At 44.3% G+C, this 144,179-nt stretch overlaps 1 protein-coding gene across 1 annotated transcript; it reads left to right on the top strand.

The window, feature by feature from the left end:
- The first annotated feature begins 40,849 nt into the window (after positions 1 to 40,849).
- PPP2R1B (protein phosphatase 2 scaffold subunit Abeta) lies at positions 40,850 to 90,043 on the top strand. Its single transcript, XM_068240936.1, has 15 exons — positions 40,850 to 41,021; positions 50,097 to 50,187; positions 50,664 to 50,764; positions 66,762 to 66,994; positions 67,086 to 67,233; positions 69,320 to 69,475; positions 69,565 to 69,679; positions 71,735 to 71,805; positions 78,867 to 79,001; positions 81,511 to 81,684; positions 82,545 to 82,605; positions 84,548 to 84,702; positions 85,976 to 86,118; positions 86,210 to 86,301; positions 87,373 to 90,043. Exons 1-15 carry the CDS (start codon positions 40,944 to 40,946, stop codon positions 87,387 to 87,389), a joined length of 1,770 nt encoding a protein of 589 aa, XP_068097037.1. The 5' UTR covers positions 40,850 to 40,943; the 3' UTR covers positions 87,390 to 90,043.
- Positions 90,044 to 144,179: the final 54,136 nt, after the last annotated feature.

Raw genomic sequence — 144,179 nt, 5'->3', positions numbered from 1 at the left:
TAATCACCTGCTCTTCAGGTGAAGCTCAGCTGCAGCACTGTCTGTAACACCTTCTCCTCAGGTGTCTGCTAGCTGCAGTATAGTCTTAATCACCTGCTCCTCAGGTGATCAGCCTTTGCAGCACTGTCTGTAACACCTGCTCCTCAGGTGTCCACTAGCTGCAGTATAGTCTTAATCGCCTGCTCCTCAGGTGATAATCCTTGCAGCACAGTCAGTGGTCCCTGCTCCTCAGGTGTCCACTGGCTGCAGTATAGTCTTAATCGCCTGCTCCTCAGGTGATCATCCTTGCAGCACAGTCAGTGGTCCCTGCTCCTCAGGTGTCCACTGGCTGCAGTGCAGTCTGAATCACCTGCTCCTCAGGTGATCATTGGCTGCAGTACTGTCTGAGTCACCCGCTCCTCGGGAGATCTCCTCTTACTCATTACTGTTGCACCAAACACTATCTCACATTGGTTGTCCTGTGTCTGGCTATACTAGCATTATTGGTGATTCTGCAGATCACCACATAATCAGGTATAGCATCTGTATTATTGGTGATACTGCAGATCACCAATAATCAGAAAATCTGTTTTGCTGGCACCAATCGTTACAGGCGTGTCTTAAAGTGTCCCTCTTTCTTATCTTAGAAAGTTGGGAGGTAGGTTATACTCACAGGCTCTGCTGAGCGTACACAGTTATGTGTGTTCTCAGTCATGGCTATAATGGAAACAAAGGCACAAATGGATCTATATGTATCTGCCCACAATCTGAACTTGTGTCCTAGAATGCACCACAATGATTTTAACTAAACTCCAATCCTAGAAAGATTGAATTAAACACCTTCTGCTAAACACACAATCCTGTGAGTCCAAAACAGCACCAGCCTGTATACCCTGTTTTGTCCACCTGACTACTTCTGATTCTCTCTCTTTATATTGACTTTGGCTTCTCCACAATTTTGTCAGAATACTGCCTGACCTGACTTCAAATGGTCCACTTCATTGCCTGGAGAATGACAGACCTACTCTTAGCTTGTCCACTATCACTCTTTTAGTACATAGAGATGCTGTAAGCAAGCAGGTTGTAGGGTCTATTCATTTATTGCTACAAAGCCTGTATATATTACTCAGCATTAAAGGACAATCAAATTGAGAGGAATATGGAGGCTGCCGTATTTATTTCTTTTCAAACAATACCAGATGCATAGCTCCCAACTGTCCCTCTTTTGGAGGGACAGTCCCTCTTTGGGAGCTTTGTCCCTCTGTCCCTCTTTCCTCCTCATTTGTCCCTCTTTCAGGACTTTGTCCCTCTTTCTATGTAAATATATATATTTCTCTACTAAAAAAATGTGTTTGACTCTAAACTGTATTCCCATTGCATCCTTTAAATTAATATGTATCTAATTTTAAAATGGTAATATGAAGGAAAATTAACCAGGATAGAAAAGACCAGTGTGGTTTGAATTATAAACCTTCGGATTTTTCTTATGAAATCTTTATGGTACGCGTGACTAGGGGTGTGATGGGGGCGTGATCAGGGGTGTGGAAGGGGCATGGCTTAAGTGTCCCTCTTTCTCATCTTAAAAAGTTGGGAGGTATGCCAGATGTCTGGCAGCCTTGGTGGTCTATTTGGCCAGAAACAAGTATGCAGCTAATCTTGTTAGATCTCAAAATGATCTAAAAATAATGGATCTACAGTGGGTTGCAAAAGTATTTGGCCCCCTTGAAGTTTTCCACATTTTGTCATATTACTGCCACAAACATGAATCAATTTTATTGGAATTCCACATGAAAGACCAACACAAAGTGGTGTACACATGAGAAGTGGAACGAAAATCATACATGATTCCAAACAATTTTTTACAAATAAATAACTGCAAAGTGTTGTGTGCATAATTATTCAGCCCCCTTTGATCTGAGTGCAGCCAGTTGCCTATAGACATTCCCTGATGAGTGCTAATGACTAAATAGAGTGCACCTGTGTGTAATCTAATGTCAGTACAAATACAGCTGCTCTGTGAGGGCCTCAGAGGTTGTCTAAGAGAATATTGGGAGCAACAACACCGTGAAGTCCAAAGAACACACAAGACAGGTCAGGGATCAAGTTATTGAGAAATTTAAAGCAGGCTTAGGCTACAAAAAGATTTCCAAAGCCTTGAACATCCCACGGAGCACTGTTCAAGCGATCATTCAGAAATGGAAGGAGTATGGCACAACTGTAAACCTACCAAGACAAGGCCATCCACCTAAACTCACAGGCCGAACAAGGAGAGCGCTGATCAGAAATGCAGTCAAGAGGCCCATGGTGACTCTGGACGAGCTGCAGAGATCTACAGCTCAGGTGGGAGACTCTGTCCATAGGACAACTATTAGTCATGCACTGTACAAAGTTCGCCTTTATGGAAGAGTGGCAAGAAGAAAGGCATTGTTAACAGAAAGCATAAGAAGTCCCCTTTTGCAGTTTGCCACCAGCCATGTGTGGGACACAGCAACCATGTGGAAGAAGGTACTCTGGTCAAATGAGACCAAAATGGAACTTTTTGGCCAAAATGCAAAACGCTATGTCTGGCAGAAAACTAACAATGCACATCACTCTGAACACACCATCCCCACTGTCAAATATGGTGGTGGCAGCATCATGCACCGGGGATGCATCTCTTCAGCAGGGACAGGGAAGCTCGTCAGAGGTGATGGAAAGATGGATGGAGCCAAATACAGGGAAAACTTGGAAGAAAACCTCTTGGAGACTGCAAAAGACTTGAGACTGGGGCGGAAGTTCACCTTCCAGCAGGACAATGACCCTAAACATAAAGCCAGGGAAACAATGGAATAGTTTAAAACAAAACATATCTATGTGTTAGAATGGCCCAGTCAAAGTCCAGATCTAAATCCAATCGAGAATCTGTGGCAAGATCTGAAAACTGCTGTTCACAAACGCTGTCCATCTAATCTGACTGAGATGGAGCTGTTTTGCAAAGAAGAATGAGCAAGGATTTCAGTCTCTAGATGTGCAAAGCTGGTAGAGACATACCCTAAAAGACTTGCAGCTGTAATTGCAGCAAAAGGTGGTTCCACAAAGTATTGACTCAGGGGGCCGAATAATTACGCACACCCCACTTTGCAGTTATTTATTTGTAAAAAATGTTTGGAATGATGTATGAGTTTCATTCCACTTCTCACGTGTACACCACTTTGTATTGGTCTTTCACGTGGAATTCCAATAAAATTTATGCATGTTTGTGGCAGTAATGTGACAAAATGTGGAAAACTTCAACTGGCCGAATACTTTTGCAACCCACTGTATATGTATCTGTCCACAATACTTTTATCCATAGACTCTGAACAAGCATGCAGCAGATCAGGTGTTTCTGACATTATTGTCAGATCTGACTAGATTAGCTGCATGCTTGTTTCTGGTGTTTGTCAGACACTACTGCAGCCAAATAGACCAGCAGGGCTGCCAGGCAACTGGTATTGTTTAAAAAGAAAAAAATATGGCAGCCACCATAGTCTTTTCACTACAGCTGTCCTTTAAGAAAGCAGGGAGTACAAGAGCCTTATGAACTCTTAAAGCGGAATATAACCCTGCATTTCAACTTTGCTCTAAAATATTATTTACAGCATATTATATGCAAAAAGCATTTTTTTTTACTAGACCAGCATTGGAAGGGTTAAACACAGAGGTTTAAAGTTCTGTGGAGAGATATGCAGAAGTTCAGATAGATACATTCTATTTAGTTGAATGTATCTATTGATAAATGTTACACACTCTTTGGCTGTCCTCCAACTCCTTCTCAGTGAGAGAGAGTGAGTCACATTCAACACTTAGATACATTTATGTAAACAAAATGTATCTATTTCAGCTTCGGATGCGTCTGCAGAAATCTCCAGGAACTTTAAAGCCCTGTGTAACCCTTCCAATGCTAGTTAATAGGTGCATTCTCTGAAAACACCCATCCATCATCAAGTAACTCCTTCAAGTCATTAGCTGACGCATATAATTTGCTATAACTGACACTCCAAAAGCTATGAGTTGAGTTCACCATTTTGGCACTTTCTTATACAAATCTATATTAACCTAACCATCAAATCAGGATGCGTTTAACCCTGGCAGCACAGACTAGCCAGCCTTTTTAATGAGAGCAATCTTGTCACAAGCATGTGCAATACGAGGAGTCGGAGGAATACAAACAATTTATACATCAGTGGTCAGAGGGGTGATCCATTCTGGGAGAAATGTAGTTGTACACTGGCCTATGTGGGCATCGATGCGTCTAATTGACACTAGATTACCTCGACCCCAGACCCCTTACCCCCCCCCCCCCCCCCCCATACCTTCCCTACTTTTCTTCTTTCCTCCCTTTTCCTTTATTCTTCCTTTCTTCTATTCTGTGTCTGCATGATATGATATACTGTGATGCCAATGGAGCTGGGACTATATGAAATAATATAGTCAGGTTTATACATAAGCTTTGAGAAATTGCTTAATGGTCAGTTGTTATGATGAGCTATCTGAAGAAGATTAGATGGCCATATATAAGCGAGTAAGCTATAAAATAAAGATTGCTGTGTTTATATCAATTCATATACACTGTACTGTCCCACTATGCTGAAAATCTGTGAGACATTATTGAAAAGATGTATCAGCTTTTGAATGATCCATACTGACTTTGGTTTGGTTATCTATGTACTGTATATCTGGAAATATGAGATAACGTTTTCTTTTATTGTGAAAGTACTCTTTTTGGCTGGAAAAGAAAAAACCTGAAAAATAAAGAATCTAAAAAAAACAAAAACAAGCATGTGGAATACAAAAATGATCTTAAAGAAACTCAGAGACAAAATAAGATAATATATTTATACATACCTGGGACTTCCTCCAGCCCCATCCGCAGGGATCGCTCCCCCGCCACCATGCTCAGCCCTCTTTGTCGCCGATACCGGGTCCCGTAACTTTGGCCAGTCAGGGCCAGTCGACCCAAGCACAGTGCGCTCACTCCATACTGCGCAGGCGCATGCGTAAGGCAGGCGCCAGAGAGACGGAGGCAGTCACTGCGCATGCGTAAAACTGGGCCTGACTGGCCGAAGTTATGAGACCCAGTACTGGTGACCGAGAAGGCTGAGGACAGTGGCGTGGGAGTGATCCCTGCGGATGGGGCTGGAGGAAACCCCAAGTCTATATAAATCTATTATCTTATTTCGTTTCTGAGTCTCTTTAAGTTGAATAAATGCATAGCCAAGGGTTATCTCCTGCCAATGCCATGTGGTAAACTGCCTCCACTCACACCTCATAGGAACATACTGTATATCAGTGCATGGCTGGATCAGGCGTTCCATAATTCAATTTTTAAAAGGAAATAGCACTCACACAAGTACAGGAGTTAAATAGAAAGTTGGATGGGTTAAATTACCCCTGCTTTTTAACCACTTCCCGACCGCCCACTACACAGGGGCGGCGGGGAAGTGGAGCCCTGCAGGACGGCCTCACCCACAGAGGCGGCGGTCCATTTAAGGGCATGGGCGGAGCGATCGCGTCATCCGTGACGCGATCCTCCGCCGGCGCCTGTCACCGCTCGCTCGCCGCAACATCCCGCCGGCTATACGGAAGCGCCGGCGGGATGTTAACCCCGCGATCGCCGCATACAAAGTGTATAATACACTTTGTAATGTTTACAAAGTGTATTATACAGGCTGCCTCCTGCCCTGGTGGTCCCAGTGTCCGAGGGACCACCAGGGCAGGCTGCAGCCACCCTAGTCTGCACCCAAGCACACTGATTTCTCCCTCCCCTGCCCCAGATCGCCCACAGCACCCATCAGACCCCCCCCTGCCCACCCCCCAGACCCCTGTTTGCACCCAATCACCCCCCTAATCACCCATCAATCACTCCCTGTCACTATCTGTCAACGCTATTTTTTTTTTATCCCCCCCCCCCTGCTCCCTGCCCCCTCCTGATCACCCCCCACCCCTCAGATTCTCCCCAGACCCCCCCCCCAGACCACCCCCCCCCCTGTTTACTGTATGCATCTATCCCCCTGATCACCTGTCAATCACCTGTCAATCACCTGTCAATCACCCGTCAATCACCCGTCAATCACCCGTCAATCACCCGTCAATCACCCGTCAATCACCCCCTGTCACTGCCACCCATCAATCAGCCCCTAACCTGCCCCTTGCGGGCAATCTGATCACCCCCCCACACCAATAGATCGCCCACAGATCCGACATCAGATCACCTCCCAAATCCATTGTTTACATCTATTCTCTCCTCTAAACACCCACTAATTACCCATCAATCACCCATCAATCACCCCCTATCACCACCTGTCACTGTTACCTATCAGATCAGACCCTAATCTGCCCCTTGCGGGCACCCAATCACCTGCCTACACGCTCAGATTGCCCTCAGACCCCCCCTTATCAATTCGCCAGTGCATTAATTACATCTGTTCTTCCCTGTAATAACCCACTGATCACCTGTCAATCACCTGCCAATCACCTATCACCCATCAATCACCCCCTGTCACTGCCACCCATCAATCAGCCCCTAACCTGCCCCTTGCGGGCAATCTGATCACCCACCCACACCATTAGATCGCCCGCAAACCCGCCGTCAGATTACCTCCCAAATGTATCGTTTACATCTGTTATCTTCTCTAAACACCCACTAATTACCCATCAATCACCCATCAATCACCCCCTATCACCACCTGTCACTTTTACCTATCAGATCAGACCCTAATCTGCCCCTTGCGGGCACCCAATCACCCGCCCACACGCTCAGATTGCCCTCTGACCCCCCCTCCTTATCAATTCGCCAGTGCATTAATTACATCTGTCCTTCCCTGTAATAACCCACTGATCACCTGTCAATCACCTGCCAATCACCTATCACCCATCAATCACCCCCTGTCACTGCCACTCAACAATCAGCCCCTAACCTGCCCCTTGCGGGCAAACTGATCACCCACCCACACCAATAGATCGCCCGCAGATCCGACATCAGATCACCACCCAAGCGCAGTGTTTCCATCTATTCTCTCCTCTAAACACCCACTAATTACCCATCAATCACCCATCAATCACCCCCTATCACCACCTGTCACTGTTACCCATCAGATCAGACCCTAATCTGCCCCTTGCGGGCACCCAATCGCCCGCCTACAATCTCAGATTGCCCTCAGACCCCCCCTTATCAATTCGCCAGTGCAATATTTACATCTGTTCTCCCCTGTAATAACCCACTGATTACCTGTCAATCACCTATCAATCACCAATCAATCACCCCCTGTCACTGACACCCATCAATCACCCGCTGTCACTGACACCCATCAATCAGCCCCTAACCTGCCCCTTGTGGGCAAACTGATCACCCACCCACACCAATAGATCGCCCGCAGATCCGACAACAGATCACCACCCAAGCGCAGTGTTTCCATCTATTCTCTACCCTAAACACCCACTAATTACCCATCAATCACCCCCTGTCACTGCTACCTATCAGATTAGACCCCTATCTGCCCCTAGGGCACTCAATCACCCGCCCACACCCTCAGAATGCCCTCAGACCCCAGCCCTGATCACCTCGCCAGTGCATTGCTTGCATCTATTCTCCCCTCTAATCACACCTTGAGACACCCATCAATCACCTCCTGTCACCCCCTAGCACACCTACCCATCAGATCAGGCCCCAATTTGCCCCGTGTGGGCTCCTGATCACTCGGCCAAACCCTCAGACCCCCTTCCGATCACCTCCCCAGTGCATTGATTGCATCTATTTTCCCCTCTAACCACCCCCTGAGACACCCATCAATCACCTCCTGTCACCCCCCTAGCACTCCTATCCATCAGATCAGGCCCAATACAACCTGTCATCTAAAAGGCCACCCTGCTTATGACCGGTTCCACAAAATTCACCCCCTCATAGACCACCTGTCATCAAAATTTGCAGATGCTTATACCCCTGAACAGTCATTTTGAGACATTTGGTTTCCAGACTACTCACGGTTTTGGGCCTGTAAAATGCCAGGGTGGTATAGGAACCCCACAAGTGACCCCATTTTAGAAAAAAAAGACACCCCAAGGTATTATGTTAGGTGTATGACGAGTTCATAGAAGATTTTATTTTTTGTCAAAAGTTAGCGGAAAATAATTTTTATTGGTTTTTTTTCACAAAGTGTCATTTTTCACTAACTTGTGACAAAAAATAAAATCTTCTATGAACTTGCCATACACCTAACGGAATACCTTGGGGTGTCTTCTTTCTAAAATGGGGTCACTTGTGGGGTTCCTATACTGCCCTGGCATTTTAGGGGCCCTAAACCGCGAGGAGTAGTCTAGAAAACAAATGCTTCAAAATGACCTGTGAATAGGACGTTGGGCCCCTTAGCGCACCTAGGCTGCAAAAAAGTGTCACACATGTGGTACCGCCGTACTCAGGAAAAGTAGTATAATGTGTTTTGGGGTGTATTTTTACACATACCCATGCTGGGTGGGAGAAATTTCTATGTAAATGGACAATTGTGTGTAAAAAAATCAAACAATTGTCATTTACAGAGATATTTCTCCCACTTAGCATGGGTATGTGTAAAAATACACCCCAAAACGCATTATACTACTTCTCCTGAGTACAGCGGTACCACATGTGTGGCACTTTTTTACACCCTAAGTACGCTAAGGGGCCCAAAGTCCAATGAGTACCTTTAGGATTTCACAGGTCATTTTGCGACATTTGGTTTCAAGACTACTCCTCACGGTTTAGGGCCCCTAAAATGCCAGGGCAGTATAGAAACCCCACAAATGACCCTATTCTAGAAAGAAGACACCCAAAGGTATTCCGTACGGAGTATGGTGAGTTCATAGAAGATTTTATTTTTTGTCACAAGTTAGCGGAAAATGACACTTTGTGAAAAAAAACTATTAAAATCAATTTCCGCTAACTTGTGACAAAAAAATAAAAACTTCTATGAACTCACCATACTCCTAACGGAATACCTTGGGGTGTCTTCTTTCTAAAATGGGGTCATTAGTGGGGTTCCTATACTGCCCTGGCATTTTAGGGGCCCTAAACCGTGAGGAGTAGTCTTGAAACAAAAATGACCTGTGAAATCCTAAAGGTACTCATTGGACTTTATGCCCCTTAGTGCAGTTAGGGTGCAAAAAAGTGCCACACATGTGGTATCGCCGTACTCGGGAGAAGTAGTACAATGTGTTTTGAGGTGTATTTTTACACATACCCATGCTGGGTGGGAGAAATACCTCTGTAAATGACAATCTTTTGATTTTTTTACACACAATTGTCCATTTACAGAGGTATTTCTCCCACCCAGCATGGGTATGTGTAAAAATACACCTCAAAACACATTGTACTGCTTCTCCCGAGTATGGCGATACCACATGTGTGGCACTTTTTTGCACCCTAACTGCGCTAAAGGGCCCAAAGTCCAATGAGTACCTTTAGGATTTCACAGGTCATTTTGAGAAATTTCGTTTCAAGACTACTCCTCACGGTTTAGGGCCCCTAAAATGCCAGGGCAGTATAGGAACCCCACAAATGACCCCATTTTAGAAAGAAGACACCCCAAGGTATTCCGTTAGGAGTATGGTGAGTTCATAGAAGTTTTTATTTTTTGTCAAAAGTTAGCGGAAATTGATTTTAATTGTGTTTTTTCACAAAGTGTCATTTTCCGCTAACTTGTGACAAAAAATAAAATCTTCTATGAACTCGCCATACTACTAACGGAATACCTTGGGGTGTCTTCTTTCTGAAATGGGGTCATTTGTGGGGTTCCTATACTGCCCTGGCATTTTAGGGGCCCTAAACCGTGAGGAGTAGTCTTGAAACGAAATTTCTCAAAATGACCTGTGAAATCTTAAAGGTACTCATTGGACTTTGGGCCCTTTAGCGCAGTTAGGGTGCAAAAAAGTGCCACACATGTGGTATCGCCGTACTCAGGAGAAGTAGTATAATGTGTTTTGTGGTGTATTTTTACACATACCCATGCTGAGTGGGAGAAATATCTCTGTAAATGGACAATTGTGTGTAAAAAAAATTAACAAATTGTCATTTACAGAGATATTTCTCCCACCCAGCATGGGTATGTGTAAAAATACACCCCAAAACACATTATACTACTTCTCCTGAGTATGGCAATACCACATGTGTGGCACTTTTTTGCAGCCTAACTGCGCTAAGGGGTCCAAAGTCCAATGAGCACCTTTAGGCTTTACAGGGGTGCTTACAATTTAGCACCCCCCAAAATGTCAGGACAGTAAACACACCCCACAAATGATCCCATTTTGGAAAGTAGACCCTTCAAGGTATTCAGAGAGGGGCATGGTGAGTCCGTGGCAGATTTCATTTTTTTTTTTGTCGCAAGTTAGAAGAAATGGAAACTTTTTTTTTTTTTTTTTTTTCTCACAAAGTGTCATTTTCCGCTTACTTGTGACAAAAAATAATATCTTCTATGAACTCACTATGCCTCTCAGTGAATACTTTGGGATGTCTTCTTTCCAAAATGGGGTCATTTGGGGGTATTTATACTATCCTGGAATTCTAGCCCCTCATGAAACATGACAGGGGGTCAGAAAAGTCAGAGATGCTTGAAAATGGGAAAATTCACTTTTTGCACCATAGTTTGTAAACGCTATAACTTTTACCCAAACCAATAAATATAGGCTGAATGGGTTTTTTTTTATCAAAAACATGTTTGTCCACATTTTTCGCGCTGCATGTATACAGAAATTTTACTTTATTTGAAAAATGTCAGCACAGAAAGTTAAAAAAATCATTTTTTTGCCAAAATTCATGTCTTTTTTGATGAATATAATAAAAAGTAAAAATCGCAGGAGCAATCAAATAGCACCAAAAGAAAGCTTTATTAGTGACAAGAAAAGGAGCCAAAATTCATTTAGGTGGTAGGTTGTATGAGCGAGCAATAAACCGTGAAAGCTGCAGTGGTCTGAATGGAAAAAAAGTGGCCGGTCCTTAAGGGGTAGAAAGCCCTAGGTCCTCAAGTGGTTAATGCTTTACCTTTGCAAGAACTTATTTTTTTCTAACATTATCTCCAGTGAAAAATGCATGTCCAAACACTGTTACAGAGTTAACACTGATGAAATCTGGTGGAAATGAAACTGAAAGTAAAATGAGTGAAGCTTCACGGTTTGAAAATGAAACCACCCATAAAACAAAAAAGTTTTAGGGTAAATCAGCATGATATCATTTATTGGCTAACTAAGAGGTAAATAAAAAGTACGCTTTCGTCTAATAATAAGCCTTCATCAGACTTAGAACAATCTACTGCTTCCATCAAACTAAAAACAGATAAGGAATCTTGGAGGATGGCTTGGTTGGGGTCAGGGCTATTGTTTACAAATAAACTCATCAGCATGTGTATTCCCTCAAAACTGGCCGAAGGCTATGATAAAGGCATTTATGAAAAAGGGGTGCAAAGAAATTTGGACCCTCAATTTCATCCAGTAGAATATCGAAAAAAAAATGCAGATGTTCTATGTTTTTAAAGTGTAAATTATCAGCAAATACTACTGATATTTTACTTCAACTTAACCTTACACTATTGTCATAGACCAGTGTTTCTCAACATTTTATTAGTATGTACCCCTTTTAAAACCCTTTATTCCCCAAGTACCTCCTAGCATATTGAACATTATCGCCAGTACCCCTTGACAAATATATATTTAATCGTAGTACATGATAATTGGTTCTAAACTATTTCCAAGCATTTACTTTTGCTTTGAATTAGCTAAAACACTAATTTGGTGTTGTTTAATTAAGATTTATCATTTTCTAATACTTAAATGTATCATTCTTGGTTAATTATATTAAGCCTGAGTACCCCCTGGAACCATAAGAAGTACCCCCTGGGGTACACGTACCACATGTTGAGAACCTAGGTCATAGACAACCCTCCCTTAACCTCTTGAGGACTGCAGGGCTAAGCCCCCCTAGTGACCAGGCCATTTTTAGTCAAATTGGCCACTGCAGCTTTAAGGCCAAGCTGCAGGGCCGCACAACATAGCACACCGCTACCGCAAACAATCCATAAAGATTGTGTACCGTACCATAGAGTCATGCGTCGCTCAGTACTGCACGCACCTCTCAGTAATGTGCTGCAGCTTCTGCGTCAGCCGAACCACCTTCATTGTATGGTGACACCACGGGTACTGCGGCCTGTCTCATAGATAGTAATGGCCACTGCGACGAGCTGTGGCAGGGGGGAGAAAGGAGATGTAACGCTAAAATGACCATTAAATATATATGCATCCTGTATCTCTGGAATTACTAATTGTTATGATATGCCATTTTCAATGAAGCTTTGTGTCTTATTTGTTTTTTCATCACAATATCAGTTTCTATTGCACAGATTTACCACAAGATTGTTTTAAGTCGCTGCATTAACTGCATTAACATATTAAACCTGCTACATGCTGCTGTCAGTCTCTCAGCTAGTGTGATTTGGCTGGCTTGATCTCTCATGCTCCCAAGTGTTCTTGAAATACACCTGGCATTGATTTAACAAGCGATAAACTACGTCAGTGGGTAATAGATTTGCACAGTTTTTAAAGGCGGGTGAGATAGGAAATCAGTTGTAATTATCCGCTGTTGGCGTCAGCAGAACTGAATGTGAGCAGAAGCACATTATCTTCAGTCCAATTTAACACTAAGCAATGGAAATACTGACTGAAATGGTACATTTCAACAGCGGCTAATTGTATAAAATGGCAAGGTATATACAAGAGCACCAGCCTTTAAATGCTGTTTCTCTTTTAAGCTCTAAGCACAGAAGAGTTCCTTTATGTGCTGGTGAGGGGGACAGTTAAATCACTTGACTCACAAGTGTGAAAGTACCATACTAGAAGATCACATTTTGCATAGTCTATACTTGCGGACTCACTAATAAGGATAACTAATTGATTCTATAGATATTCTTCTTCACGAGAAATCCGAGAGAAGCAGGCAATTTGATGAGGTGGTTGAGGATGCTTTTAGTGGTAAATGGGGATTAGCATACCCTCTTTCCCTGAAATTAAGACATCCCCTGAAAGTAAGCCCTAGCAGGAATTTTGAGCATGCTTGAAATATAAGCGCTACCTCGCAGTAAGGGGAAAAAGTAAGGCAACTTGTGTTTCTGCTGGAGCCGATGGTCTCGTGGGTGGGACCATGGTTCAGTCATTGGGACAATCACTGTACTCGCTGAGTAGCCCAATAATAGAGCCATGTTCCTGCCTTCGAGATCATTGGCACCAGTAGAAACACAAGTTGACGTACTTCTTCCCTATAGGCTGAAGATCGGGGACACAGAAGCATGGAGCTGGGGGGAAGAAGCAGGATATGGGGGACAGCAGGACATGGAGCTAGGGGTAAAAGGAGGATGCAGGGGACATTGGAGGACATAGGGTTACATGGGACACAGGAGTTTAGGGGATAGAGGAGGACACAGGTACAGAGGTGGACACAAGAGGTGGATCCAGCAGAGGAAGAGGCAGCACAGTGGGGAAGGCAGGAGGATACACAGCACAGGAACTTGTGTGTTCACAGAAATAGAAGACATCCACTGAAAATAAGCCCTAGCACAACATTTGGAGCAAAAATTAATATAAGACACTGTATTATTTTGAGGGAACCATGCGTAGGTACTCTTAACTGGTCAGCAGCCTATTGCATATGTTTAAAAGCTCCGCAAAGCCAATTTGGGCGCGGGTTTATCAGATAAAAAATTAGGTAAAAGTTTGCAGAAAATAGCCGGTAGTAGAATATCAGTATATTTACCGATATTCTACTACTTAATTCATATACTGAAATATCGGAAATATTTGCTGATATTTTACTATGACCTAACCACTCCCTACTCTCATACAGAACCCTCAATGGTACCTAACCTTAACCCTCCCCGCTGGTGGTGCTTAACCTATTTTGGTTCCTGGACGTAGTTTCTACGTCCAGGAACCATGCGCGCTTCCGCGCGCTCCCGCGGCCGATCGCGCGCGTGCACGCGCACTCCCGGACGCGGATTCGGTAGCCAGGGAATCAATGTATCGGGCTATGGTGCCCGATCATTGATTCCTCTCCCCCGCTGAAAAAGCGACAGCTTCTCTCAGAAGCTGCGCCTTTTCTGGCCGTTCCCTCTCCGATGAGTCACTCTAAGCGTGTGTTACGCTTAGAGTGACGTCATGTAAACAAACTCATGGCCGCCATCTTGTGGCCAAAAAGTAATACTACACCTGTAAGAAAAAAAAAATACAAATTAACACACATTTACATTATAAATCTATTGTTTACCTCCCACCCTCCCAAAACTACCCAAATAAAATATTTACTATAAAAAAAAAATTACAATTAAAAAACAAAAACAAAAACATGTAAATATTTACCTAAGGGTCTAAACTTTTTAAATATCAATTTAAAGATGAAATATTTCTATATTTTTTTTATTTTAAACTTGTAAATAGTGATAGATGCAAAATGGAAAAAATGCACCTTTATTTCCAAATAAAATATTGTCGCCATACATTGTGATAGGGACATAATTTTAACGGTGTAATAACTGGGACATATGGGCAAATACATTACGTGAGTTTTAATTATGGAGGCATGTATTATTTTAAAACTATAATGACTAAAAACTGAGAAATAATGAATTTTTCCATTTTTTTCTTATTCTTCCTGTTAAAATGCATTTACAGTAAAGGGGCTCTTAGCAAAATGTACCCCCCAAAGAAAGCCTAATTGGTGGCGGAAAAAACAAGATATAGATCAGTGCATTGTAATAAGTAGTGATAAAGTTATAGACTAATGAATGGGAGGTGAACATTTCTCACGTGAAAACGACGGAACCTGAATGGGTTAACTCCCCTCCCTTGTTGTGTACTGAGCTGCACAACCTAAAACACAGCTACCTATGCTGCCCTGCGTGTTTTTACACCAATCTCTCATTTTCAGCACTACGTTTACATGCATTTGAGCTAAATCTCCTGTACTGTGGTATTGGAACAGACAGGTTAGCCACCGTTCCTCGTGGGCACATGACTCTGTCATCAGTTCACTGTAGCCCTTCCTTGGATCTGTTTCAATACAATTTATTGAAAAAAATGTTAAGTTTAGATCAACAAAGCAAACATTATGCCATCATGCAAGACAATTTTCGGTACGTAACATCATGTACAGAATGAAACAGCAGTCAATAATGACAAGGCAATACACAACTCTTAAAGAGAATCCGTATTGTTAAAATCACAGAAAAGTAAACATACCAGTGTGTTAGGGGACATCTCCTATTACCTTCTGACACAATTTCGCCGCTCCCCGCCGCATTAAATGTAGTCAAAAACAGTTTTTAAAAGTTTGTTTGTAAACAAACAAAATGGCCACCAAAACAGGAAGTAGGTTGATGTACAGTAGGTCCACACATAGAAAATATATCCATACACAATCAGGCTGTATACAGCCTTCCTTTTGAATCTCAAGAGATCATTTGTGTGTTTCTTTCCCCCTGCAGCTCACTGAAGAGTTACAAGCTGATTGTTTGTTTCTTCTTGCAGACAGCTCTGCCCGGTTGTCTGTAATTCTGCAGTATGTGACTCATCAGTATGTGAACAGAGGATTTATCCAGCTTGTAAAAGATAAGAGAGCAGAGAAAAGCTGGCTAAGGGCTCTTTTCCACTATGAAATGCGATCGCAATCGCGTTTCAATTTCCACCATGTGATTGTGATTGCGATTGAGCTACTATACTCATTATAGTCCAGCTCAATCGCATACAAAACGCGGCAGGACAACGATTGCGATTTGACCAAAATCGCATCGCAATCGGATTGCACTAATGGAAATTGCTGCTGTAGTTTCCATTAGTTTAATGTACCTTGCGATTTGCGATCAGAAGCAAATCGCAAATCGCAGGCTAGTGGAAAAAGGCCCTTATGTAAATAACACACAGACACAGGGGAGTGTGCATAGAGGGGGCATGCATAGCAGATCACACTGAAGAGTTAGCAGCCTTCCAGACACAGGACGACAAGTCCGACAGGGGAAAGATAAGCTGATTTATTACAGAGATGGTTATAGTAGAAAGTGCTGCAGTAAGCCAGAGCACATTATAATAGGTTTAGGAACCTGTAGGATGGTAGAAAACACAATGACATTTTTGTTACAGAGTCCCTTTAATATTGCCAACAATAGCTGAGGAAAAAAGAAAGCATAAAGACAAGTATGACCCACCCAGCACAAGGCAAATTAAACCCCATCCATTGCCGCTTATAGTCATCCTTATCCTGAAAATTATACCACAATGCCCAAATCAAGGTAATCTTATCCACAGAGTCATTAGCAATCAAGATCAGTTCCTCAGCCTCCCTAAATTTCTCCATCTACGATCTTCTGAAATCACATTTTTAGAGTAGGGGCCGTAGTGGATTTCCACAATGCAGAGATAACTGCCCTAGCTGTATTGATCAAGTGGGGTAGCAGAGAATTTTTATAACTCTTATGCTGGGAATACACATTTTGTTTCTGGCGCTCGATTCTCCTCTAGATCGTTTTTGCCACTCGATTCTGCAGTCGATTCTCTTATCTTCTGCTCCTTTGTCTTATCTTTTTCCATCCACTCCTATCAGAAATCGAGCGGCAAAAGGATCGAAAGGGAGATCGGACATGTCAGAAATGATCTATCGAACCATCTAATCACCTCAAAAACGAACCGTGTATTCCCAGCATTAAGGGACATAGAAGTCCCATGGAGCAAGTAAGTTTCTGGGACAAATTGAAATTTGGTGCAAGTAATTTTCTAAATAAAACGATGGACTTGTGCCCAGTAGCAGTGCACTAGAGGGCAGCCCCACATGATATGAAACAAATAACCTGGAGATGACGAACATCGCCAGCAAGTATCTGAGATTGAGGAAAAAAACCTATGCTGAGCTGCAGCATAAAACACTTGCCATTGTTCCTCTGTAAACTGTTTGACCAGAGTTGCATGCCATTTCTGTTGAAAAGGTAGGAAGTGTGAGTCAGTAAAAGTGCAGAGGAGATTGTATAACCAAGAGACCACATGTCTATGCGGTCCTTCTGCCCTGCATTTCTGATCAAACCCCGAACAGGGTCGCCGTAAGCGTGGCAACGCCTCCTTAGAGTTTAGAAAGCGGACAATCTGGGAATACTGCCAAAGACTCAGGTGAGACGGAGAGGTGAGATGTTTGCATTCATCAAATTCAATATCTAACCAAAACTATCATGAATGATTTTGTGTACAGACGGGCCCCTACTTAGAAAACGGGTTCCAGGAGATTGTTTTGTAAGTTGAGTCCGGAGTTAATCATGGTGAAACGTGGATAAATTATTTACTTTCGGACAACTCTGGATTTGGAAATATAGTATTAACCAAATTTCTGTGTTGTTATCAATGTGCTTTTAGAGTGTTATAAACTACTTGCAAGTTTATACAATATTTTAACATGTAACAACAAAAATATGTAATAAAAAACAGTATTGTTATAAGGAACCTGACTGTCATTGAGAGTGTTTCCATCGAGACCCAGAGCTTGTTCCCCGCTGATGACGCTGCTGCTGGAACGCAGGCAACACATCCTGATAGGCGGAGGGTTCCCAGTACACCCTCCGCAGATGTAAACAATAGTCAGCTGACCATGGTCAGCTGACAGCACGGTGTCAGCTGACGTTACAGCTGACAGGTAGGTGTACCGCTGTGTGATTGGATGTGCGGATTGTGGCCGGCCACTGATTGGATGAAAGTTGTATGTAAGCCTGCAGAGTGCTCCCAGTCATCGCCCGTGATAAGCATAGCTGTGGCTAGTTGCTGGGTGCGCACTTACATTGTTGAATTACTGGATCTCGACCTTGGCTTGTATTTGACCATTCTTCTCTGCTGTTATTAACCCTTGATTTGATTCCTGGATACTCTTGCTTGCTGCCTGGATCGACCTCTGCTTGTTACTGGACACTCTAGTTATACCGAGACTAACCCTTGCTTGTTGCTTGAATAACCTTGCATGTGACCTCATCCTCCTGAATCAAGGTAATAGTCCTGTGTGTTACTTATGAACTATTGAACTGTGTTACTTGCCTCAGTGGGGTTCTGGTGAGTTATTGTCCTCTCTACCTCAGTCTGTATGCCTTGTACGTTAAGACCTGGGGGTAACCGTAGTCAGGAGACTAATAACGTGTCCTGTTCACGTGGGGGCTTGTCTATAGGTGAAGACTGTGGGCCGAGCACAGAGCCGTGGCAATAGATTGGGGCATAGAGACTGATTGGGGACATACCTTTAATTGTATATTTTGTACATGCAGACAACTTTGTTTGTACCTCTGAAACATTATAACTCAAGTGGTTTGTAAGTAGGGGGCTGTCTGTAGGTAGCTTTAGTTGTTACACGAGAATACACAGGAAAATTAAATACTGAAGGACAACTGAAGTGAGAGGGATATGGAGGCTGCCTCTAATACTTTTAGCCATAGACCCTGAACAAGCATGCAGCAGATCAGGTGTTTCTGGCATTATTGTCAGATTAGCTGCATGCTTGTTTCTGGTGTTATTCAGACACTACTGCAGCCAAATAGATCAGCAGGACTGCCAGGCAACTGGAATTGTTTAAAAGGAAATAAATATGGCAACCTCCATCTTCTTCTCCCTTTAGCTGTCCTTTAAGTCCTAACCAAATAAAAAGAAAGCTTTTAATATATCATTCCTGAATATTCCTCAGTCATCTTGCATCTGTAAACATGAACCTTTTTATATCAGATTGCTACTGGAAGACTGCTTTTTATGGCAAAAATATTTATAGTGAATGCACTTACTTTAATACTTCTATTAATATTAAATACTGAATAGTAAACTTAGTTCAGTCAGTAAGGTCAATATTTTCTTTCTGGAGTTAGTTGTTCCCATAGCAACCAGAACTTTCTACTGATGTGAATGGCAGTAGGCAATCCAACCTCCCAGGAAGGCAGACTTCTAAGAAATATGTTCATATTCTGTCATCCAAACCAAAAGCTCTCCTCAAATGTGGTACTAACGGTGTACCCCAGGGGGGAATTCTGCTGTGTTTGAGGGGCACCTCTGCTTGTCAAAGTCAATTTATCATCACAGATGTAGGTCTTAGAAAATAATAAAATCCTTTATAAACAAAACTGTGCAAGCTAATCAAATGAAGATGAGAATGTTACAAATATTTAACGAGATAAAGAGAGATATGGATGGGAGGGGGAGAGTTGTTTTCAACATTTTTAGAAGACTATACATGTTAAAATCTGCAAAACATTAAGTGAAAGTAGCTTTGCTCGCCCCACCCAGGCTGCAGAACTTTAAAAGGTACCAAGGTAAGAGACGTATTGAAGGCTGACATATTGATTTCCTTTTAAAGAGGATCTGTAAGAAAAATGACCCCCTCTGGGGGATACTTAGCTCGGGAGGGGGAAGCCCATGGATCCTAGTGAGGCTTTCCCCATCCTCCCCTGCCCCTCAGGTCCAGTGCTGGCTCCCCCGAAGCCACAGCCGACAGGCTTGTTGGCCGTGGCACAGGCACGCCTGCAATATTTACCTTCCCTGGCTCCAGCGAGGGGCAGTAGTGGCTTTCCGATTGGCCTAAGGAGGAAATCGTCGAGCCCAATCGGGTCCACTCTACTGCACAGGCTCAAGTCGCCTGTGCAATAGAACGGAGCTGATCAGCGCATACTGCCGGAAGTAACGGTAATATTGCTGTGCAAGGCAATATTACCGCACTTTTGCTCATCAGATAGATTGCCTGGCTTTCCTGCTGATCCTCTGCCTCTAATACTTTAGCTTAAGACCCTGAACAAGCATATGCAGATCAGGTGTTTCTGACAAAAATCTGACAAGATTAGCTGCATGCTTGTTTCAGGGGTGCGATTCATACTACTGACCAGAAAGATCAGCAGGACAGCCAGGGAACTGGTATTGTTTAAAAGGAAATAAATATGGCAGCTTGCATATCCCTCTTACCTCGAGTTCCTTTTAATGTCCCCAATTGCTGTCTTACCCCTCTTGCTTATGGGAGTGCTTGTCTTGCCTCCTTCTCCCTCCTGTATTGTGATTGTACACTTTCAATGATGTATTGTGTGCATCCCACTGCAGAACAGCTAGGCTGTTGTTCCTCTTTTGCCCGGACCTCTTCAGACATAAGACGATGCAGGAACATTTACACTGGGGGGAATTGGGGCAGGCCAGATGTCTTCAATGTGGACTGAACTACAGCCACGAATAGGCACTTCTGTGCAGAGCTGGATCTTCCACAAGGCAACTTAGGCAGGTGCCTAGGGCCTTGAGAAAGTCCAGGGGTCCATTTACGCTAGTCTGCAACTAATCTTACCAAAAAAGCCAGGTGGCCATCAAGGGTGGGCCCAAAGTTGTTGCTTCCCTAGGGCCCCATTTCACCTTAAACTGTCTCTGCTTATGTGGCAGCAGCAAGAAGACCATCAAGGACAGTGCCTAGAAACAGGGGTAGGGAACCTTGGCTCTCCAGCTGTTAAAGAGAACCCGAGGTGGGATTTAATTATGCTAGTGGGGCACAGAGGCTGGTTGTGCACACTAACACCAGCCTCTGTTGCCCCATGGGGTGCCCCCAGGACCCCCCTGCGCGCCGCTATACCCCCCGCAGTGCTGGCGACATGCAGTGTGTCGCCAGCACAATGTTTACCTCTGCGCTGTCTGTCAGCGCCGCTCCTCCGCCTCCTCCGTATCGGCGCTACCCACCCGTGTCCCTTCCCTCCCGCTGATTGGAGGGAAGTAACGCGGGCGGGTAGCGCCCATACGGAGGATGCGGGGGAGCAGCGCTGACAGACAGCGCAGAGGTAAACATTGTGCTGGTGACACGCTGCGTGTCGCCAGCACTGCGGGGGGTATAGCGGCGCGCAGGGGGGTCTTGGAGGCACACCATGGGGCAACAGAGGCTGGTGTTAGTGTGCACAACCAGCCTCTGTGCCCCACTAGCATAATTAAATCCCACCTCGGGTTCTCTTTAAGGAACTAAAAGTCCCACAATGCATTGCAGGAGTCTGACAGCCACAGTCATGATTAATAAAGGGAAATGCATTCTGGTATTTGTAGTTTTATCACAGCTGGAGAGCCAAGGTCCCCTTCCGCTGAAGAAAAAGTAACTTGGCCAGGTGAGTATGTGTTTATCAATATAAACATTGACACATTTATGAAGACTTATGGACAGTAAACTAACTTTTATTTTTAATCACCAGGAAATTCTGTAGAGAGAATGTCTTCAGAAGTGTATTTTAAGTAATTCTTGGAATGTGTTAAAATATTTTTGCTAACCCTAAACATGTCACCCCAAAGGCCTACAGTGTTTTTTGCCCCACAACAGCCACACTGCAAGTACGGGGGGAGGGGTGGTAATCTCAGTACTACTGTACTGTCTCAGTTACACACTGTGCCTTCTGGCACTTAGGTGGCAGTAATGAGTAGGAAGAAAACAGTACTTACCTTTATTTGTATACGTATTAGTATGCCACAGGTGAGCTGGGCGCAGGGTTAGCCAAATGACAGCTCACCCTGCTGCCGCTCAAATCCCCGGCACGTCAAATACTATTAGCACTCTGAGTCGTATCCTGCACAGTATAACATTACTGCTATGGTGGCACCTGCTTTGCTTTATTTTGGTGAAAAGACTCTCTTCTTTCCACACAACAGAGGATGTTGCCACGTGGAAGAAACAAGTAAAAACACAAAGTACTGACAACTGTTATCATTACAAGTAAGTGTAATAGAGTCAGGTGGTGGTGGGCTGAACAAAAACAATCTATAAAGGATATTTGGCAGGGGCAAACCCAGAATTTTCAAGGGGGGATTCCTGAAAAGTCTCCCTCAGCCACGCACAATACATTATAATAATGTGGTTTGACATCATGCTGGCTACACATAATGCAATTTCCCAGCTGACTGACAAGATCTGATGATTATTTCCGACATGTCCGATCTGCCCCCGACCAACAATGGGATGGATCAGGAGCAGTTTGGATACAGATAATCATGAGGACAGCCGACATTGGTAATGAAGGGAAAAGTGAAGCATTCACACAGCAGGGCACAGGGCTGTGCTCATACCTGACTCTATGCTCTGTTAAGTTCCCCAGAGTTGCTCCATGCTCTGCACACACACTGCTGCTCCATGCTCTGCACACACACACTGCTGCTCCATGCCCTGTACACACGCTGCTGCTCCATCGAAAGTCAACTGTAGCAGGGAAATAAAGGCACAGTGCTGTGAGCTGCAGGATACCTGCAGATATTCTGGTCTCACAACTTGTGCTTGTCCCCAGACAATGCACTGGCCTTGGTCTGAGGGGGGATTCTGGGCAGCGGTAATCCCCCCTGCGTTTGCCTATGTTCGGGGGGATTAGACTTACTAACCTGGGGCTTCTTCCAGACCCTAGCAGTCTATCAGTGCTTCCCCTACCCTCCAGGGTGCCGCTGTACTCTATGAAAGATCCTGGACAACAAGGTTGTGGTCACAGGCTACTGCGCATGTGCTGATGCATACAAAACTCTCTCCATCACACTCCCAGAGCAAGCGCAGAAAGCTTCCAGCCACAGGGGCACGATCAAGAGAGGTTCTTTTGAATGGGAAAGCGGAGCCCTGGAGAGCAGCGGGGAACTGTAGTGAGAGACATGATACACTGCTAGGGGCTGTAAGAAGCTTCAGGTTAGTAAATGTAATCCCCCTTCCTGCTCAGATATCCTATAAAGCCAAAATATACACACAAATCCACCCAAAGGTGAATTTAGTGAATTTTAGTTTTAGACAGAGACGGAATTATTCACCACAACCTCTGGTATTTCTGTCTGGGTTTCAACTAATAGGAAATCGTTCAGTTCCTATTGGAAGGGGTACGGTCTCTCCACAGACAGGATACCTGTCCCTCACCTTCTGTCCTGGGAACAACCACACCTGGAATTCAGCATTAGAGAAATTCACTTCAACAGAGACACAGCAGTAACAGTATGATGGAATTTCTAACCCTTGCATATTTCTTTTTAACGTTTTTACCAGAATTTAGCTTTACTATAAGACAAAAATATTTAGTCTGCCATTTCTGTGTGGAGTGACAGACTTGGGTGTGCTGAGGCACTGTTTTGAAGACAATCCTGCTGCTACTGGCTAGTTAGGGCTTATACATATGTATGTATGTACTTCCATAGGCACATGTATAATGCAGGCCCAGCATATCTCATTCATTTGTATTGTTAGTTCCCATCTATACTCCTACACATTTCAACAGTTCGCCAAATAAAAGTGCATTATAAAGTGACATTATAAAGTGAACAATTATTGTACATATGTTTGTTGCAGTACATATGCATACACAAGATACTGTTATATGATTGGATGCTAAGCCAGCATGAACTGCAACTATACAAAATTATTATTATTGATGTACTATTTAGTGCCATCATCTTCCATAGCGCTGTACAGAGGAAGAAACAAACAGGCATAAATAATATACAGGCACACTTGATAATACAGACAAAATACTGCAGAATAAAACAATATGATAGTAAAAGTGACAAATGTGTAGTGATTAACAGAATACAGCATTTTACAAGACATAAAAGGGACTACCCTACCCTTGTTAGCTTACAGAGAAACCATGACCAAGAATTGAATTTCATCCCAATCAGTAGCTGATACCCCATTTTACATGAGAAATCTTTTCCTTTTCACAAACGGATCATCAGAGGGCGCTGTATGGCTGATATTGTGGTGAAACCCCTCCCACAGTGGGATGTCAGGACCATGGTCAAGACAGTTTCCTGTCTGTGAACTTCATTGCATTGTGGGAAATAACAGCTGTTTACAGCTGTGTCCAACTGCCAAAAAAGCAATAAATATAAAAAAAGTCCCATTTTCTGCACAGGAAGTATAGCGCACTCTTACATTATATCTCGCCACGAGCTGGCGAGTTCCCGTCCCTTCACCTCCAACCTTTGTTAGCTCGACACTCCGGGCCAATGGCGAACGCGGTGGGCGGGGCCAATGAGGATTTTCTCGGAAGCCCGATCGCGCCACCGTTACTCTGGACACGAGCACATGAGCAAGCGCCACACCGGCGCGAAACGGCTGTTGTGCCGTCCGATCATCCCCTGGTCACCTGACTCCCATCCACCCCACCACAACCTTCAGCTTTAGGTTTGATGTTAATGCATATGTTGAACATGTATTTGTTTGCAACATGAGCGTGGCTTAATAGAACAAAAAAGCAGTAAAAAAAAAAACTGTGCCTGGACTGTCTTTATGTACTAGGATCAATTTGTGTGTTTCCCTCAAATAACCAGATGCACGTCCCTCTGCTGATGTAATTTGCAGTGGTTTTGGTGGGGTGAAGTGTAAATACAGACTGTAATGCAGACAAAAGTCTTCGTCCCCGTTCAGCTGAGTGCCGAGTAAATATTGCTACATTGTACCTACAGACAAAATACTAAAGAATAAAACAGTATGATAGTAAAAGTGACAAATGTGTAGTGATTAACAGAATACAGCATTTTACAAGACACAAAAAAAAGAGAGCCCTACCCTTGTTAGCTTACAGAGAAACCGTGACCAAGATTTGAATTTCATCCCAATCAGTAGCTGATACCCCCTTTCCCATGAGAAATATTTTCCTTTTCACAAACGGATCATCAGGGGGCTCTGTATGGCTGATATTATCTTGAAACACCCCACAGTGGGATGTCAGGATCATGGTCAAGACAGTTTCCTGTCTGTGAACCTCATTGCATTGTGGGAAATAACAGCTGTTTACAGCTGAGTCCAACTGCCAAAAAAGCAAGCAGCATCTCCTTCCACTGACATCCCCTGCCAGCAGTAAAAGTGTCACCATGTGGTAAAAGTCAGAATGTAAATCAGGGAGAGGAAAGATTTTACAATGGGCAAACACTGACTAAATCATTTATACATAATTATTGTAAAAATGAAGCACTTTTTTATGACATTATTTCCACTGGAGTTCCTCTTTACAATCTAAAGGATTGGGGAAGAAATAAGAGTTTGGGAAATATTTAATGTGCAAGTATGAATTAAAAAAAAAAAGCAAATGCTAGATACTTACCTCAGTACAGTAGAAGGAAACTTCTGGAAAATCGAGAGGCTCCCCCCCCCCCCCCCCCATCCGACCCGTAAGGATTTGTTGACTATGTGTACGCAGCCGCGATCCTATCAGTGGGGGAGCGTGGCCACACTGCGCAGGTGCAATGATTTCCTGCGCCTGCACAGCAGGACCAAGCCACTTATGCACAGCTTTTTCCTCTGCACAGGAGCAGATGCATGCTGCTGTGCAGGCTGTCATTGCACCTGGCACTGCAGCTGCATTTGTACATGGACATGAGCAAAGCCATGAAGAAGAGAGTCCCAGCGAGCAACGGTGGGCTACAGGGGGTACAGAGAAGCCTCTGGATCATCGACATTCTTCCCTCTACTGAGGTAAGTATCTAACTTTTGATTTTTCCCCTCACGTTTACTTTAGGATTTACATCTAGGATGATTGTGTTTGTGGACTATATTCAGAAAGGAGGACAGCTTGTCCAGAGGCTGAAAGTGAAATGTCCTGTTAGATTATATGCTAATCTGAAAAGGAGTGTTTCACGTATGAAGGTTTGGAGAGAGACAGATGTGTTTTGGAAGGGAATTCAAGAGAACATACTAAGCTCTTCATCTGAATAATAAGTACACGAGGCATAAACAAACATATACAGGATCTTCTCAAAAAATTAGCATATTGTGATAAAGTTCATTATTTTCTGTAATGTACTGATAAACATTAAACTTTCATATATTTTAGATTCAAATACACACAACTGAAGTAGTTCAAGCCTTTTATTGTTTTAATATTGATGATTTTGGCATACAGCTCATGAAAACCCAAATTTCCTATCTCAAAAAATAAGCATATTTCATCAGACCAATAAAAGAAAAGTGTTTTTAAAACGAAAAAAAAGTCAACCTTCAAATAATTATGTTCAGTTATGCACTTAATACTTGGTCGGGAATCCTTTTGCAGAAATGGTTGCTTCAATGCGGCGTGGCATGGAGGCAATCAGCCTGTGGCACTGCTCAGGTGTTATGGAGGCCCAGGATGCTTCAATAGCAGCCTTAAGCTTAACCAGAGTGTTGGGTCTTGCGTCTCTCAACCTTCTATTCACAATATTTCTCAGATTCTCTATGGAATTCAGGTCAGAAGAGTTGGCAGGCCAATTGAGCACAGTAATACCATGGTCAGTAAACCATTTACCAGTGGTTTTGGCACTGTGAGCAGGTGCCAGGTCGTGCTGAAAAATAAAATATTCATCTCCATAAAGCTTTTTAGCAGATGGAAGCATGAACCCACTTATGAACCAGAAACAGCTGCAGAAGCGCCTGACCTGGGCTACAGAGAAGCAGCACTGGACTGTTGCTCAGTGGTCCAAAGTACTTTTTTCGGATGAAAGCAACTTTTACATGTCATTCGGAAATCAAGGTGCCAGAGTCTGAAGGAAGACTGGGGAGAGGGAAATGCCAAAATGCCTGAAGTCCAGTGTCAAGTACCCATAGTCAGTGATGGTCTGGGGTGCCATGTCAGCTGCTGGTGTTGGTCCACTGTGTTTTATCAAGGGCAGGGTCAATGAAGCTAGCTATCAGGAGATTTTGGAGCACTTCATGCTTCCATCTGCTGAAAAGCTTTATGGAGATGAAGATTTCATTTTTCAGCACGACCTGGCAGCTGCTCACAGTGCCAAAACCACTGGTAAATGGTTTACTGACCATGGTATTACTGTGCTCAATTGGCCTGCCAACTCTCCTGACCTGAACCCCATAGAGAATCTGTGGGATATTGTGAAGAGAAAGTTGAGAGACGCAAGACCCAAAACTCTGGATGAGCTTAAGGCCGCTATCGAAGCATCCTGGGCCTCCATAACACCTGAGCAGTGCCTCAGGCTGATTGCCTCCATGCCACGCCGCATTGAAGCAGTCATTTCTGCAAAAGGATTCCCAACCAAGTAGTGAGTGCATAACTGAACATCATTATTTGAAGGTTGACTTTTTTTTCGTTTTAAAAACACTTTTCTTTTATTGGTCAGATGAAATATGCTAATTTTTTGAGATAGGAAATTTGGGATTTCATGAACTGTATGCCAAAATCATCAATATTAAAACAATAGAAGGCTTGAACGACTTCAGTTGTGTGTAATTGAATCTAAAATATATGAAAGTCTAATGTTTATCAGTACATTACAGAAAATAATGAACTTTATCACAATATGCTAATTTTTTGAGAAGATCCTGAATTTCATCTGAAGAGAAATGCAACATAACAAGATTTCTTCTTAACATAAGGCCTTATTCAGTTCACTTTTCTCCCGAGTTTTCTCCTAGGTGATATTTTTACACCTTATCCAAAAAAATGTATTTGAAACCACCAGGAAGCAAGAAAATACTCAATCATTTTGGCAGTACTTTCAAGTACTCACTGGGCCCCATAGCAAAAAAAAAATGTCTCAGCCTCCAGTAGACAGAACACACATAGTACACACTCACTTACTCTCTCACACTCAGCCTCCAGCAGCATCAACAACACATTCACATACACTTACTCTCTGCACTACATTGCAGTGATACTTGTGTCCTGGTTAGTGGGCTGGATCAGATGTGGCTGCTGCTATATCCTCTGTGCACGAGGTCCACTAGGGAAAAAAGAGGCAGGGCCATCAGGTTCCTGCATGGCATTTTCTCATCAGTGCTATCTATTGTCCGCTGCAGTGCACAGAGAAGTTAATGACGGTCAGGGGTAAAAGGGGCGTGGGGGTGGGGTTAATAATACAATTCACAAATGTTTTAAAATCAATAAAGGCAAAATGTTTCCTGCACTCAGCCCCCCAGCCCCTCCCCCCCCCAAGCCCCTCCCCCCCCCCCCCCCCACACCCCACACACACACACACAGGCTCCATATTATCCATATTATTACTCCATCATTGAGTATTTTTCACCTACTTTTTGGTACTTTTAAAGTTGCAGAGTGCTGAAAAGCTGTTTTAAACAGAAGTTAAATAATTATTTCCTAGGAGAAAACTAAGGAGAAAATAAATATGTACACGTCATACTTACTTCCATGTAGCCTACTCATCAATCCCATTCTCCTCTCTGGCGTCCTGTTTGTCCACTGTGATCAACATAATTCTCTGTCCTCCATTTTGAAAACAGCCATTACTCCATAACAGCATCCTGGTCAGCACACTGCTACACTGTAATATCACCCAAATTAGCCATAAGCAGGGGCAAACCCAGGAATTTTAAAGGGGGGGGGGGGGATTCCTGAAAGGTCTCTCTCAGCCATGCACAATACAGTATAATAATATAGTAGGACATCATACTGGGTACACACAATACAATTTCCCGTCCGACTGACAGGATCTGACAATTATTTACTAAATGTCTGATCTGCTCCCGATCAACAACGGGTTAGACCAGGAGCAGTTTGGATACAGATAATGAGGACAGCCAACATTGGTAATGAAGGGGAAAGTGAAGCATTCACACAGCAGGACACAGGGCTGTACTCATACCTGACTCTTAAGTTCCCCAGAGCTGCTCCATGCTCTGTACACACGCTGCTGCTCCATGCTCTGTACACACACTGCTGCTCCATGCTCTGTACACACGCTGCTGCTCCATGCTCTGTACACACGCTGCTGCTCCATGCTCTGTACACACGCTGCTGCTCCATGCTCTGTACACACGCTGCTGCTCCATGCTGTGTACACACGCTGCTGCTCCATGCTGTGTACACACGCTGCTGCTCCATGCTGTGTACACACGCTGCTGCTCCATGCTGTGTACACACGCTGCTGCTCCATGCTGTGTACACACGCTGCTGCTCCATGCTGTGTACACACGCTGCTGCTCCATGCTCTGTACACACGCTGCTGCTCCATGCTCTGTACACACACTGCTGCTCCATGCTCTGTACACATGCTGCTGCTCCATGCTCTGTACACACGCTGCTGCTCCATGCTCTGTACACACACTGCTGCTCCATGCTCTGTACACATGCTGCTGCTCCATGCTCTGTACACACGCTGCTGCTCCATGCTCTGTACACACACTGCTGCTCCATGCTCTGTACACACACTGCTGCTCCATGCTCTGTACACACGCTGCTGCTCCATGCTGTGTACACACGCTGCTGCTCCATGCTCTGTACACACGCTGCTGCTCCATGCTCTGTACACACGCTGCTGCTCCATGCTCTGTACAACCGCTGCTGCTCCACCCAAATTCAACTGTAGCAGGTAAAGAAAGGGACAGTGCTTTGAGCTGCAGGATACCTGCAGATATTCTGGTGTCTCAACTTGTGCCTGTCCCCAGACACTGCACCAGCCATGGTCTGAGGGGGAATTCTGGGCAGCTGTAATCCCCCTTTGCGTTTGCCTATGATAGGGAACAATGGACATCACCTTGCACATCAGTTGTCCTTTCAGTTGACAACAATTGATATATTTCAGTACTGATAAAATCTTATCAGAAATGGAAGGAATCACTGTAAGGAGAAAACGGTGAGCTTCTGAGAGGAACTGATGGAGAGGTAAGTATGTAATATTCATTTGCAGGTACATCATGTTTTTATTTTAAATAATTTTACTCGGTTTAAATAATTTTACTTTAACATTATGACAAGAAGCAGGAGTTCTGACTAGTGTCTGATAGCCTTTAACCTGAATACTGTACATGGTTTTCCTACCTGAACTTACACTATGAAAAAAGAACATCAAAGTAAGGCTTTTCTTATAATGCATATGTATGCTTCTTTAATCTTCCTTCCTTTTCTATCAGGGCACTCTGGTTTCCTCCCACATCCCCAAAACATACAGATAAGTTAATTGGCTTCCCTCTAAATAGGCCCTAGACTACGCTACATACACTACACAATACAGTGCATACATAGACACAGGACCAGGGGCGTAGCAATAGGGGGTGTAGAGGTGGCAACCGCATCGGGGCCCTTGAGTAAGAGGGGCCCCGAAGGGCCCTCCCTCAACTACAGTATTAGCTCTCTATTGGTCCTGTGCTCATAATAATAACATCTATAGATACTTTAAATAGTAGTGATCATTAACAAGCTTTTGCCCATCTCCTTCTAGCACCTCTGACACTGTAGTTGTCATTGGCAGGTTTTGGTGCGCCGTATCAATTGATATATATAGAGTGCTTGGGGGGCCCCATGTAAAATTTGCATCAGGGCCCACAGCTCATTAGCTATGCCACTGCACAGGACTATGGTAGGGATTAGATTGTGAGCTCCTCTGAGGGACAGTTAGTGACAAGACTATATATACTCTGTACAGCGCTGTGGAAGATGTCAGCACTATATAAATACATAATAATAATAATCAGGTCCCCTTACTGAATGTAGTTGACCTGTTTCATGAACTATCGTGAAGTGAACCTGCATGATTTTCTGGAACACAAAGGGAGGCTTAAAGGACACCAGATGCGAAAATAAACTAATGAAATAAACAATTGTATTTATCCTCCTTCTCCTATGAATGGCTTTTTAAGATATTCCAGTTTAATTTTATATTTAAATCTACTTTTTAAGTTTTTACTGTTTTATTGCTTTTGCTCTATGACACATTCACTGAAGTATGCCAGAGCTAAAATCTTTGAACTATTGACCCTTTTCAAATCTCTTTCCTGCTCTCAGAAGCCATATATAATTGTAATACCTATCAGTGAGGGTCACACTGTAGTCTGAAACAGTCCTGACAGGAACTGCCACGTACATACCTGATGTTTAACTCTGAAGAAAAAAAGGAAGACAGCATAGTTATTTGTAAGCTAGGCACTGTATACATGTCTATCTCATCATGTCACATGTCACCTTGGGTATCATTTAATGCTATTGTGCAAGCATTGTTGAGTACTACTGCCTATAATACATTTTTGTTGTCAATAATTGTTATTGATTTTCAAATAAAGAGAACATGTTATACATGAAAGAACAAACATTAAATGAGTCCAAGTTATACTTTATGACAAAACAGGCAAAATACCAGGGATAGTCCCCAGCGGGACGCAAGAGAAAACGTATGTAAAAATTCCAATAAACATATAACATCAGCATGAAACCATACAAATAACGTTCCTACATAAAATGAAGGGGAAATAAAGCTCTCTTACACCAGTTGTAAAGTGTTCTCAGGTATATGTAGCCCAGATACGTTGAAACCCATTAGGGAAGGTAGTGTGACACATGGAGGGAAGAAACCAAGCAGAGACTGTCATTAGGCTTCATAAGTCTCTGTTCAAGAATCTAGTGCCTGCTATAATACATTTTTGAAATATTTATTTTTGCTGCACCCTTGAGGATAAGTTAGCAGTGTCAACAGACGTTAACTGACCATTAGGCGTTACTTGTTAGCTGCTGAGCTGACCCTGCTGTATTATGCTAGACACACACTATGAGATTTTCTCGCAGATTTACTGTCAGATCGATTATTTTCATCATATCCGATCTGATTTCTGATGTTTTTCTGAGCATTTTCTGATCGATTTCCGACAGTATTCCGTTCACTTCAATAGGAATTTGATCGTAAAATGCTCAAAAATAGAAATAGAAATCAGATCGGACATGTTGGAAATAATCGATCTGACAATAAATCTGCCAAAAAATCTCATAGTGTCTAACTAGCATTAACCCCCCTGGCGGTATGAAAAATTCCGCCAGGGGGCAGCGCAGCAGTTTTTTTTATTTTTTCTTATTTTTTTAAATCATGTAGCGAGCCCAGGGCTCGCTACATGATAGCCGCTGCTCAGCGGCATCCCCCCGCCCGCTTCGATCGCCTTCGGCGATCTCCGATCAGGAAATCCCGTTCCAAGAACGGGATTTCCTAGAGGGCTTCCCCCGTCGCCATGGCGACGGGGCGGGATGACGTCAGCGACGTCATTGGGAGTCCCGAACCACCCCTCGGCGCTGCCTGGCACTGATTGGCCAGGCAGCGCACGGGGTCTGGGGGGGAGGGGCTGCGCGCCGCATCAGATAGCGGCGATCGGGCGGGGGCCGGCGGCGATCAGAGTGCTGGCGCAGCTAGCAAAGTGCTAGCTGCGTCCAGCAAAAAAAAAATTATGAAAATCGGCCCAGCAGGGCCTGAGCGGCACCCTCCGGCGGCTTACCCCGTGTCCAGCACGGGGTTACCGCTAAGGAGGTTAAATTGCAATGTTACGAACAGCCACTTATTAGAGCTGTTTTCAGCAGACCAGCCAAGGCATTGATGAATAGTATTTAAACTCTAAAGAACTAAAACCTAAAATACATAAGCAGTTAATATTTCTGTTAGTAAAACAATCATACATGTGCTAGAGTTTGCAAAATATTAGTACACATGCTAAAGAGTTCTTGACCGAGTTGGGCGGTCTGGGGTCATCCTGGATGAGAATCTAGTGTGTGTACAGCTTGTGCGAAGCGTTGCAGAGAGATTCAGAGTGCTGGATTCCTCCCCATACCCTACCCGCCAGAAGCTGCTCCGTTGTACAACGCATCATGGTCCCCACTCCATAACAACAGACCGTGTCTACTTCACTCGCACCCAAATTCTCATCTGGGGGTTAAGTCCTGATACCTGTGGGTGACAAGCTTTGTACATACATGTGTATTTAAGTGACACTGAAGCGGAAAAAAACTTGTGATATAATTAATCATATGTTTAGTACGGATAATTAATAGAACATTCGTAGCAAAGAAAAGAGTCTCATATTTTTATTTTCAGTTATATTGCTTTTTTTATAACGTTGCATCATTCTATCATATTTGCAATTACAAACTACACTTTGTATTTTAAACGATAAAGCAGAGCAGAGCTAATGATCCTTTGAACTCCCTTGCAGTAAAAGCTTATCTGAAGCTTTGTCTTACTGTTTCTTTGATGTATAATTGCTTCAGAAAATAGGACTGTCTCGCACCTAACGCTGGAAATATACGGCAGGGGCGTACCTGGGTAATATAGAGCCCATGGCAAACACTGAAAATATGCCCCCATCAGAGCCCCCTTCACCTCTAAAAACAGCATCCTTTTTCACGTACATGTGTTATGATTGCCTGTGTTTTTTGGCTCGAGATATTGCTTAAGGTACTTTTCCGGAGTTACTTCTTATTCCCTCTCTGTCCTATTTTCTAACACTAAGCAAAGTGCATCCTACATATATAAATTAAGTAGCCATGTTCCCCAGATAACAATAATTAATCTGATTTGAGATATAAGTAATGTGGAGGCATGGGGGCGCAGCACAGGGGCAGGCATAGGACACAGCACAGGAGCAGCTTGGCGCCCATGGTGCTGTGGCGCCCATGGCATGCGCCATGCCTGTACCCCTCTAGATACGCCTCTGATATACGGTTCATTTTTGAGCCATTTAGCTGGCTCGATATATAATTTCCGACATGTCCGATCACCTGCTCGATCGTTTCGCCACTTGATTTGTGATAGCAGTGAATGGAAAAAGATAAGAAAAACGAGCGGAAGATAAGAGAATCAACTGCAGAATCAAGCGGCGAAACGACCGAACGGGAGAATCAAGCGGCAAAAACGTGCCGTGTATGCCCAGCATAAGTTGGGTCGGAGAGCTCAGAGAAGCTCTTTTGCACAGATAACAAATGAAGTTTCTTAACTCTTCCTGTACTGGAAACAATATCAGACTCTGTTCTTTGCTACAAATGTTCTATTTCTTTGTAGCTGTACTACACATACAGTTCATTATCTCATATGTTTTTTTATTTATTTTAGATTCCCTTTAACATTTACAAACAGATTTCCTGTATTTCCAGCCTCTCTTATTTGTAAATCTGACACAAGTGACTCATCTTGACAATTTATCCTCAAGGTAGCCATATATAGTACCTAGCGATTCTGATTCAATCGACAAAGTGATCGACTTTATTGGGGAATGGAAGTTGATCAACTAGTGACCCACACACTGCATGCGATATCCTATGCAATTCACCTTCACTAATCGATCTGACCGATGTTGTGTCTCCATGCTCTGAATGCAAGAATCGATTTGGAGTCGATTGAAAGATAAACAGTAGCCGATTCCTATGCAATCGACCGATATCTTGCATCCTGCTGGACTGAGTTGGTAGATTCAGCATGACATTAGCCACTTTTCATTGATTGGGCATACTGGAACACACACTATTCCCTCTCGGTTCTCTCTCGATTCGATAAAAGTATCAAATCGAATGGTCAATCGTACAGCAAAATCGCTAGATGTATGGGCACCTTTACATTCATTGAATGAACTATGAGGAAAGGAGATGTGAAAATGTAAATTAAGCAGGAGTTAAGCACCCCACCCTATAGGCTTAAATCAACTCCTAGTGTACAGCCCCTGTTGCCTCTGGAAAAAAGATGTCACCTACTTTTATACAGCAGGTAGATATTAATGGGGAAGGGTTAGTATAGGTTGGTGCAGTAGGTGGCTGCAGTTCTTGGTCCTGTTGTAGTCAGTGGAGGTTATAGTTAGGGTTGCTCGTCGGATTCCGCGGAATGGAGATTTCCACGATTCCGGTCGGAAATGAGCAATTCCGTTCCGGTGAGCCGGAACGGAACATCTATATCGGTAATCGGAAGTAGCGGAATTTCTATGCGGAATTCCGTTGGAATTTAATCAGAAGCATGTAAAAGCTGCATTTACTGTTAGGCAGAATTTTGAAGCCAATCAGAAGGATCGGAAGGTAGATAGACCCATCACAGAAGCTTAAAACATGCTGATTTCTGCATTAAAATTGGAACTTCTGCAACAATTAGTCTTAACAAAAAACAACCAATCCTACGTTAGCAACCAGCTCCTAGCTACTTATCATCAGCTATCCCACCCATTTTGTATATAAGAGAGGTGTGACAGTCACGAAGCTTGTGGATTTCAGTTAGTGATGGGAATTCCGGCTCTTCTCGGAGAATCGGCTCTTCTGAATCGGCTCCCATTAAGGAGCCGGCTCTTACGGCTCTGAATCGGCTCTTCATTAAATATCACTAGACACCACTCAGAATCGGACTAAAAGCCCCGCCCCATCTCCATGACAACTCCAGGCTGCTTCTCTGACTGGGGCAATCCCTCCTGCTACTGCTCTGCTCTGCCCCAGTGCGCCTCATACACACGGGGCAACTGTCGCCCAGACAAGCGCGTGCCACGTGTTTGTGGCGACAGTTGTGCCCCGTGTGTATGAGCCTTTAGAAAGAGCCAGCCAGGCCGCAGGCTTAGTGTTTGACAGAGTGAGAGAGTTAGGGGATTGATTAGTTGAGTGTAGTGCAAGTTTTAATTTTTTTTTTAAGTTCATTTTTTTTTTTGTTTTCTTTATTTTGTTTTTGATTTATTTTCTTTATTTCACCCCCTTATTTTCTTATCTGTTTTTTAGTTCAAGTTAGGTGGATTTATTTTACTTTGGTTCTGTCGTTCATACCCCTTACCCAATAAACTTTTTGGCCCCAAAACAATGGAGCTAGAGCAGCAGCAATTTCCTGCCACTCCTAAAAGAAAATGGAGTAATGGTGGTGTTGGTGGATCACGTCAAGTATGTGATCAGGTTGAGGGTGTCGGCAGCAGCAGGAAGCGTTCCCCCCTGATCAGAGATGTCTTCCCTGTGTTCGCACACAGGAACATTTTGACAGAGCAGCAGGCGAACAGAGTTGTTGATTATTTCGATCAGGAACCCTCTACCCAGTGTGAGGAACTTGAAGGTAGTTGCAGCAGCACCAGTAGTGGCTGGCCAGGTTCCTCATAACCAGAACCCGACCACAGCTGCTTCTCTTGACGAGGTTGCTTCATCCCAGTACTCTCCTCCAGAATTAAAGCACACCTATGTCAATGAGAGAGATGTGCAGAAGGATTGGGATGAGGCATTGGAGGAGACCATGGGACCAAGGTCCCAAGAAGTGGTGGGTTCTGTGGTGACAGAAATGGCCCGTGTTTTCTTCATCCAGTAATCCATCACAACTGGATACTTGTGTCACCACCAACTAACATCACCACCAGTCAACTACAGAGGTGTTTCGTGGCCAGGTGGAGGGTCCAGAAGAGTCACTTATGGGTTCCAGTGCTTTGGTTGAACTGGATGATGTTTTGGATGATGAGGCGGCTGATCCAACGTGGTCACTATCTGGTGGGTAAGGCACTAACAGGCATGAGCAGCATGGAGAAACAGAGCAGACGATTGGCCAGCAGCCTGCAAGTGCTTTCCCGTCTGTCAGTACTCACCAGTCCAATGCTGAGCATCAATGTGCTAGAACAGGTCGCACCACTGCTCCACATGCACGCACGTCCCTTGCATGGAATTATTTTACTGTTCTGGAAGAGGATGAATCCAGGGCAGTCTGTTCTGTGTGCCGTAAATCGGTGAGCAGAGGCAAATGGGGCAGCGGGCTCGGCGCTTATTTCTGATTGTCCGACGTGGTGGAACTCCACCCTCCACATGCTGGAGAGGTTGTGGGAGCAGTGAATGGCGGTCGGGCTATACCTGTCTCAGACATCTTTCTCCAGAACAGGGCCACTGGACTACATTACTGGGGACCAGTGGCAACTGATTGGACAGGTGTGTAAAGTCTTGGAGCCATTTGAGCAGGCAACAAAATTGGTCAGTGAGGAGCACTGCAGCATATCAGAAGTGCTCCCTATTGTCTTCATGCTGGACAAGGCTCTTGACAAAGTGCTCGGACAGGGGGAGGAAGCCCTACTGAACAGTGGTCAGTCAAGTGGGGGAGTGAGTGAGCAGGCTCAAGTCCTGGATGAGGAGGCAGAGCTTGTGGAAGCGGAGGAGCCATTGTCCGGGGGTGGGAAGAAGATTCTGATGTGGAGCTGGAGCATGACGACAGTTCTGACAGCCAGGAAGAGGTGATTAATGGCAGACATCTCTTCCCTATGGCTGCGCATATGCTCCAGTGCCTCCGTAAGGACCCCCGGATTATAACTTTAAAATCAAGGCTCAACATGTGTGTGGCCACCATCTTAGATCCCCGATGCAAGGGGAAAATGCGGCAGTTCATACCCCCTCCCAAGCAGATGCCAGGATGAGACACATCCGGGATGCCCTTCTTTGTTGGGTAGAAGATGTGTTTCCTGAACCTGTATCCCGGACCCAAGCTACCAAGCCTCATCATACTCAGCAAAGGTCTGGTGGTCCCACTCCCAGCAGCAGCACCAATAGCCAATCTGTGAACCTGCTGAGTATGTTGAAGGAATTTTATCAGCCAATGCCAGATACTCCTTGTAGCAGCAGCACCACCAGAGGGCAAACTAGTCACCGCCAGCAGCTGGCCCGTATGGTGAATGATTACTTGGGGTCGGCCAGTGCTCCAGATTATATGGAGAGTAATGATGACCCCATGGAGTATTGGACAAACCAACTGGATACCTGGCCTGAACTCGCTCAGTATGCACTGGAGGTTCTTGCATGCCCCACCGCCAGTGTTCTTTCTGAGCGAGTATTTAGTGCTGCAGGTGGGGTGGTCACCGACCAACGGCCCCGTCTGTCTACAGACAATGTGGACATACTAACGTTCATTAAAATGAATGAGTCATGGATCAATGATAATTACAAGGCCCCTCTCACTGATTCATGATGAAGATTAGACAGATTAAATAAAAATTTTGCTGTTTTTCAAGCCTCAAATGGTCTCCCTCTCAAACTCTGCTGCCTATCACTATCATCGCATATTTTTGCTTTTTAAGATCATAAAAATGCAGCTTTTGCAGCTGTCCGACTTTATATTCTATGGTAACCCTATGCTTTTGGCCTACAACTTCTCCTGCTGCTCCAAAAAAAATTATAATGACTGCTGTGAAACCACCTCTAGGTCCCATGGCCTACAACTTCTGCTTCGCCAAACAAAAATTGTAATGACTGCCATGCGCCATATCAATTGTTATGTATGAGTGCTTGGGGAGCCCCAATGCTAAACTTGCACTGGGGCCCACAGCTTCATAGCTACGCCACTGCCCCTGTGCTGGTCCTCAAAGATCCCCATCCGCAGCTCAGTTTCGCTTTCTTCAGTTGCCGTCCACTGCACAGTACTGACTGCGAGCGTCCTCGTTTGTGTCCTGCGCAGGCGCTGTAGAGATTTTCTCGTACTGCGCCTGCGCAGGACGCTTCCGGTGCCAGGGGCTCAAACGAGGATGCTCACAGCCAGGGCCGTGCAGGCGCAGTGGCTGTTGACTTGCAACTCAGTAGTACTGAAACTGCGCTGCAGCGGGGAACCAGAGGACTGGCGCCGGCACAGGGCGGCTGCAGGCGCTGGCAGAAGCCACAGGTAAGTGAATTTCTTTTTTTACTATCTCCAGGTTCCCTTTAAAAATTAAAAAATAATGTTTGACTTAAAATGGAACTCCTGCCCGCTGGATCTATTACCAACAGCAACATATGAGCACATTATTCCCCTTCCTACCCCATCTACAAAAACCTTCTACGTTGCGCACCCTGCTGTCATCCCTCCTTTCCTACCTTGAGCAAAAGTGCATGCTGCTCAGCTACAGCCAAGGGAATTTTGCTGTATGAGCTTGTGGCCTGAACTAAAGATCAAGTACCTATACTTACAGGCAACGACAGTTGTAGTGTGTGCACAAACTTCAGAAGAGGTGTTACAACACAACCACAGACATAAAAAAAGGTATGACTGATGTTCTATTGCTCACCATGCTATCCAGTACAACATTTTTAAGTTCTTACATATTAGGCCATTGACCAGCCCTGGCTTTATTTTTTCCCCGCAGTAACGTCAGGTAAGATAGCTACTGTCACAAAACAAACAGTTGATCTATTCCACATATGGCTGCCTTATGCTGGGCATAAATGGATCGTTTTTCCCTTATCAATCGAGCCGCTGATGGCTCGATTGATAATATCCGACAGGTCCGATGACCCGCCGGATAGATTCCCCGCTCGATCCCCGCAGGCGGACAATAGTAGGGAATCGAGCGGAAGATAAGGAAGCGCCCGCGGGGATGAGCGGGAATCGATCCAGACGGCGGCGGGGACGAGCGGGGACAGTCGATCCGGCGGCTAATCGAGCCGCCGGGTCGACCCATGTATGCCCAGCATAAGTGTGGCGATCCAGTGGGAAATACTATCCACACCACCAACTGAATATGTTTAGTAAAGTTGCAAGCGCAGTGTCGGTAGCCAAATCCACCCTGACCCCTCCGCAGCCGATACCCTCTTTATCTTCGCGGCCACACTCCCCTACGTGTACGAATGCAACCACACTGTGTGCTAGTGGCATCACACCTGCGTTGTTGCACGGAGCCATTTGTCAGGAAGAGAAAAGCCACGCACTAGCGGCTCTGCGCTACTGCGAAGGCACGGGCCATACTTCACCCCTGCGCTTGTACATGGGGGGCTATTAAAGATCCAAGATATAATCGTAATATCAAATGCAAACAAAATCGGAATTGTTTGGACCCACTAACGCAAGCTGTTATTCACTTCGTTCAGATTGAAAGAATCAATCCAAAATACAGATCGATTCCATTAACATACCTCCCAACTTTTTGAGATAAGAGGGACACATTAAGACAAACCCATGCCACACCTCTAATCACACCCCCACCACACCACTTGCAATGCATATCACAATGTATTCAGAACCAAAAGATGTTTTATCATTTAAACCACACGGGTCCTCTCTATCATCATTAGTTTTTCTTCATTTTAAGATTTGAAAATAAGAAAGAAATATATCAATTTAATTGATGGGAATAAATTTTAGACTCAAACACATTTGTCAGTAGAAAAATCCATATATCTACATAGATCTGTACATCAGTCCTGAAAGAGGGACACATGGGGAAGAGAGATAATTTGGTTCCCAATGAGGGACTGTCCTACCAACAGAGGGACAGTTTGGAGCTATGCATTAATCTGATCAAATTAGATAGCTGCTTTCTTTCCAATAATGGGCCTGAATAATCATTTCCAATTGATATTATGATCGAATTGTATTAATAGCCACCTTATAATGCTGCCCATACGTGGTACCATTTTTTTTCATCCAATCTTACCATTTCCATTTTTAGTATAAGGGTAAATTAAGTGAATATACAGGAAGGATAATTTAGGCAGTTTACATTACATGGAGATGGTAAGCTTGGATGAAAAACGTGTACCATGTATAAGCACCATAATGGTGGCAACCAATGATCCAATCTTTTTGTCCAATCTTATTTCTATGTAATATAAACGATTGCCTAAAGCAGCCTTTCTCAACCTTTCTACCCTGGAGGAACCCTGCAAATAACTTTGGGATATCAGGGAACCCCTGCAAACAATTTTTTGATCTCGAGGAACCCCTGCATTTATTTTGGAGGAGGCACGGTCTTTAAAAGTATGTGTGGCTGTTTATTTCACTACCCCTATTACACTACCACTCATTATACTGTCTCCTGGCCCCCCAATTTAGTGCTTTTTGTTGAAGTATCACCTACTATAATGTGCTCTATTATACTACCCCCACGATGGGGGAAAATGCCAAGGAACCCTTGCAGAGTAATCGAGGAACCCTGGGGTTCCAGGGAACCCTGATTGAGAAAGCCTGGCATAAAGTATCCATTCTGAGTGTATTCACTCAGTTTACCCCTTCTACTTCACAGATTCGGTAAGATAGAACAAAGGAGATGGGATTATTAGAAGCCACAATACTAGCGACTGCACACAGCGTCACTGTAGCAGCACGCAGCAGCTTGCAGGTTCTTTTGCACATGCGCAAGAGTGGAAGGGAAGATGGATCCCGACGCACCGCAGTACTACAGACAAGCCTGAGCAGTCTAGGGGTGGGCGTGTTCGAATGTGTGCATTCCTGACACGCCTGGTACGTCACTTCCCGTTCAGGCCTTCTCCTGTGTGTATGGGTGCGGGGCGGAAGTGGACACGGAGCCGATAGCAGCAGTAACCGGTGTAAAGATGGCTGGAGCCGATGGAGATGATTCCCTGTATCCTATCGCTGTGCTCATTGACGAGCTGAGGAACGAGGACGTGCAGGTGAGGCGGCTGCTCTATAGCCGTACGCTTCAGTGCTGAATGAACGGGTGGTGGACCGGTGAACGGAGGAGGTTGCTCGATCATTCCTGCAGTGTCATTCAGCTATGCTTATTATTATTATTATTATTATTATGTAGTCGCTGCCCGCTGGCACTGTGGTCTCCTTCATGGAACCATCCTTCTTCCTAGACCTAGGGAGAAATCCAAAAGGATAGGATAGGCCTTGATCAGTTACAATCACTGTGATTTTTATTTCTTAAAAAAAAAATCTGTTGTCCTTCAGAAGTTATCAGCAGTATAAATGCTTTGAAGTGTACTTGAATGGGAAAAAGTGCCCCTATGGGGTACTCATCTAGGGAGGGGGAAGCCTCTGGATCCTAAAGGGGCTTCCTCTGCCATCCTCCACAGGCCTGTTCCATTATTGGGACCGAAAAAGAGCTTGCCGACAGGTTGCAGGCGTTAGCCATTTGTCCACAAAAAAAAGCAACGGAGGACCAGAGGATGCCGTGGGAAACCTCATTAGGATCCAGAGGCTTCCCTCTCCCTAGGGAAGTATGTGGGCGCTAGTCTACGGGACCCAGCAGGAATCCTCATGGGGAACAGTCATTCAATCACAGTTCCCTCTTATACCTGATACACACGATGCAAATTACTGTCAGATTGACGGATCAATCGATTATTATCGACAGGTCCAATCTGATTTCAGATCGTTTTTCCATTCACTTCTATAGATCAGAAAAACTATTGGAAATCAGATTGGACCTGTTGGGAGATGATCGATTCCACCATCAGTCTGACAGGAAAATGCATACCAGTGTGGGTGTAGTTTACTACAACCTGTTGAAAACTTTGCAGTTTTAAAGGTGCCATCCACCCAATAATGTTAGCTGAATTTCCCTAAGAGGTTTCCTTCTGGGTCCCCTAAAGTAGACTACAGCCAGTATGTGTTTTTAAACTCGAGCTTGTGTCTTTAAAGAACAAGCGACACCCATGCTAACCTAGAAATAAAAAACACATATATAAGTAGATAAATACTACTTCTACTTACATAACAGATGTATTGTGCTATCCATGTAATGATTCCTGTGAATTTTACCAAGGAAAAGCAGAAAATCCTATTCTAGGCAGTGGCCATCTTGCCAAGCTAATGCTGATATCCTATCCTCCCTGACTCTTGTTTTCCCTCCTCCCTTCTCTTGCTCATTGTGTATTAATTTGCTGCCCTCCTCCCAGAGTCTTCAGACACTCCCACTGAGGTGTATACTAACAACTGCACTGTCTCTTTTTTTTATTTACACATCCAATCACTGAGTCACCTCAGCCTTGCTTGTAAACACAAGTGATCAGAGGGTGTTTCTGATAAGCAGCAAGACAGGGAAATAAATGGAAGAGGAGGAATATATTATAGATAAAAAATAAAACTCCCAGCATTCAACTGTTTGGCACTAGGGCCAGTGCTCCTAAAGTATGTGATAACTTCAAACCATAACAGCAGAAAAAGTTTAGCAAGTTTTGAATGCAGGATTAGCATCTTTATCACTTAAAGGAGTCATCAGGGAAAATGTAATAAGTGCTACTTACGGGGGCTTCCTCCAGCCCCAAGCTTCCAGCATGTCCCTCCCCGCAGCCGTTCGCCGCAGCTCGCTCCCGGGCCCTGAAGATACTGCTCCTGCGCAATCGGCGCTGTCAATCACCGCCACGTGGGCTGGAGAGGACTGCGCAGGCGCAGAACTACTCTGCGCAGTCCACTCCGGCCCACGTGACGGTGATTGACAGCGCCGCTCGCGCAGGCACAGTACAGGCCTGGAGGTCGCCCTGACGTCATCGCCGGGGACCGGGGCGGAGCTGCGGCGAACTGCTGCGGGGAGAGCTGCCGCGAGAGACATGCTAGGAGCTTGGGGCTGGAGCAAGCCCCCGGTAAGTAGCACTTATTTAATACATTTTCCCTGATGACTCCTTTAATACACTCAGACCAGTTACTGTTGAAATTTGATTTTTATGGTGACAATACCGCTTTAAAGGTACACTGAATAGACCTAAAAAAATACAATACTTAACTTACCTGGGCATTCTTCCAGCCCCCCACCTGTAGCCCGTGACCCCGTGAGGTTCCTCAGTGTCCTCTAAGTCCCCTCCGCTCTCCCACTGGCAGTTCCATTAGCTGCAGGGCCCGACCAGGAGTCCTGTGTATGTGCAGCTCGTCTTGATCATATTCCCATCGCCGTGAGTGTTCTGCACATGGGAGGTTCATTCTTTCAAGAACCATGCATGCACAGAACGCTGATGGGGACAGGCACGTGATCAAGGCGGGTGCATGGACAGGTTGGTTCAGTGGTTCGTGTAGCTAACGGAGCTGCCAACAGGAGAACAGAGGGAGCCCAGAGGAGGCTGAGGGACCTCGCGGTCTACGAGAGGCTGGAGGAAGCCCCAGGTAAGTTCAGTATTGTAGTTTTTTTTTCTTAGCTCTATTCAGTATCCCTTAAAGGGTACCTGTAGTCAACATAAAAAACAAAAAGTTACTTACTGCAGTAGGGGGAAGCCGCTGGGTAGTCCAGAGGCTTCCCCAATCTTCCTATGCACTTCCTGCGCTGCACTGGGACCCTCTTAAAAATCTTCTACATTAAAGTTGAAATTGACTACAAGTACCATTAGAGGACTCCCCAGCCCCCTCCCCCCTCGCCAAACTATAAATGGTTATACAGCAATCTGAGTAGTCATTCAGATTTCTTGGGTCCACAATCAACAACCTGTCACCATCATCAAGAAAGCACGACAGAGGATGTATTACCTAATGCTGGGCATACACGGGTCGATCCGGCGGCTCGATTAGCCGCCAGATCGACTCCCGCAGCAGTCCGGATCGATTCCCGCTCGTCCCCGCGGGCGCTCCTTGTCTTCCGCTCGATTCCCCGCTATTGTCCGCCCGCGGGGATCGTGCGGGGAATCTATCCGGCGGGTCATCGAACCTGTCGGAAATTATCAATCAAGCCATCAGCGGCTCGATTGATAAGGAATTACCGTGTATGCCCAGCATAAGGCAGCTGAAAAAGTCTGGCCTACCACAAAAACTAATGGATCAGTTCTACATTGCGATCATAAAAATCATCATGACATATATGACTCATGGTTCGGCTCCTGCTCAGTACTAGAAAAGGTGAGACTGCAGCACATCATCTGATCAGCAGAAAGAATAATTGGTTGTAGCTTTCCTTCCCTGTAGGATCTTTATGCTAGCCGGTGCAGAAAGAGAGTGACCAAGATTGCTCTTACCCCTCTCACCCTTCTCACTCCATCTTCCAACTTATGCCATCAGGTGTAAGATACCGGTTAGTCGCAACAAAAACTTTCAGACACAGGAACAGCTTCTTCCCTCAGGCAGTAGCCATGCTTAATGCAGAATCATGCTAGATCTACTAGGACTTGGAAGCATTACGGCATAAATTGAAAATGAACACTTCTCACCCTATTTACTGCTGCTATACCTTACGTACTGTCCTTGACCTAATATGTATACTGTCTGTATACAATTGCGGCCACGCTGCAAAGTAGGCCTGCACAGTAGCATGGAGCTGCTTGTACATTTGCTTTTTTTTTTTGCCTCTGATGATTCCTTTGATGATTCTTGTAAGGGGCCAAGAATACCTAGTTGGGAGAGACCGGGAGCCCAATGGTGCAATATCGTTAGGTATAGGGAGGATAAACTCATATAAATATATACTCACAAAGGTGGGTTGCAGTTCCTGCAACCACCGTATAGGCATATAGGTATTAGAGGCGCCTACACTCTATCCCCTATGCTATCAAGGCATTTTGTATTGACCTGAGGAAGCGGACCATGACAGATGAAACACGTTGTCAGATTGCTTTTAGAATAAAAACTTTTTTCCAGTTGAACTGGTGTCTCTATCTTCTGGAGAGGTAAGCAATTGCCTCTCTTTTTTATTATATAATTTTTTATTTGTATTTAAAAATACTAAAACAGAATGAACATTGGGGGCCTCTGTCCTACCCACTACCTTGCACTAACATGTCCGATTGATGTTGGCCTCTCTGTTGGACATCAAAGAACAGTTGGACAGCAAAGAAAATTAATGTCAATTGGGAGCTGGGCAGGAGAGACTGATGGGCCATAGCGCTGCACTGCATTGAACATAGTCGATTTGCTTTGCATGGTAGGATTCAGTGCACTCTAATCAGAAAGTGATCAGTTTGCTACAGTTGGAAACATTTTCTGCCAGGAGATTACTTGGAAAAAATGATTTTGCATTACAGCTTCAAGACAATAGTGCTATTACAAAAGCCTATTGGTTAGGCTGCTTATTTCTTGATGTTGGCAGGAGTGGTAATAAATCATTCTGTTGGACTCTTAAGATACCCATACATCTAGTGACTTGGAGGCCGATCAACCATTTGATTCATCAAATTGGATAAAAATCTGTGCAGCCAAGTGCATGCCCGATCGACGATGCAACCAATTTTGGGCCGAACACGTTGATCGGACATGCTGCAAGATGTCGGGCAGTCATGGTCAGTCAGATGTGCGGCAGAAATTGCAAGTGATATAGGGACGAGCAACGAAACCCCTGACTCTGTTTCCCCCTAATGTTAAATGTCCACTGTCCACTGCAGGTTAGGGCTTAAAAGGTGTGTTATTAGTGCGTTAATACGTCTCCCATAAGAAAAATTACGTGGACTGGTGGGAGTGAGGAGAGGAACTGAGAACAAGAACATCTGTGCTTACCTTAGGTAGCTTTGCCTCAGGTCAGGTCTGCTTTACCCCTCTAGCAGCCAAATAAAGTAAAATGTTTATATTATTATATATCAGAATCAGAAACAGGTTTTATTCACCAAGCATGACTGGGTCGTGCCCGGAATTTGGGTTGGCACAGAAAACGGCTCGGATGGGAAGGCAATAATCTTTAAGACCATGGATGACAATGCAACCATAAACAACAAAAACAGAACAAAAAAGAAAAACCAAACAACCATAAATAAGTAGTGATTGTCAGTACAATAATAAAGCGCCTTTAACGGTGTGACACTGGAGACTGGAACACACTAAGCAGCAGCTGATGCAGTCCAAGTTCGATTAGAAGATTTTGCCCCGGCTACAGTCCTGGGGGAAAGCCACTGTATAGAGTTCAAGAGGTTGACAGCAGAGGGGAAGAAGGAGTTCTTATGCCTAGCTGTCCCCTGGTGGGGATGGCCCGAAGGCTCCTCCCAGATGGGAGTCGGTTAAAGTAGCGGTGGCCTGGATGTAGAGAAGGTCGAGCATCGGGAGGGGTTTCCCTTCTATTCTCTCTGCTGACCTGAAGACCCTCTATAGCTTGTATCTGTCTCTGTTCGAGGAGCCTCAAAGCAGCAAAGAGGTCGGCACCACTCCAAACGTGAAAAAAAGCTCTTTTATTGCATCACCATTGTGGCTTAAACAATGACAAACGTTGTTTCGGGCATAGCCCTTTTTCAAATTGCAGCAGCCATGTACAATCACACAAGTGCAGTGCCTTAAATACCCCACCTCCACTAAAATCACCAATCTGTGACCTACTGGGCGGGGACATGTGGTGGACCTGATGGGGCTAATATGTAAAACAGGATTAACCATTTACCTGCCAGCAGACACTCCACGGAGAGAAATTGTTTGCCTCTGATCGTCGCTATCAGAACCGTGACGTCGGCATCACTTCCTGGCCACTTCTGGCCAATCAGGGAGACCCACGTCATCGGACGGGACCATGCGGCATCAATGCATGGCAGTACGCATGGAACGCGCCCCAAACGCGGCATGCGCTCCAAAACGCGTACAGCCAAGCGTCAAAATCGCAAATGCGTCACAAAGTACGCATAATAGCATAGCAGTAGGCATATACTCCAGTAGTGCTAATAAGTTCATCGCGTCAAACCGTACGCGTATAGGACACAAAAATACGCCATGGCCTACCACATCCAGAGCAATGCTCATAAAAATTACAACTTTGTGCTCATGTTTTCCAAAATTGGCAAAATCCACTAATGTAGACAAGCCAACAATGGCATCATGACACCACAAACAATAACAGCAGGCAAATGGTTCAATACGTCACCCTCAGCAGATCCATCACAGTACAGCCCAGGGATATCTAAAACAAAACACAAAGCAATAAAGTTAAGAACATGTATAATCATAAGTTACATATCAATCAAAAAAAATTGATCACAGGCACGAAGAATGACCCCACCCATTCACAAGAAACAGACCATCAATGAATACGAAAACCCAAGTCGTATTCCCGATTGAGTCCACCTGGCTCCATTGTCCCCAACCGTCTTATCCAAAACGCCTCCCTCTTACGTAATGCAGTTTCCCTATCACTTCCTCTCCAATCTAGAGGTACAGAATCAATAATCTTAACCTTGAGTTGTGTAACATAATGTTTCATCTGTGCAAAATGTTCTGAAACCGACTAGCCCTGCGTCTTATGTCGTATCGCCGATTTGTGTGACGAGATACGATCTTTGAGGCGTTGTGTAGTCATGCCCACATGTGCAAGTCCACACAGGCACTTAAGCATATACACAACATAACTAGAGTCACACGTGTAAAAATCTCGCAAATGAAAAAGAGTACCCTGGGACGGGTGAGTGAAGGTATTACCCTTCAGCATCATACCACACATGTGGCACCCCATACACGGGTACATCCCCATTCGTTTATTAACCGATCGTCCTTTCCTCTTTGTGTTTAATTTGTCCCGTATGGTCGGAGCCCTTTTAAAAGACATCATTGGCGGGTAACGGAACTCAGGAACCCGTGGAAAACCGCCAGATAAAATTCGCCAGTGCCGACGTATGACCCGTGAAATCACATCACTATAAGCGCTAAAAGTCGACACAAAAGGAAGACGAGGGCCAGCCGGTTTATTCCTATGTCTAGTCCGTGGACTAAATGTCTCAGACGGGTAGCCTCTTTGACGAAACCTACCAATCATTTCATTTCTGTTCGAGGAGCCAGCATACCAGAATGGATAAGCAGATGACAGATTCTATGTTGGCAGTATGAAAAGTTTGACAGAAGCTCCTGGGACATCCCAAACTTCCTCAGTTGGCAAAGAAAAAAAAAAAGTTTTTGTTGGGCCTTCCTCCGTATGGGGGTTGTGTGAGCCTTCCAGATCAGGTCTCTTGAGATGCGAGTTCCTAGGAGGCGGACGCAGGCTACCCTTTTCAACCTCAGTGCCGTTGAAGAACCAGCCCTGCCCGAGCAAGCATATGCAGATTGGATCCGACAATAGCCTCAATTCACTAAGCTTATCCACTGTCTTTAATAACTTTTCTGAGCCGTTTCTAGAGTTTATCACCATGGTGATAAGGCATGTAGTATTTAGGAAACATTGTACCTCAGGCAAACCTAAAGTTAACGCTTCTGTCTTTAAGTTAAAGGGGAACTGCAGTGAGAAGAACATGGAGGCTGCCATATTTATTTCCTTTTAAACACCACCAATTGCCTGGCAGCCCTACTGATCTATTTGGCTGCAGTAGTGTCTGAATCACACCAGAAATAAGCATTCAGCTAATCTTGTCAGATCTGACAATGTCAGAAACACCTGATCTGCTGCATGCTTGTTCAGGGGCTATGGCTAAAAGTATTAGAGGCAGAGGATCAGCAGGACAGCCAGGCAACTGGTATTGCTTAAAGGAAATAAATATGGATGACAGCCGCCATATACCTCTCTCTTCAGGCGTCCTTTAAGGAGAGATCTCAAAGTTATCATTTCAAACCTTAAAATAACTACAGAATTCTAAAGTTAAAGACAGGCTGTTGATTAACAGCATGTGAAAATAACTACAGAGGAGGTAACTTAAAGAGAAACTCCGACCAAGAATTAAACTTTATCCCAATCAGTAGCTGATACCCCCTTTTACATGAGAAATCTATTCCTTTTCACAAACAGACCATCAGGGGGCGCTGTATGACTGATATTGTGGTGCAACCCCTCCCACAAAGAAATTCTGAGTACGTACTCTTGGCAGTTTCCTGTCTGTGAACCCTGTTGCATTGTGGGAAATAGCTGTTTACAGCTGTTTCCAACTGCCAAAACAGCAAGCAGCAGCTACATCACCTGCCAACAGTAAAAATATCACCATGTAATAAATGTCAGAATATAAATCAGGGATTTAAAATATTTTACAATGGGCAAACGCTGACTAAATCATTTATACATAATTATTGTAAAAATGAAGCACTTTTTTTATTACATTATTGGAGTTCTTTAAGGACTGAAGTGATAAGATAACTCTTCCACTGTGAAAACTTATCTCTACACCTTAATAAGGCAAGCTTCTTAATGCTGGAAATACACGATGAGATTTTTCTGTCTATTTACTGTCCAAGGTTGTTTTTGATCGATTTTTCGTATCAATTTCCATTCACTTACATAAGAAATCTATCAGAAAAACGGTCGGACATGTCAAAAATGATCTGTCGAACCATCTATCTGCTGAAAAACGTATGGCGTATTACCAGCATTGTGAATTAACACTGAACATACTGATCAATGTGTGGTAAGGTTTCTCTTGCCTTATCACCAGCATGATCTTAGTGAATTGAGGCCAATCTCAGCTGCATGACGGTTTCTGTTATTCATACACTTGTGCAGCCAAATAGATCAGCGCAGGGCTTCCAGGCAACTGATATTGTTTTTAAAAGGAAATAAGTATGGCAGCCTCCATATACTTTTCAGGGCTGTGGAGTCGGGACAAAAATCTTCTGACTCCGACTCCTCAGTTTATGAAACCACGACTCTGACTCCAGGTACCCAAAATGGCTCAGACTCTGACTCCTTGACTCAGACTCCTTAGTCTAATACTTAACAGGGCTGTGGCTTTTGTACAAAAATTATCCGACTCCTCAGTTTATGAAATCATCGACTCCGGCTGCCGAAAATTGCCCCGACTCCAACTCCGACTCCACAGCCCTGATACTTTTCACTTCAGTTGTCCTTTAACAATTGCACAGGAGACATTTATTTGCTTGATATTCTATTTGTGTGACTAGATTTACTGAACAGTTTTGTTAATTTTGATATGTTTCTCCCACAGCTACGACTCAACAGCATCAAAAAGTTGTCTACTATAGCACTGGCTCTAGGGGTGGAGAGAACCAGGACTGAACTACTGCCCTTCCTTACTGGTAGGTTTTTTTTCATGCACACCCACTAACTAGATAGTACAAATGATCACCCATTCTCACCAGCCAAGCTTGCAGTTCTGCTCCACCATCCTCCATGTGTGCCTTCCTGTACCCTCAACATCCCTGGATAATTCAATCACTTAGGATTAGCACAATTCCAAGTTGGATACAATTTGCATCATATTTGCACATTAGCCAATTGAATGACTATTAGTAGTCCTAGTTATGGGCTAATTATCTGGTGCGTTAAGGACATGCCAGAGCTACTGCAATTCCTGGAGAAGAAAATGTGCTGCCACTTTTGTTTTTCATGCCCACTAGTAGTTGCCAACTGCTGAGAAACGTTTACTTCAGTCATTTTTAAATAAGGAAATTAAAAACTAAGTTCGGTACAAATGATTGATTTGTTTATGAAAATTCCCATGCCTCTTGGTAAATGCAATGTTTACATTATGAATTTCTTCTCACGATCTTAGACACCATATATGATGAAGATGAAGTTCTCCTGGCCCTCGCTGAGCAGCTGGGAAGTTTCACTTCGCTGGTTGGTGGACCTGACTTTGTCCACTGTCTTCTTGTAAGTACACATTAGTCTTTTCCTCTCAAAGTTTAGTGGTGACATTTAGCTTACCCGACTTATACTGATATGCTGAAAGTAAACTTCTTGTAAGACTATCGTAACTGCGCATATATTGGAACAAGGCTTAATCTGTGATTTATTTGAAGTGTACCCGAAGCAAAATGAAATAAAAACTAGATACTTAGCTAAGAAGTGGAAATCATCTGGATCCTGCAGAGGCTTCCCATGTCCCACATCCTGGTATCCACTGTTGCCACAAGTGGCCTCTCGGACCATTTCCAACAAGAAATTGTCCGAAATGTGATAGTGACCACGCTCCTTCATGCACTAGCGCGGCTGTACTGTGCGAGTATGCGCATGCCTGTGCAGTAAGCTAGAGGTGACCACACGGAAATTGAACAAAAAAACTTACCTAGGTAGAAAAAAGCCTCTGGATCCTCCAGAGGCTTTTCATATCCTCCTCCACCCACCGCTTCCCGTGTCCTCGCCCCACCGCCGCTGCTGGGGACCCTCTGGACGTCAAAGGGTCTGACTTGGTCTACATAGGGTGGTGCTGTGCCGGACCAGATCTGGCAGCAGTGTCCCTACAACTGGATCTAATTAATATTGGTCAGTTTTTTTGATAAAAAGTGTGATCCGACCTGGTAATGTGTACTGATATTTAAATGAGACTTTTATGTAGATGTTAAAACCACAAAATGTAAACTGCCTTTAACCCTTTTCTATCTTGTTGATTGTCAGACACTGGCCTTTTTCCATGTAGGCCCAATGGTGGACATAGTCCGACATGGTAAAATGTGGCTGCTGTTGCTGATAAAATCCAGCACAGCACCATCTTCTTCTGGCCAACTCCCGCACATTACTCCTTTGTAGGGGAGCTGCTGCCAGATTCGAGCCGGCACAGCTTTCCTCTGTGGATCAAAGTGACGGGCAAAAAGTTCACCACTTTGATCCCCTTACAGGAGCAATAAGTGCCACAGTAACAATACTACGATGGTGCTTGTGCGAGCAGGGCTGTGGAGTCGGTACCAAAAAAAATCATCCGACTCCTCAGTTTATGATGGCTCCGACTTAGTGAATGGCGGTAGTTCCGCCTTGTGTGTGAGGGGGCGGAGCTACAACATACAAGCTGTCCCTGCAGCTGATGCTGGGGCCTGCCCCCTCACAGCCAGGTAAGTTGCACAGCCTTTGGAGCCCTGGTTCTGATCCTTTTTCAGGATAACCCATGTCCTCTCTGGCGCCCTGGAAAAAATAGCTGCTGGGGAGGATGTGGGTGATCCTGAAAAAAAGGATTGGAAAGGGTGAATTGTCTCGTTCATCAATTGAAGACCCTATTGTCATTGCAGGACTCCTTGTAATATGTGTGATAGAACACATGCAGTTGTGTTCAAAATTATTCAACCCCCACTGAAATTGAGTGTTTTGGCCAGTTTGACATTGATTTTGATCATTTCAGTCATCTTGTTTACAATTAAATCAGAGGCACTTGTAAGCCAGATAAATATAACATAACCTTTTATAAAGAAATAACCACAAATGTATTTTCTGTGCTCACATCATCCAGTTTTGTTCAACCCCCAAGTGACATTCATTCTTAGTACTTAGTACAACATCCTTTTCCAGTTATAACAGCTTTTAAACGTGAAGCATAGCTTGACACAAGTGTCTTGCAGCGATCTATAGGTATCTTAGCCCATTCTTCATGGGCAAAAGCCTCCAGTTCAGTCACATTCTTAGGCTTGCGCACTGCAACTGCTTTCTTTAAAGAGAATCTGTATTGTTAAAATCACACAAAAGTAAACATACAAGTGTGTTAGGGGACATCTCCTATTACCCTCTGTCACAATTTCGCCGCTCCCCGCCGCATTAAAAGTAGTCAAAAACAGTTTTAAAAAGTTTTTGTAAACAAACAAAATGGCCACCAAAACAGGAAGTAGGTTGATGTACAGTATGTCCACACATAAAAAATACATCCATACACAATCAGGCTGTATACAGCCTTCCTTTTGAATCTCAAGAGATCATTTGTGTGTTTCTTTCCCCCTGCAGCTCACTGAAGTTACAAGCTGATTGTTTGTTTACTCTTGCAGACAGCTCTGCCCCATTGTCTGTAATTTTGCAGTGTGTGACTCATCAGTATGTGAACAGCTTGTAAAAGATAAGAGAGCAGAGAAAAGCTGGCTAATGTAAATAACACACACACAGGGGAGTTTGCATAGAGGGGGCATGCATAGAAGATCACACTGAAGAGTTGGCAGCCTTTCAGACACTGGAGGACAAGTCTGACAAGTCCGACAGGGGAAAGATAAGCTGATTTATTACAGAGATGATGATAGTAGAAAGTGCTGCAGTAAGCCAGAGCACATTATAATAGGTTTAGGAACCTGTAGGATGGTAGAAAACACAATGATATTTTTGTTACAGAGTCACTTTAAGTCCCACCAGAGGTTCTCAATCGGATTTAAGTCTGAGTGCAATGGCCACTCCAAAATGTTCCAGCCTTTAATCTGCAACCATGCTATAGTAGACTTGGATGTATGCTTGGGATCATTGTCCTGTTGAAAGGTCCAACGTCTCCCAAGCCTCAGGTTTGTGACGGACTGCATCACACTTCCAATATCTCCTGGTACTGCAGAGAATTCATGGTACCTTGCACACGCTGAAGCTTCGCTGTACCTGCAGAAGCAAAACAGCCCCAAAGCATGATTGACCCCCCGCCATGCTTCACAGTAGGCAAGGTGTTCTTTTCTTTAAAGGCCGTGTTTTTCCTCCTCCAGACATAGCGTTGATCCATCGGCCCAAACAGTTCTAATTTTGTTTCATCAGTCCACAGAACACTGTCCCAAAACTTTTGTTCTACAGTAAATGCATTATTTGTACATTCCGTTGATTTACCTACCTGATGAATTTGCTAATTTGAGCACAGCATAAGTTTAGTGATGGCAAACCTGCAGGTTTACTTGCTTGCTTTTTTTTGCTAGAATTGGAGTCAATTCACAAAGAATCTCATAAATTACAAATTTTTCACTTAAAGGACCACTATTGCGAAAAATTGTAAAATGTAAGTTACATGTAAAGCTATACAAATAAGAAGTATGTTTCTTCCAGAGTAAAATGAGCCATAAATTACTTTTCTCCTATGTTGCTGTCACTTCTAGTAGGTAGTAGAAATCGGACAGAACCGACAGGCTTTGGACTAGTGCTTCTCTTCATGGGGGATTCTCAGCATGGCTTTTATTCTTTATAAAGACATTTCTTAAAGGATTTATACGATGATGATAGCCAGCCTCCCTGCACACTTTTTTTGACAGTTGGACGGAACTACCGCCATTCACTAAGTGCTCTTGAAAGTAAACAAAACCCTGAGAATCCCCCATGAAGAGATGGACTAGTCCAAAACCTGTCGGGTAGTACAGTGGCCTGCATGAAGTCTGAGGGGAAGGTGCCTGTGGATAGGGAGAGGTTAAACAGGGTAGTGAGGACTGGCGCCAATTCCGGGAAGTGAGGCTGGAGTAAATCGGAAGGGATGGGGTCAAGGGGGGGGGGGGGGAAGTAGTGGTATGGGAAGTCTGCAGTAGGTGGTGGACTTCCTGGGTGGTAGTAGGAGTGAAGGAGGTGAGTGGAGGATAGGGTAATGGAGGAGCTGGTTGGGAAGGGGTGGGAGGTGAAGATTGGATATTTCCTGACCAACAATTCTTTGTTGGTGAAGTGGGTGGCTAAATCTGTGGCAGATGGGGAGGAAACGGAGGGTGGGGGGTGGGTTTAAGCAGGGAGTTGAAAGTGGCAAAAAGACGCAAGGGGGGGGGGTGAGCTTGTGCTCCGATGAGCTTGATAAAGTATTCCTGCTTCGCATGAGCAAGGGCAGTGTGGAACTGCAGCAGGTTAGTCTTGTACTGTAGGAAATCCTGGTTAAGTTGAGTTTTCCTTTCAGGGGCGTTTCCCTCTGGAGGTTGCGAGTATGGGTAGTGCGCCAGGGCTGGGGGTTAGGGGGGCGGTTGTGGCGGAATATTGGTGGAGCATCTTTCTAGGGCTGATGAGTTTGGCGATACTGAGCTGCAGCAAGATTAGGACAGGTTAGGGTGGGGAGAGTGGAGGAGAGGGCATGGAGGGAGTCAGCAAGGACGCTAGGGTTGAGCTTGCGTAGGTCTCGCTGCCATGGACCAGGTGAGTGGGCGAGTAATTTGGAGGTGCCTTCCATGAGGTGGTTGAACATGATGGACCGAGGGGTGGAAAGGGTGCGATGTCAAGGTCTGCGATGGTGGTGGATTTAGTAAGTGACAGCCACATAGGAGAAAAGTAATTTATGGCACATTTTACTCTGGAAGAAACATACTTCTTATTTGTATGTCTACATGTATTTTAAATTTTACAATTTTTGCGACAGTGGGCATTTAATTAATAAAATTAACATTTCAGCACATTTACAAGCAAAATAATCACTCAAAGTAAGTTGTTCCTGATTAATTTCATATATTATATAAATTTTGTTGTGCTCTTTGGGAGCTTAAACGTATAACACAGATGAGGTGAAAAGCTTTGTAACTCGTCCCCATTGTATTTCTTTCAGGGTTGATGTGAAATTACTGCAATGAGGGTTTAGGTTACTTATTCAGTTTGTCTAGGCAAAGTTTCAATATCTTGCTCCAAAATACTAGCATATTTTGCTGAAATGGTGCAGGTGTTAAGGTGCCCATTAACTGTCCAGTTTTCTGTTCTGATCGGCCTTCTAATCTGATAATAGTGATTGGAAGGAAATGATTGTGAATCATGGATGGCCCTTATAAATGTGATTAAAGCTATAACCAATCCAATCATTTCAGATAGAATGGATCGGCAGAACAGATCGACTTTTATTGTCATTTAGAAACATCAACTATTTCAACCAATATTGCAATTGTTGGATTAGAAAGACAATCATATACTAAAATTGTACCAATAATGGCCACCTTTAGGCTTACCTATACGGTTGTTTTTGTTTTACTCTGTTTTCAGCACTTCATATGGGTATAGGGAATATGGCTTTGTGCTCTGTTTGCTCTTCTTATGAAGAGGAGAATAATGCCTGAAATGTTTGTCTTGCTTCCAGCTGTCAGCTTAACCCCATTCTGACTGCCTAACGCTGATAGGTGTTGGGAAGGTGGCAGCCCCAGGATCGCCTAACACTGATCGGTGTCAAGAGCGGGGGGCGGAGACTAGCGAAGATCCCCATTTGGGTGACGGAGCGGTCAACAATCTGGCAGCGGCGATCACCGCTAGCAGATTGAAAAAAAAACCCGGACGTTTATTTTCTTTGTACGGTGCTGCGATCTAATGCAGCGCTGTAATGGGGACAGCCCTATCACCCGGCTGTCCCCTGGAGGGGAAAGACAAAGGATTGCTCTCATAGGCTGATGCCTATATGCCATATGTACAGAACTTCATCTCTGCTCTAAAAGATATGCAACAGCATAATAAACTTAAAAGAAAAAAACATTTGTTACAGCTGATACAAATCCTAAAATAAATTTCCAATCTTTCTACTTCCTGCTTTCATGGGAACAGACATATTAACATCCTGTGCTTTCAAATGAACCGTGGCAGTTAGGTGACACGGGGAGAGATCAAATTACAACTTTACAATAACAAATTTGATCTGACAGGATGGAATATCTAGGTCGTTCTGCTGCTAGCAGCAGATCAATGGCCCATAGAGTTGCATTGAATCTAATGATGCAATAATGGTGCAATTTTCAAATTTGAAATCTATTGGAAATCTGTTCCTAGTGTGTGGCACACATCAGATAGATTCCTGTCAAATTCGACCTGACGGGCATCTTACAGAAATCTGTCTGATAGTCGAATCTGCTGCAAATCTACCAGTATGGCCACCTTTAGATCTGGACTGCTGGATGATGTTGTCTGGGCACATGCAGAGGCAATTGTTCAGCATGCTGCTCTGTTGTGTGCTGCGCCATCACCCCCTCTGCCTGCTGCTCTGTTGTGTGCTGCGCCATCACCCCCTCTGCCTCCTTCCATAGCAACAAAAACAAGTCTCTGATCTCTAGGGCCACTCCTGACTTGTTGCCCGAGGGATCAAGTCCAAATTTATGTGGGCAACAGTAAGTAGACACCTTAGAGCAAGGGTCCCCAAACGTTTTGGGTCGAGGGCCGGGTCAACATACTTCAGACAACTGGGGGGCCGGAGTATACATAAAATGATGTAGAAGACTTTGCAGGCCAGACAGTGAAGAATACCCAGGTGACAACCTGCATTCCAATTTAACAGCAGTGTCACCTGATGTGGAATTTGACGGAAACCAGCAAACTACTGCTTTCTGGCTTCCATGTGGATAGGTGGTGCCAGCACTGCTATTCTATATGCAGACCACCAATATTTAAAGAAGTAGCTGACCGCATCTATAAGTAATACATTTTGTGTGTGGGGGGCCGGTAAAAAATCCTCAGGGGGCCACATTCGGCCCGTGGGCCTTAGTTTGAGGACCACTGCCTTAGAGGTTTTTACTGTGCCCCTGATGCTGAATATCATTTTGCCTTTTTCAAAGTATTTGCAAATCTTCAGCTCCATGTGAGGAAGAGGAACTTCCAGGGTGCATCATTTCAGCACAGTAAGAGTATGCAAATCCTCCATGTGTGTCCCTGATCGTGATGGGCTCACGGGTAGAAAAGTATCCGAATCTGTGATTCTAATGAGGCTTAATTGCCTTAGGTGAGTGCATGGGGGATGGCGTTAATTACCCAGATGTCCGGGCGCTTCTATGCGTATCAAATGCTCGCACGTGTCCAATGGGATGTGTTCCACGACTTATGTGGAGCTGACTATATTTGCAAATACCTTCCATTTTCAGAAGGCTACATTTTATTTGGCCTGGGATTTTCCTTTTTTGGCCCCTGTAGGTGCACTGCAGAAGCTTAGAGGTTCTGCTTCCAAATAACAAGGATGTGCTTGATGGTTGAAGGCATAACCCTCCTCTTTTGTTTGGTTTCCTGTCAAGCTATTAAGCATTTCCCATAATGTTCTGAAATGCATCGCAATGCACAAACAAACAAGTAAAGATTTGGGCCCAGAACAGAATACAGCCGAGTCTTCCTCTCCTGCAGGATAAATATTTCTGAGCACAATGCCGCTCCATGCTTTCCTGATGTGTCTGCATAGAATGTTAATCAGTACAATGACTGTGCATATGAAATGTCTCTCTTCTGTAGGATTGTGGGAATACGCAGCATGCGAGGGTTTTGCGGATTTTTATATAAAGGAACTGAAATTCTGTTTACTGGTCTTTGATTTACACTTCAGTGATGTTTCCTGTGCCTACACTCAGCGAGATATTACAGATGCATACATTGTCTAGATTTCAGCATGGCAGTGCTAGAAGCATCGTTGCTGTGAATGTCATTTGTTTCTATTTATAGCTATATTTCCTTGCATAGCACATACTACGGCCGCGGAGTTCTGTCTTCCAGGATAACTGTTTACGTTTTTTGGTTGGAGTAGGGAAGGGATTAGGTTCAGGGCCGGATTACCGACCAGGCAACAAAAGCAGTCGCTTGGGGCCCCATTCAGAGTCAAAGGGGCCCCATTAGCACATAAACCAGCCCTTGCCATCCTGTCAGCGGTGGCTGGATGGTATAATGGTTAAAGAGACTCTGAGCAGTGCAGTAACTATGGAAAGATGCATATCATTTTAAAGCTCTCTTTCTCCTCTTTCCAATGATATCTAAACGGCTGCTCTATGCCTTTTAGTTTTCGATATTTTCGCGATTGAAATTGCGGCCACAGGACGACTTTTCTCCAAAGTCAGCGGTGGCTGGATGGTATAATGGTTAAAGGGACTCTGAGCAGTGCAGTAGCTATGGAAAGATGCATATCATTTTAAAGCTCCTTTTCTCCTCTTTCCAATGATATATAAACGGCTGCTCTATGCCTTTTAGTTTTTGATATTTTCACGATCGAAATCACGGCCACAGGACGACTTTTCTCCAAAGTTGGCAGCTCGATTCAGCACAATGCAATGAAATATAAGGAACCCAGGGGGATATAATTACAAACATCATGCTGGTAGGTGTGAGGATGTAATGAATTAGTTGTGGGTATGCTTAAAGGCATATCCACAGGCACTGCTTGGAGTCCCTTTAAGGGCTCTGCCGCTGAAACAGGAGACCAGGGTTCGAATCTCAGCTCTGCCTGTTCAGTAAGCCAGCACCTATTCAGTAGGAGACCGTAGGCAAGTCTCTCTAACACTGCTACTGCCTATAGGGCGCGTCCTAGTGGCTGCAGCTCTGGCGCTTTGAGTCCACCAGGAGAAAAGCGCGATATAAATGTTGTTTGTCTTGTCTTGTCTTGTCAAATGATGCCGTGCGCTGCTGATTGTCTTCAGAGCCAGGCTCTCCTCCTAGGTCCCCCTCCTGCTACTGTGCGCTCTGCCGCTGCCCACTCCACCCTCCCTTCCCACAGAGAACCACAGCTGCAGCAAGAATGATAGCAGCAGATGGCAAACGCTCACTCACCTATCCATGATCCAAGCAATAGAGATCCCGTCATCTGAAACCCATCTGTCTCTTCTACAGTGCAGCCGCTCGCTCTGAACTTCCTGATTCTCAGATCAGACATGAAGTAGGAAGTAGTAATAGTAGTAGTAACAGAGCGGCAGCACTCTAGAGGAGACAGATGGGCTCCGGATGACGGGACCTCTATTGCTTGGATCGCAATAGGTGAATGTGATTCATCTGGTGCTGTCATTCTCCCCCACTGCGGCTGCCTTCTCTGCTGGACTATCGTATTCACTGGGATGGAGGCTGCATGGTGGCTGTCTATTTTTGGAGGAAATTGGTTGTTTGTTGGTGGGAGTGGTTATGTAATTCTGTCTGGGGAACGGCTTCCGGTTTGGCGGTGTCCAGAGCTTTCTGCTATTGCCAGGCTGGAGATGCAGGGGGAAAGTGCTGCTGCTGTGATATCTGGCGCCCTCTTCACAGGGGTGCCCCAGCCCCTGAGTGCAAATGTCCCAGCCATTCATCTCTCACTCTGCATTTTGCCGCTGCTATTCCCTGCATTGTGCACCCACAGAGGAAAGCGTGCTGTTGCCCATAGCAACCAGTAGCTCGGCTGCCCGGTGTGTGCGACATATTGCTGTGCAGCTGCATCTTCTGATTCTATTACGACATGATGGGGGGGCCCAAATCAGTTACTTTGCTTAGGGCCCCATTTAGCCTTAATCCGGCTCTGATTAGGTTTTAAACCCTCTAAGGGTTAACCCTTCTAAGGTGTCCATACATTAGCATGTGGTCAGCAGGTTTGACCATCTCTGATGGAATCTGATCAGATACTGGCACACACCCACCTCCGTCTGCTGGGCCACCAGTTCTCCGCTATGTAATGTGCTCACGGGGCTGTGAAGAGTGTTGCAGCAGAGCTTACACTCACCTGTACAATGCCGTGGAGTCACTGGGTTTAGGTGCTCGGCGGGGATGGAGAGAAGACACAGGAGGTGTGCGGCGAGCTCCACTGCAACACTTTGCACTGAGTGTGTGTAGCTCCACTGCAACACTCTGCACACCATGTGTATGTGTGTATATATATATATGTATATGTATGTATATGTATGTACGTGTGTGTGTGTGTGTGTATATATGTATGTATGTGTGTGTGTGTGTGTGTGTGTGTGTAGCTTCACTGCAACACTCTGCACAGCGTGTGTGTGTGTGTGTGTGTGTGTGTGTGTGTGTGTGTGTGTGTGTGTGTGTGTGTTACAGATTTCACATGGGGGGGAGACCACCGGCTGATGGTTTGCTGGTTCTCTGGAAAAATAACTTGTGCACCCCAAAAACCCCTTTCGAATTAGATTTCCAGCCTGCCCAATCAATAGATTTTATTTTGGCTGGGAAGCGATCAAAATTACAAGCGAGTGGCCACATTATAACATTGATCCCTGCAAGATCGATGCCACAAATCAGGTAATGTATGGGCACCTTTAGGTTTAAAATCTTTTGTTCCCGTCGCAAAGAAAGTCATGAGTTTCCAGCAGATCTGACATCTATTTATCTCTTCCTGCCATCTTGCTGATAAGTACCGTAATCTTTGGATCAGTCAGTTTTGTTAATTCAAGATATGATAGAAGTTGGGGTACATTTTTGTCAATTGCACAGCTAGTCCATTAGCTAGTGGATAGTTTTGTTTGGCACACCACCATGACTTCTTAAGGTAAATCTATTTGAATTTTCATGAATAAAAGCTGAACAATTTTTACTACTACACATAATAAATTAAGAAATTAAATGTATTAATTTGACTTTCGGTGGTGCAATGCTGGTTTTTGTGGTGGGGAGGTTTAAGGGGGAGGGACATTTACACGCATATTAGCATGGTTTTCAGTAATTAGATGAGATTTTGTTTCCAGTATGAACAGAACAAAGGTGGATGTATATTTTCTGCACTACTCCTTTTATATAGCCATCCTGAGTGGTTAGTGTTTGCCTTTGTATATTTGGACATTCAGAGTAAAGGAGCTATAATCACTAGCAAGAAAAAGTATGTGAACCATTTGGAATTATATGGATTTCTGCACAAAAGACCTTGTAGTTTTTGAGAAAATCAATTTTAAATTTGTATTTATTTTTTAGGAAAAAAATACTCTTAACCAGTAAAATGCCATTTTGCTGCAGTACACTGAGGGGACACAGGTGGGGGCGGAAATAGGGTGTTACTGAAGGCACTATGGAACAGAGGAGCATGTAGGCGGTTCAGGGCATAAAGGTGGCACAGTATTTCAACTAATAGGCAGATTGCCGTGTCTAACCTACTGTCCCTATCTGGTTTCTTAACCGGGTATTACCTGTATAGAGAGGTGCTATAATACAATTACTATACACCTTTAATGCTGGTAATACACTGCTCGATTCTGAGCCATTTAGATGGTTCGATAGATAATTTCCAACACATCCGATCTCCCACCCGATCGTTTCTCCGCACGATTTCGGATTGAGGACAATGCAAAGAGATAAAAAAAACGAGTGGAAGATAAGGGAATCGAGCGGCAAAATTGAGCTGTGTATGCCCAGCATAACAAACATGAGCAATCATGTTCCAAGGCAGGTCAGTAATGGGGTTATTGGTTACTTGATCTTAATCCAAAGTGGGGGATTGATTATTCAAAAGTACATACTATACAAAGTATCTACGGAGATGGGATTAAATGATCTCAATCCATGACTGTGTAGATATATTCACCCTGGTTACCAAATGTTAGTAAAGACTTCCATGTTGTCACTTACCATACTGATATCATGGAATTGGTTGAGAGATTCTTTACTGTCTCAGTTGATAGATGGCTGTTTCCATTGTCTGGTGTGCATTTAACATGGCCTATGTGGTTAACACCTTACCACTTTACTTCTGTATTACTGTTATTTAATTGACTGCCAGAATGGTAATGCTGGAATCTCAGGATTGACCTTAGACAGAAGTAAATGAAATAAGGGAGCTGAAGGCTCCTTGACCATTTTGAGTAGGCCAGTTGGCAAGATGAATTGTAGATCCACAGTGAACATGTTTGCTATGGTATCCTGATCATGTTATTTGCCTCTAATGTGACACACCACCTCAAAAGAAGACTACTTGATGTTTATTGTATGTCACAGTTTGCATTACTTTCTGACCTTTTTAGTGGTTTTGTGGGCAGTTCTTATCTCTGTATCCTCAAGAAACTTGAAAGTTGTTAGTAGACCAATGCGTTGTCCCTTTTTGTCCTGTGTTGGCTTCAGCTACAAAGCTTACATCTGGCTCCCCACTTCCCTGCCAATCTACTTTGTGCGTCAGCAAGTAAAGCTGCCAAAGTCTTAGATCTCTTCTGAGCCTTTTCCGCCTTCTGAAACAAGCGGCTTGCAAGCGTTGCGAGAATTGAGATATTAGGTGCCATCTGGGGGGCCTTTCTCTCCTGGCTCCTGTCCCAAACTTGTGTTCAGTTTGGCAGCTCTAAAATATTTTTATCAACGTCACCAGCTCAGTTGAAGCTAATTTATGTAGGTTGGTAGCAGATGCTGCTTCAACAAAACAGGCAGCACCAGGTGGTCTTGTAAGTATACACATAATAAGCTTATGGTACATCAGGATTTATAGTAATCAGCGGCTGCTCAGACTTCGTGTACATTCTATGGAAATACTGAAAGTAAGGCCCATTACCCTACACACAGGGAAACTGCACCTAATTGGCTCTTACTGTGTGGCTTCCTCTATGGGCGCTTACTGCTCATGGCCTGTCTCTGGTTCAGATGATATTCAGCACCCTGACACCTGGCTAATAAGCAGTGATGCTTTGTAATCCTCTGCTTCAAATCAAAATGTAGCTTAGAAATTAAAAGTACGGTAGGTTCTCTAGGGGTGACTTGCCCAAGAAGTGCAATGAAGGGCAATGACCTGACGCTCTGTGTATTTCAAGTAACAAGTCAACTACAGGAAAACTTCTGTTCATGATTTTTACAGAGAATATGGCTGTTGTTCACAGCAGGTCTGCCTTAGTGAATCCTCTTTATTTGATTTCCTTGTGTGAGAACACAAATGTTTCTCATGGAATAAAGCTGAACATTAAAATTATACTCTGTGTGTCTTCTTCCTTTGATCAGGCTAAAAGCATTTGTGGTGATCACATGGAGAATATTGGTCAGCGTTACATCTGCTTATCTTCATAAATACTGCATGTTCTTTTGCTTATCCTGTGACTCGGTTGACATCAAGTGAATTTTACTTGATTTTGATGCTGTTAATTACTGCTTCAATGAGGAGAGGAGAAAAGCGCATCAGTACCACAGTGAATAGCAGGGCTGTGGAGCTGGTACAACAATAATCCAACTCAGACTCCTCAATTTATGAAACCTTCAATTCCAGGTACCCCAAAATGCTTCAACTCGAAAGCCCTTGCAGCGCTATGGAGTGGGTACAAAAAATCATCAGACTCCTTAGTTTCTGAAACCACTGACTCTGACTCCAGGTACCCAAACATTACTCAGACTCCACAGCTCTGGTGGATAGTGCTCTCAACTTGCAGTTGCAGGTTTAGATCTCAGCCAGGACAACAAATGAAGCTTATATTTACCACTACTAGAGCTGTGGAGTCGGTACAAAAATCATCCAACTCTGACTCCTCAGTTTATGAAACCACCAACTCCTCAACTCCACAGCCCTGACCACCACCACCCCATGTTTATGTGGGTTTCCTCAGGCACTCCGGTTTACTCCCACATTCCAAAAATACTCCTCAAGCTACAGTAGACACAATAGACTATGATTCTGGTAGGGATTAGATGGCATGCGTCTCTGAGGTGACATTACTTTGCTTTGGAAGATGTCAGCATTATGACAGTAATACGCTTCACTGCATAGGTTTTTCCCTGTTATCAAGAAAACTTGTGTTGGAGTAGGCAGAGCTGCAGAAGTTTGTCTCTTATTCTTGCCTCCCAGGGTTTCTATAAACAATTACTTGCGTGTTAAATCAAGCTGTTACCAACTCTGTATATGGTCACTGGTCATATTTCCCCTTTCCAGCTGGTACCAGTACATGTTTTTTGCAGTGTGTTGAACAGTACCAAACTAGGAGAACAGCAGTGTAATTTATTTCATAAGCTTTATGCAGAAACTGAATCATGTTTAGGTATAAAACATCAGTTCCTGCTTAATTGTTTAATTACTGTTGGTGCATTAAAACTACCTATTTTAAAGCAGGCCATTAACATCGACTTTTCCTGACACATCAGATCACTCTGTACAGCGTTACAAGCTGCATTTAACGTCATTTTTTTTAATCAACTTGCAATCAAAAATTTAAATTTTCAATCTGACAGAAAATTGTAGTTGGTTGGACACGGGAAGCGGCTGTAGATCAATGGCTCATAGCATCCTCTGTATTGAGCAGAATGCTGCAGTTCAGTACATTTTTTTTTTTTAATCTATTAAGCCTGCAGTGTGTGAGGGGATTTGATCCCTCTGGTCAGGTTCATATCAGAGAGGGATTGATCTGTTTGCCAGATTGGATGGCAATCTAATGCTGGGAATACACGGTTCCTTTCTGCCGCCAATAGATGGTTCGATAGATAAATTCTGACATGCCCGATCTCCCATTCGATCGTTTTGCCGCTCGACTACTGATAGCAGTGAATGGAAAAACGAGCGGGCGATAAGAGAATCGAGTGGCAAAATCGATCGAGTGCAGAATCGAGCGGCAGAAACGCATTGTGTATTCCCACCATAGTAGTTTATGGCCACCCCCGGTTCAGACGGACGTTTGAAGGCGTCGCGTTCGTTGGCGTCGCGGCGGCAATGCGTTCGGGCTCTCAGCAGCGTTCGCGTTGCGTTCGGATGCGGTCGCGTTTTTTCTTCCCCTGGGGGACATTACCCGTCGCGATTAACCGCTCCTGGAAGCTACATGTAGCTTCTAGCTTCCAGGGGCTCCTTGAATGCCAGGGAAAATCGGGACCCGAAAGCCGCGTTTGTGTAAACGCGCATGAAAGCTTGGTACAAACGCTCCCATTCACTTGAATGGGAGCGTTTAACGCCAAGCCCCGAACACTGGCAGTAAACGCTCCGCAAGCGTCTGTCTAAACCAGCCCTTATCTTTGAACATACGTGCTAATATTCCTAATGCAATTAAAGGATTCGATTGTCTGAAAATGAGAACAGTATATGAAGTATAGTGCAGACCTGAGGAGGAACAACTGATAACTGGTTCTTTTGTTTTCATTTTTGGTGTTCAGTCATGGTGGCAAATGGTAATGGTCAATTAAATAATTCTGCGTTCATACAGGGTTATGCTAACTCAGTATGCAGCTTGAAAATAGACCACTCAAATCCCGCTAAGATGGCATTCACCATTTTCAAGCTGCATAAATTTACATACAAAATTGACATAATCCTATATGAACTCTGTCATGTTATCGACCATCGCTAATGGTATTAATCAATCATTCAGGTGATATCAGGGCTGTGGAGTCGGTACAAAAATCATCCGACTCCTCACTTTATGAAACCACGACTTAGACTCCAGGTACCCAAAATGGCTGACTCCTTAGTCTAATACTTACCAACACTGTGGATTTTGTACAAAAATCTGACTCCGACTCCTCAGTTTATGAAACCACCAACTCCGACTCCAGGTACTCAAAATTACTCCGACTCAGACTCCACAGCGCTCGGTGTGATATACATGGGAATGGTAGAGCTAATCAAAAGTTCAGACAAAACAGCCTTTATATGTGTGTACTTAGATATATTCCTGGCTGAATAACTGCCAATCTGGTTATCAGTCAGATGGTCAATTGCCCATGTGATTTTTTTTTTATTTTTTTTTATGGGGTACTGGGAGCATCTGTATTGGGCTTTTGTGAACCCATCAGATGACTAGTAGTGAGATGTGCAGGAAGGGTGTAAAGGTGCCCATACACTCGTCAGATTGGCAGCAGATAGATAAGAAATGCATCTGATGATCTATCTGATGTGTTTTTAGAACATTTTTTTTTACCAGGATAGAATTCCAATAGAGTTCAGTTTGAAATCTATTGAAATTCGATCTGATGGCATTTTTTTGTCATCAGATTTCCATTAAGGCCAATGCAAAATGATAAGCAATCTCATCAGATCGACCTATATTTTCCACCCTGCCAGTTCGATGGAAATCCATCGAAATCGGCCATCGATCGGTCGATTGGCCAAGCGATTTGCAATTGATCGATTTGGATCGATCGGTCGGCCAGAAATTCGGCTGAGTGTATGGGCCCCTTAATAGGCATTAGGACTATTGATGGTTAGACTGGCCTTTGCAGGCCTAGTATAGATTGTATGAGCAGAGCAACCCTGATAATCAAGCTATTTTAGCTAGAATATTTTAAGATTACATGCAGTGATCATTAGTCACAATACTGTGTGTTGTCTGTTTTATAAGTAATCATTTGTTGAGCTGCTGTGGTTTATTACTGTGTTCTATTATCAGTAATGCATATATTTGTGTATAAACAGCCTCCCCTGGAAAGCTTGGCAACCGTTGAAGAGACAGTAGTGCGTGACAAGGCAGTGGAGTCCTTGAGGAAGATCTCGCATGAACATTCTCCAGTTGACCTTGAAGCTCATTTTGTGCCACTGGTGAAGCGTCTGGCCAGTGGAGACTGGTTCACATCACGTACATCAGCTTGTGGGCTCTTCAGTGTCTGCTACCCAAGAGTCTCTAGCACTGTCAAAGTGGAAATCAGGCAGTAAGTCCAGCTTGAATTCATTTCACTTTATGAATCCAGTGTTATCCACATGCCTGCAGCTGTGTCTGATTAATATACATTTCTCCCCCAGACACTTCCGTAACCTGTGCTCTGATGATACACCAATGGTGCGGCGTGCTGCAGCTTCAAAGCTTGGGGAATTTGCCAAAGTACTTGAACTGGAATATGTGAAGAATGATATCATTCCTCTTTTTACCAACCTGGCTTCAGATGAGCAGGTAAGGCACAGACCATGTGACATAGGTGATTTTGCACAGGTTGCTGCAGTATTCATGGTTTTTGTGTCGTCTTTCTTGATCCTAACTACCACGATTTAAAGTAAAAATGTGGTTACTTTTATTTTTAGGTTTTTAGAATATTGAAAGAAAGTCCTAAAAACATTCCCATGATAAAATACAATCAAAAGCATTTTAGGTTCAAAGATTATTTTGTTTTATAGAAACATATAAAATTGAACGTCAAAACAGCCAGTTTGTCCCCACACGGGGTTAAAGTGATCATATTCAAACATTGAAATAACATCATAAAAATATGGAAAGATTTGGGCCCTAGAGAGAGAAAATGTACACATTATCTGTATCTCAGAAGTTCTCAGAAGTAGGCAACATAGTACCAGTTTAAGTACAAAAAATACCCATCATACCTTAACTTACCTCTGCCACATATTATTATTGTGCTATATGTCAAAGAATAAAATATATTGGAGATCAAGATTGTCTCTGAGTCGCCCACGAGTCCCAAGTCTTGGTAAATTGAAGCATGTGGTCTTCAACTACTGCAATCATGCGCTCAAAAGTCACGATCCTATGAACTTTTGCTATTATATGTTCAGTCGACAGATGGGAGTTTTTCCAGCGAGATACCAGGTAAGATTTAGCTGAACAAGCAATATGCTGCACCATTCTGTGTGCTGATTGTTTCATTGTAGTATTGCCCAACAAAAGGACATCAGGAGTTTCAGGGAATGGAATTTGGAGGACTAAAGAGATCAAAGAGCAGATTTGAGTCCAAAAATTTGCGACCAAGGGACAATTCCACCACACATGGGAAATGGTGTATCTCGCTCCACATCCCCGGTAGCAGCTATAAGATGCTAATGTATATATTTTAGATAAGCAGACCGGGGAATCAAAATAATTTTTAAAGTAGATATCCAGCCTATAAACAAAATTTCAAGGCTCCTCCTGTAAGGGAAAGTTGTAATTTGCTGATATACAACTGCAATATGTCAGTTGTATATCAGCAGCTGTCAGTTACAACTGAATATGCAAAAAAATGTCCATGTTTCCCTATGGCTCAAGTGGGTGATATTACAGTTTAACCGTGTGCTGACCATGAAGCTGTTATGGGGTAATGGCCATTTTTAAAATGGAGGACGGAGACTTCCATTAATCACAGTGGACAAATGGGATGCAGGAGAGGAGAACGAGATTGAGGAGTAGACTATACAGGAGGTAAGTATGACCTGTGTATGGCTATTTTGACTTTTTATTTTCAGTTCAGGTTCTCATTAAGCCTTAGCTTGAAAATTAACTGCATTTACAGTGCCCTGGTCTGGCAGAGCAGCAGGCTATGGGGATACTGAAGAATGCATTAAATTTGGCAACAGACATTTAGCCAGTGATAAAGTTGTCACACTATGAAGCAATTAGATTCAGTGCGTTTCACAGCTCTCCCACTGCTGAGTTGAACACATTGCGAGAAAAAGGGAAAAAGTATCTGTCATATTTCCTATCCTGTGTGCTACTACAGGAGGAACAACAATACAAGGCTGTCAGAAATATTGTGAACTTGCATATTACAGCCAAATTAAATGCATTCTTTTTACCTACAGCCTCTTACTTGGACTATTGGCTCTGGGAAAGTTGTGCTAGTGTAGCTGCTGGTGAAAGCTGGCGTATCTTCATTCTTCGACAGTATGCCTAATTTATTAAAACCACTTCAAAATAAACTGGAGCAAAAATGAATCGGTTGCCCAAAACAACCATTTAGAATCCCTGTTTCATTCAAAAACTGAAATCTGATTGGTTGCTTTAATCAACTTCTACATTTTAGAATCTCATGATTTTTCTACCCCAATTTACTAACATTTTGACCAGGATCAATTAGGTATAGGATTTTAAACAGACAACCATCCATACTTCTGTCCTGTAACATTTTCTGTCCAAGCAGTTTGGGGCAGCTGTGAAGCTGCCAGTGGATTTGGCAATGTTTGGTTTGCCTGCAGATTGGCGCTCTTCTCTCTAGATGTTCCATATTTAAACTTAAATCTTGTCTTTCTTTTCAATATTGCTATCACTGCAGGACTCTGTGAGGCTTTTGGCTGTTGAAGCCTGTGTCAGCATTGCTCAACTTCTTCCTCAAGAAGATCTTGAAGCTTTAGTGATGCCTACTCTTCGACAAGCAACTGAAGATAAATCTTGGCGTGTCCGCTACATGGTGGCTGATAAATTTTCAGAGGTACTGAAGGGTTTCATTCAGAAATTTTATATAATGTCATGTTTGATCATGTGTTCTTAGTATATAATCTGCTTTACCCTCTGTTTCAGCTCCAAAAGGCTGTTGGTGCGGAGATCACGAAGAATGATCTCATTCCCGCATTTCAGAACCTCCTGAAAGATTGTGAGGCAGAAGTCCGGGCTGCAGGAGCACACAAAGTTAAAGGTAAACCATGAATTTGTAGGTCCTACTTTCAGGTGCAAATGAATGTAGGTTTAATGATCATATGTTGTATTTCAGTGTTTTCAAAACGTCCTTGGTACCACACTGATGGTACAAATTTTAGTCATATTGCACAGTACAAACCGTTCAGGTGGAAGTTTTCGAAATGAGTAAATTGTGGTCAGAGTTGGTGCCATAAATATTGATTGTCTGTCAGAAGTGACAGCAGAAGGTCCGCTCTCAAGATCTTTTGACTAAGGTTCAGCATAATCTTGAGTACTTCTGCAGACAGGTTGTAGTGGATGGAGCTTGAATCTAAAATCCAGAGACAAAAAGGCAATCTATTGGATTTATGCAATAGATGCAGTCTATTGAACTGGAAACTCCATACATGGGTTCCCTTCCACCTACACATTCTGCACCCAGCCCAGTGTAGGGAAGATATCTTGGGCACTGTGGAACGAGGACATTCTCCTGATTGACTTCTTGCTTTATGTAGATCGTGATGTGGACGAATATGCCTGCTAGATAAAAAATGTCCTTGAAGCAGTAAATGGAAGGAGGCATGGCAAGTTGAGGAGCACCGTGCTGTTCCACATGGGCATTGCTCCTGTTTCCATGACTGCTATAAATGATGCTGGCTTTGATTTGCTTAATCACTCCCCTCATTCTACTGTCCTGGACCAAATTAATTTCACCTATTCCCTATTGAAAGATAATTTTCAAGGATAAACATTTTGATGTAATGATGATGCCATGCTTGGTAGTTCAGGGATATTTAGAGAGACAAAACATGTTTTTTATTCTTTCAAATGCATTAGAGCCCATGTAACAAAGTATTGAAATATAATTTTCAGATTTAGTAAGTTGACATTAGGGAAGTATCTATTCAAAATAAGATCATGTGAAAAATAACAAGACAAAAACACAACTGTAGGCTTGATATGTGAATTTGATAGTAATGTAGCTTTTGTAGTAAACCATTTTGTTTATAAATAGGCTGAACTGAACCCATCATGATTTACCTTTTTTTAGTATGGGTAGGATGATGTTTGGTGGGTTAGTTTTGAGTGTTGTTTCTAGTGGCAGTCAATACCGTGAACCAGAGTACATTTAGATTTTCAGAACAAATGCAAATAGATTAACTGTGCAAATTCTCCAGCTTTTTTTTTTTTTTCCTTTTCATAACTTCCAATTTCAAACAAGGGATTGATTGCTTTCAGATCTCTCCGTATCTTCCTTCCTACACTTGGCCACTTTTTGGGTACAAAATAGCATTTCTTATAGCTGGAGTCATTGATTATCTAAATTTAGCACCTTCCTCCACAGCGTCCCCCCCCCCCCCCCAGGAATTTTTCCCAACCAGGTGGCATAAAAAAGCCAGGTGGTGCAGACGGGGGGAAAGCAGCGCCGGTGCAACTCTGCTTACAGCATAGCGAGCTGATGACAGCCGGGTGCTCACCAATATTAGCCAGATGAAGCATGCAGCTAAAAGAGACTGGGGAGAACACTGCTCCTTGTTCTTTCTATTCCTCCTTTTTGCTGGGTTGATCAGAACATGCTCTAGAGTGGTGATTTCTCTGCCATTTCATATACTGTTAAACATGAAGGCAACATTAAGTAAATTAACAGTAAGCAAAAATTGGTTTACTTCATGTGTAGATTGTATGACGAATATGCTAGTTAGTACTGAAGCTGAAAAAGAATTCCCTAAGGCCTCTTGCACACTACGTGATTCCGATTCTGATTGTACAAGACTCATGTGACACTTGTTTTGTATTTTTAATTTAAAGTATGTTGCAGTGATGCAGAATTATCACATAAGTATACATGTTGCAGTGTAAGGCTGAATGTCAGCAAAGTGAACAGGTTCTGAAATCATAGCGTTCTACTGTCCATGGCCTGTTCTTTGCCTGAATAAAAACTTTATTCAATTTGGCTGTTGCCAATTGAATACGAATGGCCGTCAAACAATTGTCTCTTGTGCACTTAGGAACACCTAAGAATCGTGTCCTAAAAACTGGATAGAACTTAAAATTCACCTTTTTTCTTTTTTAGAGTTTTGTGAGAACCTGCCCAGTGATGGTAGAGAGGAGATAATAATGAACAACATTTTACCCTATGTAAAGGTAATGTCACGGTTTAGTTTATATATTTTTTTTTATACATGTTTTACACTTTTTTTGGGCGAAAATGTATTTAACAGAACATTTAAGGATATCCGTAACAAAGCTGAAACCTAAAACTATTCAGTGACGAGTAATAAAATAATGTATTAAGTAGGGTTATGTTTATTTTAAATTAATCCCTGGTTTGCAAATGTCTTTTAAAGACACTAAGGTTTAGTTTTGACGTTTAAAGGCTTCTGGGACATACCAAATCAATAGGGAACATACATTTTTACTTACACAGCTTCATGCTGGTATTCTAGAATAACATTTCGTCATGCTTGGTTTAACCCTAGTCCGTGCTAGTGCCCTTGCTGCTAGAAATGTCAGTAATCCTGCTAAGGTAGCCGATTACAGGGAAAATCCTCAGACAGGACTCCTGTGACTTAGGCCAGCTCTTATAAAGCAAGTGGAGGACAGGATCACATCCACATATCACTACATGTCTGTCATGGCAACATGTCTCCGGCTGCATTAGCATAGTTCTATTCAGTGGCTGTCCACTGCTTGCCTGCATAGGAGGGTCATAAATCACCGGTTTCTCTTTTTTTCCCTCTGATCAGCTACCATAGCATGATTACTGAAATTTCTAACGGTGGGTGATCAAGCAATGGCACGGACGAGAGTTAAACCAAATGTAATGAATGTTATTCTAGGATAACGGCACACTGCAATATAAGTTGAAATGTATGTTCCTTATTAATTAAGTATGATCCAGGACTCCTGAACTGCCAATCTTAATATCATAATCATTAAAAGACATTTATCTGAAAAAAAGTGAGGGGAATTGAAGTAAGCATAGCACTTCAATACAATATTTCATTACTCGATGGTGTATAAAGTTAATTGTTCAGCTTTTTTCGTGACTGATGTCCTTAAAGGGAAGATCCACGGAGTTGTTTAAAAAAAATAAAAATACTGATCCACTTACCTGGGGCTTCCTCCAGCCCATGGCAGGCAGGACGTGCCCTCGGCGCCGCTCCGGAGGCTCCCGGTCTTCTCTGGTGGCTCACTCGACCTGGCCAGGCTCTTGTGCGCTCCAATGTGCGTCTCACGCGGTCAAGCTGACAGTCAGTAGGACGTCCGATGATGTCAGCGCGACCGCGTGAGACGCACGTTGGAGCGCACAAGAGCCCGACCTGGAAGCCGGCCTGGCCAGGTCGCGTGAGCCACCAGAGAAGACCAGGAGCCTCCGGAGCGGTGTCGAGGGCACGTCCTGCCTGCCACGGGCTGGAGGAAGCCCCAGGTAAGTGGATTAGTATTTTTATTTCTCTGTGAAAACTCCCGCTGTGCGCTATGCTCTGCACAGGCCTGCTGATGGCTACCACGAGTCATGCTCTGGGTCACAGCTCTTGGCTTGTTTTTTCCACCCCATACCTGACTTGTGATGACCGCCAAGGTGATTGAAGTTAAAACTGATGCCTAAAACTGTTACCTTAGTCTGCGCAGTGATTGGTTCATTTTTGTTTTTTAAGGGAAATTGCACATTTATTATAAAGTTGCCATTAGTATTAGTTCTGCCACAGTCTTTTTCAAATTTTATTAAAAAATACTTTTCAATCACAATAGAATTTAACTAGGCCATCCACTCGCGCACTGTTTGCTCAAGTGTCTCAGCTTCTTCAGAATAATAGTCTTTCTTGCATAAATTCAGGGAATTACCGGAGGCACCCTATCGGCACAGCGGTAGTGTTTCCTTACCTGCTGCTAGGAGGGTAATTGCAGTCTCTGCTCAGAGACCTAGCACACACAGAAATAATTAGGGCCTGGGCACACTGATGCATTACTGATTACAGCAACGCATGTATGTGTGCAATACACAAGGGCATCAGACAGTGCGTAGACAGCAGTGTCTGATGGGCACACTAATGTGCTGTGCAACCCTGCATTGTCACAATGCACTGCTGCATACATTTTAAGTGCAACACAGCCATCCCAAAAACTAGTAGAATGAGACTGCACTGCAACACAGGTGCTTTTGTTTTGTATAACACACAGCCGCTTGTGTCAGCAATGCAACACATCAGTGTGTGAAGGCCCTTAGCTTACATTTGTAAGCTTTGACACCGGTACAAGCCATTGTCTGTCAGAAAGACATTGGAGTGGCTGTTTTTATATACCCATAAAAAAATGTCGAGCTGGAATGTTGTATGCCAATAAGCTTTGAAGGCTATAGAACCAAACTGAAAGCATGGTGTTTTTCTCAAAACAAAAGTGGAATTTACTTTTTAACCACTTAAAGGGGAACTCCAGCCTAAACAAACATACTGTCATTAAGTTACATTAGTTAATTGAAATAGATAGGTAATCTCTTACCCACCCTGTTTTTAAAAGAACAGGCAAATGTTTGATTTCATTATGGCAGCCATCTTTTTAGTTGAAAGGAGGTGACAGGGAGCATGAGACACAGTTCCAACTGTCCTGTGTCCTGAGCACCTCTCCCAGTTACTAGGCAACGGGAATAACATAGGAAATCCCATCATGCTCTGCACAGCATCAGGGAAAAAAAGCCTGGGCTTTTTTTCTTTGATGGGTGGAGCTTAGTTAAAAATGCAGCTAAAAATGATGCTTTGGTAAGAAAAACAAAGTTCTGATGCTGTGAAACTGTTAAAGAAACACCAAGCCTTTTCAGTTCTGCTGAGTAGATTTTTAGTCCGGAGGTTCACTTTAAGGACTAAGGTCTTAAACCCCCCCCTAGTGACAAGGCTATTTTTGACAATTAAGGCCACTGCAGCTTTAAGGGCTCTCTGCAGTGCCGCACAACTCGGCACACAAGGGATTCCACCCCCTCCCTTTTCTGTTTACCAACAGAGCTCTCTGTTGATGGGCTATGATTGCCCCCAGGATGTTTAACATTTGTTTTGTAAATATTTCACCGTCTAACAGTCTCCTAGCGGTGAACGCCGCTGGGAGCCGAGATATATAGGCATCGGTGCGCGCGATCTCTTGCAAAACCTCGTCCCAGGACTTCATGCCAATTGGCGTGCAGCGGTCGGCAAGGGTTTAAAGAGAACCCGAGGTGGCTTTGTATAACGTTAGTGGGGCACAGAGGCTGGTTGGGCACACTAACACCAGCCTCTGTTGCCCCATGGTGTGTGTCAAAGACCCCCCTGCTCGCCGCTATCCTTCCCGCAGTGCTGGCGACACGCAGCGCGTCGCCAGCACAATGTTTACTCTAGCGCTGTCTGTCAGCGCCGCTCCCCCGCCTCCTCCGCATCGCCGCTACCCGCCCTCGTCCCTTCCCTCCAATCAGCGTGAGGGAAGGGACGAGGGCGGGTAGCGGCGATGCGGAGGAGGCGGCGGAGCGGCGCTGACAGACAGCGCTAGGGTAAACATTGTGCTGGCGACACGCTGCGTGTCGCCAGCATTGCGGGGGTATAGCGGCGAGCAGGGGGGTCTTTGACACACACCATGGGGCAACAGAGGCTGGTGTTAGTGTGCCCAACCAGCCTCTGTGCCCCACTAACGTTATACAAAGCCACCTCGGGTTCTCTTTAAATCATTGCTGGACAAATTGCAGGTGTACAGCTGCTTATAGTAACGTGTCTCTACAATTACAGCTCGTAGCTTACATTGGAGCTTATGGTCAATGGAGGTAGCATCTATAAATTTCAGATTTTGGACAGGTAGTTGTTGAATTTCATATGTATTTGTCGCCCTCTGGCTTAAACGCTACTCACTTAAATTGTAACCTGTCAGATCACTCAACGAAAGCTTGTCACACATGCTTAGTGCTGTGTATCCGCAGCAAACTCATCAAAAAGTGCATCCATGCAGATTGTTCAGTAATACTGTTTCTCCAACTCTGCTGCTGGCGTAGGCACAATTCTTTATTACAAGCTATCACAATTATGACTTCAAGGTCAGATTAATGGCACAACCTGTCAGTCAATGATTCCTACTGCAAGACAGACGAGACTGATCCTTAAATCATGCATTTAGCCTCGCATGATCTCCCTGACGGGCTACTGGATTCTACTGATTATCTAAGCTATGGTTCCATGGTTCTGTAAACATATAGCCACTCTCTCTAGTGATAAAGACCTCTAACCAGCTGGTCTTTGACAGCAGGTATTTTATGTTTATTACAAGACAGACAAAACAAATAACATTTATATTGAGCTTTTTCTCCTGGTGGGTTCAAAGTGCTTAATTTGCAGCCACTAGGTCATGCTCAGTAGGCAGTAGCGATGTTATGGAGTCTTGTCCAAGGTCTCCTTACTAAATAGATGCTGGCTTACTAAACAGGAAGAGCCGAGATTCAAACCCAGGTCTCCCGTATCAGAGGCAGAGCCTCAGAGAGGGAACCTGAGGTGAGAGTGATATGGAGGCTGCAATATATATTTCCCTGTAAACAATTTGCCTGGCAGTCATGTTGACCTTCTGACATATGTAGGGCCTGAGTCAAAACCCTGAACAAACCTATGGCTACCTGTGAGTGAGTACCTGATCTGCATATGCTTGTTCAGGGTCTATGGCTAAAAGTATTAGAGGATCAGGAGGCCTACCAAGCAACTGGTATTGTTTAAAAGGAAATAAATATGGTAGCCTCCACATCCCTCTCACCTCGGGTTCCCTTTAACCAGTACACTATCCAAAGGTACAAACATGGTTATAGGTTCCAAGTGTAATTCCCCAAAAAACCTGAGATATCTGTTGGTTAGTGTACTGGGTCATCTGGTCTTGGCAACAACTGTTGATAACTGACAGATCCACCCACAAGTTGTTTGATAATTGTAATCCAATAGGCCAGACTTGTCATGGAAACTGTGAACGGTTAGCACTTCCTGTGCCTAATTTACGTTGCGCTCAGATTTTTGAATGCTTGTTAGTGTAAGGGTCAATATTGAAAAAGAATGCGACATTCAACCTGATGTATGAAGTTTAGAGAGCAGTGAGGAGCCTGTGATATCCAGCAACGTCGGACTGGAGTTAATACAATTTTTTATTAGGTAGCAACATTTTGCAGCCTTTCCCTGAATCATATCAGATTGTAGAAAGGCGAGTGAAATGTAAATTTGTAGTCAGATATAGCTCTGACTTTCTGCAGTTATTCCAGTTTATATGTTACACTAATTTTCCACTGCAGGTGATGCTCATGGCTACATTTTCTTTAACCATTTAGCAATCCTCACTATGACCTGATATGACACAGATGACAGTTGCAATCAAAGGCAGACAATATTTACAAGAATGCTTTCCAGGGTTGCTTGTTCATACAGGCTGTCCACTTCTCGCTAACCTCTGAAAATCATGGCTATAGGGTCCAACATTACAGTAGAGGGGCAGCATTGCGAGGGGTAAGAAGCAGAGCTTGCTGACTGGCACATTTTCCTGATAAGTACAAGCCTCTAGCAGTGCACTGTGCTTTTCCCAGGGCAAATCGTATCATTGATTGCAAGTGATTGCAAGGTTGTTGTATCTGTTCAATAGTAGTATGGAGCTCAGTTTTTGTTGGGGGGGGGGGGGGGGGTTACTTTTTCATGTATGCTGAGGTGCATCAACACTAGAATTATTTGCATCTCACTTACCATCCCTACTTAAAAAAAAAAATCTCTAGTAACAGAGCACTTTTATTTTTTAAAATGCTTGTTCTGTAACCTCATTAATATTAATAAGCTCCATCCTTGAGGGGGTATGGCAGTTACAACTAACAGCATGAAACATTGTAATCCTAACAGCAGTTTGTCGAGACCATTTCTCCTCAACAACCGAATCTAGAAGAGGTCAGAATAACAGGAAACGGAAGGATTGCTTCACATAGAAAATATGTAATTAAGTATTAGCTAACTTGAGGGCTAGATAGTGTATCAAAAACAGTGTAAGTACTGTATAAGGACATACATTTCACCCACTAATTTTGATTTTATTTTTTTTTACTTTAGTTGGGCTTTAAGTTTTAGATATGTTAAATAGCAGTTGTTAAAGGAAAATTAATGTAAACCTATAACATAATTCATTGTGACCAAATGGAATGCTATGTGGCCTTTTTAAAGTGAATGGGAACCCATATTTAAATAAGTCAGATGCTCACCTAAGGAGAGGGAGGCTCGGGGTCCCATAGAGCATCCCCTCTCCTCTACCATATCGGTATTTTACTGTTTCGGTCAAATACCGCTGTTTCCTGGCTGAAATATCTATATCTATATATATATATCTATATCTATATATATATATATATACATCTATATATATATATCTATATATATATATATATATATATATCTATCTATCTATCTATCTATCTATCTATCTATCTATCTATATATATATATATATATATATATATATATATATATATATATATATATATATATATATATATATATATATATATATATATATATATATATATATTATTTATATCAGTCCAGGAGCGATTTGAGCCCACCAACAGAAATCTCTGTTGGTGGGCAGAAAGGGGGGGGGGGAGCAAATCACTCCTGTGCTAAGTTATTATGGCTAATCCTGCTGCTGCACAAGTCCCGGCTGTGTTAAATACTATTCCCCCTCCAGGCCACCATGGATGGTGGGGAATGAAATAATTCGACGTCCAGCAATTGTGTTTTAAAAGTAACTTCAGCCACTCCCTGTGCTCCCAAGTCTCCTGCGCTGGATTCACTTTGTTCGACCATGGAGGCTGCTATAGTTATTTCCGTTTCAGTTGCCTGGTGTCCTTCTGATATTTAATGCATCAGTAGTGTCTGAATCATACACCTGACACAAGCATGCTGCTGCTAATTCACTCAAACATCTGATCTGATGCTTATTCAGGGTCTATTTCTAAAAGTATTAGAGGCAGAGGATCAGGAGGACAGCCAGGCATTTTGCATTGTTTAAAAGGAACCTAATATGGCAGCCTTTATATCCCTCTTCCTTACAGGTGTCCTTCAATACTTGAGGTGGCCATATCCCTGACAACACACAGTGCATGCTGCTTGCCTTATTTGGATCTAATCAGTAACATAAAAAGTATGATTTGAATCCTTTTATAAATTTGATTTTCTGTGTTCTTTGTGTAGGAGCTGGTGTCTGATACAAACCAACACGTGAAATCTGCACTGGCCTCTGTAATCATGGGATTATCCACAATCCTAGGCAAAGAAAATACAATTGAGCATCTCCTACCGCTTTTCTTGGCTCAGTTGAAAGATGAGGTAACCTATAATTTATTCCTTTTGTCAAGTCCAAAGATTTACCTGTGCGTTTCAAATGTATTGTGTGCCAAGAGCGTTCAAGCCTCTTTTCAGAATGTGATGATTAGCTACCCATGACCTTGTTTGATCTCTAATACAGATGGAGTTTGTGTAGAGATTTATTTATATATATTTATACTTTATCTGCTCTTGTACCAGTTTAATGCCTAGTACACGGCATACAATTTTCTGTTATGCTGGGAATACACGGTTTGTACTGCTCGATTGAGCCATTAGATGGCTCAATTGATGATTTCCAACATGTCCGATCACCCGCCGGATCGATTCCGCGCTCGATACCGCTGGCGGGACAATGGAAAAGATAAGGAAAATGAGCAGAAGATAAGAGAATCACTGCGGGAACCGATCCGTCGGCATAATCGAGCGGTACCGTGTATTCCTGGCATTAGATTGTTATGTAAAGGTGGCCATACACTGGTCGATCTTCCTTCAGATCGACCAACAGATAGATCCCTCTCTGATCGAATCTGTATGGCTGCCTTTACTGCAAACAGATTGTGAATCTATTTCAGCATGAAATCGATTCACCATCTGTGGAGCTGCCACCGCCCCCCCTCCTCCCCCCATGCTTACATTACCTGATCCGGCTGGCGCGAGTCCCCCGGTCTCTGATGTCTTCTTCTCCGCGCTCGACTCCAGGGTTCCAGCTTCACTTCACTTTCTGTCCAGGGAAGTTTAAACAGTAGAGGGCGCTCTACTGTTTAAACTTCTTGTCGGGACAGGAAGAAGTGAAGCCTGCCGGAACCCAGCGGAGAAGGAGCAGCGGGGACGCGCGCCGGTGGAACCAGTAATGTATTGCCGCTAGCGTTGGTCGTCGGCATTCGAACGCCGCTATCGACGCACTCCCGAACTGGCGATCGAGCGAAATCTTCCGCACGGACGGAACGATCGATTTTGGACGGAAATCGATTGTTCAGTCAGCGTTTGCACAACGATTTAACAGCAGATTCGATCAGTGATCAAATCTGCTGTATATCGGCGGGAAAATCGTTTGGTGTATGGGCCCCTTAAACTGGCCATACACTAGGCCTATTCCCCGCCGATCGACAGCAGATTCGATCACTGGGATCAAATCTGCTGTCACATCGTTCACACTAAACGGTAAATTTCAATCTATTTTGTCCTGAAATAGATCGATCCCGCCGTGCAGAAAATTACCGTTGATCGCCCGCGGGTAGGGAGCGCGTCGCTAGCGGCGTTCGAGTGCCCGACGACCGACGCAATAGCGCGGCAATACATTACCTGCTCTGCCGGCACTACTCCCCAGGTCTCTGCTGTTTTCTCCGCTCTGGTCTCCGGCATGATTCACTTTTTCCTGCCCGGTAGGAAGTTTAAACAGTAGAGGGCGCTCTACTGTTTAAACTTCCTGCCGGCCAGGAAGAAGTGAAGCATGCCGGACCTGGAGACCAGACCAGAGCGGAGAAGAAGCTGCGGGGACGGAGAGGGACTCGGCACCGGCCGGAACAGTTAATGTATGTGCGGCGGGGGGGGAGGGGACCAGCAGCAGCAGCACCTCCACCACCACCACAGATTGTGAACGGTCTCAGGCTGAAATCGGTTCACAATCTGTTTGCAGTAAGGCAGCCATACGATCCCTCTCTGATAAGATTCTATCAGAGAGGGATCTATCTGTTGGCCGAATCTGATGGCAAATCGACCAGTGTATGGCTACCTTTAAGATTTTCTGTAATTAGATTATTTTCTGGTCATTATCTCTAGTGCATTGTCTTCTGATTATCTCCTGCTGAGTAGAACATTGCCGAATTGCTAGGCAGATGGATGGTTAGATAATTTCCAACATGTTGGAATCTATCGGGCAGGTAAATCTAACAGAAAATTGTATGGTGTGTACCTAGCATTAGTCCATGTCTAGAAACTGCAGGTGGAAACATATTTCCTCACTAGAAGCAGTATGCCTTTCAAACTCTGTTCTTATGTCCCTGCTGTACAATCTCCCTTATCAGATGGGAGAAGATGAAGTAAAACGCATGAAGAGTCCAGTGGCATAAGTATCCAGTCCTCAGTGTTCTGGCTAACAGCACTACAATTGCGCTCTGGGAAAAAATCGAAACATGCTAATGGAAAAAGTGCACCACAATTTACATGTAAATCACGGTACAGTAGTGATGGGCAAAGCGGCGGCGGTCTGCTTGTTCAAGCGGATCGCGGCTAGTGGAAAAGGGCCATTAAGCAGTCTATAAAAGGTTGAACCTCCCTGGTGGTATGATTATTTCCAGATTTAGGATCTAAAAGCGGTGTCATTTTTTTCACAAGATTTTAGACCCTAAATTCAGGAAAAACATACATACCTCAGAGAGATCTACAGCAGCCCCTGCATATAATTCACTCAGGCTCGGGATTACCGCTCTGAGTGGCAGATTTCCATCCAAAGCCTGACTCTGCATTACCGATGAGGAGGTTAATATTTTTCATTATGTTTACTTTTTAGTGCCCAGAAGTTCGGCTAAACATTATATCTAACCTGGACTGTGTGAATGAAGTGATTGGAATACGCCAGCTTTCTCAGTCGCTCTTACCAGCCATTGTCGAGCTTGCTGAAGATACCAAGTGGAGAGTCCGGCTGGCAATCATAGAGTACATGCCTCTGCTTGCTGGTCAGCTGGTAAGTACTAGTTAAAGTAGTAATAAGATTATTGTGCTAGGGTACTTCCTGTGTGCAGTAACAGCACGTTGTCATCCTTTGTGCCCAACGCTGCAGATACATGCTTATTTGTCCAGCACCTGTCATCCCAGGTATCATAGCATATAGTGGCTGGATAGTGTACTGGTGAAGGGCACCGCCTTTGACATAGGAGACCAGGGTTCAAATCCTGGCTAGGGTCAGTATCTATTCAGTAAGGAGTTCAAGGCAAGACTCCCTAACACTGCAGGGTGGCCTCTTGAGTGCGTCCCAGTGGCTTGAGCACTTTGAGTCCGACAGGAGAAAAGCGCTATACAAATGTTCAGATTATCGGATTATTATCCCTCCTTTTCCTCTCCATAGGACAGCAAATGCTTGCTTGGCTATAGCGGAGCAGCATCTGTATAGCACTCATCTCCAGAATTGTCGCCTTAATGATTGTCTGGTGACAAATTGAGCATGTTGCTCAAATCTGCTACTGTATGGGTCATCTTCTAACCCTTTGCATCCAGTCTATTTGTAGAGTAGTAGCTGTTGTAATTCTGAAGCTTCTTGACTTTGCTAACATCTCCCACAGACTGGCTGGAAGTGGTACATTTTACATCGTAAAAACCAGTAATTGGAGATGGTCAGTAAAATGCACATAATTCTCATTTGCCTACTGAATTTGTTTGGCCCCATTCCAAGCTGCCTTAAATGACCAACTTTACCTGAATTTGTTTTATTATTAATGAACATACTAAAAAAAACAAAAACACAATGTTAATGCAAATGTTTACATTTTAAATCCAACGTTTAGCGCATTGCTCTGTGTAACTTGGTCCCGCCTTCTGTTTCTACAGGGCGTTGAATTCTTCGATGAAAAGTTGAATTCTTTGTGTATGGCTTGGCTTGTTGACCATGGTAAGTGCTTCAGATGTGCCAAGATAACGTCTCTGTCTTACATCTTGTGGCTGGTTTAATCAGCCTCCAATTCTTTTATGATAATGAGTCTTAACGGGAACTACAGTTGACATCACTGTTAGACTGGATTTCACAAAAGCGCTTTGATTTTGGCAGTTTTTCTATCATAAGAGTGCATGGCAGCTCTAGAATTGCACACTCATTTAAATACTTGGAGTCTTCTATTTCCATCACAGCACAGCTCTGAACTGAATTCTTAAACCTTCTAAAGTCGAGGCTCATAATTGGTTACTTTAAACTGGTAAATGTTTTTAAATTTCTCCATGTAATGCTATCTTTTTTTTATGGACCTATTAAAGAAAAAAGCCATCTAAAGCGACTTAACTTATGGCATGTCTGACCTGCTGTGATAATTCATTTGACAGTGGTGCAGGTTGGTTTCGGTGCAAAGAACAGGGTACCTCAGGCTTCAGTTATATGACTAAGATTTTGTCAGTGGTTGTCCTTCCTCATTCGCCTTCACCACCACCCCTAACGTAAACAGTTTCCTGACTTCTACTCCTCCCTCCTTGTTAATCTCTTTCTGACACCTAACCCTCACCCTAACAATATTAAATAAATTCCGATACATGTGCCTTCCATTCACCCTAAAGCCGCATCTACACGCGTAGATGCGGCCGCGATGTTCCTTATCAATCGAGCCGATGATGCGGCTCGATTGATAAGATCCGACAGGACGGATCTCCTCACCGCCGATTCCCTGCTCGTTCCCCGTGAGGGGACAATGGCAGGGAATCGAGCGGAAGATAAGCGGGGACGAGCGGGAAATCGAATCCGGCGCATGCGCGGCGAGCGGGGACGCAGTGTGGCAACAGTGGGGTTGAGGAGAAGATTAAAAGACTTTTGACTATCCAGAGGGTTAAGCATCTAACTTTTTTTTTTTTTATAATAGGCAGCAATGCTGGAGGCTGCTTTTATTTGGTACCAATGGTCTCGCTCGTAGGACCACGGCTCTGTCTTTGGGGCCAATCACTGCACTCGCTCAGTAGCAGTGACCTATCAGGCGTCTAACAGGTCACTGCTACTGAATGAATGCAGTCATTTGCCCTAATAAACAGAGCCATGGTCCACAAGATCAGTGGCAACAATTACCAGCAGCCTTCAGCATTGCCGCTTATTCCATTGGACACACGACAGCCCTCTGCTCCTATCGGAACTGCATCCCGCTTCGCTCGCTGCCGTTATTGATACAAGTATTTCTGTCCTGTTCAGTAAGCCAGCACCTATTCAGTAGGAGTCCTTGGGCAAGACTTCCTAACACTGCTACTGTCTATATAGCGCGTCCTAGTGGCTGCAGTTCTGGTGCTTTGAGTCCGCCATGAGAAAAGCATGATGCAAAATGCAGTTGACAGAATAAATACTAAGACAAACCTATTCCCTTTGAGCTAACATTTTTGTGTATCTGTAAAAGGGAGTTTTCTGAATACATATTGGGCACTTTTGTCTGATTGCAGTTTTGTGGCAGTAATGTGCACCATTTTTCCTTTTGCTTTGTGCCAGGTTGTTTGTGAGCTGAGTTCCAAAGCAATAATGTCAACCATGGGCTAAATTGCCTGCAACAGTCGCACTGTGCTACAGAGTTATTACCTCGCTCTTTAAAACCAAGCATAACATTACTAAATTACTGTTAGTGTGTTATTTTACTAAACTTTGTGTTTTGCCTGATATTTCAATCGATGTGACTGTGCTCATTTAGTGTGAAAAGCATCTAGCCAATATAATGGTGCTTCTGTGGCATTGTACCTGAACAATCAGCACTATATGCTCAGATTGGTAAGCTTGTGCTATCTAGCTGCTGTATGGAATACTGTATGTATATTAAATAGTGCAGGCCTTTTACTTCAACAGAAAATTTAAAAATACTATTTTTTTTTCTCCCAAGTTTATGCCATCAGAGAGGCGGCAACCAACAACCTTATGAAGCTAGTGGAAAAATTTGGTGCGGAATGGGCGCAGGATACCATTGTGCCAAAGGTTCTTGCCATGGCAAATGACCCAAACTATCTTCATCGAATGACAACCCTCTTTTGTGTCAATGTGAGTATACAGAGCAGGTGTTAGGGAAGTTCCAGCGTGCTCAGAGGAAATGCAGTGGGAGGTTTTATGGTGCACAAAAGTGGTCCAATGGGAGGGCTCAGAGTTCACAACGTGGTAGAGATGGCAGAGTGGGAGGGTCCCTTGTACATATAGTAGTATTAATACACTGGGATTGCCAAGAAAAACTCGACAACTTTTACCCATGGAGGAACGAATATCATCTTTGTATCAAGTTGAGTTTCTGTGTATAGCTAGGTATGTGAAATAGTACAGTTTGGATTTCTGAAATTGTGTTTTTTTCAGAATGGTAATAGTGGAAATCAAGCAATATTTTCATCCATTGTGACCAGAAATTAAACCCTGGTCTAAAGAAGTGTCATATTTATGAAATAATTGGCACACCATCCCAAGCCAAGTTTTCGATCAGAATAACAGTGCATGTGACTTTCAGCAGCCTCTAATGGCTGGAGGGTGCAGCAAGAAGTCTTCTTAGCCCCAGTAGACCTCTAGACGCACCCTCCCGCCTTTAGAGGCTGCTGACAGGTCACACGCACTCTGTTAGTCTGATAGAAAAGTCTACTTCACACTTTCCCCTGGGCAGTCTCTAGAGACAGTAAGAGGGGTGGGCGATGTCGACATGAACGCCAGCAGCTGCAGGCTTCTCATTGGGGCATTACAGTAGTCATAAGTTTGCTACATTGCCAATAAAAACCTAAAATGTGATCAAATGTCTATAGAGAATGGTATCAGTACTGCGAGGGTCATGTTTTCTTGCTATCTGACACCCTGAATGACCCCCTGTTTTATTACTTCCATCTGTTCTGCCAGTGTTTTGAAGCCTGAGCCAAGGACAGATCCTAGATACTTTGAGACCTTCACTTTCCCTCATTTCTGTCTGCAGCGACTTATAGCTTTCACTGCAGCTCTTACATGTGCTTTTTATCACGGAATAATGTGAATGCGAATACAATGTCCTGGTGTGACCCTTTGTAGCTTTAGAATTTGTCATGCCTTTTGATGGAGAATATCATGTGGGGAACATCTGCCTGGTAGCCAGGGATAAATGCAAACAGCAATACAAAAGTATTCTTTTACCAGTATTTACAAAATGTTTATTATATGGCACTTTCAAGAAAACACAATTTAACTGGCATCCTACTGAGGTCAATGTATGTGTGTATGTTTTAATGTATCTGTGTTTCTTTGCTATCTTGCACTTAATAGTCTGTTGCTGAGAATGTCTGACCTATTAATTTATGATTACTGTGTCTAGGCGCTGTCTGAAGCTTGCGGCAAGGAGATCACCACCAAGCTGATGCTTCCTATTGTAATAAAAATGGCAGCTGACCAGGTGGCAAACGTTCGTTTTAATGTGGCTAAATCGCTGCAAAGGATTGGACCGGTCCTGGACAGCAAGTACGTATATACATTTGTCTCTGTTCTCTGAACCAGAGCCCAGTCTGCAGGGCCTATATGAAATATTGATGCTATGCTTTTTGCTTTCCAGCACCCTCCAATCAGATGTCAAGCCTGTATTGCAGAAGCTGGGCCAGGATGACGATATAGATGTGAAATATTTTGCACAAGAAGCAATGACTGGTAAGTGTGAAAATGTAAATTCTAGTTTCGCTGAGCGAAAAAAGAACAGAAATGCTATAGACCCAATACAAGTGTTTTATAAAACGTTACTTTCCTGCATATGTTCTTTACATAAACCATACTTACAGCAGACAATACACAGAATATTTACTGTATATTGCGCTTTTCTCCTGGTGTACTCAAAGCACCAGAGCTGCAGTCACTAGGGCACACTCTATAGGCAGTAGCAGTGTTGGGTAGTCTAGCCCAGGGACACCTTCACAGAATATGTGCAGGCTTACTAAACAGGAAGAGCCGAGATTATAACCCTACTATCCAGTCCAGGAGCTCAGTGGAATCGTGCGTTTGAGAGTCTGTCTGTTGTAGCCACACAAACGTCAGTCACTGATGCCATTGACTGCAGACAGCCTATACCCAGATACTACTGAAGTACACGAGGTTGCCATATATTCTATATGCAAAGCGCAAGATCTTAAACTGTACACTCCTTCCCCCTGGTCTTTTGCAATACACGTTTCATTTAAAGCTGCAGAGATTTTAATAAATTCCTCTAATTCTCTGTTCTCTGCACAGCAATATTACCACTAGTGTATCAGTCCCTATGTGTCTCTGGTCCATAAAGTGTTAAGAAATGGCAGAAAGGAAAAATGTGTACATTAACTTGCCCTATAGATCCCAGGTTTACAACATAAGGCACACTTGCGCCAAGGGGGACTTATGTTGTTCTCAGGGTTTATTTGAATTTGCCAATTTTTTATACCGGGTGTTGAGAATTAAAAACATTATAGATCATATTTTATTAAACCAGAATAGGTTTTTAGATAACTAAAATCATAAAGGAATGTCTGGAAAGTATTCATAATCCGTTATGAAGACTTTGTACCCAATGTAAATGTCTGTCAAGGGTTACATGTGATGCTGTTTCATAAAGAGATGTATTTAATAACTCATAAGAACTGCTTCTTTGGGAGAGCGAAGTGCGCAGCCATTGTTGTTGGGCTTTTGTGACTTGTTGGAAAGTTTTCTGTACATCTTACTGCAGATATTTCACATTGTGTTTCTCTCTTGTAGTTCTTGCCTTGGCATAAGAAGCTGCCAGTAAAGTGTCCCCATTCCTATTGTGTGTCAAGAGTGTAGGAGAATGAATTTGAAACTGCCGAACAACCTTTTCAAGACCTCAAGGAAATAAAATGGCAACTACTGTTGGAAGACCACATTCCCTGCACATGTGCCTCTTCTAAAATGAAAGACTTTTTTTTTTTTCTTTAACTACTCTATTTATAATATTTAGTCATATCTTTTCAGTTCTGTTAAGTCTTATTGGTGATTTATTGCATTAACAAGGTGTTCGTGATGGCAGTTGAAATGTTTTCAGTCCTTCTAGAGTAAACCAAGTTGAGTAGTTTTAGTGGCGAGGTGCATATTGATCTAGATTTCAGATTGTGTTGTCAGCAGTGGACATCTAAATCTGTGTTCTGGAAAATGATCTATATCTAACCATTGTGTACAAAATAACAGTGTGACAAATCCTCTAGCTGGCCTAGAATTTCTCGGTTGTTGTCTTGGAGATTTTTCAACCACTAACTGATTAAAGGTATTTTCCTGGCAGCTACACACAGCAAGAAAACTACAGACTTGGCTAAATGTTATGATTTCTTCTGTCTATCATATTGTTATGGGTATAAGCATTATGTGATTACTCATTCCACTGTCCAAGAATCCCCTGTTCCCATTCTCACATCCAGACATTAATGGGCTGCAGTGCTTTTACTTGCGCAGTAGCACTTTAAACTTTCACACATTTAATGACTAGTCAAATCCCCAGCTGTTTTTTTTTTTTTTTTTAGCTTAACCTCCCTAGCGGTATGCCAGAGCTACACTCAGGTTAGCCGCCGGGAGCTCAATGCAGAGTGTAGCGCACAGTGGGCGTTTTTACTCACCTCCTGGAGGGATCCAGACGTCAGTAGGCGTTCTCCTTCTTGTCCTCCGAGGCTCTGATTCACTCTGGTGAGATCGCCGTCATTGATCTCACAACAGTTACAGCGCCACCTGTAGGACCGAGGTAAAATTGCAGCACTGAAACCCAGGGAGGTGAGTGAGAGCAGGGGCTTCTGGTGGCATGATGATTTTCCTGATTTTTAGAGTCTGAAACGTGCTGAAAAGACCCTAAAATCCGGAAATAATCATACTGCCAGGGAGGTTGATGGAAAACTGAGCTAAATGGGAGAAAAAAAGCATTTATACTTACCTGTAGCTCCTTCACTGTCCTCCCGGGACACTCTGTTGTCCCGCAGTCCGCTCCAGTAAATTTGCTAGTTGCGCTGAACTGCGCATGGGTGGTCCTGGATATGCGCCTCCCCAGATTGCACTCCCGTGGCAGGGAGCATTCTGCGAAGTTAGTCTTTAAAAACCGCATGTGCAGAATGCTCCCAGTGATGGGAGTATGATCAAGGGGTGCACATGGCCAGGACTGCACATGTGTACTGGAGCATGACTGCAATTTACCAGAGCGAACTGAGATAATTGAGTGGTTTCAAAGGGCGAGAAGGGAGTCCATAGTCTACAGAGGGCTGGATGAAGTCCCAGGTAAGTATACATGCTTTTCTTGCTTTTATCTCCGATACAATTTTAAGTCTGAGATTTTTTGTTTTGAAAAGTGTGAGAATGGGTTATAATGTTGCGTTTGTCCTCCCTGGAGCAATTTAACCCCACTTCCTTTCTCCTGGGACCATCATGATGCTTTGTGGTTTTGATTAAAAACTTGGAAGTCCTGTAGGAGTACAGGTTCCCTACAGTCCTCTACAGGAATGAGGTTCAGGAATAAAAACTAGTACTAGAACAGAAATAAATACTAAAACATTCAAGTTTTTCTAGCATACTAATACTTCCATAAATATATTGTTCTCTATTAGGATGACATTGGCATAGTTCTGTTACTTTACATACTTCAGAGTAAAATAAAGGCCTGGAATAATTTTTTGCTGAAATCCATATAATCTAACATACTAACAAAGAAGATTTCTTTCCTTAATTAAAAGTGGTGTTTTACTTTTATAAGGAGGTAAGGTCAATTCAGAAGCGTCACTGGAGCAAATGATAGCCAGTGGCATTGACTGGTGCTGAAGTATATTAATACACAGGGAGCAACTGTTATCTTAGAAGAGGTGGTATTGCATTATATACTCCCACCCACCTGTAATTCTTTGTTTAAAAAAAAAAATCTAAAAAATATCTACCAAGGCCAGTCTCCATTTTTCATGATGGTTATTTAACTGACCTGTACACTGGAATGAATGTTCAGTACTTGAGCATGTCTGGTCACAGCAGTGTCCTGGCAGAAGAGGTGTGTATCTGGTCTGTTAGATTACTATCTCTGCTATGATGTAGGCTTGGGGTGGTGAGGCAGCAGGTGGTTTTGAATCTAGGAGAGCAAGCTTGTGGTTTTCTAGAGCTGTAGTGGCATGGAGTGTTAGTAGTACCTCTGTGATAGACTGCATGGCCATTCATAGTTTCTCAGCAGGTCTTCTCTGCACCTAATTGTCTGGTCACATGTTTGTTTTCCTCCATTGGCAAGGTCTGCACACAGGAATTATCACAGAAAACCCTTTTATTAAAGTACAGATAGAAACTGAACTCCTCTTGCTTTGGGACCCTTTTCTGTGCAACGGCTAAATGCTGGCTGTAGAAATTTTATTGTATTTGCTTGACAAAAAGGAAATAAAGGTCAGTCCTTTGATATGAACATTCTGCTACTGCAAAATGACTCATTTATTCTCCATATAAACTTATTATTACTGCATAAATGCCACATACAAGAGACTAAAGTCTGAGGGCCGGTTCACATACGGAGCGTGAATTGCGTTTATAATTTTGTGTCACGACTTGCGTTTTGATCTCCGTTCAACATCCCCCCCCCCTAACGGTGCTGCATGCATTGCGTATGTGATTTATGCAAATCACAAAAGCTGCAGTGAGAATGATCCCATAGGGATGCATTAGCAGCAGCGCTCAAGTGTGAACCAGCGTACGTACGAAAAGGGCGTCGGGAAAAAAGGGCGCGTGGTATAAACGATAAATGGAAATATCGTTTATAGAAATTATTGTGTAGAATTTCGTTTATAAATAGTGTTTTAAGAATTTATAAATCACTAAATAATGTGTATGAGATCGGCAATTCTTAAAACGTTAATCTTCCCTGTTTGTAAAGTGAAACTTATATTTTCGTTTATTAAAAACCCTCCCTGTACCTATCCCTAACCCCTAGACCCCCTGTTGGTGCCTAAACCTAAGACCCCCCTGTTGGTGCCTAAACCTAAGACCCCCCTGTTGGTGCCTAAACCTAAGACCCCCCTGTTGGTGCCTAAACCTAAGACCCCCCTGTTGGTGCCTAAACCTAAGACCCCCCTGTTGGTGCCTAAACCTAAGACCCCCCTGTTGGTGCCTAAACCTAAGACCCCCCCTGTTGGTGCCTAAACCTAAGACCCCCCCTGTTGGTGCCTAAACCTAAGACCCCCCCTGTTGGTGCCTAAACCTAAGACCCCCCTGTTGGTGCCTAAACCTAAGACCCCCCTGTTGGTGCCTAAACCTAAGACCCCCCTGTTGGTGCCTAAACCTAAGACCCCCCTGTTGGTGCCTAAACCTAAGACCCCCCAGTTGGTGCCTAAACCTAAGACCCCCCTGTTGGTGCCTAAACCTAAAACCCCCTATGGATAATAATGTTTTACAGTCATTAATAAATAAAAAATGTAAAGAAAAAAAATGTAAATTATTTTTTTGGGTGGATAATAATGTGTTAGAAATGTTTTAGAAATAGTGATTTATTATCTTCATAAACGTTATTCGTCACGGGCTCATTTTGTAAACTTAAATCATCACAAACATAGTTATAAATCCTTAAAAATCTCCGGGCGCCGTTATAAATCCTTAAAAATCTCCGGCGCCTTATTTTCCCCGTTCAGTGCCCATTAAACGATATTTATAATGGAAGTGAATGGGGCGCCCTTTTTGTCCACTTGTCTCATGCGCCCAAATCTACAAGTGTGAACCAGCCCTTACTGGGTAAAAAAAAATAATTATTTTGCAGGCAGTACTTCTTTATATAAGGTAAAGCATACAAGTGGTACAGCGTGGAATCCATCAACAGTCTATCTTTGAAATAACAAGAAGTTTGAATCATGATACAATTTATTAGGTAACTTAAAAAAATGAGTAGGCTTTCGGCTATTGTGCCTTCATCAGACTTGAATCCTGTATGCTGACAAGTTGCTAAAGCACACAGCTATATATGTTCAACATCAAACAGAGATGCATGGATTTTTTTGAGAAACATAAATACATGTAATTACAATGCCTTAATTGAAACAAGACATCCTGATAAGGTCTTGAAATAAGTGACTTGTGCTGCTGGCTCACATTTTTTTTGTCGCCAAAGGATTTGTGATGGAACTGTGAGGGGTGTTAAAAATCCATTTCAAAGCAGCTTTCATATGCATAAAATTGCCCCTTAAAGTAAATGGGAACCGCATTTAAAAAAATGAGACAGATACTTACCCAAGGAGAGGGAAGGCTCTGGGTCCTATAGAGCCTTGCAGCTCCTCTCCTGGTCCCGTCCTGGTGCTGGCTCGCCCGGTAGCAGTATTTGACTAAATTAGTCAAATACTGCTTTACCTGGCCGAAGGAGGCTTCAGAAGTCTTCAGGGAGCTCGAGTGCTCCTGAAGAAGAGTGGCCCTGTACTGCGCCTGCGCAAGCACGCTCTCTTGCACGCTCATGCCTGTGCAGTATGGAACTGCACGTCTTTGGGAGGACAAGGCTCCCGAAGACTTCCAAATACCCTTTTGGCGGGGGATTGAAACGGGGGAGCCAGCACAGGATAGAGGGCACCGAGAGAGGAGACTGAAGGCTCTATACAACCCAGAGCCTTCCCCCTCCTTAGGTAAGTATTTGCTTCATTTTTTTTAAAATGCAGTTCCCATTCACTTTAATTCACATCACCTCAGAATTAATGCAACTTGTTGACCATCTTTACTTCTTAATGATTATAGAGTTGTTTCCAGAATAAATTACTTCATGTACCAGTAACTTCACCCCAGTTTTTTGTGTGGTGGATGCCTAATAACCACTGAATTTTATGTTGTATTTGGATCTTCCATTGCAGAATTCATGGCAATAATTACCGTTCACTAAACGTATCTCCTGTTTTTTAATAAGAATTCGGAGTTTTTTCCTGTTATTACCTTGCCTAATCATTTAGTATTCACAAAGCAATTTACCTCGTGCAAGCCTTAACCTCCCTGGTGGTATGATTCATTTAGGACTTCAGGGTTGAAAAAAGGTACCCTTTTTTTTTTTTTTTATGAGCGTTTAGACCCTACAATAATAAAAAAAAATACCGCAGAGAGAGCTGTAGCAGACCTGCACATTACTTAGTTCTCCTGGATTCTGCACTGCAATTCTTCCTCCTGTCCTCTGCGTGGCGCTCTACCCCTATGGTGAGATCGCAGACTATAGTCGTGACAAATGGTGATCTCACCCGAGAGATTGAGAGCATCGGGTTCCTTTCCCACTAGGTGCTGTGCTGTCTGTTCGACAAGCAAGGTAACATGAAAGTTTATGGACTTTCATGTTACGGTTCACATTCATTAACCACTTGCCGACCTCGCACTCATAATGCGCGTTGGCAAAGTGGTAGCTGCAGGACCAGCGACGCACATCTGCGTCGCCGGCTGCAGGCTAATTAATCAGGAAACAGCCGCTCGCATGAGCGGCTGTTTCCTGTCATTTCACGGCGGGGGGCTCCGTGAATAGCCTGCGGGCTGCCGATTGCAGCTCGCAGGCTTAATGTAAACACAAGCGGAAATAATCAGCTTTGTTTACATTTTTGCAACGCTGCTACAGTAGCAGCGTTGTAGTAGATCAGCGATCCCCGGCCAATCAGCAGCCGGGGATCGCTGTCACATGACAGCGGGAGCCTGTTAGAGGCTGCACAGGACAGATCCGTTCCTGTGCAGCCTCCGATCTCTCGGGCAGGGAGGGAGGAGAGGGGGAATCTTGCGGTGGAGGGGGCTTTGAGGTGCCCGCCACCCACAGCATGCAGGAGCGATCAGACCCCCCCCCCCCCCCCCCCCCCAGCACATCACCCCTCTAGTGGGGAAAAAAGGGGGGCAATCTGGTCGCTTTGCCTGTCATTTGATCTGTGCTGGGGGCTGTAGAGCCCACCCAGCACAGATCTGAAAAAACAGCGCTGGTCCTTAAGGGGGGGGTAAAGGCTAGGTCCTCAAGTGGTTAAGTGATTCCAGAGCGTTGCACTGTAATGCCTCTGGGAGCATTTAATCACATGACACAATCTAATTTCTGTGTGGTTGATTAGAACTTGCGCTGCTGATAGGCATTGAAGCTCAACTTCCTGTCATGCCAGGCGTCGTAATGCGTGCATGGTTTATTTTATTTTGCAGAAAATCAAAAGTCAGTGGGAACTTGCGTGCGATGTGCAAATTTCTGCTGCAGAAAGTATGATTTTTCATGCATGTGAGAATGAAGAAATTAAAATTTTTAGAAGGGCAATTCTCCATTGACTTTTATTAGATGTGCGGTGAATACGTTTTTCACGTTCACAAACCACACACAAATTTTAGTAAGTGTGAGCTGAGCTGGGTAGATTCTCACTACTTGAGATACAGAAGAGAGTGTTGTCCTACTGGGCCCACCTACAGCGCAGCAGGCCCAACTCACCCCACTACAAGGCCATGCTGCACAATGAAGACCAAGAAAAGCCATGTCCACTGAAAGAAGTGGTCAACTCTCTGGTCCCTCCAAACTCAGATCCACAATTCCTATCAAGAGCTCAGATAAAGCACACCACAGCCAAGAGCAAAGAGGACTGTGTAGATAAATGGAGGAATGAAATAAAACAGCCACAAAAGCTAACCATATACCAGTCTCTACAGAGAGAATATAAAATGGCCCCATACCTGGTAAAGCTCCAAAACTCTCGAGAGGAAAATCCTGAGTGTCTACAGACTGAGTTCTCACAACCTCGAAATAGAGTCTGGGAGATACAAACGTACAAACCCAGGGAGGAGAGACTATGCAAACACTGTAAGCAGAAGACCCTCGCAGACAAAAATCACTTCCTGCTGCACTGCCCCAAATATAGTAGTGGCCCTCTTCCCTCTCTTATGTCTAATGCCTCCTCCCTGTGAATTCCCTCTCTCCCCTATACAATTCCTTTGTGCTTAGTGGCTCCCACCCTCTTCATACCGTTCCCTGGTGTCTAGTGGTTTACCCCTGCCTCCCCCATATGGTTTCCCTGGTGATTTAGGGCTTAAAGGTCAACTGTAGCCAGAGGTATCTGGAGGCTGCCATATTTATTTCCAGTTAAGCCATACCAGTTGCCTGGCTATACTGACAATCCTCTGCCTCTAACAATTTAAAGGGATACTTAAGTCAAATAAAAAAAAATAGTTTTACTCACCTGGGGCTTCCCTCAGCCCCCATGCAGCTGTCCGGTGCCCTCGCAGCATCGCTCCGATCCTCCTGTCCCCGCCGGCGGCTGCTTCCGATTTCGGCTACGGCCGCCGACAGGCTGGGAACGCGAGTGATTCTTCGCGTTCACAGCCACAATAGCACCCTCTATGCTGTTATTGCGGAAAGAAGGCCGCAATAACAGCATAGAGGGCGCTATTGTGGCTGGGAACGCGAAGAATCACTCGCGTTCCCAGCCTGTCGGATGTTGCCGAAACCGGAAGCAGCCGCCGGCGGGGACAGGACGATCGGAGCGATGCTGCGAGGGCACCGGACAGCTGCAGGGGGCTGAGGGAAGCCCCAGGTGAGTAAAACTATTTTTTTTTTATTTGACTTAAGTATCCAGCCATAGACCCTGAGCAAACATGCAGTTTCTGATATTATTGACTGATCTGACAAGTTTAGCTGCATGCTTGTTTCTGGTGTTATTCAGACACTTCCATTTTTCGGCATATAAGACACACTTTTTCCTCCCCCTAAAAATTGTGTCTTACATGCCAAATAGAGGGGGGCCCTGAATTATGAACACCAACTGCTTTGAATTGCCGACCCTTCGTGATGTCATGGACTCCCTGTATTGTTTTCAATTAACTTCAGCGCTGATCGGAATCTCGGATATCAAATCCACTATCAGACACCCTTTAAAGTGCCGGCTTACCAAGTTGAAGAAAGACCCAAATTATAAGGTCTAAAGATTTGTATTAATCATCCCACGATCAATGCTTCTTCACTGTCCACCAGAAGGATCCATCCCTCTTCATGCAACAAAATTTATCCTCAGCATGAAATCATAATCAAAAATAGATCTAAGTGTACTCCGTTTAAAAATGTCCACTTTTTATTACTTCTATAGATATACGTAAAATACTCACATCCGGGCCCTTGTAACAGGGACCCACGTAGTACAATGGCGCTTCAAATTATAAAGTGCCGTTCTTACATTCACCATTCGTAGGCCCGTGCCTATCCGTGCTGCTCATGGGTACATGGTAGATATATTCTGCCACTTTATTTACAACCATTCATGATCACAGTATCAAACATTAACAATACATAAAACAATAAAAGGATCTTTAAAAAAATAGATAAAATATATATAAAATATGACGTAAACTAAACAATAGCAACTATAAATCTCCTAGCCCGCCATCTAGTGGTCACTATCCTAATTACACCTCCTCTATAATCCCGCAAAACATCTAATCGAATCCCTTCCTCGCTTCTTTGACCTCGTTAACACTAATCTTATTCATCAGTTAAAAAACAATTGAGATTGAGTTCAATGTTCAAACCATTAGGTTCTATGCAATTTAATAAAAAAAAAATCCATTTAGTCTCAGCCTTAAATATATCCCTTACTCTATGGGACCCCCTCCAATCCCCCAAATTCCTTTCTATTCCACAGAATTTGAGGCCTGTCGGGTCTTGCTGATGATGAACCCTAAAGTGCTCAGAAACAGAGTGCTCTTTATATTATTGATATGCTCCCCCACTCTCTCTTAAAGGGTCTTCTTTGTTCTCCCCATATAGTATTTCCCAGGTTAACAAATACACTACATACTTCGTTTCACAGGAAATAAATTGTTTAATTTCATAATCACCCTCCCCAAACGTTTGTTGTACCCTGGGGGTGGATAAACAAGTCCTGTAAGGTAGACATTTCCTGTATTTGTAAAAACCTATTTCCCCAAAAGAACTAACCCCTTTATACTGGTGTGTATCTACAGCACTTGACGTTAGGATATCTTTTATACTAGAGGCCCTTCTATAAATGACCTCTGGATTCGCAGGCAAAAAGGAACATAAGACAGGATCTTCTTTAAGAAGTGACTAGTGTTTCGAAATAATCCTTTTGACCTTTTTATACTGCCTGCTATATCCTGTTATAAAGGGGCAAACCATCTTATTCTCTGTCCTCTCTTTAGCCATCAGGATTCTTTCTCTATCCATATATGCTACTTCATTCTGTACTTCTATCAACTTAGATGTATCATATCCTTTATCTTCAATTTTTTTCTTTAATATCTCACTTTCTATATGATAATCCACAATCTCCCCACAATTCCTTGGCCCTTTGGGATGGCCCGTAACCAATTGGGGTGATGGCAACTGCTGACCGGTGTAAAACTATTCCTAGGATGAGGAAGAATTGTGGGGAGATCGTGGATTATACTTAAACTTAATTATATATTAAACTTCTTGGCAGCTTATTGGAAATTTATTGACCCTTAGAGCTGATATGTTTATGTAGTTTGGTTGGACTCCCTGTATTGTGTCCGCCCCCCCCCCCCCCCCCCCATGGTTCTCTGCTCCCCCTGAATAAATGAAGCAGCAGCAGCACGGCTCACCTGCTCCCCTAATGCCCCCTAGAGACAGAAGGGGACACATGAGGTACAAGGAGGGCATGATAATTGGGGAGAACATCTACAAGATGCTCCTGGCCCATGGATGCACCAGATTTATTTTCCCTTGGTCTTTGCCCTCTAAACCTAGATGCATCTTATAGTCCGGAGCATCTTATATGCCTAAAAATACGGTAGTTTCCCTGGCGATCTTGAGTGGGCCAAACATGATGCAAAGTGTGGAAATCATTTGTGGGCCAGAGTTGGACATACAGTGGCTTACAAAAGTATTCGGCCCCCTTGAAATTTTCCACATTTTGTCTCATTACTGCCACAAACATGAATCAATTTTATTGGAATTCCACGTGAAAGACCAATACACGTGAGAAGTGGAACGAAAATCATACATGATTCCAAACATTTTTTACAAATCCCCTGAGTCAATACTTTGTAGAACCACCTTTTGCTGCAATTACAGCTGCCAGTCTTTTAGGGTATGTCTCTAACAGCTTTGCACATCTAGAGACTGAAAACCTTGCCCATTCTTCTTTGCAAAACCGCTCCAGCTCAGTCAGATTAGATGGACAGCGTTTGTGAACAGCAGTTTTCAGATCTTGCCACAGATTCTCGATTGGATTTAGATCTGGACTTTGACTGGGCCATTCTAACACATGGATATGTTTTGTTTTAAACCATTCCATTGTTGCCCTGGCTTTATGTTTAGGGTCGTTGTCCTGCTGGAAGGTGAACCTCCGCCCCAGTCTCAAGTCTTTTCCAGACTCCTGGTGTGTTCTTTGGACTTCATGGTGTTGTTGCTCCCAAGATTCTCTTAGACAACCTCTGAGGCCATCACAGAGCAGCTGTATTTGTACTGACATCAGATTACACACAGGTGCACTCTATTTAGTCATTAGCACTCATCGGGCAATGTCTATGGGCAACTGACTGCACTCAGACCAAAGGGGGCTGAATAATTACACACACCCCACTTTGCAGTTATTGATTTGTAAAAAATGTTTGGAATCCTGTATGATTTTCGTTCCACTTCTCACGTGTACACCACTTTGTGTTGGTCTTTCACGTGGAATTCCAATAAAATTGATTCATGTTTGTGGCAGTAATGTGACAAAATGTGGAAAACTTCAAGGGGGCCAAATACTTTTGCAAGCCACTGTATATGCTCCATAGCATTGCTGCATTCCACCCTGTCTCATCTGACCATCAATTCTGTCAAGTGAAGCAGATGTAAATTTAGAGACTTAAAAAAAATTGTGTATGTTAGACATTTTCTGCCACCATCCTAATCTTCAGAAAATGTAGAACTGTTTTCATGATGGTTGTCGTTTAAAGATCAGATATTAGGAACCAATCAAGCAGAAATTTCCCGTGGGCTTAAAAACCTTTATTCTGAATGTACCGCCGCTTATCCTCTCTGTACAGTACCATATGGGCGAGTGTAAATAATTAGGGATGTGTCTGTTCTTCTCTGCAGGGTCCTTCTTTGCCAATACATGTGTGCCTAGAACACATTGTACCGCATTGATCTGCTTTGTTCAGAATCTAGGTAGGCAGGACGGCTGGAGATTTAAATGCCAGCAGACAATAAAAGTCATGACGCATTATTTCATTCCTACAGTGCTTCCCCTCACTACCTGCTTACTGTATTATTTGTCTCTTGTTTCAGGTCGTGCTCCTTAGAGCCAGGGAACAATGTGCTCACTGTTCCGCTACAATGGTGCCATGGGTGAGGCAGCAAGTCCAGGAACAATATCACATTTACCTGGGATCTGTAGATCAGCACAATGACTGTACTGTCAAACTAAGTGTAAGGGGAAGAGAGGTCATCTTTATAAAGAGAAAATGTCGCCTATTTCAAGTCCCGTTAATTAGAGTAGCGTCAATCTTACCCTGCCGTTTGGTGAGGTGTTCATGGCAGCCAATTAAGTACATGCAGTAATCCTTTAAACTTTATGAAAAAGTATTAGATTTTGGTTTCTGTCGGCAATATCAAGTTCATCTCATAATACACATGGGGCATAATTCACTTAGTGCAGCATAACAAACATTTCCCAACATAATTCTGTCCTGGAGGGTCTAGCCCACACTTTACTTCCAAGACCCTGTGGGCCTGGATTCCAAAGAAAGGCCCACAAAATATGCCCATGACCAGGTTCAAGTCGTTTATTACCAAGCCATATTGTGGAGACGCTGCTAATTTAAATTACCAATATTTTAGCATGCACTACCTGGCACCTATTCTAACCTTAACACCCCCCATACAAGTGGACAAAACCCACGAGATCTGGTGCCCCATTCCTTACCTTACTGCAACTTCTCCAACCATCTATAGACCTACAGTGTGCAATTACTGCCACCACAAAAAGTGGCATTGTTCCCAGATGCAGCACCAGTCACTGGAATAGAACAATACATGGTTCTATGTAAGCATAAAACTGGTACTTTGCTTATATACTGCTAAAAGGAGTGGCACAATGATTGGAGCAATTTGAAGCATTACTAATAAGATACACTGACTGGACTCCTCGATGGACATGGAGTTGAAGAGAAGCCCTTAGGTAAACCTGCTGTCATGTTATCTTTTGCAGTGTATGTTCTACTTGGATACACGGGTTTAGAGTAGGAGCCATAAGTACAGTTTTCACCAGAAAATTTCAAATCATTTAAATCACATTGACAAAGACAAAAATGATGGGACACTTAATCTAATATCTTGTTGCACCCCTTATGATTGCAAATGAGACTTGTACACATCAGCAGTTAGTTTGGTCCAATGTTCTTGAACAAACTGCTCCAACTGTGTCATATTTCAATTGTGTCTTCTCCAGACACTACATGTTTACTTGTTTATAGAGATGTCCAGTAGGATTTAAGTAAGGGCTCATAAGATGACCACTTAAGTATAGTGTAGTATTTTGTTCTTAGCCATTCTTGGATACGTTTAGCTATGTATTTTTGGTTATTAGCCTGTTGGAGGAAGCATGAACTCTGACTGAGACAGAGCTTTCTCACATTAAGCAGTATTTTTGCTTCATAACATTTTGATAGTATCAATGTTTAATTGCTCCCTGCACAGACTCAAGACACCATATGCCAGATGCTGCAAATCCAACTCAAAACATAACTGAGCTGCCACCATGTCTCACAGTAGGCATGGTGTTAGTAATGTTCATTATTTTTTTCTGTGGATTTAATGATTAGAGATACTTAACTTCTGGTGAGAGTGGCCCAGTTTCCCTCTATTTCTTTCCACTTGCATTTCTTTCATTAGATGCTGCAGTAGTTATTCAACAACTGTTTGCATAAAAGCTCCATATTTTTAAATTAACATCTCAGACGAACACACCTCTAGCTAATATCATCTGATTGCGTTTACATTATTGTATTGTTTAACCACTTAAGCCCACAGGGTTGTTTATTTTTTGCATCTGAGCAACTTTCACCTCCCATTCATTTGCCAATAACTTTATCACTACTCATCACAACGAATTGATCTATATCTTGTTTTTCCGCCACTAATTAGGCTTTCTTTGGGTGATACATTTTGCTAAGAATTAATTTATTCTAAATCCATTTAAACAGGAATATTAAGAAAGAAATGGGAAAAAATCATTATTTCTCAGTTTTTGGCCATTATAGTTTGAAATGAATACATGCTATCATAATTAAAACCCATGTATTTTATTTGCCCATTTGTCCCGCTTATTACACCATTGAAATCATGTCCCAATTATCACAATGTATGGTGCTGTTATCACAATGTATGGTGCCGATATTTTATTTGGAAATAAAGGTGCATTTTTTAAATTTGCGTCCATCACTATTTACAAGCCCATAATTTAAAAAATTATATCAATATACTCCTTTGACATGCATATTTAAAAAGTTCAGACCCTTAGGTAACTATTTGTTTTTTTGTTTTAATTGTAATTTTTTTTATTAAAACATTTATTTGGGTAATTTTTGGTGTGGAAGGTAAACAGCTAATTTTAAATGTAAAAAAAGTATTTATTTAATAAAAAATGGATGTGGGTGTAGTTTTACTATTTGGCCACAAGATGGCCACAGTCAAAAAGTCCTGGAAGCGTATGATCACGCGTCCAGGAACATGAATGAAGATGGGAAACTTTTTTTAACTCAGAAAAATCGCAGCCTCTGATAAGAGGCTGTTGGTTTTTCTGCGGGGGGCTTCGATCAATGAATGGGAGCTATAATCCCATTCATTGATCGCTATGCTAACAGCCTGCGGCGGGAGTGCGCACAGCCTATCTGGACGAGAATGTTCGTCCAGATAGGCTTAAGTGGTTAAGGTGTTCATCAATGATACAAACTTACCACTTCTATGTAATATGAGGGAATACCTAATGTATTTGTTCTAAGTGCATTCAATTTACACCTGTACTACAGAGATTTGGTAAGATTGTAAAATTAAGATTGTATAATTAGTGGGCTCCCCAAAAAGGACAGAGTTTGAGGGGCTTTTACCTGTTGCTGACCTACCCAGGAAACCAAAAATAAGTGCATTAGCAGCACCTAGAAGTTCATACACATGCACAACTAACTCCACAACATGGCCAACAAACTGTTTACATGACTTGTATTTTCCGCGCACCAACCAACTAAATGATCAACTCATTTGCATACTGTGCATTCAAGTAGAACGATGGACTGCACGATGTGACCGCATTCAAAACAAGCGCATGTCGCTCAAACGACTTGTACACACGTGGCCAACTGCACAATATCAGCACAACAGTCGTATGAGTCCAACCAGATAGATCAGGCAAACCACCCATGGATCAGACAAACCACCCATGACCAGTTTCTCATCTAGTCGTTTGCCATGTGTACACAAGCCTGATTGTCGTCTAACAGACCACAATCTGACAACAATCAGGCATATTCGTTGGACGTGTGTATGAGCCTTGTACCACACATAGGTCAGTGGAAATCTCAAGGCCTGCATTGTCTCCCTGTCTTCTACTACAATGAGGACACTACACTAGCAGCACTGATTGTGGAAGACTGAGCACAGACAGAGAAAAAGGCATTTGGGGTATATTTGAGCATTATTATTTTTTTTCAGCTGTGTGCCAAGGCCCGGATTTCCCATAAGGCACTGCAGGCACATGCCTACAGGCGCCTGATGATGGAGATGCGGCTTACTCCTGTCCCCAAGCGCCTCCCTCCCTCTTTCCCTATGCAGAGTCCTGAGCAGAGCATAAATTATAGGTTATGCTGGCCACCTAATACTAATGGACACCTATGGCTACCTATGTCGTGCAGGGTAAGAGGTGACAGCTGGACTAGCCAGCACACTTGGGGTGCGGTTCATTGGGGAGTTTGTGGGTTCGAGGAGGGTGAAGTCTGGGATGTCAGAACATTTGTGCCTATAGGCTCTTGTGATGTAAATCCAGGCCTGGATGTGCGCTATTTATCTTGGGAGGGGTGTGTAGGCACAAACCATTTTACAAACTAATAATAGGAGACATACACACAAATTTGGAGAAGGATAACATACCACAAGTGCTATCAGTGATATACAAAGAATAGAAAAGTATCAAAAAATCTATAAAAGTATGAATTTTATTAGAGTTCCATCACAGAATAATATAAAAATTAGAAATAAAGATAAAAAAAGCTATGAGATGGCCATCTCCTCACATAGACCCCATACACACCTCTCACATACATCACTGGCCAGGTAATGATATGAGCTCGTTTGGATGTAAAAGCGTGGTTAAAGACTTGGTTGCTAAGGAAAGGACAGTCCAGCGCAAGACATTGCAGTGAAAAAAGCACTCCACAGTCCAAAGCAGAAACAAAAGCAAGCTAGCAAAGGTATGGTGGGCAGCAGAAAGCGTAGTTTCAGGACATGCATCACATTTGATCAATCATGATCCCCATATGGGTGTTGCCTGTATCTCACCCTCCTGTGTTCCGCATGTATCCGGAGGTGCAGATGTAGATCTGGCAAGGTGGTGAATCAGCTGGTTGTCACGCTGGTGTGCGTAGGGCTGGCAGTGTTGTGACTGATGGTGTCCACTGACGTGATGATAAGCCCAGAAAGTGCACAACCGCGTGCTAGATGCCCGTCCAGGTGTGTTGGATGCGCTTGGTGGCGCCCGCAAGTGCTGCGGAAAGTCCCCCAAATGGTAGCAAGCAAGCTGGGTGGATCAGGGGTCCATGGAGGGAGACGGCGTCTCATGCAGGCAGGCCCTTACATGTTTCGCCGTTCTCACGGCGTCATCAGAAGGCGTGCCTGTGTGTCAGCAGTGCGGAGATAAATCCGCCTTCAGAGCCAATGGGAGCTAGGCGGAAGTGCCCGTCCAGACCGGAAGTGACGCGTGCGGGTCAACGGAGCGAGCGGGTGGACAGCAAGCTCCTATCCTCGCGTCACGTGGGTCCATCCTGCTGCACCTCCAAGCTACAGTGGCTCTAACTGATAAATTAAGCATCACTCATCCCATTCACGCATTACATAGGTGAGCCAGCGGAACAATGTCTCACCTGCATACCCTAAGGACAATGTATATATCAACGAGACAATAATTTAGGCTGGATAAGGATGAGATAAGGGGACATCTGTAAATATAGCTCAAAGCGTCTAAATATAATTGAGACGCCAGCGAGCGGTGCACAGTAAGAACAAAGTCAAACTGCGCACCCAAAAAATAATACAGAAAAAAAGTCCCTACAGATTCAAAGACTGTGCCTAAGGGGGGGGGGAGGCGACCATAGGCTAACTAACCCACGGACAGCAGGGGGGGGGGGGGGAAGGGAAAGAGGATGGGAAGGGATAAGGAAGGGATGGAAAGGAAGGAAAGAGGGGGGAAAAAGAGGGGGGGGGGAGGGGGGAAAAGGGGGGGGAGGGGAAAGAGGGGGGGGAAGGGGGGGGAGGGGGAAAAAGGGGGGGGGAGGGGAGGGGAAAGGGAAGCAGGATATAAAATGAGGGTGATGGGACTGTCACCGTGCCCAGTATATCTTTAAAGGGGCAGGAATGAGGCATAATTAAAGGCCTCATTCAAACCAGGGGGTTGACACGCCTGTAGCTCAAAAATCCACCTTGTTTCTCTCTGGAGGAGAAGGCGATCGAAATTGCCTCCTCGTATGGTACCGTGGATTCTATCTAATCCTACAAAGCGTAATTTCCTACCCGTACATGTGAGACACTGCCTAACATGCCGGGCAATAGGGGTTAAGGATTCATCATTTCCGACATTTTGCATGTGTTCGGAAATGCGTCTCCATAGAGGTCTCTTGGTCTTCCCTATATAAAAAGAGCCGCATGGGCAGAGCAACAAGTAAACAACTAGCTCCGTTTGGCAATTAACGTAATGTTTTAGAGTATGAAGTTTGCCGTTGGGCAGGGTGACTGTCCTTCCCACCTTAATGAATTGGCAATACGAACAGCCCCCGCAGGTGTAAGATCCCAAAACAATGCAGTGGCGTCTGGGGTTGACCCCTCCGAAATGACTCTGCACTAGAGTATCTCGGAGGGATGTCGCCCTTTTAAATGTAACAATAGGGCGTTCGGGGAACACATGACCCACATGACCCACCACTGCCACCAGAGGTGCCATTCGTGCTACTGACGAGCTACTGTTTGTCCCCTACCTTATTGCCTGATGAAGCGGGCTGTGCCTGCGAAACGCGTTGCATCTTTTGGGGTACCAATAATAAATGTATTTGTTTAATTCAGACAGTATTTTGAGTCTGCTTTCCGGAGGTAAGTCCACCACTGCCTCCCAGCAAATTTAAAACATTTTACAAACTCTTCATACACTCTACATAACGATTTATTTGGTCCCTCTCATTTCCAGCATACTGAGTGCTCGCAGTAAATTTGTTCTGTGATTGTTATTGTGCTGTGATGCGCCGCTTTGGCCATTTCATGAGGGAAAATTACATTACAAGTTCTAAAGCGATATAGCTTTTCATTATTTCCTTTATGAAGCTTAAAGCCAGCAGCTCGGCCACTTTATTATTTTCCACAAATGTTACAAAAAAAAAATGTTTCTGACAAATAACTAAAATGCAGAGCATTATTATATTAATCATCCTGGCAAACAATCTCCTGCTGACTGGCTGATGTAATAGCCCAGCTGAATTAGGCACTTGCACCACAGCCGCTTCTGACTGCTGTAGTGCAGCCATTATGGGCTTTTGTTAGCGTGTGCTATGTCTTTCTGTTCTCACTACAGTGTTCCTGCAGTTCTCAGAGTAGTGCTTTCGCTTGTGGGTCATGCCAGGTAAACTTAACTAAACTGAAAAGTTTTTCTGTTCTGTTTCACGTCTGTATTCACAGTCAAATGTATTTTCTGAAGTCGGAGTACTGCAGTTCATTCAGAACTGTGGGCATTTAGTACTGCAGTGTATTTAGAACTCAGGGCCTATAGAAAGAATGATAGCATATATGTGACAGACCCTATCTTTAGGCCAGTTTCACACTGCTAATGACTGTGAGGAACGCACCCCTACGCTAAAAATCCGCAATGCGCGGTAATCCCCCTTCTGGCTGCAAGCCAAGCAGGGAGTGAGGCTCTCGAGCGCGCACTTCCTGTGGGCGAAATTCGAATTGCATGGAAATATATTGAAAAAAAATATTCTTCTGCGCTTACCGCAACGCGAACACCAAAAAACATAAAGAAGGCTACGTCTCCATAGATTTGCATGACGTCCAGTTAGCCGCATGTTGCTTTTGCGGTGAATCGGGCGGATCACGGCGTACAGTATGAAATGCACCATAGACTTTCATTGGCGCAGTGTTACCCTACGGCAAAACAGGATACCGCAACGTGCCAGTGTGAAAGGGGTCTCACTGCAGCATCCAAAACATGTTACCAGCTGAAGGAGGTGACACAATTATTTATATAGGCTACCCTCGCCCTGACCTCTACTATCAGACATTCAGCAGGTTTGATTTGCTGCCTGAGATTAGTGTTGGGCGAACAGTGTTCGCCACTGTTCGGGTTCTGCGGAACAGTTCGAGTTCGGCCGAACACCTGGTGGTGTTCGGCCAAACTGTTCGGGTTCGCCCGAACTGCTGAATGTCCGGCCGAACAGGGCCCCTGTTCGGCCGAACAGGGCCCTGTTCGGCCGAATACGGCCCCCCTATGGGGTCGCAGGCATAAGGGGGGAGCATGCCCCGATCGCGGGGGGGGGGGGGGGTCGGAAATTCCCCCCACCCCCTCCGCTAGCGCTCCCCCCTCTGCCCGCTTCCCCATACAAAAGTTTGACGAAAGTAAAATAGTACCGGTGGTGGTGGCTGGCTGCTGCAGTGGCTGGCTGGCACTATGAAGTGACTGAGGAGGAGGAGGAGGAGTACGACGCGTTGAGGGAGGCCGGGCAGCGGGCGGTTCAGCGGTAGTACCCTTGTGGTACTTCCGCCCTTTCTCTGACCTCACGTCCTCTGCGTGATGACGCATACGAGGGTACGTGTGACTCGTACCCTCGTATGCAGAGGACGTGAGGTCAGAGAAAGGGCGGAAGTACCACAAAGGTACTACCGCTGAACCGCCCGCTGCCCGGCCTCCCTCATCGCGTCCTCCTCCTCCTCCTCCTCCTCAGTCACTTCATAGTGCCAGCCAGCCACTGCAGCAGCCAGCCACCACCACCGGTACTATTTTACTTTCGTCAAACTTTTGTATGGGGAAGCGGGCAGAGGGGGGAGCGCTAGCGGAGGGGGTGGGGGTAATTTCCGACCCCCCCCCCCCCCGCGATCGGGGCATGCTCCCCCCTTATGCCTGCGACCCCATAGGGCCCCCAAAAGCGGGATGTTCGGGGAGTTCGGGGTTCGGCCCGAACATGCCGAACATCACGCCCATGTTCGGCGAACGTTCCCGAACATCCAGGTGTTCGCCCAACACTACCTGAGATCAGTGCTTCTCTGAATATTCAGGGTCAGTGGGTTCCTGACGTGCATCAATACCTGGCATAGCAGTGATAGTCTGCTAGTGGCATTCTGAATGTTAAAGGACCTCTATCGCAAAAAAATTGTAAAATATAGAATACGTACCTGTACATATAAAATGTACATTTCTCCCAGAGTAAAATGCAATATTAATTAATTTTCTCCCATGCTCATGTCACTTACAGAAGGTAGTAAAAAGCTGACAGATCTTTCAGAATTTGGACTGATCCATCTCCTCATGGGGGATTATCTTTACTTTTTACAAAAGCACTCCCTGGAAAGGATCTATACAAAGATGTCAGCCAGCTTCCCTGGCTCATTTGCACACTATTTTGGCAGTTGGAGAGAGCAGATGCAGTTCAGTCAGTGCTTTTGTAAATAAATAAATAACTGAGAATGCCCTATGAGGAGACTGGCGAGTCCAAAACTTGTCAGATTTTCAGTATCTATTATAAGTAGCAGGGACATAGGAAAAACATAATTTACAGTGTATTTTTTTTTCAGGGAGACATGTAATGTACATTTGTATGTATACATTTTGAAAATTAATTTTTTTTTACTATTCTTGTAAAGGACTTCCGAGGTGAAAATAAACCGATGAGAAAAACAATTGTACCTATCCTCAGTGTCCTAAAAATGACTTTTTTAGATATCCCACAGTTTTATTTTACAGGTAGTCCTCGGTTAACGAACGAGATAGGGACTGTCGGTTCGTTCTTAAAGCCAATGGGTACCGTTTAAAAAAAGAAAAAGTCAGATACTCACCTAAGGAGAGGGAAGGCTCGGGCCTAATGAGCCTTCCCTCTCCTCTCCCGGTGCCCTCGGTGCTGCGCTGGCTCCCCCGTTCGCGTCCGCCGCCGCAGGGACTTCGGAGGTCTTCGGGAGCACTCGGGCTTCCGAAGACGGGCCGCTCCATACTACGTACGCGCGAACGCGTCATAGAGGGCGCTCGCGCATGCGTAGTATGGAGCGGCCGCGTCATCGGGAGCCCGAGTGCTCCCGAAGGCTTCCGAAAGCTCCCTTCGGCATGCGGAAGTGGCAGTATTTGACCGAACTGGTCGAATACTGCCACGGGGGATCCTGCGCGGGACCGGGCACCGGGAGAGGAGAGGGAAGGCTCATTAGGACCGAGCCTTCCCTCTCCTTAGGTGAGTATCTGACTTTTTCTTTTTTTTAACGGTAAACATTCACTTTAACCTGAATCCGTCCTTATGTCGGGATGCTTTGCCAGCCACCTTTGCCCCCATTCTATAAGCAGAGTAGGCGAAGTGGAAGGCAGATAGGGGACATCTCGCCTGTTCCACGGTGGTGTAAGGTTCTCATGCGTCGCATAATGACGCATCAGGAGGCGCCGCCACTAGGGGGCTTTTCCTGATTGCGTCATTATGCGACGCATGTGATGCCGCCGGGGGGACAGTGAACGAAGAGAGAGGACGGGCCGCGCAGCTTCCGGGCAGCATGCTGGGACCTTACACCACCGTGGAACAGGTAAGATGTCCCCTATCTGCCTTGCGCCTACTCTGCTTTAAAAATAGCAACAGAAGAGGTAGTCCCCGGTTGCGTGACGTCATTGCGGCGGGTTGGCGGCCGTTCGTATCGACGGGTCGTTCGTAAGTCGGGCGTTCGTAAACCGGGGACTACCTGTATATTTCAATCTAGTTTTTACTGTTTCATTGTCTCAATGACACCTTCATGGAAGTATGCCAGAGCTCAAATCTATGAATTATTGACCATTTTTATCTCTTTCCTGCTCTCAGAAGCCATTTACTGACAGGAAAGTGTTTTATGGCTGTAATTTCTTATCATTGAGGGTTATGCTATCGTCTGACCCAGTCCGACCCGGTCACGTCCCGGGCAGAAACTGTCACTTGCATACCTGATGTTTAACTTTTTCAGGCAGAGAAAGAAAATAAAGAACACAGCCTAGTTATTTGTGTGCTGTACTTACACATGTCTATCTCAATATGTCACGTCACCTCGCTTGTCCTTTAAGGCAGTGTTCCCTAATCCTGTCCACAAGGCCCATTAACAGTGCATGTTTTGTATAAAACCACAGAGGTAGTTAATCAGCTCTGCTGAGACACTAATTATCTCACCTGTGCATGTTTGTGGTTTTCTGCAAAAACATGTACTGTTGGTGGGCCTTGAGGATAGGGTTGGGGAACTCTGATTTCACCACTTCCGGAATTTCGGCCTGATCTTTGCCTGATCTTCAGCCCGCGGGGGCTCTTCAGCCCGCAGCACAGATCAGATATCAGACAGGGCGATCAGACTTCCCCCCCCCTTTTTTCCCCACTAGGGGGATGTCCTGCTGGGGGGGGTCTGATCACCGCCGCGCTGCTGTGCCTAGCGGGGGGGGGGGGCTCCTCAAAGCCCCCCTCCGCAGCGCTATTCCTCCCTCTGCCTCCTTCCCTCCCTCCCCTCTTCACTATGGGCTGCGCAGGACGGAAATCCGTCCAGCGCCGCCTCAGATAGGCTTCAGCCTATCAGATGCTGGCCATCCCCGGCCAATCAGAGGCCGGGGATTGCCAATCTCCTCTACGGCAGCAGCGCCGTATGTATGTAGACAGCGGGGAAGATCTTCCCCGCGTGTTTACATTTACCCTGCGAGCCGCGATTGGAGGCTCGCAGGGTGTTCACGGAGACACCCTCCGTGAACTGACATGGAACGGCTTCCATGGAAACGCTTCAGGATTCAGGGGCGTACTTATGCGTACGCAGAATCCTGAAGTGGTTAAAGGAGTCATCAATCATATACTGTAGTGCTACCCCCATACGCCAGGGGCGTCGCTAGCCCTATTTTGGGGGGCACGTGCCCCCGATCTGTCCTGGGGTGCCCCGGATCTCTTCCCCAGGGGTGCACGGCACTGCCCGCTGTCCCCTCCTGGCCGCCGCTGCCCCCCCCCCGGCTGTCTCCGCTGCCCGAACGTCAGACCTCGATCAGCGGCGACCAGATGGAGCCGGCGCTAGGATCTAGCGTGCACCGCTGATATGCGGAAGTGACATCACTTCCGCATATTTAGCGTGGTGCGTCCGGCGCCCGCTCTATCTGGTCGGGTCGACCGCTGATCGAGGTCTGCTGGCTGCGAGGTGAGGGGGGGTCACGGTCACTAACTACCTGACGGGGGGCGCCTGTCACTATCTACCAGGGGTCCCTGTCACTCACTATCTACCGGGGGTCCCTGTCACTCACTATCTACCGGGGGTCCCTGTCACTCACTAACGGGGGTCCCTGTCACTCAGTATCTAAAAGGGGTCCCTGTCACTCACTATCTACCGGGGGTCCCTGTCACTCACTATCTAACGGGGTCCCTGTCACTCAGTATCTAAAGGGGGTCCCTGTCACTCACTATCTAACGGGGGTCCCTGTCACTCACTATCTACCGGGGGTCCCTGTCACTCACTATCTACCGGGGGTCCCTGTCACTCACTATCTAAAGGGGGTCCCTGTCACTCACTAACTACCGGGGGTCCCTGTCACTCACTATCTAAAGGGGGTCCCTGTCACTATCTAAAGGGGGTCCCTGTCACTCACTATCTAAAGGGGGTCCCTGTCACTCACTATCTAAAGGGGGTCCCTGTCACTATCTAAAGGGGGTCCCTGTCACTCACTATCTAAAGGGGGTCCCTGTCACTCACTATATAACGGGGGTCCCTGTCACTCACTATCTAAAGGGGGTCCCTGTCACTATCTAAAGGGGGTCCCTGTCACTCACTATCTACCGGGGGTCCCTGTCACTCACTATCTACCGGGGGTCCCTGTCACTCACTATCTCCCGGGGGTCCCTGTCACTCACTATCTAAAGGGGGTCCCTGTCACTATCTAAAGGGGGTCCCTGTCACTCACTATCTAAAGGGGGTCCCTGTCACTCACTATCTAAAGGGGGTCCCTGTCACTCACTATCTAAAGGGGTCCCTGTCACTATCTAAAGGGGTTCTCTGTCACTTACTATCTAAAGGGGGTCCCTGTCACTATCTAACGGGGGTCCCCGTCACTCACTATCTAAAGGGGGTCCCTGTCACTATCTAAAGGGGGTCCCTGTCATTCACTATCTAACTGGGGTCCCTGTCACTATCTAACGGGGGTCCCTGTCACTCACTATCTAAAGGGGGTCCCTGTAACTCACTAACTGGGGTCCCTGTCACTCACTATCTAACCTGGGGGTCCCTGTCACTCGCTATCTAACCTGGGGGTCCCTGTCACTCACTACCTAACCTGGGGGGCGCCTGTCACTCACTACCTAACCTGGGGGGCACCTGTCACTCACTAGCTAACCTAGGAGTCCCTGTCACTCACTACCTAACCTGGGGGGCTACCATATTAAGGGGGCATTCTGCCTATTTATGTGAAATGCTGTCTATTTATGTGCCTCATGACTGCCAAATTTGTCTTGTTGTGAGCCTTATGATTTGTTGGGGGCCTCAAGATTGCTGAATTTGTCTTGTTGGGGGCCTCATGATTTGTTGGAGGCCTCATGATTGCTGAATTTGTCTTGTTGGGGGCCTTGTGATTGCTGAATTTGTCTTGTTGGGGGCCTCACGATTGCCGAATTTGTCATGTTGGGGGCCTCACGATTGCTGAATTTGTCATGTTGGGGGCCTCACGATTGCTGAATTTGTCATGTTGGGGGCCTCACGATTGCTGAATTTGTCATGTTGGGGGCCTCACGATTGCTGAATTTGTCATGTCGGGGGCCTCACGATTGCTGAATTTGTCATGTCGGGGGCCTCACGATTGCTGAATTTGTCTTGTTGGGGGCCTCATGATTTGTTGGGGGCCTCATGATTGCTGAATTTGTCTTGTTGTGGGCCTCACGATTGCTGAATTTGTCATGTCGGGGGCCTCACGATTGCTGAATTTGTCATGTCGGGGCCTCACGATTGCTGAATTTGTCATGTCGGGGGCCTCACGATTGCTGAATTTGTCTTGTCGGGGGCCTCACGATTGCTGAATTTGTCTTGTTGGGGGCCTCATGATTGCTGAATTTGTCTTGTTGGGGGTCACATCATTGCTAACTGCGAGACTATGGGAAAAGCTGAATCCTTATCATATGAGACAACCTACTTTTTTAGCTTTTTAAAACGGAAAATAAAACTGGGAGGTTCTAAAAAAATTAAATACATTTTTCAGGAGTAGGATGGATGAAATTGTTTATCTTCACAGTTTATTTTCAACTTGGATTTTCCATAATGTTGATGTATGAGTTAAAACGTTTTTACAGTATTTAGTTTAAATTGCTGTTGCCACTTGCCACTTTGTGATAGATAAGTGACTTTTGGGTTGCAGTTTGGGCACTCGGCCTCCAAAAGGTTCGCCACCACTGTCCTAATCTAATGTCCCACCATTGCTAGGTTCATGTAAATTTGTCTCCACCCGTTACCACACCTACATTCTGGTCCATGGCCCACTCATTTTTCGGTGCGGCGCGATAAGCGCTCCGCACAACGTGATCCTCATATTTTTAGCATGCTAGCTGCAGTGTGCTGAATTCTGCTGCCTACAGTATGTACAGTAATACGCTGTTCTCTAGTGCCTGCACTGTGTGCTGATCTACCTCCAGTGTGTACAGTGTAAGGTGTTACTCTGTGCCTTTACTGATTGTAAACCAGCTGTATTGTATGCTGATCCCTGCTACTTTCAGTATGTACAGTATTAGCTGTAAAGCCTGGTACACACATACAATTTTGATTAGCCAATTTAAGCTCTGCTCATCAAATTCATTGTCTGTTGTCCCATTTACTGCATAGGGGTGGTAAAATTGGTCAGTGATTGACCAATCAAAATTGTATGTGCGTATACATCTTTGATCTATGCCTATACTGATTGTTAATTATCTAAATAAAGGACAGGGGGCTCCATCCAATATTTCGATGGGCAGGCCCGTTATCTGTAGCTTACACCGCTGCTAAGTTCATGTACCTTTGGCCCCACCCATGGCCACGCCCACTCACCTCATGGACACGACCATTTTTTGCCACGGCGCAAATACCTCCCCACCTAGTGCCCACAGGTGCCCCCGATCTCCAAGGACCCTAGAAACGCCCCTGACAGGCGCTATGTTCCTCGGTGCATCTTCACTCTACGCTGCTGGCTCCCGATCCCCGACGGTGCGCAGGACAACCTCCAGGTCGTCCTCTATTGCGCCTGCACGAGTGCCACTGTCGATCACCTTTATGTGGTCCAGGGTGTACTGTGCGCCACAGTAGTTCTGTGCCTGCACAGTACGCTCCAGACCACGTGGAGGTGATTGACAGCAGTGCTCGCGCAGGCGCAGTAGAGGATGCCTGGTAAGGCACTGTTGGGGCCAAGGAGCCAGCAGTGTAGAGCGGAGATGCAGCAAGGGACATAGCGGCTGCCAGGGGCTGGAGGAATCCCCGGGTAAGTAATACGGGGGAAGCACTATATGATTGATGACTCCTTTAAGGTGAGATCTAGTCCTAGTTATGTCAGTCCTCCAGAAATCCTCTTGCTATAGCCAGATAGTCAATTCAAGGGTCTTCTAAGCGAATGAAATGTTGTTGTTGTTTTTTTTTTGCAATTAGAGCCCTATGAGCATGGAACTGAGCTGTGCAGTTCTGCCTTAAAAGCAAACCTCTATCCAAATCCTGTGACTTAAAGGGAAGGTTCAGGGACGCTGTGAAAAAAACAAAAATCCAAATCCACTTACCTGGGGCTTCCTCCAGCCCGTGGCAGGCAGGAGGTGCCCTCGTCGCGGCTCCGCAGGCTCCCGGTCTGCCCTGGCCAGGCCGGCTGCCAGGTCGGGCTCTTCTGCGCTCCAATGTGCGGCTCACTGGTGCGCGGTTACATCATCGGACGTCCTCCGGGCTGTTCTGCGCAGGCTCAGTAGTTCTTTAACAGTTTCACAGCATCAGAACTTTGTTTCTCTTATACAAGCCTCATTTTTAGCTGCACAGAAGAAAACTGTCCGGGCTTTTTTCCCCTGATGCTGTGCAAAGCATGATGGGATTTCTGATTTTGTTGTTCTCGTTCTGCTGTTTTGGTGCAATTTTTTTTTTTTTTACATTTTGAACTTGACATTTGAAGCCTAGCGTGTGCAGCTGGGAGGGGTAATCAGGACACAGGATAGTTGGAACTGTGTCTCCTGCTCCTTGTCACTTCCTTTCAACCAAAAAGATGGCTGCCCCCATGACAAAGATAGCAGCCCCCATGAATCACAAACATTTGCTTGTTATTTTAAATCAGGGTGGGTAAAAGATTATATTACCTATCTATTCTAATTAACATAATTAATTTAACTTGATGACAGTATGTTTGTTTAGGCTGAAGTTCCCCTTTAAAGACAGAAGAGTTAACTTTAGGTTTGCCTGAGGTAAAATGTTTCCTGAATACTACATGCCTTATCACCATGGTAACAACTCTAGAAGAGTTATTAAAGACAGGAGATAAGCTTAGTGAATTGAGGCCATTGAGAGTTATCTTATCTCTTCATTCCTTATGTTACCTCCTCTGTAGTTAAGTTACCTCCTCCGTAGTTATTTTCACAAGCAGTTAATTAACAGCCTGCCTTTACCTTTAGAATTCTGGAGTTATTTTAACCACTTAAGGACCAGAGTCTTTTCGCCCCTTAAGGACCAGAGCCTTTTTCTCCATTCAGACCACTGCAGCTTTCACGGTTTATTGCTCGGTCATAAAACCTACTATCTAAATTAATTTTACCTCCTTTTCTTGTCACTAAAGCTGGCCATACACTGGCCCGATTTGCGCCCGTTTCGACAGCAGATTCGATCACTGGGATCGAATCTGCTGCCAATCGTTCACGCTACACGCCGAATTTCGATCCATTCCGTCCGATCCCGTCGATCGCGCCGTGCGGAAAATAACCGTCGATCACCCGTGGGTAAAGAGCGCATCGCTAGCGGCGTTTGAGTGCCCGACGACCGACGCAATAGAGCCGCATACATTACCTGCTCCGCCGGCGCGACTCCCGGGTCTCCGCTCTTCTCCGTATCGGCTCTGGTCTGGTCTCCGGCATGCTTCCCTTCTTCCTGTCCCGGCAGGAAGTTTAAACAGTAAAGGGCGCTCTACTGTTTAAACTTCCCCCAGACAGGAAGAAGGGAAGCATGCCGGAGAGCAGACCAGAGCGGAGACGGAGAAGAAGAGCGGTGACCGGGGGCAGTCGCACCAGCGGAGCAGGTAATGTATGCGGGCGGGGGGAGCGGCGGCAGCACCACCACAACAGATTGTGATCGGTTTCAGGCTGAAATCGGTTCACAATCTGTTTGCAGTAAAGGTAGCCATACGATCCCTCTCTGATCAGATTCGATCAGATAGGGATCTGTCTGTTGGTCGAATCTGATGGCAAATCGACCAGTGTATGGCTACCTTAATACAGCTTTCTTTTGGTGCTATTTGATTGCTGCTGCGAGTTTTAGTTTTTATTATATTCATCAAAAAAGACATGAATTTTGTCAAAAAAATGTTTTTTTTTACTTTCTGTGCTGATATTTTTCAAATAAAGTAAAATTTCTGTATACATTTTTGTCCAAATTTATTGTGCTACATGTCTTTGATAAAAAAAAAAAAAAAAAACATTCAGCGTATATTTATTGGTTTGGGTAAAAGTTATAGCGTTTACAAACTATGGTGCCAAAAGTGAATTTTCCCATTTTGAAGCATCTCTAACTTTTCTGAGCACCTGTCAGGTTTCATGAGGTGCTAAAATTCCAGGATAGTATAAATACCCCCCAAATGACCCCATTTTGGAAAGAAGACATCCCAAAGTATTCACTGAGAGGCATGGTGAGTTCATAGAAGATTTTATTTTTTGTCACAAGTTAGCGGAAAATTACACTTTGAGACAAAAAAGAAAAAAAAAAGTTTCCATTTCTGCTAACTTGTGACAAAAAAAAATGAAATCTGCCACGGACTCACCATGCCCCTCTCTGAATACCTTGAAGTGTCTACTTTCCAAAATGGGGTCATTTGTGGGGTGTTTTTACTGTCCTGGCATTTTGTTTTGGGGGGTGCTAAATTGTAAGCACCCCTGTAAAGCCTAAAGGTGTTCATTGGACTTTGGGCCCCTTAGCGCAGTTAGGCTGCAAAAAAGTGCCACACATGTGGTATTGCCGTACTCAGGAGAAGTAGTATAATGTGTTTTGGGGTGTATTTTTACACATACCCATACTGGGTGGGAGAAATATTTCTGTAAATGACAATGTTTTGATTTTTTTTACACACAATTGTCGATTTACAGAGAGATTTCTCCCACCCAGCATAGGTATGTGTAAAAATACACCCCAAAACACATTATACTACTTCTCCTGAGTACAGCGATACCACATGTGTGGCACTTTTTTGCACCCTAACTGCGCTAAGGGGCCCAAAGTCCAATGAGTACCTTTAGGATTTCACAGGTCATTTTGAGACATTTGGTTTCAAGACTACTCCTCATGGTTTAGGGCCCCTAAAATGCCAGGACAGTATAGGAACCCCACAAATGACCCCATCTTAGAAAGAAGACACCCCAAGGTATTCCGTTAGGAGTATGGTGAGTTAATAGAAGATTTTATTTTTTGTCACAAGTTAGCGGAAAATGACACTTTGTGAAAAAAAAACAATAAAAATCAATTTCTGCTAACTTGTGACAAAAAATAAAATCTTCTACGAACTCACCATACTCCTAACGGAATACCTTGGGGTGTCTTCTTTCTAAAATGGGGTCACTTGTGGGGTTCCTATACTGCCCTGGCATTTTAGGGGCCATAAACCGTGAGGAGTAGTCTTGAAACCAAATGTCTCAAAATGACCTGTGAAATCCTAAAGGTACTCATTGGACTTTGGGCCCCTTAGCGCAGTTAGGGTGCAAAAAGTGCCACACGTGTAGTACCGCCGTACTCAGGAGAAGTAGTATAATGTGTTTTGTGGTGTATTTTTACATATACCCAAGCTGGGTGGGAGAAATATCTCTGTAAATGACAATTTTTTGATTTTTTTTTTACACACAATTGTCCATTTACAGAGAGATTTCTCCCACCCAGCATGGGTATGTGTAAAAATACACCCCAAAACACATTATACTACTTCTCCTGAGTACAGCGATACCACATGTGTGACACTTTTTTGCAGCCTAGGTGCGCTAAGGGGCCCAACGTCCTATTCACAGGTCATTTTGAGGCATTTGGTTTCTAGACTACTCCTCACGGTTTAGGGCCCCTAAAATGCAAGGGCAGTATAGGAACCCCACAAGTGACCCCATTTTAGAAAGAAGATACCCCAAGGTATTCTGTTAGGAGTATGGTGAGTTCATAGAAGATTTTATTTTTTGTCACAAGTTAGTGGAAATTTGTGAAAAAAACAATAAAAATCAATTTCCGCTAACTTTTGACAAAAAATAAAATCTTCTATGAACTCGTCATACACCTAATGGAATACCTTGGGGTGTCTTTTTTCTAAAATGGGGTCACGTGTGGGGTTCCTATACTGCCCTGGCATTTTAGGGGCCCAAAACCGTGAGTAGTCTGGAAACCAAATGTCTCAAAATGACTGTTCAGGGGTATAAGCATCTGCAAATTTTGATGACAGGTGGTCTATGAGGGGGCGAATTTTGAGGAACCGGTCATAAGCAGGGTGGCCTCTTAGATGACAGGTTGTATTGGCACTGAAGTGCAGGAAGCGCAGGATGTTCTCAAATCGTGACCTGGACATGGCAGCAGAGAACATGGGCATGTGATTGATGGGTGTCTCAGGGGGTGATTAGAGGGGAAAATAGATGCAATCAATGCACTGGGGAGGTGATCGGAAGGGGGTCTGAGGGGGATCTGAGGGTTTGGCCGAGTGATCAGGAGCCCACACGGGGCAAATTAGGGCCTGATCTGATGGGTAGGTGTGCTAGGGGGTGACAGGAGGTGATTGATGGGTGTCTCAAGGTGTGATTAGAGGGGGGAATAGATGCAAGCAATGCACTGGCGAGGTGATCAGGGCTGGGGTCTGAGGGCATTCTGAGGGTGTGGGCGGGTGATTGGGTGCCCAAGGGGCAGATTAGGGTCTGATCTGATGGGTAGCAGTGACAGGTGGTGATTGATGCGTGATCAGTGGGTGGTTAGATGGCAGAACAGATGTAAACAATGCACTTTGGATGTGATCTGAGGGTGGGTCTGCGGGCGATCTGATGGTGTGGGTGGGTGATCTGATCAGATGCCCGTAAGAGGCAGGTTAGGGTCTGATCTGATGGGAGGCAGTGACAGGTGGTGACGGGGTGATTGACGGGTGATTGACAGGTGATTACAGGGGAGAATAGATGTATACAGTACACGGGGGAGGGGGGGGTAAGGCTTGGGATTTTACAGTGTGCAGTAATTTAAAAACGCTAGCAAATCGCTCTGTATAGCCATTCATGAGTGATTACGCCAGCGTTTATATACTTTACATAGCAGAAACGCCAACGATAACGCTTAAAATATGCTGCATGTCCTGCATTTGCGGTTTTGGTAATCGCAATCGCTCCAGTGGAATTTGGCCCATCCATTAACATTAGCCGAGCGTTTAGGGAAATCGCTAGAGTTTTGAATCGCTCCCTAAACGCTAAAAAAATAATCGCTCTAGTGGGTTCCAGCCCTGAGGCCTGAAACCCACTAGAAATCGCTGCTGTGCTTTAAAATTGCTGCAGCAATGTGTGCAGCGATTCAGTAAACTGTACAGTGCTTCTGATTAGCGATTCGTGTGTTTGGGTTTTTTTTTAAGCAAAACTTTATTATACTTACTAGTGGTCCGACTTTTGTCTGTAGCTCTGCCCCCTAAAGGAAGAGGTCATAGGTGCTTCGCTACACAACCGCTGGCAAATTGATACACTTTTAAAAAGCGCTCCTTAAAACGCTCATGAAATTGCTTACAAACTGCTCATACAAAACGCTAACGATTGCGATTAGCGATAGAGTTTTGTAGTGGGTTCCAGGCCTGATAGTGGTTTTGATACAGATTAGGCAGATCATGAGTTATCCACTGTTTGGTTTCCTAAAGTCATTTTCCAATTACAGATTTGTATGACTATAAAGCTGTTTAAAAAAAATAGTTATACTGCAAGCATATGTGCAATGCAATCAGACAAATAGAATACTAATGCCATCAGTGTACGTGGTAAGTGTGCAGTACAGACAAACACTTTTGGTATGAATTACTTGTTTATTTAATCACCAAAAAGAAGAAAAAAAATCAGTGACACAATATTAAAAAAAAATCATAATACCATCTCCACGGCAACAAAAGACGTCATACTTGTTATTGCAGGAAAGAGCATCTGTGAGGACACTGCATTTAGCAGAGAGAGGAAACTGACAGCCAAGGAAATATAAATACATTGATTTTTCTTTTTACAATGTGATGTGAGCTGGCAAATTCTGTAAACTCCTTATTTTACACAGTTCTCCCCACAGCAAGAACAACTCAGACAACCCTGTTCCTGGTCAGCCTGACACTGATCTTGAAAGAATTAGATTTGACCTTGTGATGATAATAGTCTGTCTGTGTCTTTATGTGCCTGTCTGCCTTGTCTATATATGTCTGTGTTATTGCTTGTGCATGTTCTCGCTATAAATTTATGTATGTTTTTTTTCTTATGCACATGCTTAGTGTTACTATAATAAGTTTGTATTTTCTTGCTTGTGCACATGCTCAGAGTGTTATTATAATTTGATGTGGTTGTTGCTTGTACAATATTCAGATAGTTACTAAAATTTGATGTGATTGTTGCTTGTGCACATGCTCAGAGTGTTACTGTATTGTGCTTGTTGCTTGTACATATAATCTGCTTGTTTACATGCTCACAATGTTACTACAATTTTATGTGTGTTATCTCTTGTGCACATTCGCAGAGTGTTTCTATAATTGTGCTTGTTGTTGCTTGTGCACAGGCTCAGAATGTTACTATAATTTGTTGTGGTTGTTGCTTAAGCACCTGTTCAGAGTGGTATTATAGTTTGATGTGGTTGTTGCTTATACATCAGTTCAGTGTTACTATACTTTTATTTGGTTGTTGCTTGTACACATGTTCAGAGTGTTAATATAATTTTATGCACCTTGTTGCTTATGCACATGCTCAGAATATGACTGTAATTTTAAGTGTGTTGTTGCTTATGCTCATGTTCAGAGGGTTACTATAATTTTATGCGCTTGTGCCTTGTTCATATGCTCAGTGTCATAATTGTATATGCTTGTTGCATGTGCATGTGCAGGATTAACCCATTATTGTTTAATTCTGCATGAATATTATTAATGGCTAGTGTAAGGCCTCTTTTCCACGGACTGTTGAACTATGTGCTCAGCAAGCAGTTGCCAGGCTGCAGTGAGCAGTTATTAGGCAGCAGTGAGCAGTTACCAAGCAGCAGCAAGTAGTTGTGAGAGTTTGAGAGGCATTTATTTATTTATTTATTATTTATTTATTTTATTTCACTGCCTATCAACAGTCCATGGAAAAGAGGCCTAACATTTTGAGCTGCCTGCTAGCTATCAAAATGGTTTGAGTTTTTGAAATAAAATCAGTGGTGACCCATATTAGTTGAGAGGTGACGGCCATTAGTCTAAAATTAGGTGGCCTGTCAACAGTGCATGGCTTGGGTATAAGTAACATGCTTGCATGTAAAAAAAAAATAAAACAATTGGGGGTGAAAAGTTATGTTACTTCTGTCTCTTGCAATTAGACTGTTGATGAAAATGTAATAATAAGACAGGCAGTAAGATGCTAATAATAATATTTTATGCAAATGTATTCAACTTGGAACAGGACCAATCAAAATGTTTGCATTGATGCAACTCCAAGCTGCAAAAATTTGAATACAATGATCATAAAACATGCATCAACTTAAATTATTAGGAGGGCTGGTTTATACTGAGGGCCATTGCCCTCAGTATAAACCATACTTGAAGGGAGGGGACCTAACACTAACTAAATCCTAACCTATGCATATGCATAGCCTGGGTGCGCCACCAAGTAAAATTGAAAGTTGCGCAAAAGGTGGATCAGCGCATCACCAGGCCGCCTCCGAATAGCCTTCAATCAGAGGTGCGCTGAGCCCCCTCAGAAACTGCAAACGCACCAAACAGAAGCTCTGCATATACACCAAAAGCAAGGCTGTTAAGTGGGAGCAGCTGACCAAAAATGAATTAAATTAGTAGTGTTAAGTACTCGTCCCTCCCACTGCGGAGAAGTCATCCTTGATGGGAGGGGATCTAACACTAACTAAATCCTAACCTATGCATATGCATAGCCTGGGTGCGCCGCCAAGTAAAATTGAAAGTCAAGGATGACTTCTCCACAGTGGAAGGGACGAGTACTTAACAAGTTGCATGCAAGCTGTTACAGGAAACCAACATCCTTCAGTGGTAGACAGGTCATGTGTATGCTAGGTGTGTATTTTATCCCACAAGTGGGGCTTGCACTCCCTTGCAGGTAGGCACTTATCTGTTTTTAACCACTTGCCGACCGCGCCGATGGCGGCTCGCAGGCTAAATGTAAACACAAGCGGAAATAATCCGCTTTGTTTACATTGTACGGCGCTGCTGCGCAGCAGCGCCGTAAGGCAGATCGGCGATCCCCGGCCAATCAGCGGCCGGGGATCGCCGCCATGTGACAGGGGACGTCCTGTCACTGGCTGCACAGGACGGATAGCGTCCTGTGCAGCCCGGAACACCAGGGGGGCCAGGTAGGAGAGGGAGGGGGGGGGGATTTCGCCGCAGAGGGGGGCTTTGAGGTGCCCCCCCCCCCCGCAACACCGGCAGGCAGGAGCGATCAGACCCCCCCAGCACATCATCCCCATAGTGGGGGAAAAAGGGGGGCGATCTGATCGCTCTAGATGCACCCTGATCTGTGCTGGGGGCTGCAGAGCCCACCCAGCACAGATCACAAATAACAGCGCTGGTCCTTAAGGGGGGGTAAAGGGTGGGTCCTCAAGTGGTTAAGTAGCGCTGTTAATTTCCTTGCCATGTACTAATTTAATTCATTTTTGGTCAGCTGCTCCCACTTAACAGCCTTGCTCAGCTAATGTTAATGGATGGGCAAATTCCACTGGAGCGATTGCGATTACCAAAATTGCAAACGCAGGACATGCAGCATTTTTTTGCGTTTAGCGTTAGCAGTTAGCGTTTATGCAATGTAAAGTATATAAACACTGGCGTAATCGCTCATCAAAACCTGCACAGAGCGATTTTGCTAGCGTTTTGAAGTTACTGCACACTGTGAATAAAAATAAAAAATTAATTGAAAGGACAAATTAGGGTACTTATCCGTTAGCCAGGCGCATCCGGCAGGTGGCGTTAATTACTATTCCCCCTCCAGGCGACATGGATAGTAGGGAAAGCTGTAACTCTGGTGGAGTTTTGTCGCCACCTGCCGGATGCGCCCGGCTAACGGATAAGTACCCAAATCAGAATTAAAAACGCGAATCACTACACAACTGCTGGCAAAAAGCTGACACTTTTTAAAATCGCTACCAAAATCGCTCATGAAATCGCTTACAAACCACTCATACAAAATGCTAGCGATTGCGATTAGCGATAGCGTTTTGTAGTGGGTTCCAGGCCTGACTGTGTAAACCATCTAAACTTTAGATAAGATATATAGACAAGTTACTTGTTATAGTTTTTCATCTCAAATCCGCTTTATAAAGGATCTGTGAAAAGAAAACAAATACTCTGGGGGGTTCTTACCTCGGGAGTGGAAAGCCTCTGGATCCTAATGAGGCTTTCCCGGTTCTCCTCTATCCCTCGATTCCAGCACTGGCAGCCCCTAAACACCGGAGAGGTAAATACTTACATACCGCGATGCAGCACAGGTGCAGCAGCAGCTTTCTGATGGGCTCAGGCAGAAAAAGCTGAGCCCGATTGGGTCTGTTCTACTGCTCAGGCACAGGCATCTCGCTGCTGCGCAGCAAAGCAGACCCGATCAGGATCAGGCTCGGCTATTACCACCTAAGCCTGATCGGAAAGCCGCTACTGCGCCTGCACTGGAGCCGGGGATTGCATGCGCTTCATCCTTATCGGCTGTGTTTTCGGGGGAGCTAGCATTGGACCTGAGGGGCAGAGGAGGACAGGGGAAGCCTCATTAGGATCCAGAGGCTTCCCACTCCTGAGGTAAGTATCCCCCAGGGTTTTTTTTTGTTTTTTTGTTACAGTTCTGTAACTGTAATGAGCGGAATATGAAGGCTGCCATATTTAATTACATTTAAACAATACCAGTTGCATGGCAGCCCTGCTGATCTATTTGGCTGAAGTAGTGTTTAAATAACACCTTAAACAAGATTGCAGATAATCTTGTCAGATCTGACAATAAAGACAGAGGATCAGCAGGATAGCCAGGCAACTGGTATTGCTTAACAGGAAATAAATATGGCAGCCTCCATAACTTCAGTTGCCCTAAAGGAACGTATAAAAAACAAACAATCCATTCAAAATAGCAGTCGCTAATTGTGATTGCGCTTTGTAGTAGTATAATATAATCTTAAACAAAAATAACATCATAAATAGAACAAATTAAATATTAAATAAAATGCTGTTTAGCGAAGTGTCCTTTAAATCTTTCCCAGAGCCAGTTACATAAAGGAAATCAGGCCAGACTCAGACATGGCATGGCACTGCTTTATTTTCAGTCACCTCAGAGGACTGCTTGCTAGCTCTGACCTAAAATATTGCACAGGCAGGATGAAAGGGAGATATGCTGCTGGTACTTCTGTAGGTGGCTGCTAAACAGGTGGCACTAATAAACACTTCCCAGTTCAGCCTTGCCATACCTGCCTAGCACTAATTGTGCCCTTTTTGCTGCCTGTCCGAATCTGCACATTAATCGAGCTACCTGCAGCATGACAGGTAATTAGCAGGTTGTCTTGCTCATGTGATTCGAGTTATTTGAAAGTGCAGGCAAGTAGAATAGAGTGGTGGAATTAGAGCGCTGAACGCCTATAATTATTACAGTGGATACACTTCCTAAGTACCAGCTTTCTGCTTTTTGAGAACATGTTTTCAAGGTCAAACTGTGCTCTTTCCTTCAGAACTAATCCAGGAAAGAAGGTATTCTTTTCTTATCTTACTAAAATGCTCTTGAAAGAATTGCAAAGATTATAGTGTAATGTTCAAGACAGGCTGGATGTAAACCAGAAAGGCAGTCATCTGCTTCACAGAAATGACATGTTTAAATCCACTTTTCAGAGGGGAAAAAAGGGATTCAACAAAGGACAGCAGGAAACAGATTCTCTGAGATGTGCTGAGAAAGGGTCAGAGTGTGGAATGGGAGATTGCCTGTCTGCAGGAAAATATTATAGAAATCAAAGCAGGAATAATATGTGACGCATTGGTCTCCATGGGCTTGATTCACCAAGCGGTGCAAAGTGTTTGCACGCTGGTGAAAAGGTCCTTATCACGCCTAAACTCACTTTAGGCATGATAAGAAGAAACTCGCGCGAAGTTACCGCGCGTACGCGCGTAAGTGTGCGCGCAGCACCCGACGTTTCGCGCGAAGCTCCCATTAAACCCTATGGGACTTTGCGCGCGCTCTCACGCGCGTACGCGCGGTAACTTCGCGCGAAGAGCAGGAAAAAGCGGTGATAACTCAGTGGTGAAAAGGTCATCACGCCTAAAGTCTTTTAGGCGTGATAACTGGGTTATCACCGCTTTGTGAATCAAGCCCCATGTGTCTATAAAGGATGCAAAAGCCCTATTAGATTCCATCCCCTGTGTGATCTATAATGCTTGTATTGGATGGGCTCTGCAAGCACAGCCACCCACACTCCAGCAATATCCACTCTGTTAGACCAGCTGCTACTGTGACATGATGTGGGCAATGAGGATTGGTGCTTAAACTGGATCCGAGCTAAACTTTTACTCATTGCATAATGTTGTTCCTTTCATGTAGTTTATAGGGCATGCCTCAAGCCAAATACTTTTTTTTGTTTTAATACTGTAATTCCCTAAAAACTAAACAAGCCTCACCCACAGCTTTTTAGAGTGCCTTCGCACTGTAGCAAGGGCTTATGGGAGCTCAGTCTGGGCAGGAGGAGGAGAAGTTTCTAGCCAGAGATTTAGGAGGCAGAGGGGAGGAGGGAGGAGGAGAGGGGAGTGAATTTGTCACATTACACACAAACAAGCTGATAGCATCTCCAGCCCTCAGCCTGTGACAAACAGAACATGGCTGCCCTCATTGTATCACAGGAATAAATAATCATAAAATATTGAAGCTGTTTACAGCTAAATTTGCTGTGTAACTCTAGATAAGATACATAGACAAGTTACTCGTTATTGTGAAGAAACGCGGAAAAGCTGCCACATGGACGCAAGATGAGGCGGCTGTTTCCGCGTCTGGCATAGAGGAACGCGGAGAAACCGCCACGTCTGACGTGGCAGTTTGTACGCATAGGCCTGCCTCGCTCAGTAAGGTGGGACGCGGAGGAAACGCCGCATGCTCGGACAGCGTGGCGGCGGATTCCGCATCCCATACGGCAACTACATTACAACACATGACTGGTGTGGCTGGGACTGATAGTCCACACTGGTTTAGGAGGACACGTGCGCGCGCAGAGAGGCAGGGCTTTTATGACAGTCAGAGGAAGGTCAGCTGACCAGGCCGGTCAGCTGACATTTGCAGCATCTTTCATTGGTCCAGCAATTAAGGGAGGTGCTGGAGAGCACTGAAGTATATATACTGGGTGCTGTGCATTTCTCTGGTGTCTGGCGTTGCGATCACTACGTGGTAGCACTCAGACCTTGTCTGTATCTGTGTACTAGCATAGTTTCCAAAGGTGTTGACGGCCAAGGATCTCACACCTTAGCGTTAGGAATTTCAACTGTATTATTTGTTATGACCTTCTGCTTGCCTGACCATTCCTTTGAACTCTGATTCTGTACCTTGCTACTTCTGATCTCCTGTTGCCAAACTCTGCTCGTTCCTGGACTCTGTATTTGCCTCCTGTTTCTGTACCTTGCTACTTCTGATACTCCGTTGCCAAACTCTGCCTGCCCATTGGATTCCGTATCTGTCTTCTGAATCTGTACCTCATCTGTCTGTGTGTTAACGACCTGGCTTGCCCGACCTCGAGAACTGGCCTTGCTGTTAGAGGCAGTTCCCAGACCTGTTAGTGATACCCTCTCTGGTGTCACTCACACTCTGTCCTTCCTACTCTCAGCCTAGCTCCTCCCTCGGGAGAGTCTAGGCCTACGGAAGGAACATTCCTCTGTGTGTACTCAAAGTATTTCTGTTGCATAACACTCACTCGTTACTCAGGTGTCCAGAGGTTAGAGTATATATCTGATTATCGGTGATACTGCAGATCATCTATAATCGGGTATATTCTGCATTCTCGGTGATACTGCAGTTCACCGGTAATCAGACCCTCTCTGTGTTACACCGATCGTTACAGTTATAGTTAGTTTTTCATCTCGGATCCGCTTTAAAGGACCACTACTGTGAAAAAGTGTAAATATTAAAATACATGTAAACACATAAAAATAAGTATTATTATTATTGATTTATATAGCGCCAGCATCTTCCGTGGCGGCGCACAATATCATACAGGGTATAACAATACAAAGTATACAATATAACATTTGATATACAAGAGGGTTAACAGCTAATGCAGTGAACAAATTAACTACATATTTTTACACAGGGGTGGTAGGTATATACACCCATTACACAGCATTGTGAGACAAAAGGGGAAGAGAGGCCAGGATGTTTGTTTCTCCCAGAGTAAAATGAGCTATAAATTACCTTTCTCCTATGTTGCTGTCACTTACAGTAGTTAGTGGAGATCTGACAGAACTAACAGGTTGCTGACAAGTCCATCTCTCCATGGGGATTCTTGGTATTTCATTTATTCTTTACAAAGGCACTCCCTGGAAAGGATCTATGCACACTCCCCCCACTACCACTACCTGTTTGCACACTATTCTGGCAGTTGGCTTGAGCAACCGCCATTCACTAAGTGCTTTTTAAAATAAAGAAAACCCTGAGAATCCACCATAAGGAGATGGGCTAGTCCAAAACCTATCAGTTTTGCCAGATTTATATTACCTACTGTAAGTGACAATAACATAGGAGAAAATAAATGTATGTACATTGTAATTGTATGTACATTGTACAATTCAAAATACAAGAAAACACTTAAATACAGTGGTGCTCATCCAATATTCGGGTATCCGAACTACCCAGATAATCCAAACTTTTTCCACTATCCGACCTTTGAATAGCAATTCGGATATTTTTTAAAGTCCAAATAGCACTATCCGACAAACTCGGATTTCCCATCTGAAATCCGAACGGATAGTTAGTTCAGATATCCGAGCAGAAGGCAAAATCACCTTCAATGGCAAAAATCCAAGAGAGAGAGAAGAGAGAGAGAGAGAGAGGGCCCATATGCAATTCACTTTTTCACCTGAGTTTTCTCCTAGGAGAAAATTTTTCATCTTTGATTTAAAATAACTTTTCAGCACTTTGCAATGGAAAAAAGTTTTAAAAATAGGTAAAAAGTACTATCAAAATTATTTTGAGTATTTTTTGCTTGCTGGTGGTTTAAAAGGCGTTTTATTGACAAGTTATAAAATATCACCAAGCAGAAAACTCAGGTGAAAAAGTGAATTGCATATGGCCCAGAGAGAGAGAGAGAGAGAGAGAGAAGAGGAAGAGAGAAGAGAGAAAAGAGAGAGAGAGAGAGAGAGAAGAGAGAGAAGAGGAAGAGAGAAGAGAGAAAAGATAGAGAGAGAGAGCTCCGACAGGGGTTTTTACCATTTGGAGAAACTTTGGGAAGCATTTTAAGCCATTTTCAGGTCACTTCCGGTTTTCTATCCGGATATCTGGATATCCGGATCAATTCGGATTTTGAAAAGAGGTATCCGAGCACCCCTGCTTAAACATAAAGTATATTTCTCCCAGAGTAAAATGACCTATAAATTACTTTTCTCCCTATGTTGCTGTCACTTACAGTAGGCAGTAGAATTCTGACAGACCTGACAGGTTTTGGATTAGTCCATCTCTTCATGGGGGATTCTCTTTATTTAATTTATCCTTTACAAAAGCACTCCATGGAAAGGATCTCTAGAAAGATGCAAGCCACCACCTACCTGCTTGCACACTATTCTGGCAGTTGGTATGAGCGACTGCTATTCAACTGAGTGCTTTTGAAAATAAAGAAAACCCTGAGAATCCCACATAAGGAGATGGGCTAGTCCTAAACCTGTCAGTTCAGTCAGATTTCTATTACCTACTCTAAGTGACAGCAACATAGGAGAAAAGTAATTTATTGCACCTTTTACTCTGGGAGAAATGTACTTTGTATTTTTATGAATTTAAAATTTACAATTTTTGGCGATATTGGTCCTTTAAATGGAACTTGAAGCGAGCAGTATATGGTGCCTGCCATATTTATTTCCTTGTATACATTTTCTTTATGATATCAAGTAATAATCACTGCAGCTGGAATGATTAACTCTATTGGCATAGAGCCCCTGTAAGGGCCTGTTCAGACTATGTGCGTTCCTAGCCGTTTTTCCAGAACGCGTACAGGCAGACTTTCCGCATAGAAACGGCTGCTAATGTTTTCTAATTGCCTCGTTCACATGTATGCGTATGAGACGCATACGTTTCTCATCCGCATTGCTGCATGCAGTTCTGTGCGTCACGCATAGAAACGGACGCAGTGAAAGTCTATGGACGCGTATCAAAAACGCGCACTATTGCGTTTTTAGCGTACGTTTCCCTCTGCGGTTTCCATAATTCTTTTTTTTTCCTGGGTCACGTGTGTGTGCAAAACGCAATAGAAAACGCATTTGAACGCAAGAAAAACGCATGCGTTTTTCAACTTGCGTTTCTTTGAATTTATACGCATTCTACAAACGCTGACAGTCTGAACAGGCCCTTAGTATGTAGCAGCCTTTTCGTCATCCGCGAGGAACAAAATAAAATCTTGAGAGGCTGGTATAATACTTCCTCTGTATAAATCACTTGTAGGGCCACATCTGGACTATGGTATATAGTCTGAGGCACAGTAAAAGCAGAATATTTACATTTTTGAACAGGTTAAAACAATTGCAATTGGACAACTAAATTAATCAAGTCCTTGAAAAGAGGAACTGTCGCGAAAATGTTAAAATTTAAAACGCAAATAAGAAGTACATTTCTCCCAGATTAAAATGAGCCATAAATTACTTTTGTCCTATGTTCCTGTCACTTACAGTAGGTAGTAGAAATCTGTCATTACCGACAGATTTTGGACTAGCCCATCTTCAGCTGATCAAACTGATCACAGGCTTTTCCATGAGTTCTCCTAAGCAATGGCATACCTACTGATAGCCAGTGAGAGTGCTTGACTGCGTACTGCTTCTCAGGCAAGGAGCATTACTGTGAGTTTCTCCAACAATGTTTGGTTGTTTCCTCAGCTTTTTGCTCCAGTTACAAAAGTGGCAGTGCTACACAATACCTTGTAATCTCTTGTTTTAGCAACACTATACCGCTAGACACTAGGATAAAACTACAGGTCGTTTTGAAACCTAGATACAGGGTGCGATCCTACACAATACTATACTCAGTGGCGGCGCTACACTGGGGCTTGCCCAGGCTTCAGCCCCAGCTGGCAACTTGCTAGCCCCTCTTAAAGCCCCCCCCCCCCCCCCCCCCCCGCTGGCCGTGGCCACCGCAAGTCTGTTAGCCAGCCGCGCTAATAAGGGATGCAGGAGCCTGCTTTATTCCTCCCTCCCTCCTCCCTTCCTCTGAATGCCCCCACCTGCTGTGAATGTCCCCCCCCCCTAGGGAGTGTGTGCGGACGGAGCAGAGCGGAGCGGTAGGTCCTCTTACAGCAATCCATGCTCACCGGCAACTAGTCTCCTGCTTCCTGTGGTGTCATGGTAAACAGGAAGCAAGAGACTAGTTGCCGGTGAGCATGGATTGCGGTAAGAGGACCTACCGCACCGCTCTGCTCCGCACACACTGCCTACGGGGGGGGGGGGGGGGGGGACATTCACAGCAGGTGGGGGCATTCATAGGGAGGGAGGGAGGAATAAAGCAGGCTCCCGAATCCCTTATTAGCGCGGCTGGCGCCTCGATCATTTTCTTCCTGTCTTCTCTCCCCAGGGCAATCTCCTCACACACAGGGGCACCTTCCTCCCCACCCACGGGCATTCTCCCCCCTCCACTGACGACCCCCCTACCCACTGGCACCCTCTTCCCCACCCACTGGCACCCTCCTCCTACCCACTGAGACTATCCTCCTACCCACTGGCACCTTTCTCCCCCACCCAGTGTCACCCTCCTTTCCACCCACAGGTACCCTCCTCCCCACCCACTGGCACCCTCCTTCTACCCACTGACACCCTCCTCCTACCCACTGGCACCCTCCTCCCCACCCAGTGGCACCCTCCTCCCCACCCACAGGTACCCTCCTCCCCACCCACTGGCACCCTCCTCCCCACCCACGGGCATTCTCCCCCCTCCACTGACGACCCCCCTACCCACTGGCACCCTCTTCCCCACCCACTGGCACCCTCCTCCTACCCACTGAGACTATCCTCCTACCCACTGGCACCTTTCTCCTCCACCTAGTGTCACCCTCCTTTCCACCCACAGGTACCCTCCTCCCCACCCACTGGCACCCTCCTTCTACCCACTGACACCCTCCTCCTACCCACTGGCACCCTCCTCCCCACCCAGTGGCACCCTCCTCCCCACCCACAGGTACCCTCCTCCCCACCCAGTGTACCCCCAGCCCACCACCACCAGCCAGGCCTGAGCTGACCTGGGGCCCCCAGCCCACCACCACCAGCCAGGCCTGAGCCCTTCCACCCAGCCCACCACCACCAGCCAGGCCTGAGCTGCCCTGGGGCCCCCAGCCCACCACCACTAGCCAGGCCTGAGCTTCCCTGGGACCCCAGCCCACCAGCCACGCAGGCATGAGGCCTCCAGCCCACCACCAGTCAGGCTTGAGGTGCCCTGGGGCCCCCAGCCCACCACCACCACCAGCCTGACTACATATACTGGGGACAGCTATACGCCTGGCTACATATACTGGGGACATCTATACACCTGGCTACCTATGCTGGGGACACTGTCTGTCTGTCATTATGTGCATTTACTGGTGAAAAGTTGTCCCTTATGTGCATTTACTGCGGAAACGCAGTCTGTCATTATGTGAATTAACTGGTGAAAAGCTGTCTCTTATGTGCATTTACTGGGGAAATGCTGTCTGTCATTATGTGCATTAACTGGTGAAAAGCTGTCCCTTATGTGCATTTACTGCGGAAACGCAGTCTGTCATTATGTGAATTAACTGGTGAAAAGCTGTCTCTTATGTGCATTTACTGGGGAAATGCTGTCTGTCATTATGTGCATGAACTGGTGAAAAGTTGTCCCTTATGTGCATTTACTGCGGAAACGCAGTCTGTCATTATGTGCATTAACTGGTGAAAAGCTGTCCCTTATGTGCATTTACTGCGGAAACGCAGTCCGTCATTATGTGAATTAACTGGTGAAAAGCTGTCTCTTATGTGCATTTAATGGGGAAACTGTCTGTCATTACATGCATTAACTGGTGAAAAGCAGGCTCTTATGTGCATTTAATGGGGAAACTGTCTGTCATTACATGCATTAACTGGTGAAAAGCAGGCTCTTATGTGCATTTAATGGGGAAACTGTCTGTCATTACATGCATTAACTGGTGAAAAGCAGGCTCTTATGTGCATTTAATGGGGAAACTGTCTGTCATTACGTGCATTAACTGGTGAAAAGCAGGCTCTTATTTGCATTTACTGCGGAAACGCAGTCTGTCATTACGTGCATTAACTGGTGAAAAGCTGTCCCTTTATGTGCATTTACTGCAGAAACGCAGTCTGTCATTATGTGCATTAACTGGTGAAAAGCTGTCTCTTATGTGCATTTAATGAGGAAACGCTGTCTGTCATTACGTGCATTAACTGCTGAAAAGCTGATTCTTATGTGCATTTACTGGTGAAAGGCTACCTGTCATTATGTGCGTTTACTTAATTTTTTTTTCATGTAACTACGTTAGCTGGTACAACTACATTACAGTTAGCCCCGCCCACATGACATCATGACCACGCCCAAATTTTAAATTCCCCCCCCAAGCCCAGGCTGCCAGCCCTCGTGCCCCCTTTGAGCCCCCCCAAAAATCTGAAGCTGGAGCCGCCACTGACTATACTCATTCATTGAGACAGACCCCATGCACATGAAATCCCTATATGAGAACCTAAAAATCTACATGAGATTTTTTAATATGTTAAACAATGTGGCTGCTTAGAGATATAAGAACGTGAACCAATGTACTTTGGAAATGCTGTGTGAATACATTGACTACCCCTTTCCCCCTGCTTCCCTTTATAGCGTTACATCCTTCTATTGTGTCTAAGGAGCTGAGAACTCAAGCCATTAACCTTGAGGTTTCAGCGTGCTCTGGAGCACTGCCCTGCTGGGATAAAAGCTCCACTCTGAATCTGTGCTGGCAGGCGATAATTCTAACCTGTGTTCTGATCAGCTGACATCTCACAACGCAAAAGCTCTATTACTTATGCTAACAGGGATTTTCACCACACCTCAGTTTTACCGCCTTCACAAGGGACTCTATCGTTTAAATCTAACTTGAACCAGTAAGTTATGTACTAGTTACCAAATCACCTTTTTCATTTAATTATACAAAAGAAATATGTTCTTTCGAAGCTTTAACTCTTCCAAATGTCTGTCTAGGAGAGGCGATCACATGAGGTGGTTCAGGAACAGGAAGCTGGGAGAGAGTATTGTGACATTTGCAGGCAGAACATATGTAAGAGACACTTCTTACTTGGGAGGAAAGCTATGGCAAGTTTGGACAAGAGATGTCACAGTTTGGAGATGTCACATTGGGGTTGATTCACAAAGGTTACTTATTTTTCACCTTAACCTCCTGGGCGTTACGGACGAGCTCAGCTCGTCCAATTACACCGCGCTGGATTGCTCAGGCCCTGGTGGGCCGATTTGCATAATTTTTTTTTTAATGCAGCTAGCATTACCCGATCCCCGCCGCTCACTGCCGATCCGCAGCGAAAGAGGGCCCCCCCGCAGACCCCTTGCACATCCTGGCCAATCACCGCCAGGCTGCGCTATGGGGTGGATCGGGACTCTCCCTGACGTCACGGCGTCGATGACGTCATTCAGTTCTTCGCCATGGCGACGGGGGAAGCCCTACAGGAAATCCCAGTCAGAACGGGATTTCTTGATGGGTTTGATCGCCGGCGGCGGCCGCCGGCGTTAGGACATAATAAAAAAAAATCTGGTGAAAAAAACCAACCGAGGCCGTGGGGATTTAAAATGCCAGGGAGGTTAACTGTAAGGAGTGCTAATGCAACAAATAAGGAGAAATAACTCATGAGATAAAAACATAAGAAGAGCTAAACCATGAGTTAAGTCAAATAAGGAGAGCTAAACCATGAGTTATGTCAAATATGAAGAGCTAAACCATGAGTTAAGTTAGATAAGGAGAGGTAAGTAATTTAATGAGTGTACATTTATTGTGAGTTAATAAATTAGGTGAGATAATTGAACATAAAAGCTTTGTGAATCAGGCCCATAGCCAGCAAAGATCAGGCTAGTTAAAGATATGGGGCTTGATTCACAAACCGGTGCTAACTGTTAGCACGCCTGTGAAAACCCCCTTAGCACGTCTAAACGAGCTTTTCGTGCGCAAAACTTTACGTGCGCAAAACTTTATGCGCGTACCACTCTACGCGCGCACTGCACAGAGCGGGGCGCTCTACGCGAAGTGCCCATTAAAGCCTATGGGACTTAGCGCGTGCATAGGACTTTGCACGCGTAAAGTTTTGCGCGCGTAAACAGTGCGCGATCTGATTGAGAAATCCGGTGCTAACCTACTTAGCACCCTGGTTAGCACATCTAAAGACTTTATACGTGCTAAGTAGGTTAACACTGCTTTGTGCATCAATCCCATGGTCTTCCTAGTGGTAACATATGGCTGTGTAATAATGCGTAAAAAAATTGATGCTTTAAATTGTGGTTGTGAAAGAAAGGGAGAAGAATCATTCACTCAGTAAGTTTTTCAAAACATGGAAAGCTTTCCTTGAGAAAGAGTGCTCTAGAGAGCAAATTATCAGCATAATGACCCCTCTGCAGTACGTTACACTACATGTTATCTAACCCAGTAAATCGAGGGATATTTGGGGAGAGTTTAAATTTAGCTGTGGTTAGAGACATTATAGATGCAATTGACTCAGGTTCTGGGAGATGGGGGGGGGGGGGGGAGGGGGGGGCAGTGAGGTACGGGACTGCTAGCAGCATGGCATGTGTATATAATTGGGGTTGTTTTGGGGTAATTTGGAGATTTGATGTGATGGGTGTATAGACCATGGCCAGCTTGAATAGTTAATGAGGAGTTCTGGGTAAAAGGACCTTGAGGGTCCCAGACCCCTAGATTATATATCAGTTTTATGACTTTATGGCCAGTGATAATATCTGTTTGCAATGTGTGTATGCCATAAAGTAACCAAATGGGCGGAATGCACCTGTATAGTCTTCTTGTTAAAGATAACCTAAAGTAACAAAAAAAATGAGATTAACTCACCTGGGGCTTCCCTCAGCCCCCTGCAGACGATCGGTGCCCTCGCAGCTCCGCTCCGATGGCCCAGGACCCGCCGGCGAACACTTCCGGTTTGGCCGTCACTGGCCGACAGGCACGGGCACGTGAGTGATTCTTCGCGTTCCCAGCCTGTATATCGCCCCCTATGCATAGGGGGCGATATACAGGCTGGGAATGTGAAGAATCACTCGCGTTCCCATGCCTGTCGGCCGGTGACGGCGAAACCGGAAGTTGTCGCCGGCGGGTCCAGAAGCATCGGACAGGAGCTGCGAGGGCACCGATCGTCTGCAGGGGGCTGAGGGAAGCCCCAGGTGAGTTGATCTCATTTTTTTTTTGTTGCCTTTAGGTTCACTTTAAATAAAGTTCACAACAAAAAATGTAAAAAAAATGTTGGAGGTGGACTTCCTGTACATTTTAATGTGTTTGGACCCCAATCATTTTTTTTTCTTAAATCGAATGACTACTCTCCCTGCTGCCGCTAAACTCCCCAGCGGCGTTAAATACTATTCCCCCTCTAAGTTGTGGAGGAAGATGTAATTCGTGGTCTGGCAACCGCCGTAGCCCCTAATTACCATTATGCGGGGCACGCAGCATAGCATTGCTGCTATGACGGTGCCTAGCTTTGACACTCGGCGCTATGAAATGAACTGCTTTGTAGGAGATCTAATAGGTCAATACTTAAAGAAATAAGGCCAGAGTGTTTACTATAAGCAGGGGCGCCTCTGGCCTTTTTGTCACTCCAGGCAAGAAAACCTGTTGCACCCCGCCCCCCCTGTTCCAAGCTGCCACCGTGTCCATGAAATAAACAGAACACATGCTGACATCAGAGCATGTTCAGACACCTTGTTTTCACAAACAAGTTCAGACATATTTTCCCCAAAATAACAATGGTCTGTATTAGGTCCCCCACTGATCAAATGCAGATACCATGCCCCCCACAGATCAACAGCAGACACCATGTCCACCGTAGATCAAATGCAGATACCATGTCCCTGCAGATCAAATGCAGATACCATGTCCCCCACAGATCAACAGCAGATACCATGTCCACCGTAGATCAAATGCAGATACCATGTCCCATACAGATCAACAGCAGACACCATGTCCACCGTAGATCAAATGCAGATACCATGTCCCTGCAGATCAAATGCAGATACCATGTCCCCCACAGATCAACAGCAGATACCATGTCCACCGTAGATCAAATGCAGATACCATGTGCCTCACAGATCAAATGCAGATACCATGTCCCCCACAGATCAACAGCAGATACCATGTCCCTCATAGATCAACAGCAGATACCATGTCCCTCACAGATAAACAGCAGATACCATGTCCCTCACAGATAAACAGCAGATACCATGTCCCTCACAGATCAACAGCAGATACCATGTCCCTCACAGATCAACAGCAGATACCGCGTCCCTCACAGATCAACAGCAGATACCACGTACCCCACAGATCAACAGCAGATACCACGTCCCTCACAAATCAACAGCAGATACCATGTCCTTCACAGATCAACAGCAGAACCATGTTCCTCACAGATCAACAGCAGATACCACGTCCCTCACAGATCAACAGCAGATACCATGTCCCTCACAAATCAACAGCAGATACCATGTCCTTCACAGATCAACAGCAGATACCATGTTCCTCACAGATCAACAGCAGATACCACATTCCCTGCAGATCAACAGCAGATACCACATTCCCTGCAGATCAACAGCAGATACCACATCCCCTGCAGATCAACAGCAGATACCATGTCCCCTGCAGATCAAATGCAGATACCATCCATGTCCCTCACAGATCAAATGCAGATACCACGTCCCTTGCAGATCAAATGCAGATACCACATCCCCTGCAGATCAAATGGATATACCACGTCCCCTGAAGATCCAATGCAGATACCACGTCTCCTGCAGATCAAATGCAGATACCACCACCTAGCACTCAGCCGCGCACGTACCACCACCTAGCACTCAGCCGCACACGTACCACCGACCATCCAGCCACATACGTACCACAACCTATCACCCAGCCGCACAAGTACCACAACCTAGCACCAACCGCACACATACCACAACCTAGCACTCAGCCGCACACATACCACAACCTAGCATTAAGGTCGCACACATACTACCACCTAGCCGCACACGTACCACAACCTAGCACTCAGCCGCACACGTTCCACAACCTAGCACTCAGCCGCACACATACTACCACCTAGCCGCACACGTTCCACAACCTAGCACCCAGCCGCACACATATTACCACCTAGCCGCAAACTTACCACAACCTAGCACTCAGCCGCACACATACTACCACCTAGCCGCACATGTTCCACAACCTAGAACCCAGCTGCACACATACTACCACCTAGCCGCACACGTTCCACAACCTAGCACTCAGCCGCACACATACTACCACCTAACCGCAAACGTACCACAACCTAGCACTCAGCCGCACACATACTACTACCTAACCGCAAACGTACCACAACCTAGCACTCAGCCACACACATACTACCACATAGCCGCACGCGTTCCACAACCTAGCACCCAGCCGCACACATACTACCACCTAGCCGCAAACGTACCACAACCTAGCACCCAGCCGCACACATACTACCACCTAGCCGCAAACGTACCACAACCTAGCACCCAGCAGCACACATACTACCACCTAGCCGCACACGTTCCACAACCTAGCACTCAGCCGCACACATACTACCACATAGCCGCAAACGTACCACAACCTAGCACTCAGCCGCACACATACTACCACCTAGCCGCAAACTTACCACAACCTAGCACCCAGCAGCACACATACTACCACATAGCCGCACACGTACCACAACCTAGCACCCAGCCGCACACATACTACCACCTAGCCGCAAACTTACCACAACCTAGCACTCAGCCGCACACATACTACCACCTAGCCGCAAACGTACCACAACCTAGCACTCAGCCGCACACATACTACCACATAGCCGCAAACGTACCACAACCTAGCACTCAGCCGCACACATACTACCACCTAGCCGCAAACTTACCACAACCTAGCACTCAGCCGCACACATACTACCACCTAGCCGCACACGTTCCACAACCTAGCACCCAGCAGCACACATACTACCACCTTGCTGCACACGTTCCACAACCTAGCACTCCGCCGCACACATACTACCACCTAGCCGCAAACGTACCACAACCTAGCACTCAGCCGCACACATACTACCACATAGCCGCAAACGTACCACAACCTAGCACTCAGCCGCACACATACTACCACCTAGCCGCAAACTTACCACAACCTAGCACTCAGCCGCACACATACTACCACCTAGCCGCACACGTTCCACAACCTAGCACCCAGCAGCACACATACTACCACCTTGCTGCACACGTTCCACAACCTAGCACTCCGCCGCACACATACCACCACCTAGCACTCAGCATAGCAACAGAAAATGTGTGCGTAAAGCACAAGCACGCAAGTATATGTATATTACATGCGCCCAGACTTTCATCAGCGTTTCTGCAACGCTAGGGTTTCTGCCTAGTGTGTACCCAGCCTGTAAGCCCAACACATCACCTTGAGAACACATCTGCCATTCATATAATGCTTGGTAATAAGGGTTTTAACAATACCTTTTTGAAATGCCTGCTCTGTTGAACAGCTAGGAAACAACTAAGGGTAGATCACAGGCATGTGTAATGTTTGTAACCCATTATACAAATTGAGACTATTTAGTGAAAATCTTATCACACAGGCAAGAAAGGTGTCAGTGTATACTATTTGACAATAGCTCTGGTGCTTCTCCTGCTGCGAGAAAGTAGTCTCTACACTCACCCTGCTGAGCTGCCCTGCAGATTAATCCAGTCTCTGCTGGCCGGGTGAATCTGCGTGTCTCACAGTCTCTCACTGAATGAATCTGCCGCCATGTAGCACTAGCAAAGAGAGGAAGGGGGCGGGGCGGCACATTCATCAGGCTCAGCAGGACGCTGCTGAGTGCCGAGCACTGCCTGTGCACATGACGCTGGCTGCTCTGCTTGTAGGGGCTGCTCACAAAGCCCCCCCAGACTGAGCGGCCGTCCAGCAACCCCCCAATTGCTGTGCCTGGAGACAGACTTCCTCCATGTTCCCCCAAGCGATGCTGGTGCTTCTGGCCAGCGAGGAGGGGGTGGAGTTACAGGCAGAAAACAATGACAGCTCCGCTCCACACTGGCTCTGTGTTGGGGAAGGTGTGGCCATATAGGAGGAGCAGAGCACACGTGCTCTGCTCCTATTGGCCCGGCGGGCAGGCCTCAGTGGGGGGCGTGTGATTCTAAAACAGCGATGCAGCTGCAGCAGTCAGAGATTGAAATGAAGGTGCGTGTGATTGATAGGCGCACCACAGCGGCCAGCAGCCAGCAGTGGTGCACTACAGGGTCCAGCGGCATCGCCCTTGGCAACCAACGCGCCCCAGGCAGTTGTTTGTACTGCCTGCCCTGTCAGGCGCCCCTGACTATAAGGGCTGATACTACTAATAAAACTCAAATACTTTGGTCACATAATAATAAGACCAGATTCTTTGAAGTAAAAATTGAGGGCAAAAGAAGAAGAGGACGGCAGAGGTTAAGATGAATAGACAGCCTATGTGAAGCAATAAACATGTCTACATACAACAGCTGAAATGAGTAGTGATTCGCTTTCCAATACACCTGGCCGTAGAAAGGCATCAGTCTTTTACTGATGCTAAGATTATCCATTATTTTCCATTTTACTGGGATACAGAAACTGATTAGAACTGACAGCCCATATTAATCAAGGTGCCTGTTCATATGAAATGTGTTTGTTTACGGTTAAACAACAAAACAAAAAAAATAAAGTATGTTTTACTTTGGAGACTGCACACATTTTTGTATTCAATACATTACGACTATCCATGACCACATTAAAGTGTACCAGAGATATATTTAAAAAATTTTTTATACATACCTGGAGCTTCCTCTAGCCCCATCCGCTCGGATCGCTCCCACAACGCTGTCCTCACTCTTCTTCTCTAGCTCCAGCTTCGACCGCCGCAGAGTTACGTAGAGGTGCACTTTTCTTGAGCAAACTGGCCGCGACTGACAGAACTTATGGGACTCGGAGCTGGAGAAGAGTGAAGACAGCGTGAGAGTGATCCGTGCCCGTGGGGCTGGAGGAAGCCCCAGGTATGTATAAAACTTTTTTTTAATACGTCTCTGGTACACTTTAATGCTTTGTGAAGAAGGCCTAAAAGTGACCACACACCATACAATTTTTTTAAATTTCTTTTCAATTCAAGAATTACAAAAAATTTTCTGATTGATTGTAAAATATGAAAAATGTGTTCAATCTACCACATGCATGTGTTAAAGTTTTCCTCAACTATGAAAAAATAATGATTGCAAACTTTGAAAAAATTGCTTGCGTCTATACATTAAGAAATTGACAATCTCTGTATACCTGGTAATAAAAGAGCAGTATCACCTCCAGTAATATTAGCTGATGCCATTGCTTAAGAACCCTGAGTGATTGATTTCGTTGCGCCCTGGGGTTCTTGACTTCCTTGGCTACCCATACCCAGTGAGAGTGGGGAGAGACCAGAGACACTCTGGGGCGCACATGTGGGCAGCCGTGTGTGTTCTTGTAGGTAGTTAAGCCTTAATTGAATAAAAACTTGGGTTGATGTTGGACACCTTGCTGTGATCATATGTGGATTGCATGTTGTATCTTTTCAATGTTTACAACTGACAGAACTGGATCGCTACCAACCTCTGTTATCCTTGTATGCCATTTTGTGATGCAGTGTGTTTTCTTCTGTACATGTTTCCTTGTGAAAACTAAAGAATCTTTAAAGAATAAAAAGATATTGACAATCTACCCTACACCATTTAATTTCCATAAAAGTTGATCAGAAAAATCCACCATTCCCAATTAACTTATATTAGGGAAAAAACTAAATACGATCCGATTTCTTGAACTAATTTAAGAAAAGCTTTCGATTTTTCTGCACAACTGATCAATTTTATCGAACTGCTGTAAGATTAGATCATTTTATTGTATCTATTTATTGTTTGTCATGGCAGGATGTCAGTGCTCTCCATGGTGCTGAACTTCTTCAGTCACTGTCAGAAGAAGTTTAGTACTCTCACTTTTTTTAAAATTAAATTTGAAATTTCTTTTTAGTGTATATGAAAATGTAAGCCAGAAAAAACACGTCTCTACAGTTATAATTGTAAAGGAGGTCTAATAATAAGCTTTGCTATGGCAAGATGTAGGTTCACTCCATGGTGCTGAACTTTTTTGTTACTGGCAGCAGATATTCAGCATTACAAAAAAATGTTTTAAACTAAACTTGAAACATCTTTTAAAAACAGAGTTCATCCCATGTTACAGATGCATACAGACCTACAGAACCCTCCTCTCCTACTAATTCACACTGACAGTATTCGGTAAAATGGTATGGAACTCTGAAAAAATAAATTTAAAGGTAAAAGTGCCTTTTCATACTTAAATTCAAGACAAAAACAAACATTTATGCTGATAAATAAAGAGAAAACAAAGATAATAAACATTCTATAAATGCCATTAGAAATTATACATGACTTTCATATAACAAATTCAGCTATCACGTTCGTATAGAGAAAGCACTGCAGTAACTCTCAGTATATCAAGCCATAATGCCCTCATCCCAAGTCAGGCTATCAAGGAGAGTTGTACTCAAGACAGGAGAGGACTGAAGAGAACCCTCAGATGAAACCCAGTAAGTATACTGTATTTTTCACACTTTTCTTTCAAACTGCTGCATTGGGGTGAGGGATGTGGCGCATGGGGAAGGGGTGGACGGAACGACCAGGCCCTCTTCTGAACCAGGGGTCTGGTCAGGGTTGTGACCTTTGCAACCCATGACTTGAAGCTCAGCTATTGCCCAGATTTCTCTAAATCACCTGCCCTGATGAATCAAATATGCCATGTGCCTTTTAGCTCTGGGTAAATGGCTTGCAAGAGAGGATGCTGAAAATACAACCCTTCCATGATGGGCACTGGTGTTTAGTACAGGTTGGTATGTCTTTAATCCAGGTACTGCAAGTGTAAAACTTCACTATTCATGGTCTAGCTGACAGCTTGTGGGAATTCCATGTACACTTTCTGGTGTTCCCTCACTGACATCATTCACTAGATACAAATCGTAGCTGTATCCATAATGGTAGCCTTCCTAATATCAGCTGAGCTCCTCACCCTAACCGATTGCCCTGATGGTTAACCTAAGCTATAATCACCGTCTATCCTCTTTAGTGTCCGATGTGTGATGTTTTGGCTACAGAGCAACAGACATCAACAGAAATGTTTCTGATGATCACATTTAGGGAGACACTGAAAAGTTGATGAGTTGTAGAAAGAACAATCAAAGAACTTGTAAGGATCTAAAGGATCAATTCACTGATGAGGGAGGTGAAATAGATTAAGAAACTGCCACTTTGGATGTGGCCTGAAGATATGCATGGCATATATCATATAATTAAAACTGAATATGCATATTATAGTCTTGAAAAAATGGCAAAGGCAAGTATGCCAGTCTTAGTAGCATGGCTACACATTAATAGATTTGAAAAGGATCATCCAAAAGACTAATTTCTAAAATCCTTTGATCTGACTACTGGAAAAGAAGTTACCGTAAGTAAAGTTGTCTTTCATCCGTCTCAGTTACCCTTTAATTTGTAGTCACCAAACCAAATTTTAATAACATATCAAATTATTTTATTTCATCAGCAAAGGGAGTGCATACATTTGCATAAATCAGCATCAACGCAGAATTATTTCCATCTCGTTGACCATCTCTATTAGTCACATAGCTACACATCAGGCTTTATTCTTACAGCATAGATGTTATTTAGTATATATAAGAGATTCCTGTGTACACATCATATATACAGTCACAATCAGATATGTATATCTGACCTTAAAAATAAGGGGACTGCTTTATTGAAGCAGCACAAGTAACTAATTTTGATTGGTTTATTTCATTTTTGTGGACTAAGCACAGCTATTACTGTATATATACTGTATATATACATTATTTTTAATGACTTTTATCTGAGAAATAGAACATTTTATCATATTTTCTATTTTAATTACAGTTACAAATTCATTAGGAGTCGGAGTCGGTGCATTTTTTCCCGACTCCGACTCCGACTCCAGGCACCCAAAATTGCCCGACTCCACGACTCCGACTCCACAGCCCTGCTACCTACATCTCTAAGCTTGTTCACTGGTATACACCAGGTCGCCCCCTCCGTTCCTCCAACGACCTTCGCCTCACCACCCCTCGCATTTCACACTCCCATGCCCGCCTGCAGGATTTCTCAATAGCTGCCCCCACCCTCTGGAATGCCCTTCCACCACCCATCAGACTTGCTCCCTCTTTCAACACATTCAAGCAAGCCCTCAAAACCCACCTCTTTATGATGGTTTACCCACCTCCTACCACACAGTAACTCTCTAAGGAATATTTAACAGCCCCACCTAGTGTTTCCACCCCTCCCTTTAGATTGTAAGCCTCTGGCAGGATCCTCCACTCCCTAGTGTAATGGTAATGTAGTGGATCATCTGCTCCTGTCCTATGACAGCCTGGGCCTACCTAACCAGCCCATATTGCATGATCATGTATTTTGTACAATTTGCATGTATAACTTTGTTCTATGTGTATAACCCTATGTCAGTCATCCTTGTATCATTGTATATATTTATTGTCCAGCGCTGCGTAATATGTTGGCGCTTTATAAATACAATAAATAATAATAATAATAATCTAATGACATTTCACCTAGCATGGTTAATTTAGATTATCAGATATAAATACTGAATTAATCTAGTGAGAGCGTGAGAATTTTTTGGTCATTTGTGGCTGAATTGTGAGTAGACTGATAAACTTTTGTGTTGTTTGGTTCTTTATGATGATTTATGAAAGTCTTTTTGAAATCTTCCTATACATTATTATTATTAAATACTGTATTTATATAACTGTACAGAGTATATAGTCTTGTAACTAACTGTCCCTCAAAGGAGCTCACAATCGAATCCCTACCATATTCATACTGTATATCCATTGTAGTCTATAGCCAATTTAGGGAGAAGCCAATTAACTTATCTGTATGTTTTTGGGATGTGGTAGGAAACCGGAGTCCCCGGAGGAAACCCACACAGACACGGGGAGAATTGTGCCCTGGCTGTGATTTGAACCAGGGAGTAAAGAGTGGTATTGCAAGTTTTGCATATACAGGCTGGGCCATTTATATGGATACACCTTATCTATGGATACACCCCATATACCACACCATACCATCAATTTTTTTTTTTTGTTCGAACAGTCTTGGAGGGAACTATCCAATGTGGGTTAGTGTCAGACCAATAGCGGTGGTTTTGTTTGTTAACTTCACCATTCACATAAAATGGTGTATCCATATAAATGGCCATATTAAGGGTATCCATATAAATGGCCCAC

This window comes from Hyperolius riggenbachi, chromosome 6, assembly GCF_040937935.1.
Source record: "Hyperolius riggenbachi isolate aHypRig1 chromosome 6, aHypRig1.pri, whole genome shotgun sequence".
NCBI classification, from domain to species: domain Eukaryota; kingdom Metazoa; phylum Chordata; class Amphibia; order Anura; family Hyperoliidae; genus Hyperolius; species Hyperolius riggenbachi.
This window is presented reverse-complemented; position numbering and strand designations above follow the sequence as displayed.

What these genes read in the sequence shown, in the direction of transcription:
- PPP2R1B (XM_068240936.1), top strand. Translation starts at nt 40,944, where the DNA reads ATGGCTGGAGCCGATGGAGATGATTCCCTGTATCCTATCGCTGTGCTC. An exon ending in TGAGGAACGAGGACGTGCAG is followed by an intron (nt 41,022 to 50,096) that starts GTGAGGCGGCTG and finishes TTTCTCCCACAG; the next exon opens with CTACGACTCAACAGCATCAA. An exon ending in GTCAAAGTGGAAATCAGGCA is followed by an intron (nt 66,995 to 67,085) that starts GTAAGTCCAGCT and finishes TTTCTCCCCCAG; the next exon opens with ACACTTCCGTAACCTGTGCT.